Source organism: Thunnus maccoyii, chromosome 11 (assembly GCF_910596095.1).
Source record: "Thunnus maccoyii chromosome 11, fThuMac1.1, whole genome shotgun sequence".
NCBI classification, from domain to species: domain Eukaryota; kingdom Metazoa; phylum Chordata; class Actinopteri; order Scombriformes; family Scombridae; genus Thunnus; species Thunnus maccoyii.
The window spans coordinates 18,300,014-18,444,192 of NC_056543.1; the positions used below are offsets into that span (position 1 = coordinate 18,300,014).

The following is a 144,179-nucleotide window of genomic DNA, read 5'->3' on the forward strand; positions in this document are numbered from 1 at the left end:
TAATGTACTTACGCATAAGAACAGCACAACAATCTGCAGAAATAAACACAAGGAATGTCTACATACAGATGAGACCGTTTCTGTGGACTGTAAACAGGATACAAATAGTGCAAAGAAGTGAAGAGTGCACCTAGTGCTGAGATAAATATTAAATGGTTAAAAAAAAGACGCTACTTTATATACTAATCATGTCCTGCCAGCTGTTTTAAAACAACATTTACCTGGAAATACCAGTCTGACTGTACCACAAGTCAACCCTCCTCTATGGTGGAACATCATAAGTAAACCTGGAACCTGAGCCAGTTTTGTTATGCATTGATACCATTTACACATATTGCAATTTATATTCATCAGCAAATAAATATACTTACAGTAAGAGAGAATTTCAATATTGATCAGAAGTTTACAATGACACTGAAAAAGGAAATAAAGTGAACTTGATTAGATTAGTGCCACCTTAATTCAAGTTTACAACATATATTCTGTTTATGGCACTGATACATAAAACTACGATGAATAAAATGAATGTGTATTTTGCTATGATGCTGGCAGGTTTTCTCCCATGTGTCTTTGCAAACTGCTAGTGGAATTTTCTTACTTGAAATTCATCAGCGATTGTGTTTTAAGATGTATTTTGTGTTGATTATTTTTTTTAAAAAAACACACAATCAAGACAAAATCTGAGTTTGTATGTGATTTGATTTCACCCCCCATACCCCTTGTGCACATTACAACATTGTGAAAGTGCATTGAAATGAGAGCCTGCATGCTATTGTACCTGCTCTGTGCCTGTGATGCTATCAGGACCCCACTTCTGAGTATTATTTGTGGTGTGTCAGTTCCTCACAGTGCGCGACCGCAGTGAGGCTATTTCTCTCAACCTTCAATTCAAACTTGGCCCATTACAGCCAGACTACAAAAGCACTTTCCGTGCACTCAGGAGCTCACGGCAGTGAATGGTGGATATTTCCAATCACTCTGCTGTCAATCCAAGTGTCAGGTAAACACAGGCCAATGGAAACAGCTTTAGAAAAACCTTTGCAGCTATGTCTGTCTTACTCCTGGAGTCCTTGGAAACGTATCAACAATTTCTACAAAGACCTCCAAGTTAAAGGTAAAAGTCAAATATCCTAAAAGCAACACCAAATGGTGGATGCAGTTGCCTACATGAGACACATATCTGCCGTGGTGTTTGTCTTCAGACCTGTGAGTGTTGTCTTCTGCTCCAGCTGCAGACTGTATTGACAGACTTTGTATTCCCCTCCTGAGAGAAGTCTGTACAACAATTACCCAGTGGGAGCTTCAGTACATCTATAAGGATTCAGTGTGATAGATATAACTGTAAACAGACCTGTATCTATGACCTGTTCACTGCACGCACACAGACCTTCTAGCTTTCTGTTGTCTTTATTATTATGGTGGAGAAATATGATACAAATGATGTGTTTTATTAGCAAATCAGAATTTATGGATTTGAAATTATAAGCAAAACATAATTATTCAATGCAAGCCTCTTCTCAGTATCGCCTGGGGGTGGATATTGTTATTGTTGTGGCACAGTGCAGAAATATAAAGGATAAGAGGAGTGACCAAGTGAGTCCACAATGGCTCTTTTATATTAACATATTGACAGTTGTTTTCATGAAGGCCAGTCCAAGAGAGAGTGACCCCACGGAGAGAAACTGCCCTGCTGGAGGCACCTTGTGGGACACTGTAAATGGGACCTGAGAGAGAAAATTGAAACTGGTGCAGCATGGAGACGTGTGGATGGAATATCAAATGTGTGTTATGGACAACTCTGAAGCACCTGAGACAGGAACAATCACACTGTTTTTGTTGGAGGTAAAAAGAATGAACTGTTGTACGTAAAGATGGTTGCACAAAATGTTTTTATAGTAATTTTTACTGTGGAAATACTTTATAAAGATGCACACTATATAAATATAGACTCGAAACTAAACAAAGACAACAAGGTTAATCAAATTTAAGCAGACAATATAGATGTTATATACAGGTAAGAGATATATCCATATACATAAACATCTACTAGACAACAGACATACAGTTAGTCAGTCCAGTGTCTATATACAACATGTGTAATTGTTGCTGAAAAATGTATAAACAGGGATAAAGGTCTCGTTGGTTGTGCATTAGTAGTTCAAGATTGTATAGCAATGAAAAGAATTCTGATTAAATATTATTTAATAAGATGTTGGTCGATATATAGAGGTTGAAACATGTTTTTACAGTACATACAGCCTGCAAGATATTATGCACATGGTTTTGTAAAATGTGAATGTGTATGTTAGGCTTTAATATACTGTATATGACTATATGACATGTATTTTATTGCACTGGGTGATTTAAGTGTTCGATATGATGGCACGTGTGAAGAAACATTTAGTGAAAATAGCTAAAAACATATTTTGCTGCAATTCATTAAAAACTGAAACCTAATCCTAATCTGTTGCAAAAATGCTAGAATGGTACAGAAAAGTAACTTCAGATGCAGACAGTTAATAAAAACTTCAGATGCAAATGAGATACTACATTTTTCATATCTGTCCACTTTTCACTCAACAATGTGCTGACAGTAGTTTATCACTCTGACATAGACAGTAATAAATCAAAGCACCAAGTTGTGTCAAAATAGTACAACACGAATGGTTGGAAATTGTTGCATAAACCCTCATAAATGAACATCAAGTGTTACTTTGATTCTGATTCTATATTAATTTAATTTCTATTCTGTGTACAGTATAGAGTACAAGTGTCAGACTGAGAAGTCACACAATGGCAATAATTACAACATGGCAACAATTATTGTCATCCAAAATAGAGATAATTCCCTCTTTCTAATGATATGATACAATACTTATATAATAGCCATTGAGTTTCCCAACACAATCCCTTGTGCATAGTTATGGCTCTGAAAAATGTTATATAGTTATTTATATGTTTATTTGTTACTAACTCAAACATTTCTTTTTGTAATTCTTCAAAGGTCTTTGGTGTGCATGTGATTTACAGCAGCAGGCTGTGGTCTGTTTTCTTGGGTGTGTGTTTTAAAGCACGCTTTCCACTTTGTGCCCGTTTTGGTTTGATCCCGCTGTGGTTTGCCTCGGGGCAGAGTGGCACCGCTTGATTGATGGTGCTGACAGAACATTTGTACCAACAGAGAATTTGTCACATTTCTGAATTGGTTTAGGTTAGTCCGGTTTGGCAGCTTTAACCGTCCACCCACGTCACCTGATAATGTTTATTAACACTTTTATGCATATTTGTTTTCACCATTAACTGTTGGTTATGTCTGCATATGTATTTTGAAATGTGCTCCATGAAGTCAGAAGAGAAAGGACACCAAACAAGTTTTACAATTTAATAATTTTTGCCTCTTATGTGGCAAAATTGTTGGTATCCACAATATTTGGGGACAGAACAAAAAACTTGTCATGGTGTTTGGCTCCTATACAACATCTGCATGATTTTAAATAGCTTTACTACTCTTCCTAAAAAAAAAGATTTATTGTCATTTTATGAAAAACAAAATACTCCACCACCCAGACCACTGGGAACAACTCGTCAGTTACTGAGCCTCAAAACTACAGCAGATGAATAATCTCCTATGTGGGGTTTAGGTTGGCCAACATCACCACCAACCCTTGAAGAATGCAAAAACAGTTTTGTTTCAAGCCCTCCATTGTGCTTTCCAGAGGATTTGCATGGTTTCACTTAGCAAACAGTTGGCTGAAAACAGCCTGTTGTTGTATAGAACACAGTATATGAGAGCTGTACATGTCGGTAGCAACAACTTTCCTATGAAGAAGTTCCTGGATCTGCTGCATGAAATATGTTTGGGTGATTACAATCAATGGTTAATGCTAAAGCTACCAAGCAAAGTAAGCGTAATGTTATTTGATTCACGTTGTCGTCCGTCTTTCGTTACATCTAACCACAATAAACACCATCCTATATTTTGCCACTGATCTCAAACCTTAAAGACTATAATCCACCTTATTTCCATGACAAACACTATGCTTTGTAGTGCTAGCACAGGCTCTGCTCCATAAAACATCCTATCCAAAACTTGGATATGCAATACTATCTCTGTAAAATGACCATTTTTATTCAATCTTTTTGTTCCCATCAAAAGGCCATTTTGTTCTCTGCAGTCTTAATGGTTACAAGATATTCAGCAAAGCACTGCTGATCTACAGCTCTTTGTTCGGACTCCCACGGAGAATACAATCTTACTTTGGAGCACCGCGGCTGCACCCATACAATTCCATCAGCATAAATTCTTCACAAACACTTACACACAAAGTATAGGGGAGAGAAAAACACTACTCCAGACAACAGGAATCGTTTTCTGGTTGTGCTTGTGGATTGTGTCAACTTCTATTTTCATACAGCATATCAAATATGTGGACTTTTTGTGGAAAGAAAAACATATTTGTAGGAGTGTATTTGCTTTTAGTAAGAAAACTGTTAACAAAGATGCTATGCTGACAATAATTGAGGATTGTAGCTGAGTAATATACTGATGAGGACACATATTCATCAATCATAAATGAAATAAAAACTGCAAATGAAAGGTTAACTCAATCACTTCACAAATAATAATTTAAACTGACCACTTCTTTTGGCCGAAACACCTGCATCCTGCATTTGCCCTTCTAAAATCAGCATCACTTAGCAGATTTAATTATAATCGTCCCCTCTCTGCTACAGTCAATGTCAGCTGTGTCTTTTAATTCTCTAATCAGTGGTCGGCAGGACCGCTATCACCATCCCCATGCAGCTTCCCACTCAATACAGACATCCCAAAACACACACAGACTGGTTTTGTCAAATGTTTTATTGAGTGTAGACATCTGGGCTACTGTAAAACATGCATTATCTGCAGAAGGGGGAGAGGAGCAGGTGGCATTGTCCCCGCTGTCAGCTGTGTCAGTGCTGGCACCCGTGATGGAGATTAATGAAGTATCTGGAGAGTAATATGCTCCTTCAAATGCTGCTACAATTTGGAGTGGGGGCCGATCCTGATCTTAAATAGCAAAGCTGTCAGAGTTTACTGAACCTGTGCTTTAGCACAGAGGGGGGATTTGATCCTACAGGACAGAAAACAAAAAGTGAGAGTGTGGCAGTGGGTGTCAGACCAGCACAGTCAGTCAGTTATGTAAACCAGTGAATTCTTCTTGTATCACTTTTTCTTTGGTGCATTTGGTGTGTTAAATTTGAAAAAGATGATGTCTCCATCTTCAACAATGTAGTTTCTCCCCTGTTGTCTGTATTTTCCTGCTGCCTGTGAGAACAAGAACAAGAAAACAATATTATTAAAAGCAAATATATATTGTATACACTGTTATATACTTTAGCTATTCATTAATTGGTAATAATAGGAATTATAGAGCGCATAATAACCATGTATATTGTAAATAATAAAAGAAAATAATAGTGCAGGATTGGTATCCAGTCTCTTTTATCACCTACAATAACTTAACTCCAATTGCAAATGTCATACTCTCCCTCTCCCCCTCTCTTTTTCCTCTCTCTCTCTCTCCCACACACGCCTGCATCCATGTTTTGTTCAAGGGGTGCCTGAATTCCCACTGAGTGAATAATCCTCTCTTCTGCCCATTTAAGTTTCATGTGCACAAGCACAAAATGTTAATAAGTCTTTGATTATAGCACTATCAAACTTCTCAAGGAAACAAAATAAGTTCTAACATTTCTTTTGTATACAGTAAGTGTTTGTTCTCCTTCCCGGCAAACTCAAAATAATTGACTTGAAGTGCTAATACGGACAGGTTTATGCATTCTGGTTCTGCACAGCGCACAATTAATTAGAAGAATCAATGTCCCTTTAAAGGCTCAGGAGACCATTTAATCCAAGCTCAATACCACCAGAAACACTGGATGGAGAGGGAGACAGGAAAAAAAAAAAATCAATGGCTATTTGTGATTCCTGAGTATGTATTAAACCAGACACGTCTAACTGGTTCATTTGCACTTGAAAGCAGCCATCTGGAGCAGCAAGCTTGGCTTAAGCAGATATGATTACTAATAATGTGATATCCCCGTACATGGGCCCTATTCAGACAGCCTATTCCCACAACTGGCATTAAATAGCATGGACCTTAATGCCACAGTAAGAAACGCTCCATGTTGTTATGAGGCCCAAAAAGGGATTAGTAAGAGAGCATGCAGTAAGGAGCTGACACTCAGATCTCAACCTCGGATAACAATGGTGAAACCCCCAAGAGACCGACACATTTCACCCTTTGTTTGCAGCTTATGAAGGGTGTGGACAATACACTGCTGCTGCATTAAATATTAAATACTTATTTTTAAAAAAGGGCTTGAATAGGAAAGAGATTTAAATGTTTTCATAATGCTTCATTTCCACACTGGTCCCTGCAGGTCCCTGTGTGTCACCATAATTACATTAGTTGAGTCTGTAAGTGGGCACACGGAGCTGATAGTGGTGATAGTATGGGATTTTAACAGCGTGGCTTATACAGCTGCTGCTCACAAATGTCACACATAGCAAGGTTAGAGTCACTTCTGCTTTAATTCAATTAAATGAGAATGAAATTGAATTTTTCCTCTACATAGAAATTAAATTAAATTTAGGGAGGGAAAAAAAAACATCTTTGACGTGAAAGGCATCCTACAGTGTTGATTAACTGATTATTAACTCTGTACCTTCACTTACTAAATTACAGTTTGCTGATATGAAACTAAATTAATGTCAAATCTGGAACAATTGTTACATAGCATTTTAAAGCATTTAGCAAAGTACCTGCTGTACGCCCAGTTATTGTCTTCACAAATTCACCATGAAATCATTTGACAGGAGTGTGCACATGAACAACCCACAGCCCAGTTAAAAGGTCAAAACAAACACCGGCCATCATAAAAATAAGATATGCAAGTCACATTTCCTTGCCACCCATCCATGAAACAGTCCTTATTTGAGGAATTTCACACTTTATTTAACTTGCTGCTTTATATCACTGTCACATTCTTACAGTGGCTTGGGGATTTGGCGACAGAGAGCTCTAAGCTTACAGCGCACTCTATAGATCTGATAAATGCCTGGCGAGGTGAAGAAGTGCTACCTCTGAGCAACTGTGCTGAGCTACGAGCAAGAACTACCATCAGCCAGTTAAGACACATTGTGATAAAGATATGCACAGCTGGAGCAGAATGGCAGTGTTTAGAGCCAGAATCAGTTGGCTTGTCAGGAGTGGTGCTGGAGTGTGTGCAGTAATTTCTTCCCCTGAGTAAAGGTGAAGAGCAGTTTGCAGTAGGAGCTGTGTGGTGACTGTCAGCTCCACTGATCACAGGAGACTTCCCCTCATCTCCTCTGGCACCCTGACTGCTCACCTTGACAGCGTTCTCGCTGCCTTCCTCTTTAAAATCCTGGAATTTCATTACTTCCGCCATAATGAAGCCCTTCTCAAAGTCTGTGTGGATCTTCCCTGCAGCCTGTGGAGCCTTAGTTCCTTTCTGTCACAAGGAAGGAAAAGAGAGGACAAATGAATTGTTTTGGAGAAGATGGATTACAGCATGCGAACGACACAGTGTTTGATAGGGTGATAGCGTTGTGAGCATCACTCGGGGGTGTTTTCAGTCAGGGGTTTTCTTTTCCTCACTCCTGATTTCTGGATAGCTTTCCACTAGGCTGTGCCCTGCTAGGACAGCCTGGACACCGATAAGGACCCGGCACTGCTATCAATGCCTTCTGATTCCCATTCCGTGTTGGTATTGATTTCTGTCCAAGCAATCTTGCCTCATTGTGGGTCGCTGCTCGGTTCTCTGGTCATAGCAGCAAGAAGACCCAGTGTTGCAGTGAGAGGCCAGGGTGGTATAGACCATCAGGCCTTGTGATTTTGATACACCAGAGTTTGGTAATTCAAATTCAATTCAAACCTTCAATAATATTTCTTTGTGGTAAATGCAGGACTGCATTAAATTCTGGAGTATGTGAGTCTGTTTTGGATGTCTTTAAATTGACTAGACAGTAATGATTTTATGTTCAAAACATACATTTAAATGTGACTCTAAAGTTATTTCAGATGCCAGTTTGATAGTTTTATAAATTCTTTGTACCCTGAAATCCTCTTTAACACTTGAAGACACAACTGGTGACTGATAAAATGTGCAATTTATATGCACTGAAATAATGCTGGGCAGAAATGACAAATGACCCAAACAAGTGACGTGGCTGCTGTGTATCATTATGACTCCTGCCTGTCGACCTGCTCGCTCTCTCTCTGCTCTGCAGCTCTGTGCTCAGGAACTGTTGAGCAGTTTTAATTATGTATATAATCAGGTTGGGGTCAACATATTTCATGCCAAAAGAATGATGCGTATTTAATGACTCTAATACATTACCATCTCTTTGCAATCTCATTGACGGAGTGCTTGTGAGTTTAACTACCATTAATCAGCATCAAGGTTTGTCTATCTGGAGAAAAATAGATTAAGGGAGGGATTTTTTTTTTCAGACGGCGCATTACAAGAGATCCACATTGTCCTAGTTAAGAGCTATGCAGAGCAGGCTGATAGATAATGGTCACCTCGAGGCTGCCTAATAAAGCATGTTAAAGGACTTAGGAACACGACATTACTGAGTGTAGTTTTTACAATGCAAGATGTATTGGCTTAATATAGTTACTCACTGATGCTTACCTGACTAAATGCCCCTCACACACAATCAAGGCTGGCTGTAATCAGTTATGTCGAGGAGGACAACCGTGTTTTTGAGGATGTCTTTGAAGTGTTTCAGGACTTTTTTTGTAAACACTGAGGACATCAGTCATGCTGAGACGAGTGTGCGCCTAATGCCGGTGATGTCATCTGACAAATGTAATGCATCCTGTGTAAAAGGAGAGAGTGAGCTCACCTTCCCCTCTGGCCTGTACACAGTCTGAGACGCCATCCCCTGTTTAAAGATTTCCATAGACTAATACTAATATTACTATTAATAAACAATTATGCTTAGGTGAGTCATTTAAAGATGATGTTTCTTATTTAGAAGTCTGATTTGGACAGTGGCAAAAGAATCATAGCATTTTAGCTGCACTGACATTACCTGCATTTGCATTTCTGTGCAAAATGTGAATATTTGTCCAAAGTATCAGCAAGGGGCATTTTGTTGACAGGTAGTCTAAGGCTCATGCTGTATAACTGTGACATCCTACGTCAATAACTGGCCAGGAGGGATCTTCTTTGTCAACCATCTGACAAAGCAAAATAACCTGAAAAAATCTTGAAAAAGGAATAAACAGTACAGAGTCTGTGTGCTTATTTCTTCATGTGTTGCAACATTACAAGGATATATTGGATACTGTGATGAATTCTCATTTCCACTGCATGTTAAATATATGATATGATTAAATAAAAATACCTGTAACAGTTCATCTTCATTTAAGAACCACATATCTGTTATTTAAAGTACATTTTGACCTTCCACCACCAGAGATGTCCTCTCATGAGGAAACTGGTCCAGCCCTAAATCCAGCTCACCACATGTCAATGGGGTTTATAGTAAAAAAAAAAAAAAAATTGACAAGTGCTTTGTTTTTGTGAGAAATCGATAAATGGATCTATAGTTGGTGTCTACAGGTGTTATGACCCAGAGCTCTTATTCCAGCCAGTGCTGTCCTGCCAGGTTCACCTCAGCAGTTAGGCTCCTTCATACATCGGTTTACACTGATCTTTAGAAAAATGAATTAAGTGGACTAGCATAAGGTCAGCTTTGGTGGTGAGTGGTAAACAGTACACAAGACCAGGGTCCTGACACTCACTCACTCCTTAAATGCCATTAATTCCAGTTTGTACTAAATTACTAAGGACCATGTAAATCATGTAATCATACAAGCGTCATGAAATGTCAGTAGATGTGCTCAAACTTGCCAGATAATTATATAAATATTTTATTAATTTTGTTGTGTTGTGGACTTTGACAGTGGACTGATCCGAAATAGTGTTTCAGATGAAATTTTATCATTGAGCATTTAACATTTGCTATTGAATATAAATCTTATTTAGTTTGAAGTATCAGTTGTAATGCTGCTGATCAATTGTGCACATTCACTTTGATACCAAGAAAACTAAAATTCATACATCTTTATACAATCTGCTGCTGGTTCCTAAAAGTTCTTAAGAAACCAGGTTGAGACCTTAAAAAAATCCCTTGTAGGCTTTTTAACTATAGTATCCTGTCAGAGAATATGATTCACAACAAAACCACAGCTCTCATTCTTAACTGAAACTTCACAAGATTTTTCTGTCATTGTTGCTGCCAAATAAACAGAATTTAACACACAGCCTATTCAACAAACTGAACAATGAGAACCTGGAGAATTTCCATGGCTCATATTCAGGGAACAAAATCTTGATGTAAAAGTTTGATTCAGTGTCAGAATTGCAATCCCTCAAAATGTCTGGGGAGATGGAAGAAAGACTAGTATACAACCCAAATCTTAAAAAGTTTCTCCAAAAGTTACTTTGTTATATCTTTAAACCTCCTACATGTAACTCCTGAATCAGTCAAACGCCTTATTATAACTGTACTCAATCCTCCCATTTGCTCAAAGAAAAGATTTTTTTTTTACACAACACCAGCATGCAAAGCCAACATCTGTATTGATGTAAATCCTGCGATCCCGTTGCACAAAGCTCTCAGCGGGCCAGGCTCAGTAAACTGAGACACACAGGGAGGAGGAGCTCCCAGCAAGGCCCACAAACAGTCGAATGAAAAGCGACATCAATTTTGGCACAGACAACCTCCGTCACACAGATTAGGCAGGCACAATGCACAGGCTCCTTATCTCCAGCGGCAGGAGGAGGGCAGGCAGATCTGCACAGGATGGAAACATTCTCATGGACGTAATGGGCAAAATCAATTGTTGCCCTCCTCAATCAATGTAGCCCCCACTTTCACTGTTCAGCAGCTCACCAGTAATTGAAGTTATCCTTGGCCTGTAATGACTAGCTAAAGCACAACCATGACAAAGTTGAAAGTGTGTGATATCAGTGAGGGTGCCAGCAGGGTGGAACGTGGGACACTGTGTGTATTCGTTTGTGTGTGTATGTGTGTGTGTGTGTGTGTGTATTTCTGGTACACACTCTCGCAGTCTGCACATGTGCACAGCAGGCAGCTGGCTCTTACCCGAATGGTCCATGCACGGACCTCATCTGGTCCGGCAGTGAAGAAGTACTCCAGCTGCAGGGCTGCATAGCCTGCCTTGATGATCTTGGTCAGGGCGCTGGTGGGGAGAAATTTCAGCTTGAATCGAAGGGTCTGAACTGTTTAAGTATTCTTTATTGCCGCTGACACCTAGACAAAGTTCACTTCAGCGGCAAGGCCCCATTCATTCCAATATAAACTCATTAAGTGAATAAGATGGGTCACTTCGTTTCACATAAGACATTCAACTCTCCAATGGTTTCTTTGATTAATTAGAAAGCTTGTAGACTCATTTAGCATTTTTAAGAATTCAGCCCTATGCCTTGTTCTGTGCCGCGAGAAAAAAAAAATCAGCTGTCACAATTTTTCTCTCCATAGAGGTTTTCACACGAGAACAATAAACCCAAAATGCCCAAGTTATAATTATACCTACAGATGACAGATGACAGTTAAAAACTTAATTTAGAGGAAAACCCTTTGACTGAGTTGTTCAGTAAGAAGAGGGATCCTTTGCTTTATAATGGTAATTACTCTGCCATTTATTATTCTATCAGCACATGCAATTAAAGGAGTGCATGGAGGACACAGCTGATAATAAAGTGTGGGGAGACTGAATGCTAATTAACCTCTGCGTCTTGTGCTCTGTGCAGTATTTCTCCCTCTCCTCTTCACTCTGGTCCTGTAGTTGGCTCTCCAGGCCGCCGCTGAAGGGGATGACCAAGGCCCCGGGGTCGTGACTGTCCACCCACTCCTTGATTTTCATCAACCTGGTAAAACGGCAGCCACAAAACTAGTTAGAGGATTTAATTTACATTAAACTATTTGTTATACGCTGATGCATGCATATTCATGAAAGACGCTGTACAGGCGACTTGATTTCATTTCGAGTTTGACTTTCTCTCCATAAAATTTTCCAACCAAAATCTCTGCTTGTGCTCATATGAAAGAGCACTAATTCACAAAGATTTAAAAAGAAATGCACACTTCATGACCAGTGATGGAAGAAGTATTTAGATCATTGAAGTAAAAGTAGCAATACAACAATGTTAAAAAACTCCATTACAGTAAAAGTCCTGCATTAAAAATCTTACTTCAGTATTGGTAAAAGTGCAGATATACTAACAAGAGTACTTAAAATGTGATATATATATACAGGATCATTATTATTGATGGATCAATTTGTAAGACGGATTTTACTGTCACACTGGAAGTCATTTTAACTACTTTTTGTACTTTTAGGCAAATTCATCTGTAAAAGCCCTGATCGTATTTGCCATTTCTATCTATGACTGAGTTCTAAAACCCTTGAACAAGTGAAAGAAAAACTGTCACTGAACCTTTTTGTAAATTAAATCAACTTATTCTAAAATGTTCTAGAAATGAGTGTCTGTATCTTGAAACAACAAACAATGAGGTTTGTCAGATTGCTGCACTCGAATTATGAAACATAAAATACTTCAAAACATTAATGACTTGGTGAGATTCTCTTTTCTCTGAACAATACATTATGTTTTAGAGGTTGATTACATCATTTGTATAAACTTGCAAAGTAACTATAGCTGTCAGATAAATGTAGTTGAGTATTTCCCTGAAATATAGTGAAGTAGAAGTGTAAAATAGCATAAAATAAATACTTGAATACTTGAGTAAAGGTACAGTTACATTCCAACACAGTTCAAAACACACACAAAGTTTTTGTTCCTTTGCCTGATTTTTATATAACACATAAATAGTTCATTCACTCAGTGAGTATCCAACTAAACATTTACCTTAAAGCCAGGAAGGAGTAGCAAAACTAACCACTAAGTGTTTCCTTACTTATAAATGTCTTTGTCATTCTCTTAACTGCCTGAGTTTTTTTCTTTTGTCTTCCAATCCAGCAGGACACCTGACATTGCAGGACAAAGATATCCTCACAGTTAATGGTAACTCTCAGTCAGAACAATATAAGGGGGTTAGGGCAATTATGAGATTAGCCCCGCAAACTCTCAGGCTGGGATTGGACAGGTCTCAAAGAACAGCATCACACAAATCCATTTTCACACGGCGGGCTGACAGAGCTCCTAGGCTGGATTGATTCTAAAGGGTCCCTGTCATTATCTGTAATCCTAGTTTCCTGTTTAAAGCCCATAAGAATCAAAGACTGGGAGGGACCCAACCACCTCAATACCACATCTATTCCAATAACAATGTCACTACTTTATCACCTACAGCCCCATATCACTGCTCCTACCTAATGGTTATCAATATACAATATATGACAGGGTAACAGGCCCAGGAAGACCATAGTTTTGCTTTGATTGGATGTTTTTCCCAACAAGGTAGAATCAGATGACAGGGTAAATCTGAAATGACTCATATGCGAGTCTGTCTGTCTGTTCAGATGCACATCTATTAAGAGCCGTAACCTAATATTTCCCTTTCTGTTATGTATGCAGAGAGGATGACTGCAGCTGCAATAAGGTGTTCACCAGTATCTCACCAATAAAGGACAGAAAAATAAAACACATTAAGTCAAAGCCAAAAACCTGAAAACAAAGGAGATGGCTGCTGCTCCAAGAGGGGAAAACAATCCAATCTAAGATAATAACAGCTGTAGTTTGTCACTTTTAGCAGTAAAGCTGAACTGTCTCCCCTGCCAATGCCTGATCTTTCTTCTACTGAATACCTTGCTCTGAAATGTAAACCTCAATACTCCCTGACGGTGCTTCTCATCTACCGCCCCCCCACAACCAAACTCATCTTTCCTCCCTGAGACACACAACCTCCTCGCCTCACTCTGCTCCACGTCAACCAACATTGTCATTGTTGGTGATATGGATATACATGTTGACAACCCCTCCTGTCATTTTGTAGTGGAGTTCCTGAGTCTGATTGAGTGTCTTGGCCTGAAGCAGCATGTTGATGTTCCTACTCACACCGGGGGGCACACACTTGACCTGGTCATCACTGTCTCTGCCCCCATCAATAACCTATGGGTCTATGATCTCAGTGTGTCCAACTGCAGGGTGGTCTCAGTGGATTTGACATTTCTGTCACCCCATACTAAACCTAAGCATCAAATGCTTTTTTGATACTGGAAAAGCATTGACCCAGCCATCATGACTATGGACCTCCAGCACATCACCTGCCCAGCTCCTGCATCAGTAGTGGCACTCTACAATACATCTCTGAGCAGTGTCTTTGATCTTCAAGCCCTGGTCAAGATGTGTGAGGTCAATTTTTCAAGCTCTGGTCCCTGGTTCACTCATGACCTGCAGAAAATAAAGACAGGTCTGGAAAGATGCTTCAGACGTTCTGGGCTCGCTGTCCATAAACTGGCCTTCCGTGAACAGGGTTAGGGTTAGGTCTCAGTTCTACTCCAACCTACTTAATAACAATCCTGGCAACCCAAAGCATCTTTTTTCCACCATAAGTTATCTCCTGAAGCCACAATCATCTTCCCCAATTGAGGCTACAGAAGAGCGATGTAACAGCTTCATTGACTTTTTCATAGTCAAGGTCAACAACATGATGTCCAGCTCTTCCTCTCCGCCTCCTCTTGTCATTGACCCTCTGTCTGGGAGCTCACCAGCTCCTTGATCACCCAAACTATTAACCTCTCTCTTCAAACTGCTAGTGTTCCATCTACCCTCAAGGTCGCAGTCATCCGCAGTCACCCTGGACCCAGAAGTTCTTGCCAAGTTCTTGCCATCCAACATCCATTTCCTGTCCAAGGTGTTGGAGAAGGTGATTGCTTCTGAGCTTCAATAACAACCTATTTGAGAAATTTCAGTCACATTTTTGTTCAGCATGCAGCAATGAAACAGCTCTGAGTATGTCTCACTGGGAGGATGCAGGTCTAGACTGCTCCCTATCACCTGCGGTGTTCCGCAAGGATCGGTTCTCGGCCCCATCCTGTTTACCCTCTACATGCTCTTCCTTAGACATGTCATCAGCAGACAAAGGATGTCTTCGCATTGCTATGCTGATGATACCCAGCTGTACATTAAAACTGCCCCAAGCCCTTCTGTAGCCATGTCACACCTCAACCCCTGTCTTAACGAGATAAAGGACTGGATGAGCACACATTTTCTCCAGTTAAACAGTAGCAAAACTAAAGCTCTCCTTGTTGGCACTCCACACCAGATTCAGTCATCCTCACCTTTGACAACCAGGACATCCCCCTTCCCTCCTTAGTCACTAATCTGGGTGTTAAGTTTGACCCTCAACTGACTTTTGATGACCATATCTATGCAAAACCTCTTTCTACCATCTCAAAAACATTTCTAAACTCCACCCCACTCTATCCTTGTCAGATGCAGTGAAACTTGTCCATGCCTTTATTTCCTCAAAACTGGACTACTGCAATGTGCACTTCACAGGGATCCCTGGCAGGAGCATTCAGAAGCTCCAGTACATTCAGAACAGCGCTGCCAGGATCCAGATGAGAGTGCAAAACCACAAACATAAAACACCAATTCTGTTTTCATTGCACTTGCTCCCTGTCTCCTTCAGGATTCACTACAAAGTCCTGCTACTCACATACAAATCCATTTAAATCAACAGACATGCGTCTCCCTACCTACAGGAACTGATCACACCACAAACCTCCACCCGCACCCTCAGATCTGCCAGCGGCTTGCTCCTCTAGGCCCCCAATACTAAGCTCCGCACCATGGGGGTTTGAGCCTTCTGCTCTGCTGCACCACGCTTGTGGAACAGCCTTCCTAACCATTTGAGGGCAGCAGAGACCCTAGACTCTTTTTAAAAAAAGGCCTAAAAACCTTTTTATTCAGGAAGGCTTTTTCATCATAACTCTTATTACTATTTTCTTTATGTCCTGTGTTCTATGTTATTAATACTGTAGCACTTTGAGTTTCACTATGAATGAAAAGTGAGGTACAAATTAAATGTATTATTTATTATTTATTATTTGGTGGCACATTATTTGCATTCCTCAGGTATTGCATTCTCTACAGGCGGCTGAATAATGATTCACAAATCACTCTCTCCACACCAGTCAAGGGCTGTGATCCTTTGAATAGACTATTGTACCTGAGACTGTAATTGGTGAAGACTTGACAGAGCTGAGCCAAGCCAGCCAAGTAACAAAGAGGCTCTTGGTAGAGGGCTGAGGGATGATTTTAATAATGTGAAGGCGAGACGGAGAACGTGAGCTGCAAATGAGCACGGGGGTCTCTGGGTCCTTGCACTGAGTGACACAGGACCAGACAAACACCTTGCCACAGGAACATGAAACACCCCCTTCCCTCAACTCCAGAAACAAAGCACTGTCAATTAAGAGCTTTGATGCTCCGTCAACATGACTCCCAAAACCAATTCTGTCAACTTCTCTGCTGTCTACCCACGCTACTTTGCAATTTGTATTTGTGTCCTTTCCAATTATTTGCTTGAAATTTTGTATGGATTGTGTAAATTGGGGAAAATGTTTATGTAAAACATGCCACGGGTTTTTTTCCTTATCTTTCGGTCTTTCATGACATTTAAAATTATAAAGGATGCTGAATTTCACAGAAAATTAAAGTGCTGATAAGAATTATGTTTTCACTGCATCATGGCCTCTTTATGTTTCAGGGTTAAGTCATCTCTGTGACATATAGTATCTCCTCTTTTTCTGTAACATAAGAAATAGACTTGATTTACTTTTTAAAAGAGGGTGTATTAGCTATATCTCTTTTTTCCTTATCATCCACATCTTATATGACAAAAGTGAAAAGATCCAATGTGGACTTGTGAAATTTTACAATCAAAATAATGTATAATGTAATGTAAAATATTTGTTAGCGGAGGTGCTCTTTGAAAAAGCTTTAACAAGTCTGAGTTACACAAAAAAAATAAAAAATATCCAGTGATAAAATGTGTGTGTGAGTGTGCGTGTCTTGTCAGTCTCCCATTATGTCCCGGCATCGAGTGCCATCTCTCACTGCTCGGTTAATAGAAAGATTCAGCACTTTCTGGTCTTGATATCCTTCTCTGAACAAATGATGCCTGAAATTTTTATTCTTTTTATAATGGAATTCCAATGGCCTTTGCTGCAAATCAAGTGGAAATTTTTGCATATCAAGTGGGAAAAATTAAATGTTAACCACGTTTTAATGTGATTAAGGGTGACAGGGACATTATTTCTGCTAATCATTCACCAGCTTGAAGGCTCAAACAAGGCAGAGGAACAAGCCATGTTTGTGCTTTTCCTGATGCTCTCTGACAGTAGTTTTCTTGCATATGCTTTCATCTAACTTTTACAAATCTAAAACATGAAATATATTTATATTTTTAGTTCAAAAACATAATTTGTCAATCTGTTTATCTTACATGTAGAAACAGCTTTAGATTTCATGCTTCCTGCAATTACAATACATCTAATTTAAAGCTCAACATATTGTGAAATGACAAAATAAAAAAAAAATTAAAAAAAACAATTGGAGCTTCCACAACAGACTGGATCTGAATGGAGACGTCCCACAGGGGGCCACCCTCCGGGGCTAGTCTATTTGTCTTTTTGTGTGGGAATCCTGAGGGGGGGATAATTCCTCTGTTTCTGCATGCCTGGGGCTTCCCTGGGCTTTGTCAGAGCTTTGATCTGCTTAAATGGCTCAGGAGGGGAAAACAATGGGAGCTTCTAAAGTACAGGGGCAGCTACCTGAGACAATGACCTGGGCCTGCGTCTGGCATACATTCATACAGGTTGGCTTTATTAGGAGTGCTTAGCCAGTTAAGCCTGTAAAAGGTGGGCCATCTTCTCCAGTTTGAGTGCTCCTTTCAGATGCAATTGAATGCTGACAGACCTGAAGAGTAATCCACTACCTGCATCCTCCGCAACTCCATCACTGACACACCCGCAGGTGGAGGGCCCAGCACCTGAACCTGCCAGCCTTATGTGTTACTGAGACATTTCACATTTCTTTGCAGCTGTTGGCTTGCATGCCAGGCACAGACTCATCAAGTAATAAACCCTGGGTCCCCTCTGTTCTGCTGGTCACAGGTTGCAGGGACGAACATCCTAGGGGGTTAGGATGCTGCGGCACACAGCATATACTAACCCCCTCCTCTTTCCTTCCTCTGTGAAGGGAGACAGAAATGAGAGGTATGAGCTCATGGTGGCTTTTGAGGCTGGGAAGTCGGGGGCTCTGTGGGAAGCTTTTCATCCTCCCAGTAGTGAGCTCCTGAGCGACGAGAGTGCAGACGCTCTCTGCTCCCTGTGGCCATGGCCGCATGGAAAGCCATTACACATCAGTATCTGAGAAGGAAGGATATCTGACACACACACACACACACACACACACACACACACACACACACGGACACACTATTGCCAATATTGTCAACTTCTTTTAGTCTTCAAAGCAATCATGGGCTGGAGGAAACAGAACCCATTGCAGGCACAATGGGAGCAGCTTTAATTAAGAGCATCATCTCACATCATACCTAAAACAAACCTCGAGGGTGGGCTGGTAACAAGCTTTTTTTGAACAAGTTTCTTTACTTTGATAACTAAACCCATTACACTTTTGAAGACAAATTTTGTGACGTTAAATGTTTGCACATGATAGCTAAAAAAAAGAGCCTAACACACAAACCTCCCCAGTTTCATCTTTATGATGGTCGTTGAGACATTATCAAAGCTATGGCCTTGTTTAGGGCTATTTGTGAGAGCTGGATGAAAAACATTGGAAATTCAAACAGTAACCCACAGGAGTACATTGTACATCACCCAAAATAATTCTCTATATGGGGTATCCATGCTGTCATTCACAGCGGTTGACTGGGCGAGAGAAAATAAGGGGGCTGGGGTAGAGTGGGGGAGTCATCAAGATGTGACAATTGTGACAAGAGCAGGCAAAGTGTAGCGCCGAAGAACACCACACGGATTTCTCCATCTCTTCTTTTTTTCCAGGATGACAGCTTAATGTCTACCACATGCAATATTTATTCTCATCGTGTGTCAGACTGTCTAGCTGTCCTAGGGAGTACAAAGAATGCCACTTATTAGAATAAAAGCAGAGGGAAGGTAATCAAGGACATATGTAACATCAGCCAATCATGCCCCCTTCCAATCCAGCATCTTTTTTCCAACAATAATCCTGATAATAAGCGTTGAGGAGCTGTATGTGGCAACACTAAATTCATTTATTTTTCTCATTAGAGCTGGCAAGGCTGCAGGCGACGCTCTGTGGCATGTGTGTTCACTCTTAACCTTATCACAAAGATAATAAAAAGCATAGTCCAACAAAGCAAAAGCTATCAAGATGTATCATTAGACAGACTTGAAACTTGCAGACATTTCTTTTTATGTCAGCAATCCCAAACTACAGGCTTTATAGGGTGCCTTCAGGAGAAAGCAGTGCTGATACAGAGGTGTCCACATACGTTATGAACAGCAGGAGACTCACTCAGCATTAGCGTCTTTGGGCTCGGACCTGATAAATGAGGGAGAAGTGACAACCTGTATTGGATTTTGGAGAGCAAATCTCTTGCAGGATCATTATAAAGCAAACAAGAGGCTCATTTGCTTTTGTGACAGAAGAAATGTCTTTTGTCTCAAATGTAGGGTCTATCTCATTAGTTACAACAACAGCACCATGTCTTGACCACCAGGACAAAACAAAGACAACGGGGTGACATGTGACATGTCAACAGTGTCCTTTCATTGCATGAACTAGGGGCAGTCAATAACCAGGCTAACTGGACCGACAGGACTTTATTAGCACCATCTGTTTCGGTTTTACTGTACAGCCTCTCCTGTTGTTTTCTCTCATTGAAAACTAGCTAAAGGGATCCATTAGGACTGACTATGGGCAGTGGGGTACACATGTTACCATGGAAAAGTGTTTCCCAGGATCCCACACTGCACAAGGAGAGAGTGGACGTCTGTGCACAAAATAAAAAAAAAGAGCAAGTGATCGTATATCTCCCACATGGCTTTGAAAAGTGAACTGTAACTCCCTAGATAGTAGTGCCTAAAAACTTGGATGGAGCCAGTGGTTTTGCACTCAATAAAGTTTCAGATGTGTTTATGAGAATTATGGTTTGGAGTGGCTGAAGTGGGTTGCAGAAACTGCTTTCATGGAGTGTCTTTAAGTGAATCATAATAGTCCCTTCCCCTCCCCCCGTCTCAGTTTTTCTGCTGTCTCTAAAATCTTGTGGGGTACTCAGAAATGGCCAGCTTTTTGTCAAAATGATCAGACAAAAAGAAAATGCACGCTCTATTTACCATATGACTGGTTTGGAGAGGACATAGGTAAAGCAGGTATAAGCTCTCAAGGCAGCACATCTGACATGCTGCTACTTCTGGTGGAGCCTCCTCTACTTTAATTGTCAAAGCTCCTCCTACAGGCCAACTAGAGTATCAGACTCAGAAAAGTAATGTTCCTGTCTCTCTCCTCCTTGAAACGTGGTTGGATTTATTTAAACTTTGCCCCAGAGATGTTATCTTATGTTTACACTGTCATCTAGATGACACCTCACCAGAGTTATTCTGGAGTTATTCTACATTTTTTTCTTATTGTCAACAAATACAGTATAACTTCCCTACTCTTCCACAACTAAAGACTTTAAAAAGAAGTTACAAATACACAGTTTCAGAAAATAATAAGTAATAAGTAATTTTCTGCAACAGCTGGTTTTTAGTAAGTAAATTAAGCAATCATTACTCAAAAAGGAGAAAACTGTGCATTTGTTGGGGACTATTTTCAGCCACGGATACACATGGTGTGCTAGCGAGTATCTGCAGCAACAGGATGGTGTCCATGTTCATTGTAATGAAGGATCATGTCACCCAGTGCAATGATGTGGCTTATTGATATGTTATTCATATTTTTGGATGACAATGCAGATGGCACTGAGGAACAAGATATATCAGACTTTGGCTACACAGACAATACCTGTTAGAAAGATTTTTAGGACAATTTTTGTGAGATTTGTTGATAATAATAAAAATACAAAAATTTCCAGCTTTATTCTTTAACTTACAACGAGAGAAGAGGTTGGGGTTCAGTGTCTTGCTCTGGGGACACTTCAACAGACAACAATGCTGATTGCTGAGATAAAACCGATAACTTGTCAATCCCAAGTCAGTCTCACCAAACAAGTTCTTTTTCAACATCATAGTTATCTAAAATGGCAGATGACAAAAAATGTAGCACAAGAAGATTTCTCAAATGTTCTATTTTCTGGTATGATTTTCTTATATATAACACCATACCAGACAAATGTGGGAAGGATTAATTATGGAAGATCAATTTACGCCTTACTGTCATCAAAAAGATGATTAAAAAAGGTTGACTGGAAGAGCAACTGTGGTGCGCAACTATTTCAGCTGTGGTTTCCCAACACAAAACACAAAGAAAAGCAGGACAGAAGTATCTAATGTGACACACGTTGAGAGGCAAATCATTTTCAAAGAGATACTGTACTATAAGTTTAAATGATTGTTATAATAAGAGTTAAGGCAAGTCTGTAAAAACAGAAGTATACTGTGCCCATACTGTACATACATACATACAGTGCACACACACACTTGCATACAGGCAGACATACAGGCCCAGGCACAGTCTCTCTCTCTCTCCCTCAAACACACAAACACACACACACACACATGCACAAACACACACATATAGGCACACTTAATAAAAGCTTCAAGCAATGGTACCCTGCAGTTCTTACACTCACCAGGAGAACCCACATGGCAGAAGCATTCACAGACAGGTCACGCTTGCTGGTTTCCTTAAAGGTCAACTCATCTACTTAAGAGGCACCAATTTACTTTAATGCACATTGTCCAAAAGAAGAAAAAAAAAAGAAATGACAAGAAAGACATCACAGCATATCTGGAGTGTTCTCCACTTTGTCTTTTGCCTTTACAAAAAGTGACTGCTCTTAGTTCTCTGAGGAGGATGAGGATTAAATAAACATTGGATATTGAACCTATTAAAAGAAATAAAGACTGATAAAGATGGCGAGGCTACAAGCTTTTAAAATAAACAATATCTTAACTGACAAGTGAAAACACGCTAACGCTGGGAAGGCTGCAGCCACCACATCATCAACAACGCTCTAATGACCCTCTCTAACACACAAACTACAGTATGTGCACCAGAGAAAAAGTCTTCCAGGCAGCTCACTGACGCCGAGGAAAGAGGAGAAAGCCTCTTGATAGACTCTTGTAGATGCCATTCCCTATCACGCAATGCCTCTCAGTCATAAACACATGACAAATGCGGCCTTAATCATTTTTTACGAGCGGGGATGTGCAGGGGGCAGTGCATGGCTAGAGGGGAGAGGGGAGCGGTGAGCAGCAGGCGGCCCCCTCTGCACAGAGGAGAGGGCTGTGTGGTAAAGTCTCCTCTGGAACATCACTCGGCCAGCGCGCCTTTGATCTCCACACCGCAATTACGCCAGCATCCAAATGAGCATGGAGTCGCCTCTGAAACAGACTTCAAACATGCACATGTACGCATTCTCATACACATGCACTGTATAGGATTGGAGCCATGTGCTCCTCTCAACAGTAAATGATGTACTGTCTCCAGCAGAGAACCTGGGGATGAAAGGAGGCCTTGCTCCTCGTCTGATCCTTCCATTAATGATGGCTTGCTAAAGCTAATACTGTGTATTCTTGTCTAAACAAGGGCAGCTTGGTATGTGGTTCCCGTACTCCAAACAGGATGATCTTGGTTAACAATGGACTGTTTCTGGAGCCTCAAAAAGTCTGTTAAAACTACTATAATCTCCAATGTGTGACCAAAGCTAGTGCAATAATTCATAGTGTTCTTAAAAAAAACTGTCTCCACAACTTGCAATTGAGTGTTCATAAAAATAAAATCAATTAACTAATATATATTAAACCCCAAAAATAATGTTTGGTAGTGCATGTTGCTGAAATGAAAACATTAACATTAAAGCCTGACAGGCAGCACGCATTGAACAAAACACCTCAAATATAAAACAGTGCTTGAAAAAAACTCTGGGAACAGAATCTGTGAAATGGCCTGAATGAGAGAGAAGATGAAATTGGCTTATTTGCCTCATTCTAGGATTCGCCTTCTTTTCCTCCACACATTAAAGCTGAGATTGCAATTTGTCTTGCTGTTTGCTTTGAATAGTCCTTAACCGTATCATCATCTCAACTGTGCTGGTGGAAAAACACGGGAGCATGGCGACAGCCAAATGGCAGTCTGGCGTCTCTGCTGCAGACTAGCTGCCATTAGGGCTGAGAGCGGCATTTATTGTATACAATTAGGGCCAGCTAGATCTACCTGTAATCATCTCCATACAGGTGTGAGCTCCTCTCTGGACAAGGGAAGTGACTCATCACTTGTCAAACATCAGCACTTTGATGTTGGCATTGTTCATCATGAGGCCCTCAGGACACCTGAGCACTACCTGTTTAAAACGCTTTATGATTTATTGCATTTCACACAGTTTAAAAAACACACACGCAATGAGAAAAAAAAAAACTCTTCCTACAGGTGACGGATGTTCCACATGCCATGAATCATTTGATTTATGACTTCTCTCCCTCCTCCCACCGTCTGACAGTCATACTTTTGTGTCAGGAACATTTTAGCGAGCAGTCATAGGTAAACAACTTCCCTTGTAACACAATGTTGCCAAGTAAAGCGCTACAAAACAAATTTTGTAAGAACTGACACCGCAAGCCTAGAGGGCAATTGGAAGAGTTGGTGTTATTGACAAAACGGCTGTAGTGTGGAAAAGTAGCCCTTTCAGATATAATGGATATCTAACACCAGTTGTCTAGATCTGCTCTTGCTGCGGCTAGATGAACATTACTTTAAAAAGTGTTTCTGACAGAACAGGAGGATTACAGACTCGAAACATAGCAAAGTTTATATTAATGCGTTAGAGGTCGTCCTCAGGCAGTTCAGATCATGACTGGTGTTGCCTCTGCAAAGTAAAAAATACAAATGTACCCTGTATATTAGCATCCAAAAGCAAGACACCCATCTTCTTCTACTCACTGTGTATAAACAAAGCCTCAGTTGTCTTTGTGATCTGTGGGAATCTCACGCTTGTAAAGTGAAGCTTGTAAATCATGCTACTAATAGCTATTCTTGTCTTGAGCAACAACATGTGAAGACAAAACCAAATATTTGGAGCACAGCAATTTTAGATATTACAGTATTTAAAGTTACTATAGGTAACTTTCATCTTGTGTTGATTTTGGCAGCCCCTGTGGACAAAAACGGTAGTGTTTCCTGGAATGAAGACTGCATTTCCCATGAGCACCACTGCCTCGTGTCATAAAGATCTTGATCTGGCATTTGTTTTGGAAGCGAGTTAAAGACGCAACTTGTTTTTTTTGTTTTTTCACTGCTTTGTTCTTGCTACCACTGCTCCCTCGCTTCATTCACTCTCTAGCTCACTTGACCATTGCTGCTCTCTCTCTCTCCCTCTTTTTCTCTCGTCTTTTAAGTCTGGAAGCTGACAATGAGTCTAACTTTAGTTTCAACATTATCAAACAAAGAGAAATGTCCTCCCCTCGTCCTAGTAAAGTCTTTGTACTCTCTCATGTTACAATGCTAAATGTAATGTAAACACATGCTCTTCCGGTCTGCATGCCATAAATCATTTAGCCGGTAGCAGGCATTTCGAATAACGATATAGAAATAGCTAATCTTCTTGCTGATGGTCTCTTTTGCTTATGTAGGTCATATAGAGGCATCCGTATTAAACTGAGACTGTTTCATAACCAGTTAAAAACTCCTTGTAGTTGCTTTAAAGAGTTATCCTTATGATTTATTGACTGTCTCCAGAAGTTATGAATTACTTGTTTGGCTTTGAATGTACTTGTGTTTGTTGCTTTGTCATTTAAAGCTTTCACTCTCTTTGATATCATATGGAAATGAGAAATTTTGATGGAAAATGGGGACCATATGTTAGTATGTGCTTAATGAAGTGCAGAGTCTGGGGGCTGGTTGGGGTTTGCAGAGCTGGATGTTGTGTTAGAGCATACTTAGTGCCACCTCCAGGCAGATCCTCTCACAAAGATGTGACCGTTTCTGTCAGCAGGAGCTCACAGTCAGTAGATCAGTGCGAATAACTCACACACACACACACTTTTCACACCCAAGCACATGCGTACACAGACACATGCACACATTCTTTTCGTAGCTGAAATGCAGATCCAATCAAAGTTAGTAGAAATCAATGTAACTCCACACATAAGTAGAGGGAAAGCTCTTTGGTGATGATTAATGAGCGAAATGAGTCGACTCCCGCCCTTCTTCGAAGCACTTACCATTTGTTCTTTTTCCTGATGTAGTCTTTCTCAGAGAGGTTAACGAGGTAAATCATTGGTTTGGATGTCAAAAACAAGTATTTGTTCAACACTTCAATCTGTGACAAAGACAGACAACGCAAGTACTGAGAATCCAAACTTTCCAAAGTAGCTTTTGAGGACAGCACAGACAGAGATAAGTGAAGCCAAATCAAATTAGGGTCTGGTGTAAAAGCACGGTGGGGAGCAACTATAAAGCCTCTAAATCAGGATCAGCACGGCCAGATGTCATTAGCTTGTACAAAAGTAATGTCAAAATACATCCAACAAAAGACTGTGCATAATATTAAGTTGTGATTTGCACAAAAGACGTTTTGCTAAAATAGAGAAAAAATGAGGGAAAAACTGCAGTTGGACTTATAACCAGGATAAACCACATTAATAAATTTGACTGTAACATCAAAGGCTTACCTCCTTGTCGTTCCAATCGTGACAGTAGCGGACGTGTTTCTTTTCATCCAGTACCCAGCTCTTGATTTTCAACATAACGTCCTGTTTGGGGTTAAAAGAGAATGAACAAGAAGCCATTAAAGGAGATGAAAAAGAATATAAACCCAGCAGGGTATGGGGTAATTATTTCCTAAATGCATGGCATCCTGATGCCAAAATGAACAATGGCTGTGCTCACATTCAAGCAGGAGTGGCCTGGCTTTGACAGGGATAGCATGCACAAGACCCCCTTCCCTCCTCTAAATCATGACAAAATGCCTTCTGGGGTGTCTCGCTTAGAGTCACAGTTTTGAACATCAATATTCCATCGGGACTGCTTAATGAAAAGGATAGAGAGGAGACAAAATTGGAAAGAGCAGGGAACTAATTGGAAGTTGGTTAGTTAGGTGTAAATTATTGGTCCTTCCTCAGGCACTTCGGAGAATGTAGTCTGAATATGCACTAGTGAGGTACAGAGCTAATTATTCACTGTTTCTTCTGGAGAAAATATTGAGCATTTCCAGCTATGTATGCCACATTCATTACTGAGGTACTTGTGGGTTGAGACCACAGGCAAGACTAGGTCTTGACAGGATCTGGAAGCGGAAAAGGGTGGGAAAATGGGAGGGAGGTAGTTATAAAATTTGTAATAAAGAAATTGAGCCTATTATTGTTGATCCAGCCCCACAGAAATTAGCGGAACACATTCTTTTTGTTCCTGTCAACTTGACCTCCCCCGTCATATAAAAACTCCCCCACCCCCTGAAACACTCCCCCTACCTCCTTTTCCCTCCCCAAACCCTTGCAGCACTTCACAATCATACTCCCTTTTGAAAGAACTGAGGAAAAAATCCTGCCAGAGCCTCAATTACACAATGGCAGAAAAAGCTCCACACACTGACCCCCAGCCAGCTGCATTCACTCTCTGCACATCTCTCTCCACAGGAATTCTAAAGGCCTTTTAGTCAGGCAGCCAGAGTGCAGCCAGCGGGAGAGAGCGCAGGAAGAGCTGCATACACTCCGCCCGCGCCGGCCCAAGTCTTCACAGAGAGATTAATCATCTGTGAAATGGAAACAGCAAACGGCCAGTGACACAGGCTGAACCCGCTCCAGGTTTCCCTCATCAGCTCGCAGCCGCCGTGCAGCGCTCCTCTAACAGGCAGGTGTTAATAAAAGGCATATAGGTCCCACAGGGGTCAAACACATACGCCTGCCACCATGAAGCGCCGCTGGTGGGCTGGCTTCTTATTATTGTTTTGTAAGGATAGGGATTTTGAGGATTCATACGGACAAAAGCAATGAAACATTGTTCTTGTAAACACAGCACCAGCAGAACGGCTTTAAATCTTTATAACAATGCATACATATGAGCCCTGCTCTGCCTGCATGCACATAAATTTAGCTTAAACTAACAATGAAATATGAAGTGACTTTTTTATCCTGACAACAAGTTTTAACCATAATATACTACTTTACAATAAATTCTAAATTTCTGAATTTTGGTTGTATTTTTCTTACAAAATCCCATTTTCTTAAATTCATAACGCATAACAGCAAATCTACAGCGGTGAGCTCATGCGGCAGCAGCAAGTGTATGAAAACTCCAACTAATAAAACCTCCATGTTTTTTTTTTTTTCATCAGTTTTACCCCCTACCGTGCAGATAAAACTACATTCCTCTCCCTAAATGATCCTTTGTTGTTTACAATTTTAATCATCCCCTCATGTTATCGTTGTCTTGCCCAACATCCTGTTTCAGCAGGAAGGACATTAAAAAAGAAGCAAGATGCCCTCAAAACGCTTCATGTTTCATTTGTGTCACAAACCGCAAACGTTCAACTTTATTCTTCTAGGAGTGCATGCGCTATATTTTATAATTATATACTACTATATAAAGTTGTTCTCCTCCACAATATACGGTATGGTATAGTGTTTTTATATCTTCCATAGTCGTAACAAGGTGCAGTAAATTTCCTAAACTGCCCGGATTTTTCTGCAAGAAACTACTTCACTCCAAGACTTCATGAGAACAAACAGAAACAAAAATGCAATTTAATTAAGCTGATTTTTTTAATCTTCTTTTTTTTTCCATACAGCAAATCACTTGTTGGTTTAGTCATTTTGATGTCCACTGACAGAACATATGAAAATGTGAGAAAGTGTGTTTCAATCAGATTTTGTATTTTCAAGACACATCTCAAAGTAAACTACATCCACTAAATGAGCTGTGTAAGTGAGAACGGTGCGTCATCTTGAGTCATATTAGATCTAATAATGTGATAATAAATAGCTGCTTAAATAGTCAAATAAGTTTCCCTCTCATTTTAATTTAATTAATATGATTATTTAAATATACTACAAACTGGATAAAAGCAGTTCTTGCTCATAAAATTTTGGGCCACATACAGACTTGTAGAGATTAAAGGCAACTGCATATTGACAATGGAAATTTAACCTTATTTCAAATTACTGAATAAAGAAGAAATTCTAAATAGTTACATCAGAATTTCCCTTTTATTTAATATAATCCAGTACATTTATAAAAGAAAATACAAGCACTATTGTTTCTTTTAAACTGTATGCTTACAGACGTAGGCTTGATGCATATGTTCTGCATATAGATGCCGACATAAACATGTGTATATGTGACAACTCACAGCTGAGAGCATCAAACGCCAGGCTCAGCCTGTGAGACAATCACACAATCCCTCCCATCTAAAAGTGTGGTGCAGCCTTTGATAAGCACCATTCTTTGCCATCTAAAGAGGTCTTCTATAGATTTCACTTGCCGACGTGTGCACAACCTTTGACAAGTAATGTAGATCATTTTTATTCATTGCCTAAAATTGTTAGCAATTATGTGCGTAAACGGCCACCTGCCTAGCCTGAATGGCTCCTGTCTGTGGGGCTACAGGGGTGTTGGGAAGTGCTGTTGGCAGTAAAGGGGGGAGGAAAGGGGGGGTTGCTCAGGCACAGGGCTTCTGCAGCAGGTGAAATAGCCCCTCTCGTTAGTGTAATGAGTGGTCAGAGCCTCAGTGTGTCGGGGCCTGAAATTGGGCATGCCGCTCCAAGTGAAAGGCCAGATCCCCTCGTGTGCTGGCCCATCCTGTCCTACTCCGATGATGGAAGGGCATCATGAGACATTTACAACCAAATCATTGCTCAAGTTGGCCGTTCAGCCTCATTACCTTAACAATATGCCCAGCTGAATGTGTATGCATCCACATACATTTTGATCTGACATTCAGTGTTTTTTTTTCTGATCTTACCCTGCATTTTGCCCTGCACCTTGCTGCATACAACCAAGGAATCCTCTGTCAAAGAATATCCTAAACATTTACGGTATTCATAGCGGGGTATAGGCATATGTGTCACCCACTGTATGGCCTTACACAATTTCCCGAGCTGCTGTAGGTGTATAAGCAGGAGCGAGAGCTCTGCCATGATTTGAGTATTACTTTAGATGTAAAGAGCTGTGTGGAAACACTTTCATTAGCCCAGTGCTGTGACCCGGGGTCGGCAGCTGAATAAGTAACTCTCTATTAATGATTTCTACAGCAGAAAACCCCTGACCCCTGATCACTTTCAATCTCAGAAAGGGAGAAAATGGGGCAGGGGGAGGGGTGAGACCTATTGGAGGGAGATTAAAAAAAACATACTTTTTTTTTTCTTCTTGGCCATGTGTGTGGGAGGGTTATTATTTGTGCCTTGCTGTGAGGGGGAGCAAAGGGCCTGCTGGGACATTGACTCACGTATTCTGGTTTGAGTTTCTTGTCACCGCCTCTAATGGCCGTCTTCTCCAGCTTGTCAATAATAGGGCCGATCATCTCCTCATCCTTCAGCCTCAGCTCCTCGTGGATGATCTCCATATCCCTCACGGGGTCCACTGTCCCCTCAACATGGATGATATCCTCATCGTCAAATGCACCTGCGGCGATGGGACACAAACACAGAGAGAGAGAGAGAGAGAGAGTGCATCAGTATAGAATTTTTTTTTCAACAACAACAACAGCGCATTATACAAACACATACAGTACAAGCAACAGAATCGGTGGAACAGAATCAATGACATTGACTTTTTTGAGATCGAATGTGAAACAGTGATTAGATTTAGCCCCTAAAAAATCATTAAATTTTTTTTAGAGAATGTGGGAAAAATATACATCCACATGAAAAAGCACAGTGGGAGTCACAGGAAAGTCACAACAAAAGCAATAACATGTTCTGGAATATATTTCATCTTTCTTTTCAGTGTCAGAACTGTAAGAAACCAGCTTACAGTGTCAAAGTAAGTTCCACCAAAAATGGGCTTTAAGTGCAACAAAACAGGCTTGTCTGTCAATCTGCTTAAAGTGGAGAGTGTTTGCTCATGTATTCTTATACTCCTCTGTCTAAAAACCATTAGCCATCCATCAACAATAAGTTAAAAAAAAAAAACACAGGAAATGAACAAAACTGGATATGATTTAACAGAAAAGAGTCAACATTCATAAACAAAAGAGGACAGTCTTCCCCTGATCATTTGTGTCTTATCCGTGGCTGTGCTGGTGATTAGGTAATGAGGCTCTGAAGCAGACCATTTAGCCAGCAGCGGCTCTCAGGGCTCCTTCTGATTCTCCAGCAGAGCTCACGGGTGAGGGAGGGGTGAGGGAGGGGGGGACATGTGTGTACATCTGTCACATAAGAGTGATGGCCCTTAACATTACCAGTGGCAAATGTGGTCGACTGCTCCCCAGAATGTGACTCCAATATGTTTTTAGCCAGTTTACAACCCATAAGATTTGCGTACAATTTTATTTTTACAGTAATAATACTTACTAACATACATACTCAAAACACTGTATGGTTGGATTTAAACTACAGCAACACACCTCACATTTAACATGATTTACAAATTTTCATAAATCAATCAACACCAGTGACTCATGAAGTTTCACACTGTGTGGCATAATGGGAATGCCATCTCATTCAACAAGGGAAGTGCGTGTCAGGTGAATGATGACTTAGCTTCAAGTATTGCTGTGTTGAGCGATGTTATGTTTGGAATGTGCATGGTGGAGTCACTAAATATTATTAACCATCCATATGATAATCTTGTCGACACCTGAATGTGTGAAGGACTGTTGGCAGGTGAGGCCCTGCGAGGTAATAACATCAGCAGAGTGATCTGCGCTACTCATCACCTAACTGTCACACCATCTCTCAACAAGTTCAAATGGTGATACATGCTAGAAATATTGATGATTCATAGCTGTGTGTAGTTGTCACGATGGCTAACAGCATACCTGAGATTCAGATAAGAAGCTGCATCCTGTACAAAGAAATCAGATCAGTAGAAAGACAGATGAAAAAAAAGTAGTAAAGTTGTATCCTTCCACTCCACTGATTAGATGATTTTTAGCCACACCAGTGACATGGCTCTAGGAATGGTTGGTCAGTCCATCACTTTAGTCCAAACTACAATTTCTCAACAACTATTGCATGGATTTCCATTCATTTTTGTCCAGACATTCATGATCCTCAGAGGATGAATTTGAATGCGTTTGGTGTGCCACAGTGAGGTTGAGATTCATGGTTTTGAGAGAAATGGCATGAAATTTGGTACGTTCCCCACAGGATTTGTACTAACTAGCATGCCAACCATAGACTGTATATAAAGATGAACATAGCGAGGTGTGACATCACTTATTGGTTTTCATTGGAACCGGTCTGAAGCCCAGAGTTGCAGTTTATATGGTTGACATCAAGGTACATATGCTTGATGCTATCATGCTAAACTAAAATGGTGTACATGTTGAACATTAGTTGCTAAATATCAGCATATATATCAGCAAATACATATCAGCAATATTAGCATTGTCATTGTAAGCATGTTAGCATGCAGACATTAGCGTTTAGCTTAAAGCAACGCTGTTCCAAAGTAAGCCTCAGGGAGCCGCTACCATATTTGCAGACTCAGTCTTGTTCACAAATATGAACCAGAGCCTCTCAGACCAGAGTGTTCTTACATTGTAATAATAAAATATAAGGGACCCCAAATTGTAAAATTGTAAACAGAACCAAAATAATTCCTCCCATTTTTTCCCACATCCACAAAATCTTGTTCTTGTACTGGGTTAAGGAGAGACAAGTACCTGATTTTCCATGAAATTAAACTACAAGGCTTTTACAATCTAGCATCACTTATCAGTCACATCTAAATATCACCGCTCAACAACAAAATGATAGACACCCCAAATCCTACACCAGTGGCCCTATTACTCATGTGAGTCAACAGAAGCTGTAGACTTTTGTGCAAGCTGTCATCCTGTGCGTTGTCCTCATGGTGAAATGAACTTATCCAATTACTCTTTGCCTAATCAGGCTGTTTTGGTTCCTCTCCTCTTGCAGAGGTACTCCACAGTATAAACAGTTCACTTACGCCACACAGAAAGGGGCTAATCAGTGGAATTATTGTTTTGCTGCTCCAATTTACCAGCTCCCTGTTCAGCACTGATTGGAATGAAAATTTGCTATTGTGTCTGCATGAACTCAGAAAATATAATGCAATGTAATCATTTTGTTAGCTGCAAGAATATACATACATTATAAACAATTATGATGTACAGTTTTGACTAATCTCACTGTATTTCAAATAGAAAATGCAGTTTGTTGTTCAATGTAGCATGTATTAATTAGGAGCAAATAGGTTTAAAAATGGTTCACATGGTTAATAAACCACTCATGATTGATATAAATCATTGTTAATGAAAGCATTAGAAAGTAATATATACCAACTAATATAGTATATATCAAATTGTTCAAAATGTTATAAACAGCTAAAGGAAGCACAAACATTTTATAGCACATTTTTTACTTTAGTAATTAACAGTATAACTATTGTTATACATCCCTAATAAAAAAGCTGATAAATCAAAAATTCAAAGCTTTCAAAGAGCAGGAGCAGCTGATCACTCACTATTTAGTCATCAGCTGACACTCTCCTCTGACTACCACATATTCCAAAGTAATTTGCTTTAATTAATTTCGCCTAATTTAACATTCACATCTACTTTACCGCCGTCCTATTCAAGGCTTAGAGCAGGAGAACAAATGCGTGAGGTGAAAGAGAGAAGAGAAATCTGAGGGGGCAATCTCCACAATTAGTCCTTTAACAACTGGGTCTGGGAAGGGCTCCGTGAAGACAGCTCTTATGAGGCTGCGGCGCCACACAAAGCCACATGCAAGACAGTAAAAACACACGGAAAAAGAAGAGGTTAGAAAGGCCCAGTTTCAGGAATCAGGTCTGTCTGACAATTTAAATTTACTGCTTTATTTTCAATGCTGTATGTTTTGAAGACACTATTAACAGGTGCTCCTTTATTGACAGAACAAAAGGATTAGTCTCTGGAGGGTGAGTGGTGCTCAATGGCCCGATTAGGGATCAGGCTAAGCTCTGCAAAATTATAGACTTACAGCAGCACTGCAAGCTGGTGTTGCCTGAGAAGATATAACTCCATGAACCAACACTGGGAAATGAAAAGTGCAAAATGAAAACAAATACATTTAAAGTATTTTGTTCATGTTTTTACTTTAACTTCATCATGCAAAATTTCACTGCAACACATTTAAGAAAAAAATAACAAACTAAAGTTTTAAAAGAAGTCCCCTATTTTCGGTTTGTACAAGTTTAACACCTAAAAACACAGAGCGAGCTCGAGCTGGCTTACATCATTACTTTTCTGTAAGGTAGACAGACAAGGCAGTCATCTGAGTCAAGTAAAGATCAATACTGATTGAGCTGCTTCCTCTGATGTTGCTACCTGGGAGGATATGTGGTCAACATAATTCAGTTAAATTACAGTATTCATTGACTTCTAACTTCCTGTGCATGTTTTCACATGCAAGATGGGTAAGAGCACATCTAAAGAACTTGCATTCCTTGAGCTGCTTTTAAAATGTTCATGCAAACTCAGTGCCGCAATTCTCCTGGTATTCAGAGCATTAAAAGCTATTTTATGAGTCTGTCAGGGAAAGCACATTATGGATGTCTTCCCAGCATAAAAACACTGGCAATGCACACAAGAGTATTTATGTTCATTCAGGAAATATCTTCTTGACATTCATTTTAGGATACATGAAATTGACAGCAATTTGTAGTGTGCTACTACTGTAACAGAGTTTGTGGCATATTCAGCCTTGTTTCTTTGCGTATTTCAATTATGGCAAATGCATTGGCTGCTAAAAAGCAGTTTGACACCAGAAAATGGCATGTTTGAGCCCTTCAGGAGATACACTCATGTTTTCTACATGATCCCATCTTTCAAAATAGATCACAGTGAAATCACAGTGCTCGATAGTATGAATATCAGTACCTCACAAGGTGTCTTCAATTCCTATGTAATCTACTGTCAGTTGCAATGTCTCATACCAAACTGAGTATTACAGGTGTATCTTGCCCCCCCCCCACACCCCTCCCAACCCCCTCCACACACACACACACAAATCCAGCATCATGCAAGGGAAAGCCGTTCAGACAAGCCTGATGTGTAGTGCAGTTGAAAAGTGAATGTACAGGGGAGGCTCCAGTTTTCAATGAACTCTGACAGAAAACAACGGTGTTAATTCCCTTATCATTAGCTTAACCTCTGACTCTCCATTTTTGTTAAACCACAGAGCAGGAGAGGGCCTTGATTGAAAGGAACTGCCATATGCACACCGCTGTTGTCCCACATCATTCAGAGAACAAACCTTTTTAGATCCTTAACTACTATAGTGCTGCTGATTGCACAGGCACCAGCAATTTCCTAACCAACCACCACCTGAACAATGATGTGTTCAGCTTTCAGGCCCTCCAGCCTTTCAAAGGTGAATCATTTCACAGTTTGGAACGAGATCTCCATAGCAACTCCTCTTTGAAGGGTTTAGAATCACCATCCAATAATTCTATGATCATCGGGCCTTTCCATTCCCAGTGGTTCTTTTCACAGCGGACAGGCAAGGGGGGGCACGAGGGAGGAAGCAGGAAGATTCTACAGTCTATTTCAGGCAATTCATCTTGCAGCCCCATTAGAATTCAAAATATTGCGACCTTCAATCACCGAGCATGTTATCTGGAGCTGTGGTGATCTCCAGTCAAGATGGGTAGACATTTTGCTCTAATCATCCACGATGAGTGGAGGCTGACAAAAACTCTTCATTCTCGCTGAAGCAAAATGCTCATTTAAATGCTGTGACAGCAGCGCGAAAACACACAAAGGGAGGATGATCCCACCACAGCTAAATAAGATTTAGAATTGCAGTATTGGTTAAAACAACAACTAACATAAAAAAGAACCACATACAACACAGAGCAGTGTATTTTTCTGACTGATGTATAAAACAAAATTACAAGGAAAGACAGACGAGAAAGTCAGGTGCTACAACCCGGTGGGGACTGTCATACAACAAGTGTATTTTTGTCCAAGGATGGTGAGGGAAGAGGGTCGCTTGCTCCTCATAAACCTCTTAATTTTGCTACAATAGAGTGGATCATGGCTGAACATTAAAAAAAAAAAACTGATGAAGAAGACAAAGAAACAATATGATCAAAACTGATGCTCACATGCTTCAGTAGAAAAAATAAAAACAAGTTATTTAGACTAATTTAGCTGCATTTTAACACAGATCACACAAGTACACACATTCATGTAAATTCATCATAGAATAAAAAATGATGATGATGAGATTTGTCCAAGCACAAGACTAATAGCTCTGCATTTGTTTCCTCTTTAATAATGTTGTTTCAATTTCATCAAATGTATTTGATTGACAAAAATGACAGTTATTGGCACGCTGGTACCTCAACAAGAAATGTTTCATACAGGCCTCAGAGGGCTTTTAAAGTCCATTGCTTTGCATTAAAATAAAATTATATTTTATATAGCAAATACTGATTTTACCAGAATTACTGTTCAAAGATGCCTCATAATGGATGAGGGATTAATATGAGAAAATTTGTTCCAACTATAATAAAAGTATTTTGTATGTACTGGACTTGTGAAAAACAAAGTATTTCACTACCATCACTGAAAAAAGGTTGCTTCTCTACTTTTGAGGAGATGCTACTTGATCTCTTAGACGTCCATAAAGTGAGCTAAGATAAGCTCATCTCAATGTTCAAAATACCTTAAAGGGCTTAATCTGTTAATAGTTCTGTTAGTATGTAAGATTTAGTGGGATCTAGTGTTGAGGCTGCAGGTTGCAACCAACTGAATACTCCTCCCCCTCCACTTCCAAATGTGTAGGAGAACGTGTGGTGGCTGCGAAACTTGTGAAAAACACGAAAGGCCCTCTCTAGAGCCAGTGTTTAGTTTGTCTGTTCTGGGCTACTGTAGAAACATGGCGGTGCAACATGGCGGCCTCCGAAGAAGGGGACCTGCTTCCTATGTAGGTATAAAGGACTCACTCTAAGGTAACGAAAACACAATTTCTGCCAAGTCCACTCTGCTAGATGCCACTAAATTCTACACAGTGCACCTTTAATATTCAACATAGTATCATGGCAGTTTGTAAAATAGTCCATTTTTAAAGGACTTTAATCTATAGATTTGTGTACATGGACACTAATTTTCCATTTTTTTCATGACACTAAGCACGACTTTCAAACTAATGTATTTCAATTGGAGTATCTTTCGTACCTGCACCGCATTTTTTTTTTTTTTTTTCTGTCAGTCAGGACTCGGGAGCACACAAGCTGTATTGTTTAATCAGCAGTAATCAGCAGGAGAACATCATTTGTCTCTGCTTTCCAAAACTGTTACACATCACTGTTAAAAAATAATTATGTTTTATGATGTGACAACACTGTGGTTAAGGTCTGGTTAGGTTTAGGCACAGGAACCCCTTGGTTAGGGTTAGGGAAAAGTATAGTTTAAAATGATGACTCGAAGTGTCGTGTGGGTTAAAGTTACTACTTCCTTAAATTAAGGCAACCTTCATCATCATGGCAACCCTAAACACCATGACAATTATAGTTACCCGACTCGTGGTTGGAAACATGACACTTGGGAGGTGAACAGCAGTCTCTTGCAGCAGGGTTCACTGGTCCACTTTTTACAAGTTAGGATCTAACCAGCCACCCAACCCACCAACTCTGAAATTTGTCACCTTATATAGATGTCATCTGAACTGCGTCTGTCACTCAAATGTGGTGCAGACACGAAAGATACTTCCAAATGAAGTACATTAGTTTGAAGATCATGCTGAGTGTCATGAAAAACATGGAAAATTCATGTCCATATACACAAATCTATAGATTAAATTTCATGACTATTTCACAAACTGCTGTGACACTGGGTTGTAATATTCAATAGTTTTCTTATGGACAACAAATCCCATAAGAAGAAGACCAAATCCAACAATGAATTGATCCTTCTAACAAGAATTGTCTGTGTATCCAAAACCTGATATAATTCATTCCTCTGTGCCATAGAGCTCCACCGTTGTCCAAAAACAATTACAGTTAGCTGGGTAAACATGAGATGTTTCTTCATTACGATAAACATATTTTCTGCAGTTTGTGAGTCAGCCTCACGGCATCCTGCCGCTATAAATACTCATTAGTGCACCAAATGTGTATCAATACGCTGCTGTAAATAGACCCAAATAAAGGCACTATTTACTCCTGTTAGAGAAACATTCGCTAAAAACTACAGTGCTCAGCTGTTTAAGGACATTACTCTGACTTTTTAAAGAAGAAACTAAATATTTGTGAGCTGTTTTTAAAGATTTACGTCTTCAGTAGGAATGTATCGGCTTGGGGCTGAGTGTCCCAGACAAGGTAGGGAAATCAGAAAGTACTAAGAGGCGGACTAACACATTGATTGTTTTAGTCTTTTCATGGGATTTGTTGACAGTAAAAATGATATAGAACAATGTCAGCCTTTTTGAGCTGTAAAAAAAGAAAAAAAAGATACTATTTAATAGCTACTATTGGTTGTTTGAATTAATACTTCAGCACAACAACAGATTCAGCAACTGAACATGCTGACAAATTCACTCATTGCCGGATCTGTTTAGATAGTTAAACACATGGAAGTCACTGGGCTGCGTTAGTTATTTTGGATGTTTGTCAGTATGAGAATTTGCGAGCTGGTGAGTGATTCTTTCTTGGAGAGCAGCCATTACTGGCGTCAGTGGTGAGGCAGGATGGCCATAAATCATCTCTGTCTGAATAGTCAATCCAGTTTGTTCTTAACGCCTGTAGCTAGACAATCAGTTTGATTTGTTCACTGCAAGCGATTAGTGGAGTGTGGGCTGATGTCTGAATGATGCAACAACCAAACACAAATACAATGTCCTACCAGATTCAGCAATTTGATAGCCAACTAATTCAATCATTCATGCTTTATCATCAGATTTGGATATTCATCGAGACACAATTATTGGTGTCTAATGTTTCTGACTGACATTTTTGATCATATTAGCCCCATCACCAAAAACTGAAGTAAACAATTAAAACCTGCTAAAACCCCTACAGTGTTTGACAGGTGTTTTCATACACAAACCAACACTAGATAGCAATTAAATCTAAGTTGGTAACATTTTAGATTACAGTTAACAAACATATAACAAACATATGCTTGTTTACATCAATAATATTTGTATACAGGAGTAAAACATCATTTCAATTATGATAAATTGAAAAACTCCACCAATAAGTCAAACTCTTGCATGTGAATAAAATGACATGTTCAAGAAATACTATCTAAAAGATCTAAAAAATTAAGCAATATTACTTCACACCACATCCATGACTTTTGAGAACAATATTGATAACTACATTACACATTCATGAATACTGATTTAACTTTCACATGGTGCTCATGTAGTTTTGTGTCTGATACAGCTTCAGAACAGCCTCTGTTGTTTTATAAAGGTGTTTTTATTAAGGTGTTTTCCTGGTTTAAAACAAACCAAAAGGTGTCCATCTGAACTAAAATATTAACTCATTGGGTATTGCTCTGTCAGATGTTGTACAAGCTGCTGTTACCACAAATCCTGGGTTATATTCATGGTTTGTGAATATTCATACTTGACATGTACACATGTAATATGCTCATTCGTTTTCATGCCAAGAGTTAGATGAGAAGATTGATACCTCTCTTCTATTTGTATGGTGAATATAAAGCTACTGTGAGAAGCAGTTTAGCTTAGCTTAGCATAAATGCTGGAGGCAGGGGGAAAGTGCTAGCTCTTTCCAAAGATAACAAAATCAACCTATCAGAATATCCAAAGCTCACTAATAAACATGTTATAGCTTGTTTGTTTGATCCATAGAAAAGCTGAAGTGTGAAAATAATAAGTTGTGGTTTTACAGGGAGTTAGGTAGGGACTATTTCTTGGCCAGGAGCAGTGACTCTCTGGAATTTTGTCATTACTGTGAGGTACAATCAGAGTCTTCAGGCTAGCTGGTCCCCCCTGTTTCTTTATGCTTTAGTCTTTTGTCTTTATGCTAAGCTAAGCTAACTGGCTGCTCATTCTAGCTTTATATATAACGGAATGGTATTAATCTTGTCATCTAACACTCTGCAAGAAAGCAAATAACCAAACTATCCCTTAATATAAGGATGTCAATAGCTTAAGTACTCACCAGAAAACAATAAGACAAAAAAATAAAAAAGGTACTATTGTAAGGTCCAGTATTATGTAGAAGACTGGATGCTGTGTGCTTGAACTCAATAGCAATCAGTGCACAACATGAGGGATTAGGGCTGCAACTTACGACTATTGTTATTATTGATTAATCAGCCCGTTATTTCTTAATCATTTGGTTGATAAAATGAAAAAAATTTTCATCACAATATCCTAGAGCCCAAGGTGATGTCTTCAAATATCTTATTTTGTCCAACCAACAGTCCAAAACTCAAAGACATTCAGTTTATTACAATATAAAACAAGGAAAGACAAGCAAATCCTCACATTTAGGAAGCTGGAACCACCAAATATTTGGCATTTTTGCTTGAAAAATACCTTAAAAAATTAACTGATTTTCAAATGAGTTGTCGTTAATTTAGCTAATCAAGTCAATCAACTAATCAGTTAGTGGACTAAAATATTTCTGCCTTTAAAAACTGCTCCATAGCCAAGATCTCATGTAATTCGTCAACATTATTTCCCTAAAAACTGTTACCATTACTTTATAAAATGGAAAGATATTCTTGTGTTTACTTCAGGCAGTAGAAGAGGACAGAGGGAAACCTTAACTTAACCAGGAATTCAGGTGCTGAAAGCATAAATATCACAGTACGAGAGGAGTCTGTGCCAAAAATAACAGCTACTTTCTGCCCTCAACCACAGCCAGTCCCTTAAGATTAAATGTGAGTATCTCAAGGCTAGATTCTTACGGAGTGTCGTGTGACCGTAGACAAGTCTTCATTAGAAGTGAACTAGAGGTTTCCTGCGGTGACGGGGGGGACACTGTGTGAGAATTCAAACATCTAATTGCTGGAAACCAAACATTTGGGAATAAGGCCAGGTGAGCTGGCAGAGTTGCTAGCGGGGAACAGAAGAGTAGATGAAGTAGAACATGTCTATGTCTTGTCTCAGCCAGTGAGGATCCAGCAGCGTTCCAGTCACTGCAGAAGCACTGGGAACACTTAGCCTGCAAACCATTTTGTTACGAGACCAGGGAACACCAGGCATTCAACAGAATCAGCTTTCAGGATGTCATCACGCGCCTTAATAGTTTTTGGAAGGTTTTGTTGAAAGTAAATCCACTGTTTACACAGGCTTTTCAAAGCCATTAGAGGTTGAAATATATTCATAACGTGCACACTACTGGAGGGATTTTGACATCAAGAGGAAAATCCAGTCAGACCACTCCCTGGAAAAAAGTTAAAGCTTGTCAAAAGATGTCAGTATTAGACGCTGTGCCGTAACCTATTCCATCATCATGCTTCTGAAAAGATTGTTCGTTATTTCTCAAGTTTCCCAACGCAACCCACAAAGGACTGTAACCCGAGAAAGGGAATTAAAGACCATAACATGATTAGCTCAATGATTTCATAGACAGAATTGGCAGAAACTTGGGGCTGATCTCTTCAGTTTGACAAGACTTCCGACTTAACTTCCTGTGTTTGCGATCGTTTCGCGATCGCAAACACACGCGAACATCTTCCTGTAGTACAAACCCTTCAGCTAATTCACAGACAAAAAAAACATACCGATCCAGACATGAACGAATGTGATCCCTCACAACCATATAATCAAGCTATATAAAAGCAGTGGCTTCAAAACTGCAGTCTGCCAGAAACCAGATAGATATAATTACAAAACTAAACCAGCTATGTTTAATGGTTAACTTGTGAAACATACCAGATTGTTTCCAAGGACTTTGCGAGAGTGAAAACAATGGCATACCAAAGCAGAGAGATGTAAACACACACAAGAAGAAGCTTTCGATCATTTGATTTCCGATTGTTGTGGATGAGTGTCTTCTTTGTGTGAGTAGAAACAAAAGAGTTGGTTTTGGGTGACAATCTGTCTTATACATTTGGTCCATAACAAAATAACTGTGTGTGTTTTTAACCCTGTACATAACAATGAATAATGTATATACAAATACACATAAAACAGAAAAAATAATGATAACAATGTATATAACACATCATATCAATTTGTACCTCAAAACTCAAAGGAAAACAGATTGATTCTAATAAATCTAAAAAAAAACCCTTGCAAGAATAAGGCTGGTGACGTCATTTATGTTACTTACTGTCAACAAATTCTAGTCAGACTTTCATTCTCATGGTTAAAACTATAATCACTTGGTTTCGGTTTGGGAACAACCTCTGCTGTAGTTAGATGACAGCAGTGTTGACCAACATGCAGCGGTCTCCCGTGTTTATGTCCAAAGTTTTGTTTTCCCAACCATCCACACCAACCTCCTCCATCTGTGGCTTTATAATAATGTCACACTATTTCCTCCTTTAGACAAGAATCATCATTCCTACGGCTGTTAGAGAGCTTTTTCACTTGAGCGTAAACATGTTATAGTTGTTTTTGGTCATTTGTTGACTGATGCTCTCCTTTTTCTTGGGAGGTCAGTCTCCCTGGGTGACATGTCCTTCATTATGATGAACATGGGCACTGTAGTTTATTTTGAGTACAAACACCATCCTGCTGCTGTAAATACTTACTAAAGCACCAAATGTGTATTAATCTGTGACTGAAAATAGTCCAGAAACAAATTTACTGTTTATTTTTGTTTGAATAATGTTTTCTAAAAGCTACAGCACCAGTTGCTCATTGTTTTTAAAAATGACACTATTGGAAAGTATTAAGAGAGATTAACACGTTGTTGTTTTTGATCATTTCATTGAATTTGCGGACAATAAGAAAAATAATGAATAGCACCAACCTTATCCATTAACTCCATTATTTTAGCAAAAGACAATTAAAGACTGAACTGACAACAGTTTATCTCACCTGTCACATCTTGTCCACTCTGTAAATCATTACTAACTCTAAAGGTGGGTGGTCTTCCAGTTCTCACAAACTACACAGTTTGAGTATTTTTGAAAACTGCACTGGAACAGAACTAATACACTTGTCAGTGATACGCAGGAACAATATGGCAAAATGGTCTTAATCTTAACCCTTTCTGTCCGTCCGTTCTATGACTGCCACCGCTGACTCTCTAATCACTGTATGAAAGTCAATAACAGCATACAATGAGTAAACAAATCCAGCTATTTTTAAAAGGACCCCTGTATTCATTTCAGTGGCTGTAATTTGAATTATTCTAGCATGTAACACTTTAATTGTCTAAGACAAAGGGATGTCAGAGGCACAGAAGGACTTGAGGCAGACTGAGACCTAGAGAGTAATTTGAAGGCTGCTGCATGGGGACAATCTGTAATCACATCTGTGTATTCACAGAGTAACAAAAGAAAATATGTCTAATGTCCAAATATACAGCATTACTTTTACTACTATTAATGTTATCAATATTATAATTATTACTGTAGTAGCAACAGTGGTGCATTATTTTATTTCTTTTTATGACAAATGTTACAAAAAACAAAAAAGTAAAGTAGAATAAAAGGAGACCTTCACTCTCAAAAAATGTTTATTAATAACTTACTTACCTCTTCTGACTCAAACTTAATCAAAAGTAGCATTGGGAATGTTATTACAATAATATGTGGTGCTCCATCTCAACAGTCCTATAATACTTCCAAACCTCAGAAAATGCTACTGATACTACTGTGAAGCTTAAACCAGGCACAGATCCTTTCACTCCCCACTTCTGTCATTCTCATTCAGGGAGCCTCCCAGTAGGAATGTGAGGTTTGGTCTGACTTCATTGGTTCTGACTGTCGTGTTGATCCTGGCACCCACCACATGAGATGCCCTGCTAGCAAAAACTGCACCACAACTAAGGCCTCTGCTTTCAAAAAAGTTGGTGCTGGAGCCTTTAAGCACGACCAAATGTTGCGGACGCAATATAGCTTCAGCTGTAGAATATCACATATACAACCACACATACAGGCTTTATGTTATTTGTTGATGATTCGAAATCCTATGAGGGAAAGCAACCCTCAACCTGTGACTCACGTGTCATGTGGAAGATGCCGTCACAGGCGCTGATATGGGACAGGAAGGCATTTCCAAGGCCTTGGCCAGCATGAGCACCTTTCACCAGGCCAGCAATGTCTACAACATTAAGGAACGCTGGGATTTTGCTGCAACCCAGGGAGTAAAAAAAAAAAAAAAGTCAGCCATTTCAGACTTTAAACATTATCAGTATTATTTGAACAAAATAGAAACTACTTTGCATTGTGCTGAATTTCAATATAACAGTCCTGTATTACCATTGTTAAACTTTTTAATTGTTGTTGAAGTTGTGTCAGAACGATGCTGATTAAACTCTGATTTGTGATTGGTTGTTCTTTTTCTAATAGCTGAGCTAGTGTAATTTGTGATGTTGTGTTGGACTGTGTTATAATGTAAGGTATATTGCAAGGTGTTTTTAATAGATTGTTCCACCATAAATGTAAAAGTGGTGGGCAAAATACCAGCGATTCTTTTAAATGTTATTTAATACAAAACTCAAAACCACATAGTTGAGTCAACACAGAAACTAGTAGTTTTAAACAAAGGGAACATTTGAAAGGATAAGGCTGGTGTTATTTGATATTTTTCCTTTTGTCATTCCATGAAATTATTATGTTGTTCTTCCCTTCCCTGTCTGTGGTTCTCAGCCCCAACTGAACACATAAATAAATCTTTACTAATAAAACACAAATATATAGTTTCATTTATTAAAGAAAGCCCAGTAATTTACTAAAACAGCTGGGCACTGTGGTTTTTAGAAAATGCCACTCAAACACGACTAAATAGAGCCTTTGTTGGGGACTATTTTCAGTTGCGGATTAATACACATTTGGTGCAGTAGAATTTAAAAGGCATCAGGACGTTTTCTGTGGGACAGTGTCCAAGTTCATAGTAATGAAGGAGTGTCTCTGTCTAACAGAGAGACAACAGTAGAGGTCTGTGGCACAGAGGAATAAACTATATCACAAGAAGAAGATAATGATGTAGATGTTTGTTAGTAAGATCATTGATGGTTTTGGCCTTTTCATGGGATGTTTTTTACAAGAAGAAATAAATAGAATAGCGCCATCCTTACCCTTTGAGACAGGTAGTTATTTTGCAATGCATTTAATCATAGTGAGGATTTCTATTTTTCAGAATATTGGTCCATTTGTTTATAAAAAGGAATAGGACAATTTTATGAACAGTGGAATCTGTTTTGAATGTGTCTAACTTTCACTTTAGAGCATATGCAACATAAGTAGAGCAGACGTACAAACAGACCAGTGAGATTCATGCTGCCATTTGAAAAGCGGGAGCTTAGTTCTTGTGACTGAAATTCATGTAGTGAAATATACATGTACTGTGCTATTCAACATACCAATTATTGTCAGTCCAAGAGAGATATCTCACTAGTAATTTGTCAGCCGTACAGCAAATCTGAGTTCAACCTGCTTTAACAGCTTCTATGAATGTGTATGATAACCAGGTATTGAAGGTTCAGATGCTTCAGCTTTTTCTTTAACAGAAAACCTTGAAGTAGGGCAGCAATCATACATCATATACAGAAACTGGTAGCTACATGTCAACAACATTGTTATATGTTTTCTCATACCTATAGCAAGGAGACCGTCAGAGACTACAGATCTGAAGTGTGAATAATACGTGAACGATGAGACCCCATACCTGGCAGGTTTGTGGAATTGGCAGAGGAAATCATAGCGTTCATCTGGAATGGGCACTCTGCTTTCATTTGGGTCAATGGTGCAGAAGGGGAAATTTTCAGCTGCCGCCTGACTCTTTGTCAGCACATTGAAAAAGGTTGACTTCCTGAAAATAAAAACAGCAGTGAGGTCAATCCATCTAAAAGTGCTACTGTAGAACCTGGTGGTTTGATAGTATAATCCCGAAACACTTCAGTACATTATGCAAGAATGTTTTTTTTATTTTTATTTTTTGCACAAAAAAGAAAAGGTTGTTCTAATGGATTTAATATTTGAGCACTTGAATCAAAAATACTCTAAAATACTATGCCCAATTACAAGGTCAGATAATCCCATAATAGATCAATTGTACATGGAATCGAGGGGCAAATTACATTTCTTATAGATCTCAGCTGTTGAACAGGATCAACCAAATGCTGCCCCATGTTGTGATCATAGAGAGATTTATTTTCTATGGCACAAGCAGCTCAAGTGTACTTCAAAATCTACAGACAATGGCAAGTGTCTAAGAGTAATAATGGCATGGCGGTTAACTATAATCCAGGACTTTCCATCTTTATTCCCTCACTCAGTGCTTCACATTGAAATGATTGTTTGCTAAGTCCTATGGGCATGAAATTGCTCAAGATTGCTAAAGTACATGCATTAATTCGTTAAAGCTAGATTGTTTCTAACATACTCAAAGGCTTTTCTTGGGTCAGCTTGAAGAAAAGAAGAAAAACAATCCAAATAAATGTTACAACCACCATCAGGTGTGAAAATGGATGTAAGAATATAAATAATTACTAAGCAAAGTACTTACTTAAACGCAAATTAGAGAGTAATCATTAAAAAGAAAGTACGTGTACTGAGGAGTTTGCAGCCAGATTTCGGCACAGTGTTTTTCCACTGGTGGGGGGTGGAAACTCCTACATTCACGAAGATACGCAGTTATAAAAACATATTTTAGGTAAAAGATCAACTTAAAACCTTGGACTCTGAGTTAACTGTCGACTAGGAATATTTATCTGCGAACTACTTCACAAATCTGTAAACTTATCATGTGACAAAATTCCATTATTAAATCTTGCGATGATCGCTGACCCATCACCATGAAAACTGTGCAAACTCCATCCCCTGATGAAGACTGTCAAAGATGATTGAAAGCTGCAGAGAAAGCTATTAATTAAACCTTGTCTCAAAATAATATGATCTTCTGGTTATGCTGACATTAAAGCATACTTTATGAAGTATACAAAGTTAAGGTGGAGGAGAAAAAAGCAAACTGTACAGTCAATGTATGTACAGCTGAAATTTGTGATTTGACATATCCCTTCCTACACATATGAATTTCTTCACAGAGGTCAGACTGCATGGTTAGCTACCTATTTGTGTGAACAACAGTCTATATAATAAATGACAACTCCCTTAGCTTAGGGGCGGCTTTGGCTCAGGAGGTAGTGTGGGTTGTCAACCAATCAGGTCAGTGGTTCAATCCCCGGCTCCTCCAGTCCACATGTTGCTCCTTGAAGGTACTGAACCCCAAATTGTGTGCATGAATGGGTGAGTGGATAAAAAGCACTATATTGCTCCTGATGAGCAGGTTGGCACCTTGCATGGCAGCCTCTGCCGTCAATGTATGAAATGTGTGTGTGAATGGGTGAATGTTGGCATGTGTTGTAAAGTGCTTTGAGTGGTCGGTAGACTAGAAAAGCTCTATATAAATGCAGTCCATTTACCATTTACCATTTAGCTAGTTTGCCAGCTTGAATCAAGATGTGAGAGTCTTTGTTTTTCTGCTTGAATGCCTTGTTAATCTCAATCATCTTGGTTAATTCAGTTCAACGATGACACTGTTAAATTGTTTCCCAGAGCTCACCATCTATCCACTCTGTATAAATGAAGAGTTGACAAAGCACAGGCTAGCCATACTGTAAGAATAACAGTAGAGTTTGTCTGTTGAAGCTGCCTTACATTTTATATTAGACTCAACTATCAGAAAAAAACAGCCAATATGTACTCATATCTATACATAAGAAGTATTTAATAACTCTTCAGGAATTGAGAAAAATACGTGCATTATGAAACATAGCCTATTAGTGGGCTTTTCTGAATTAATGAAGATTCACAAGATACACAAATTTATTACTTAGAGATTATCTTTTTAACATTGGCTTCTTAATTTACATCTCCTTCATGTCCCTAAACAGTAAAACTTTACTTTAAGTCCACCCTTTTAGCATCTATAAGCAGTATTGTAACACCCTATATTGTAGTTGTAAGCAGGTACAGTGTTAGTCAACAATTACAATTTCTCCTATAAAGACATACTGTGTTTTACTGTATTATCATTTATTATCTGGTTATATACACACATCCAGTTTTAGACGCCAACAAGAGGAGTTATAGATGTTGACAAATACATTAATTAACATTTACTATATATCTGCTTACAACTACATTATATTGTGTTATAAAGCATTAATTGACTGTTTATATACTGCTTATACATGCTTAATAGGGGGACTTAAAGAAAAGTGTTACCAGCGAAAGGTAGGTACCCCTGTGTAACTCTAGCATTAAATTCATTTCAGTCCAGGTGAAGTGAAGGAGCGTTTTAAGAATGACTTGACATGAGGCAATCATAGCAAGTCATGTCCTGTGTAAACTGTACTGTATATCCCAATAAGGGGTTAAATCAAGACTAAACTTTGAGCTGGAAGAATGGCAGTAAGTAGGACATGCGCTGGTCTAAGTGTATGAATAGCTGCGAGGTCAGCCACATCATGCTCCCAAGTTTTCCGTGTGTGAAGAATGGTCAGTTACGCCCATGTAACAGCAGGCTTAGCATCTGAACATGGTTCATTCATGAAGAAACCACAGGAGGGTTGACAAGTTGTACTTTGACACAAACATGGTATGGCAGCCCACAACCTCAATGAGTTCTACTTCTTAAACAGGGAAGAAATTGTGGTTTTGGTGGGGTAGGAAAGGAAAACACTGGATACTAGAGTCAGATGTTTGCGCAATAAGCGACGAAATCCACCACATGTGAAGCAGCACAAACTTCTGTAGGAAACTAAATGTGTATATGCTATTTTTTTCCTCCATTATCAATATCTAGCATCCAAATATATAATTAATGAGTACAGAAAACACCATCAGCCTGTCTAAAATTCAACTGAATCTGTGACTCCAATTTGACAATATATACTAATTGCTCTGCATCATGTGATTATATATCTCTTAATAAACTTGCAGTTTTCAGGTCTTACAAAACTTTCTACACTGCTTGAAAACAACCGTTGTGTTGTAAATGACTTAAAAATTTGTCTTCATAGTGCAGCAAAAAAGAACCTGTCAGCTGAACATGAGCTGACCTATCACTGTAGCCCTTCCTGTTGCTCGAAGGTGGGCTACAGGAAAGTCATTTGGGGTCTGCCCTGTGATTACGCTCTGTCACTGATGTTGCTGAAGGTCTTGGTGGATGCTGACAAGGTGGATCTGTCTGACCAGGTCTGACATGCAAGACAGTGTGTCAGCCTCCTAACACACTGCAGCCATGCCACACAGGACTACAACAAGGATGCTTGTCAAGTTGTCCACCTTACCGATAAAAAACTCTTGCAGGGAAGCAGTTTAAGATACTGAGTAACTCTCTGACTCTTCATTTGTCATAAAACAGGTTCATATTTTAGAGAAATGTTTAAATTGATGCACGATAACTATTTAAACAATCATAAATGCTCCAAGTTATTGACCAACAAGAATGTCAAAACACCTTGAATAGACACTTTTACATACTTCCTATTTCCTGCATCAGTGCCTTTCGTAGTTTGTCTTTATGGTGAAGTACCATCTTTTTATTTTCACCACTTTGCTCAGTGTAAACTCTATTTACATATATTCCTCAAACACATCCTCACCACTTACTGTACATAATATATGCACCTTCCTTCTCTGCTCCTATAATCACACCATTTGACATAGAAGAAAGAGGCATGATCCGGGGCTCCGTTTCACATCCTGTAACTTAAAAAAAACAGACTACATCTACCAGAAATTAATTTAGTTTTAGCTTGCATTCCTTTAGTTCACTGGGCTAAAGAGGAAAGTTTTAGGGTTACCTAGAAAAGATGACATCATAATCATTCATAATTGAGAGACACCAAAGAATGTCATACACATTTAAACTTATGCTTGAAACCTTATACCTGTAGTCCGCTCAGATGGAAAAATAGACAAAGAATACACAAAACAACAGGGTACTTTTTTTCAGTGAATTCAATTCTAAAACACGTTTATGTTTGTGTTGCTTAAGACAAGTAAGTGAATCTTACAATTTCCATGTATTGTGTTAAATGTGCTGCCTCCGTTAACATAAGAGTAGTATGATTTTATTTTTAAATGTACAGCACAGACTGGCTTGCAAGGAAGCTCAGCGATAAGCACTGAAAGTCCGTGGTTTAATGTTCTTCTTGTGATTGTGTGGGTTTCCACCGGCTCCTTAGATTTTCTCCCACAGTTCAAAGACTTAAGACGCAGGTTAAGGTGAAGTGGAAAGTGTAAATTGTTCAGGATATGAATGTGAGAGTGACTGTGTTTGTCTGTCTACAGTATGTGTTTTCCCTGTGATTGACTGGATGAACTGTAACTTTCCACTGGTGCACCTATGAGGAGTGATAAGTGGGTATTTAAAATGAATGGGCATCTGAGTTTGTTAAGGCTTTTCATCCGTTTAAGATGCTTTCCTGCATTCATAGTAGAGTAGGAAGAATATAGGTTCATTTTTGCTTGCTGTCATACAGTTTTATTCAAGTGTGGATGGATCACGACAAGATCATGACAAGATGTCACACCGAGCTAAAGTAGCATTTCCTCTAATTGAAAATACACTGCTGTAATAACACATTAAATTTAACTTAACAAGTTTATCACGAGATACAAGGATACCTACAAAATACTGGTAGCATATATTGTAAGATGATCGAAACTTAAACTATTTTATTGAAACCATGTTTTTTGATGTGCTTCAAATCTTTGAAGTCATGGGTTTACCCTCAATCATAACACTTGCCATAAATCATGTGCATCATGCTCCATGTGATTTTTCTTGTTTCAGCTTAAAGTGTGACACGCACAACGTGTAAAAACTCCTTTCATAGAAACTTGCTGCCAAACATTCCAGTTGAATCTGCAGTTGTCTACGTATATTTATATATATTCAGCATATGTACAAACCTCACACATTTCTTTAAATTTTATGTCCAAATTTGTCATGGATAACTGTACTCAGTTTACATGCTGCCTTACATGCATTTATATTTATGGTATCATGGTAGGCAAATACACCGGTAGTACAGATTTGGACAGAGCACATGCTGCAGCATGCAGTGCATGGTGAGAAGGCCGCAGTCTCTATGTAAATAAAAACCTTTTTGCTTACCCAACATTGGGAAGGCCGACAATCCCTATTTTCAGTGACGTGCCAAACCTTCCAATCAGTGGTGGCGGCTTTGGTGCATCATTTCCTTTTCCCTGTAAAGACAATGAGGCGATGTCTGCAGTCAGAATGAGCACTTGCCATTACATAATCTACAGTGCACCCTCATTTCAAAACAGAGCTATTCCTCAACAAAACACACCTTCTTTGGAGCCATCGGTCACACCTAAGTTTTTGCTGACTTCCACAACAGCTCACCAACGCAGAGAAATAAACATTTATTGACAGAAAACAGGCTAAGCTAAGTCCCCACAATGTAACCAGCCGACTGCACTTGAACTGGCTCGCTCCCCGCTCTGAAAATAGAACACGCAGCCTCTGGAAATGAAAGTTGACACTGTAAGCTGGCGAGCTGACCTGTGCTTCCTAATTTAGCTGTCGATGTTTACCAATGCAGGTTGATGAGCTACTTTTAGATCAATCTTGCACAGAGCTGTTGGTTGAAAAGTGGGTATTGAAAGTGTAGTTAATCTTTATCTGAGATTTGACTGTTGTCAACAGCTGCCTGCTTTCTATTAACATCTGAATCATTTGTGTTGACAGCCGTCTAACTGAAGACATCCATGAGTTGCATCTCTACACAGAAAGGTCCAAGCAATTTTGCCATGTCCTCTTGCTTTATAGCGCATTAACTTCCTACAGCAATAATCTTCACTATTGAACAAATGTTTATTTCACTCTGCACTTTAAAGTACGTCAGTTCTATTTCCTAAACAATGACCTGACAGCCTTTAAGTATAAACTTTTGCAACAGGCTATCTTCTATAATCTGCAAGTGATAAAACAAATGGCAAACGGCAGATCAGATGCAGACATTGTCATTTAACGCCACTCGTAACAAAACAAAGAAACAAACAGAATTAATGTCACAACCTAAAAAACTCTGCAAGATAAATAAGATATCAATATTCATTCTTGTGCCCACTTTTTTTCTATTTACTGAGCTTCCTCTGATCTGGTGGTGCAAGTGCAGTCATCAGATAACAATGCACAGCCTCAGCACCACTGATATAAAGTGTAACATCCTTGCACTCATAGTTTCATCCAACCCCCATTTGAGAGAGAAACAGGTGTAGCCACACGAGCACACACAAAATTACGACAATTAGTTAAATGTCCTCAAATAAACTTCCCTCAGCAGAAATACAAATTAAAGCACACAGGGGCACAACCAAAAAAAAGCGTTGCCCAATCCAGCAGCCTGTCTGGTTCAACATACAGAAAATGAGGCTTTAATAATCTGGATTTGAGGCAAGTGAGGCTGCCTTTGTAGAAAGAATTTAAATGAATAGGTCTGAATTAATCATTTATCTTTTGTTGATGGATGCACCCCCACTTAGACTCATCACAATAGATGCAGAGCATTTTGTTCGACCAAATAAATCATTCCCATTGTTTAAGGTACATTGATCAATCTAATGGCTTGTAATAGGCTCCTAATTGCCACAGAGAAGTGCTCACAAATGGAGTCCAGAATTACAGATTCAACTCAAAATTCTCACTTGAATGACATAGCAAGATCATGCTCTCGCCTTTTGTCACAAGTAAACATCTTGAAAAAATAAAAAAAATCATCACCATTATTTTTATTATTCTGGGTTAATATGACAAATACATTTCCCTCCAAAAATATTTAAAGCGATGTATGTAAAAAAAGACGTGAATTTATTGATAAATAGAGAGCCTGTGATTCTTATACAGATTTCTTTGTTAAGACTTGGAAGCGTCATTACTCCAATCTGAACGGTCACACTGCTCCTCATTAAGACAATACTACAGAAATAATCAGAATATTAACATCTGAACAAACGGACCAAAAACTGTATTATCTATCTGTTATTACAGGCGAATCAACCCGGTCAAATCCTGTTTTTTTTTTGTTGTTTTTTTTAAAATAATTTTACAATATCTTAATCAAAGGATAAATCTATTGTCCGATTTTTATTATAATGAAAAGAAATGCCCTCACACTCTGCGTTCATTTTCATTTAACGCCCGAATTAATTTACCTTCTTAAGCGACAATCAACTTTGTTTATGTAGAACAGACATTTAATACTGTTAACAGCACTCTGCCAAATTGTCATGATTGCAAAAATGATTCAATTTTCTTGGCAGCGCTCGGTATTTGATGAGACTGATTTTTATTCACCCTTCCAGAGGTGGGGTTTTAAAGCAAAAAAAAAAAAAAAAAAAAGCAAAAAAAAGAAAAAAGAGTATTTGAGCAAATTGCGCCTGTGTTGACTGGCAGCATTCACACTCTATAATGGAGCATTATTTGTCCGTTTTGAATACTGTAATGCACATCTTTCGGTCAGGCCTTTATCTGGAAAATTGCTTTAACTTTTAAAAGGATGATGATTCACATCAGAGCAGGTCAATTTTACATTATGCCATTATCCCTGAGCGCTTTAACAAGCTATGGAATATCCTGGTTTATTGTATTGTGATATTAAAAAAGGAATAAAAAAATATGAGTCGCAAGTTTAGGAAAATTGGTGAAACACAACATCCTTTTAATTGTCCACAAATTAATCAAATATGTGATTTGGCCGGCAAGACGTTTCATTGCTCAGCTACAAGACAAGGTCTCGTGGCTCTTGTTAAATCAGTCTAATACAGATGACTGGCGGCCTTTCAGCTGGCGTCCCCTGGATGCTGAAACTTTTTTCCGCCTACAAATTTTTTTTTTGTCTTTGAAAACAGATCTACAACACGCGCCGATAAAGCAAGCTGTCATTTTTAATTAACCCCTCACCTGCACTCCCCCAACAAGTAAGCAGGGGGAGCGCGTACGGCACGGCCGCGCGCGAACACGAGCATGGACGCGCGTAAATTTTGTCTGGAAGTAAAGGTTGTGCTGCTGTAGGTTAGCTGATCAATTACAAGTCATAATCTGTTTTTGCTTCATGTATTCACTGACAGTCAGGTTTTTTTTTTTATCATTATCAAGCAGCTCATAAATAACCTGACCGCGCTGCAGGAGAAGAGAGGCCAAGCTGCTTCTGGACTTCTTCAGCAAAACTTAATCCATCTGTGAGTTTTCCAATATGAACATTAAAACTTTTTTTAGGACGGAGCATATGACATCAGTTGTTTCCTCTCGTGCCTCATAAGCTGTGCCATGCCGAACACACAGCAGCATGCCCTGGCTTTGCTGTTTTTGATAAAGTCATCAGCAACAACAGTCTCTCACATTGTTCAGGATACTCTGCGCTTAAATAGCAACAATTTCTCAATGACGTGTTGCGCATGATCTGAATATTGAAAATCAGAAGGGAAACCTACACAGATGAGAGTGCCAACACAGTCCAAAAAACGATTTAAAATTAGTTAAAAAAAAAACAAAAAACAACTTACCTCTTGGAGAACTGACGTGTGAACTCAATTCTGCAATGAAAGGAGACATTGAGCCTTCGTGTGAGAATACATAAAAAATAACCGTATGCATTAAAAAAAAATACCAAATCGTGTCTTGTATGACAGTCTGAGCAGAGGCTGCACAACAGATGATTGACGGCGGGGTTTTTGGTGTTTCTGTCTGCGGTCTGTTCTCTCATTGGCTGACTACAACCCCAGCCACGAATGCAGCTATTAGATTGGCTGCACATCCTCGCCAGCTGTACTTCAAAGAACACGCTCTCTACAACTAGGTAGTGTTGGGAGCTGCGAGCCAAGAGAGAAACCGTGTGACCTGAGTCAAACACGGTGAGTCTTGAATCACATTGGAGCCGTACAGCATTGACATCGCGGACACTCTCACAACAGCACAGACCCTGGATATGGCTACGTCTATACTTGGGGTGAGTCTGACTTTTTTTTTATTTGTGCGCAAAAGTTGTGCGTAAAAGTTATTGGAACCCACTTTTCCTTTGCCACGGAGGAAGTGTTTTGCCTTTCATAAACACGCATGCTTTCACATCTGTTAAGGTTATGGATACTTTTATGTTATTTATCATGACTTGACTTGTTTTGGTAGCTATTTTATATGAAATACACCTTTATTTGCTGACAAAGCTCGACGCTATCTTGATGAAAGATGATCAAACTTTATAGAGCTTTTAGTATTTTCTCCTCACTATATACACTGCTCTTATCTGATGCAGGTAATATTTTACGACAGTGTTAATTATTATTACTTCTACTATGTTTTATTTATGTTTCACCTTGTTGAAACAATAGCCTACATTCTCTTTTCTCCCAACATATATCTGATGAAATTATAATTTTAATAGTTGTTTTATTAGTTTAAGTTCAAGTTTTGTTGAGCATCACTTCCAAGTTTACCTGCTCAAGTGGTTTTATTTGTGTCTAATTGCCTGTTTAAACTCGAGCTTTGTTGTGTGTGTTTTTTTTTAGGAAGAACCACGGTTTGGAACTACACCTCTAGCTATGCTGGCTGCAACTTGCAACAAAATTGGTAACACCAGTCCCCTTACAACTTTACCTGACTCGAGCGCTTTCTCGAAAGGTGGATTTCATCCGTGGAAAAGATCCTCCTCGAGCTGTAACTTGGGATCCAGTCTGCCCGGTTTCACAGTAGCAACAAGCCGCGCGACGACAGGACTAACACCGACGAGTGGCACAGGCAACAGCGCCTTTTGCTTAGCCTCCACCTCCCCGACCTCGGCTGCGTTTTCCACAGAGTACAGCGGTTTGTTTTCCAACTCCGCGAGCGTCACATCCCAAGAGTCTGGACAGTCAGCTTTTATCTCCAAAGTCCACACATCAGCAGAGACTCTTTACCCGCGGGTTGGGATGGCGCACCCGTATGAGTCGTGGTACAAATCCGGTTTCCACTCGACCATCTCTGGTGATGTTACCAACGGGGCGTCCTCGTGGTGGGATGTCCACACTAACCCCGGGTCGTGGCTCGATGTCCAGAATCCTGCAAGCACCCTCCAGACCTCGCTGCACTCCGGGACACCCCAAGCCATCCACTCCCAGCTGAGTGGCTACAACCCGGACTTCTCCTCGCTGACCCACTCGGCGTTTAGCTCCACTGGAATCAGCCCCTCTGCGTCTCATCTACTGTCCACCAGTCAGCACCTGTTAACGCAAGACGGATTCAAAACCGTCATCCCCACTTACACAGACGCTTCGACCGCCAACGCCATGATCTCGGGGGGCAGTTCAGGAATAAGTAGCTCCTCAAGGTCGTCCAGGCGGTACTCCGGCAGAGCAACATGTGACTGTCCCAACTGCCAGGAGGCTGAGCGGCTGGGACCCGCCGGGGCCAGCCTGCGGAGAAAGGGACTCCACAGCTGCCACATTCCCGGCTGCGGTAAAGTGTATGGAAAGACATCTCACCTCAAAGCTCATTTGAGATGGCATACCGGCGAGCGGCCTTTTGTGTGCAACTGGCTTTTCTGTGGCAAAAGGTTCACTCGGTCCGATGAGCTCCAGAGACACCTCCGCACCCACACCGGCGAGAAAAGGTTTGCGTGTCCGGTGTGCAACAAGCGCTTTATGCGCAGTGACCATTTGAGCAAGCACATCAAAACGCACACGGCCGGTGGAGGAGGCAAAAAGGGGAGCGACAGTGACACCGACACCAGTAACCTGGAGACCCCGAGGTCCGAGTCCCCAGAACTTATTTTGGAAGGGGTAAATCCCAGGATCACTGTTAAGGATCCGTCTCCTCACGACGAGCCCTAATGGGGCTTCTGAGATCACCCAAAATCAAACCAGATTTAAAAAAAACAAATAGAAAAAAACAAAACTGCACAGCATTGAAAACGGGTCTTATTTGACAGACAATAAAGGAGAAAATATTTCAAGAAGCGATTGCAAAGTCTAAAAAAAATATATTCTCCAACAGGCGTCACGAGTATTTAATTCGTAAATCCATCTAGAGAAAATCCAGAGTGATATACTGTAGGCCTGTGGGGAAATTTTTAGGGGTCAACTTGAAAATGAAATGGATGTTTGCTTAAAAGGGTGCGCGGAACCTGTTGAACTTGGTTGGACAATGTGAGTTACATCTTGTATATGACGACTAAACTATGTGTTATTTTCATGTAAATGTTAGGCTATGATTGTTTTATTCGTGTTGGTATCCTGGAAATCAGGGAGTTTACTTTGGACGCACTTTGTGGATATGTATGTACACAGCTTTTTAAACTTTTTGGTTACCCATTTTATTTCTTTGCTAAAAAAAAATATCTATATATAAATGTTTACCTGTATAAAGTCACACGTATAAGACTTTCATTTTATCGTAATTAAAACATCTTAAAAAAGGCTGTTATTGTGTGATGTAGATTGTTATATTTTTATTTAATGATTCGCCTTATTTGGATTTTTTTTTTTAAATATTAAGGAGTTTATTTTAAAGTCAGCGTTCTGCTCATAGGTTATTTTTCTTAAAAATCGCCTATAAAACACCTTGACTTTCACTATTTCCCCCTATGGAATAAATCAATGTTTAATGCCCCGGAAAAGACATTTCATGCCCAAATGAAAATCTTGTTAAATGGTATTAATTATGACTTCGAGCACATCGCAGCCCCATGTGTCTTGTATTTGCGATTAGGGATTCGTGTCTTATCAAATATCTAATTAATCTCCGAGACATCTTTTGTTCAGTTTCACTTTATCGGGGGGTTTCCAAGGGGGTTTGATGACAAAGGTCCCTGAATATTTATTCTAATTGTCCAAATTAACTGCTTTCATTTGCATACCAATCGATGGGCCGAGAATAAGGATGTGGTTTCTCTTTGCCAGGAGCCACAGACATGTTATGGGAGCAGTTTTTTAAAAAACTTTAGAAAAAGAAGGGGCAAAGAGTCACATGCAAATGTTGAATTTGAAATGCTCTTTGCTCAGCGCAGTCACATGGAGCCTGCATGTTATTTGAATATCAGTGGCCCCGTATTGAAAGGGTTCAAGGATGCTCTCTGACTTCTTTGTGCTTACCCAGTGCAGCGTCCGACTCTCAAAGAAAAAGCCGGGGAATAATTACAGCGTGAGTCCAGGACTGGGAATACGTCAGGGAAAAGCATCTCATCCAGACACTCTCTTTTTCTTTTTGAAGAGGATGTTAAATTGACCAGAAGGCAATAGAGGGAAATTATTTTCATTTCCTTTTGTGCAACAGCGGCTTCAAGGAAACGGCAAAGATAGTGAAAACTATCAAATTAGATTGCCTATTTGAATTTCATCAAAATATAAAAAGACAAACTAGATGCAACACTTACGTTAGAAAGGCTGAATTTGTATCTTTAAGAACACAAATTTAGCATCTGTTTTTGAGATCAATTTTAATTGTTTTTGTTTTGTTTTTTGGGTTTTTTTTTTTGTTTTCATTGAGATTAAAATTGATTTTCGATTTTTGGAGACTAAACGTGTGAAATAAAATGTGTGATTTTTTTAGGCCTGGAAGTTACATGTTCACATGTTGGCTTCAAATGAAATATGATGAATGAAAATCAGATTTTTTATTTATATTCTACACCGACTCCCATATCAAAAATATTAAATACTGGTCTGCATGAATAAAAAATATGGTGCAGCGTTATTCTGTCTATACGCGGTCACTGCTGTGTTTTTATATTTCTGTAGTAGAATATTTACTCGCTGATATTTGGACATAAATCATATATTTTTTTTATGTGATCGCCGTCAGAAGAGATCAGAGAAGTTTGACGGCAGGACAACCCAGCAGGATATATTTCACAGCTTCAGACACAGCGTGGAAATTTTACACAATAACAAAAAAATATTTGTGCAAAACTGTAATAATTTGCTATCAGGTGTCCAGAGTTTAAAAGATTTAAATTTAGTGGTAATCAATCAACAGAAAAAAAAAAATCAGCAGAGTTAGGAGCTAACGTTCATTTATCCCACTGCAAAAAAAGCAAAAAATTGGGAAGATTCAAATTTAATGAGAAATTAAATGAAATCCTGTTTTTTTTTTTCCAGGAATCAGCCGTCTAAGTTACATCTTACAATGTTGATATTTCCAGAAAAAAAAAGACAAGAACACAACCATAAAATAAGATAAAAACTGCAGCAACAGAAATAGTCTTTCTAATGGCCAACTGACCATGAAAATGAGTCCAACATTTTCCCATCAGCGGATCATAGCTGCAAATTGCTTCCAATGGTAATCAATTAATTCAGATCCCTTCATACAGTAAGAGACAACACAGAGTGCAATGAGCTGCATCTACATATTTTCTGTCGACTGCTTCCCTCTACTGGAAGAAAAAGAAACCCTCAGCGCATTATCTGCCATTTGAATTTTAAATACATGGACGCTGTGTGATTACTAAGACAGTCACTGCCAAAAAAATATCCAAAATATTTAGACATTTTGTCCAATATTGGACTCAATGCTTTCTTTTTATTCTGTCTTGGCTTCTCTCTCTTCTTTCCCTACTCCTGCTCCTGCTTCTTCCTCTGCCCTCCCTTTCCTTCCTCCTTTCCCTGCTTCTACTCCTCCCATCTGCTGTTCTGCCTCTCCTTCCATCTGTGCTACTTCTGTTCCTCTCACCATCTCTACTGTGATGCCTGTCTTTACCTCTGTCCTCCCTGCCTCTCTCGCGGCTCCTACTTCTCTCCAAGCCAGACTTGGAGCCGCTAGGTCTCTGCCTGTCCCTGCTGTTGTGCCTCTTTCTCTCTTGACCTCTCTCCGGCTTGATCTTGTTGTCCGGGCTGCGCTGTCGACTCCGGCTTCTTCCCCTCGCCGTCCTTGTTTGTCCATAATCTCCGGACTCCTCTTCAGGCCGCCTCTGTCTAGTGCGAGGGCTCGGTGACCTGCTCCTGTGAGAGGAGGCCTTTCTCTGACTCTTGACTTGTCTCTTGCTCTCCGAGCTGTTATCCCGGCAGGATTCTTTTTTCTTGTTCTTCTTTTTCTTTTGGCTCTTGAACTTGCCATGGCTGTCTGAATCTGAGCCACTATCACTGCTGCTGCTGCTGCTGCTATCGGACGACTCACTCGAGCTGTCACTACTTTCATGCTTTTTCTTGTGTTTTCTTTTGCTTTTCTTCTTCTGTTTTTTGCTCTTCTTTTTCTTGGCCTTCTGCTTTTCCAGGTGATCAAGTTTTCTGTATAACAGGAACGCAAACATTCAATTAACATTTTCCAACAAGGCAGCAGATAAACATATAATATTAGCACAAAAAATTATATGAATCAAATCAAGGTTTTAAGAAAAATGTACTGCGTCAAAAATGACAGCAATATAATAACCTGATAACAAACTAGAATTTTTTACAACTGATATCTTGCATATAGGCTACAAATACATATTTGAAATATATTTGAAAGAAAACATGGTAATCTTGTAATTCATCAGATCATGTAATGAGATTCCCCCTCAGCTCAATCTCAACCACCTCTGGTGAGGCTTAAAAATACCAAAACCATGTAAAAAAAAAATTACAATAATGTAATCTTGGCTCAATAATCTCAATTCAAGTCTGTTCCTTAAAGTTTTAATGAATTAAAATTTGTAAATCGTGCTTCATTTTTACCTGAGGAGCTTCTGTTTTTGTTTGGTTGTTAATGACTTCAAAAACTCCACCTCGGGATCTTCCTCTTCCTCACTCGCGACATATTCCTGTAAAGTACACGGCACATTGGAGCTCGCATTGGAATCAGAATGACAACAGAAGACGTTATGTTAAACAATGTTTTATCTAATCCTTTCACTCGACTTAAGCTGCCCCACTAACTAGCCGCTTTGCAGTAAATCTATGTAAGCTATGGACATACCAAAGATATAGTTCGTCTTTCCTTTGTCAAGGGTAAGAGTGTATGTGTGTGTTCGTATATCATCCTATGTGTGCAAAGATGGGAGTGTGAGACAGACAATTACCTGCGATGGATCACAAACAGTAGCATTCCTACCAAGGACACATTTTTTCAGGGCAAACCCACTGTTTCGCATCTCCGCCATTAACTCCGAGGGGTGCATCGACGGACCTGTTAGCACAAATCACAGCCTCAGAGTCCCATTGATGTAAGACCCATGCCAACCACTATCTCCACAGTGGGAATTTCAGGGGCGGCTTTGTTAACAGAATGGGACATCAAATCAACTCACTCCACTTCCGGCTGAGCAAATCATACAATATCATTCTCTGCCAAAGCAGCAGTTAAGGAAATCAGAATACACAATAATTACATTTTTTTTCTCCCGGCACAGGAGGGGGACCATTACAGCACTCCACCATCAACACCATGCACTGACTGGACTCTCCCAGGGTAAACATTATTACTTTACTACTCAACTTGCTGATTGCAGAACTCAGAATCAGCTCTAGACCTGGAGCTCTGGGCTGAAACCCGAGAGGAGAGATACAGTAGGTGTACCTGCAGCACCGTCTGTGACAGACAAAAGCTCACCCACTGGCTGCAGATATCAAGCAGCACAGATATTCTGGCTGCCTGTTCATTGGTACAATTATTCTACAATTATTCCTTTGCATAACTAACAACAACCAGAAATATATATATATATTTAGGAACCAAACTTCATCAGGTAAAATGTCTATATATTAATTTAACTTGTAATGATCAGTTATTGTAAATGTTATATATACACATTTACTTATTTGCACTGATGTTTATTTTAATTAATTAATTACTCTCAATCAATTCAAAAAATAAAATCTGTATATAAAATAGTGGATTTTTACATATGTATCAAAGCATAGTAACATTAAATCTTAATTTGAAAATATTACCACATACAACACAAAAGACCTGCAAGTGAAAACAAGTAAAATAATGACTTATTATTGTATGTATCCTACCTGCTGCTTCCTCTGAAGCCACAGAGCTGGCATTGATACCCGACAGCCCATAGAGAGGACATTCTCTGTCAGTGTTCACATGGCCCCATTTGTGACATTTGATGCATCTCACGTTGCGCACCTGTGAAGGTAACAACAACAAACATCACTTTGAATTGTCTCAATAATGGATACGTATGCAAAATAATTGAAACAAAACTGCACTCTACAGATTGCTTTAAAAATTATGGCAACACCCAATTACAAGAGAAAAATACATTAACCTGGCATAACAAGCTGTTTTATAAGCTCTGCAACCAAAGTAGAACTTTTTTTTTCCCTTTTCAAGCTGCTTCATTTGTTGGATTTTCTGAGAGCTGAAGAGTTGAAAATACCCAGCATTTTACAAGAAAAAAAAGTGAAAATCTGAGAAAAATAAAACAATTTTGTGGAGGAGTTTCATTTTGTCTCCTGTTTTTGTGTCCACATGGGGGTCGAGGGGGGGTCCCAACTCACTTGACTCGACTTGGGAACCACTAGTAGACTGTAAATGCTTCAAATAAAAACAAATCACAACACACCTGGATACCAAATGGCTGATCTCTAATATTCATGTCATCCTTTGCGTACCTGCATGAGAATATTAGAAAGAAAAAAAAGATGAAAATTCTGCAAGAGCACCAGACAACATACCAACAAGATTTCAACGTGTGTAAAAATCAACTCTTTACTTCTCTCGAGGAGCAACCTTCTGCCACTCAAATTTGTACTCTTCTTCCCCCTCCTAAGAAACAGAACCATTCTCGTTAGCATGTAGACCATTCAAGCTAGAAATGAATGGAAACCAATGTAAAACAAGTCCAACATGCAGGACATGTATGTATATGTGGAACTGTGTAGGATCATTATTTGTTCTACTTTACCTCTTTCTTTTCCTCTTCAGCACAGAAGACAATTAGGAGGGAAAAAAAACAAATTAACAAATATTAAAATGTTAAGCTTTATTTTCTTAAGCATCAGATGTTTGGAATTTGAAATGATATTTATTGGGGATCAGAACTGTTTGGCTCAAGTGATCGTTTACCTTTGGATGCTCCGGGTGGAGCCTCGTACATGAAGTTGAGGCCATTTTTAACACGATCATCTCCCATTAACAACCTAGAGGTGAGAAAACAATATGTTGAATGTCATTTTTTAAAAGGGTATTTACCAACATATTCTACTTGTACAGTTGGAGGAAGTCTCCAAGGCTATGTTTATACTGCAAGCCTTAATGCTCAATTTGGATTTATTGCTTGGACCCAATTTTTTTGTTTGGCTGTTCACATTATTTTTTAAATGTGGCCAATATCATATTCCAGTGTGAACGGTCCTGAAGTACCCCGCATGCACAAAAGAACAATAAGAAAGACGTCTCAGGCAGCACGCTGTTGTATGAGGCCACTGAAGTCAGTGTTTATGGTTTCATTTATAAGTCGGTGTGCAGTGGAAGCCAGCAAATTCATGAGCAGATGATAACTAGGATGAGCATGAGGAGAAAGAGAGCCAAATTTTTAATTATGGCTTTTTGTGGAGCTACTTCTGTACAGAGGTGTGTGTGGATGTGGAGTTGGAGCCAGGAGTGGTGAGACTGTGACGTGAATGGCTTCACAGAAACAGATTTCATCCAAAATTTCAGGATGTCAAGGGCTACTTTAACTACATCTGTCAGCACCTCTCCACAAGACTCTAGCAGCAAGACACTTAGTTCAGGCGACCGATCTCACTGAGAACGTGAGTAGGAGTTGGAATAGAGTCGCATGAATTCCAATATGATTGTTCAGACTGTGGTCACATTGCAAAAAAATCAGAGCTGTATCTGATTTAAAACTACATATGAAAGTGGCCCAAATCAGAATTGAAATGATCAGATTCCATGTGATTTGTGTTATTCACACTGTTATGAAAAAGACCTGAGTCAAATATCAGAAAAAAAACAAAAAAAACAAACAAAAAGAAAATCAGATCTGGGCCACTCAGATTTGTTTTTTTACATAACACTTTTGCCTGCAGTCTGAACGTAGCCCAAAAAAATGTCTACTGGGTTTCTTCAGCTAGCAGCCTTATTGCTAAAGTTAATGTTGATTCTGTTTACTGAGTAAAACATTCAGTATGTATTTATTGATTAATAATAATATATAATAATGATAATCTAATATCAAGAGAGCAGTGTAATCGGAGATACAAGGTATCATCATGTATATTTATCTAACCTGTTATTGTAATTGTCCTGCTCTTTCAGGTACGCCTGCATAAGATCTTCTTGCTTCTTCTTCTCGAAAGTCAGTTTCTGTTCTGCTATCCATACCTGTAAGATAGAGTGAAAAGGAGGATTAAAGCAACACACACAAGCACACATCCTCCTTACTTCTTCATATATTCCAACACTGTTGGGTAAGCTAACTTGCCTGACACAGAAATAGCTACAAGGAAGTTAGATTCTTGTGAGCTATGTGCAATTACTGACCTTTACCTACCCCTTACAATGTATCACTGCTGAGATAATAGTCAGTTAACTGAAAGGTTGATCAGCTGAAAATTGCCAGTAGCTTGCAAGAAACTTGATAATCACACAGTTATTCAAACAAAACTGTCAATTTTTTTCTGGTCTCAGCTTTTTAAAAGAAAGGATTTGCTGCTTTTGTTTGTCTTATATGAAAGCAAATTGAATATCTTTAGGTTCTGGACTGTTGAACAGTAAAGTAATGTTAAGACATCAGCTTGAGCTCTTTTATATTTTATAAACCAAACGATTAATCAGTAGTGTAACAGACACACTAATCAATAGTGAGAGTTCCAGGCCTACTGCAGATGAATGAATAAAACATACAACATTTCTTATTACATTTATTTGTAAAAATTGAAAAGTTGTTGTTAGGTGTATAAATAACAATGGAACATCACATTGCCTATCAGCAAAATCATGAAAACAGCAGTACAGAAAATAGTACAAAACATTTTAAAACAGTCATATTAATAATAGTAATTTGATTTGTTTCACCAAAGCTTAATTATGGGACTGATTTTTCTTTCATATAGATCATTAGCAAGCCTTCAGACTGTACAACAAGAACTGTGTCAACAGGATAAAACAACCTCTGGGCTTTATTGTGTTAGCCTGATTTTTCCTTTTATGTAAGCACTCAATGTCATGGCAGTGTTTTTAAAATGAAATTGTCCAATGAAATCAATCAATCAAGCAACAGCTGTGAAGGCCCACCACCACCAATCCCCATCCCACCCCACACACTCCTCCATCCTCCAGAGCTCTGGACTCAACTATTGCACACAAATTGACTTTTGCACATGAACTATAATATGTAGAACTATAGATGACCTGTGCAGAAAACACTACTGCATATTTTATTTATATTTTGTATTCTCTACTTCACCTATATAACATCTACATATATAATTGTAGCTACACTGACAATAACCATTACTTCTGCACATATTTTGCACAATTTTTTCAAGTCAGGTCATGTATACAGCCTAAGTATTGTGATGTTTATAATGTATATAGATCGAATTCCATTTACTTGACTTCTTATTTTGTTTGCATTTATTACTCCTAGTTGTTGTCTGTGTCCTTGTCTCCTGTACCGCTGTAACATGTGAATCTTGGGATCAATATAGTTTTATCCCATCTCATTTGTATATTGTATAGCGATGGTTGGTCAGCACTATTTTGAAATATGCACATTTCAATGAAACAGCTCGTGATGAAAAAACTATGCTGTGATGACTATACTATGATGTTATTACTCAGAACATTAACATTGTCTCTCCCTCTAAATACCACGACAGCAAAGTGAACTAAAGAAGCTGAAGTTGTGACTTTGAGCTATGAACTGTAAACGCTTTAAATTGACGTTATCAACGTAACTTAATGTCACGCTAGCTCACTTTAAGAGTTTGTCGTTGTCACTGCTGTGATTCATATCGAACAAAATGTTTACTCTGGGGTCAGCATTTCTATCAAATGATGATATACAAAAGTGGATCTTGGTAAGAAGCAGCCAGGCTAGCAATAAAAGCGATAGCTGGTTAGCATAGCTCGTTAGCTTGCAGGCTAACCTGCTGTCCTTTAGCCTCAAGCAGTGACGCTAAATGTAGCTAGCACTCACCTTTTTGATATTTGACTTCGACGCAGGGTGGAAATCCTTCTTGCACATGAAATTTGCGAACGACTTCCCCATGGCTGACTGCTTAAAACGTCAGCTAAGTGGAAAACGTAGCGTTAATTTTGAGCGCTAACAGGAGCTAGCGTCGCTTCCTCCGCATGTAAACAAACCCGTTTGAAGTCAGTTAAGTGTTGGAGACGAGGTGGAGCCGTTAAACCATAGAAGTAACGTTTCTGTATAACTGTAACTATATACACGTTATAACGTTACAGCTATCTGTATAGATTTATATTTATATAGCCACAATATCTGCATTTAAACAGCAAACTCCATAATCAATAAACTTGATTTGTGCATGTAGTTAATGGGGAATGCCACATTAAATAATGTTAATACACAGATATACATAATAGATGAAATGACAGTAATTAGCCTTGTTTACACTTTGCAGCAATGTTATAATAATAAAGAAAAACTTGCTAATGTGTGATACTGTAGGCTAATAATGCAAAATGCTAGTGTAAACTAGAATGAAGGCAGTGAAGAAGTATTCAGATCCTTTAAAAGTAACGCAGTAAAGTAAAAATACTCCATTACAAGTTAAAGTCCTACATGAAAAATCCTGCATAAGTAAAAGTACACAAGTATTAGCAGTAAAATGTAGTATTAAAGTAAAAGTAGTGGTTTGCTCCCTCTGACTGATATATTATTATATATGACATCATTAGATTATTAACACTGAAGCATCAGTGTGTAAGCAGCATGTTACTGTTGTAGCTGCTGGAGGTGAAGCTAGTTTCAACTACTTTATATACAGTTAACTAGTTTAGCCCAGTGGTTCCCAACCTATGGGTCAGGCCCCTCCAAAGGGTCACCAGATAAATCTGAGGGGTTGTGAGATGATTAATGGGAGAGGAAAGAAGAAAAAAACAAAGTTCTGATACACAAATCTGTTCTCAGTTTTTGGACTTTTTCTCTAATCTTTGATGTTTGGTGAAATATTGCATCATTTGAACAGTCATTGAATTGAAACCATGTGAGAAGTTTAGAGGGAAAAATCACTATTTGGTGGAGCTGTTAACAACTCATAGACATCTAAAATGTGACCCCGACTACACACTGCTTTATGTAAGATGTCAAAAGCCAAAAGGTTGGAAACCACTTGATTCATCTTTAACAATGTGTTGTATTTTAAAAGCTACTTATTATTATCTATTGTGTCAAATCTTCATCTAATAAGTAACTACAGCTGTCAAATAAATTTAGTGGAGTAGAGAGTACAATAATTCCCTCTGAAATGTAGTGAAGTGGAAGTATAAAGTAGCATCAAATGGAAATACTCTAGTAAAGTACAAGTACCTCAAAATTGTACTTAAGTACAGTACTTGAGTAAATGTACTTAGTTACTTTCCACCACTGCATTAGGGTGATGGATATCATTATATACAGTGTGTGCAAGGAAGAGAGGTTTAATTGTCATGTAATTATTAATATAATAATGTAAAAAATCTAATATCTTGTAATGTCTTTTCAACCACAAATATAAAACTGACTTCAGCCCGGTCACGTGACTGTAGTGTTTCCGTGTCAGGTATTGCGAACTGTGACCGATGAAATAGAAACATAACCTAGATGTGAATAGAAACTGACGCTGACAGTGCTGGAAAAGACTGGCGAACAGCGGTAAGGTTACCTTGTTGTTTAGCACTGTCTGGCTATCTAGCATTAAAACTGCATATTTAAGGCTAACAGTAAAAGTTAATCTGAACTTATATCAGTGAGGAGTATTTAGTATAGATAGATAGATAGATAGACAAAGAGACAAAAGCTAAATTATATATATATATGGTCAGGTGGATACTGCTATGGTAGTAAGCTGCATGATTGTCCATGGATGTCAGAATTGAGTGTACTAAGTGTTAATACCTGAATAATCTATACGATACATATGATAACAGCAGCATATACCCAAAATATGAATCTGAAATACAACAGATGTGACAGACAATGTAATGGAAGTCCAGGTGAGCAGTCTGAGTCTAAATCTGATCATCAATATGACTGTTTGAGTTAGTTAACCCAACCAGTCAACTGTTCTTACTCTCCTCTAGTCTGTGATTCAACATGCACCCATCTTCCTGTGACACCTTTGTGGCTCTGCCCCCCTCCACTGAGGGACAACGCATCATCTTTGGGAAAAATTCTGACAGGCCTTGTGATGAAGTCCAGGAGGTGGTGTATTTTCCTGCCAGAGACTGTACTGCAGGGGAAAAGGTCGAGGTAGGTGACACAGTATTGCCCTTCAACCTTAAATTTCCCACAACATGACTGCTCCTTGCTGAACCTTACCTTAGATAACCATTAACAGCTTTCACCCCTGTGTCTTGTTCTCCTTGTGAAAAGTGTACATACATCGAGATTGATCAGGCAGCCCACACTTTTGCAGTTGTGTTGAGCAGACCAGCGTGGCTGTGGGGGGCAGAAATGGGCGCGAATGAGCATCAAGTGTGTATCGGAAATGAAGCGGTGTGGGGGAGAGAGAGTGCTGATGGTGAGGAGGCTCTTCTCGGCATGGATCTTGTCAGGTAACCCCCCTGTATAAGACTACTACTACTTTGTATTACTTGACAAAGGTTAAATACTACCCTTTAAGGTCACCATCCAGGAACTATGGCATTTTAATATTTCCTCAGTTGGTTTTTCATTTCAGAATACATTTGTGAGAAACACTCACAGACCTTGCAAACCTGAAGCTGTGACTTTACAATTTTCCAGGCTCGGACTTGAGAGAGCCGATACAGCTGAGAAAGCTGTGGATGTGATTACAGAGCTGCTGGAGAAATACGGCCAGGGAGGATCATGCATGGAGGATGAAAGTGGCTTCACCTACCACAACAGCTTCCTCATCTCAGACAGGAAGGAGGCATGGGTGCTGGAAACTTCAGGGAAGTACTGGGCAGCAGAGAGAGTGGAAGGTAAATCACAAAAAGAACATTAAGAATGGTCACATATTAATGAGTTTGAATGGCAGTCTATTATTTAGCTTGCAGCTATAATTGAAATCTACAAAGAAACAGCAGAAAAGTACCATTTGAGTCAGCAGTTTTTTATACAGTAACAAAAAGAAAAAAGACCGAAAGAACACAAAAAAGCCCGGCCTGGCAGCAACTCTGCATTGCAGTGCGTTTTAAGCTTGGCTGTTCTCCTCAGGGAGCACCAAGAGGTTTATGCTGATGTATCTATAAAAATAAGAAAGAGGAAAAAACCATCTGAGGGACTTTGAAACACGTTACACTCACAGTAAAGTTACCAATATGTTTGAGGTCATTTAGAGGCATTATATTGTTTGTCCACCAGAGAGCACTGTCAAGTTTATTTTTCAACAGCAAAATGTCCTGTTCAGCACGTCTCTTGGTCATAATTCTGTAATCATTATATTTAAGACATCCTCCCTGAAAATTCTTGCTTATGTTATGAGTTTATGTTAAAAATGAATATGATTTTTTTTTTCTAAAATATGGGTGATTCAGCCTTAAAAATTCAATATCTGCCTGGCTGTAGTTGCAATCCATTGTAGCAGCCAGTCAAAGCCTTTTTTTCTGTTTTCTGTGCCTTTCTCACTTTTCTGCATTAATAACTGCAGACAGTTTTAACAGAAGACAGCTTAAAACAGCCATGCAAGAGTCTTAAATCGCAGATACATAGATGCAGAATCACATTGACACTGATTTTCACAAGGACCTTTGACCATTTTTGAACAATGCATTAAATTGTTTAGGTTGCTGTCAAATCACATGTAGCATGAATATTTTACTTCTTGTGGGTAATTATCACGTTTTATTTGTCTCTAGGCGGATATCGCAACATCTCAAATCAGTACAGCATAACAACTAAGATAGACAAAGAACATCCAGGCATGAGAGAATATGCAAAAAGCAAGAACTGGTGGGACGGAAAGGCTCAGTTCAACTTCGCCACGGTCTACTCTTTCATGACTACTGCCAGGATAGATGCCTCCGGGAGCCGATACTGTGAAGGGAAGAAGTTGTTGGAAAAGAGCAACGGTTAGTTAATGTGCAATTCAGGAAAAAAAAAAGTTACATGACTTCAGCCACTGTTTATACACGTGTTGATTTTATTTACTGCAGGTCACATCACTGCTGAGACGATGATGGATATCTTGAGGGATAAGGAAAGCGGCATCAACATGGAGGGCATGTTCATGTCAACAGGAAGTATGGTGTCTGTGATACCCACAAATCCTGATCTGCCAGGAGTTCACTACTTAACAGCAACTCCAGACCCTGAAAGGTGCAGCACTTGATCCTGCTTCAGATGGTAAAACGTCTTTTACATTAATTTTGCAGTTTGGTAAGATTTAATAGATCTTTCTTTTGTACAACAGGTCTGTATTCAAACCCTTCATCTTTGTGAAACATATTGGGGAGTTGAAAGACACTGCTTCTCCCAGTTATGGTCCAGATGACCCTGTAAAGAAGAAGCCCCGCTTCCAGAGCAAACCTGACCGCAAACACAAGTTGTTTGTAAAGCATGAGGTGGTGGCTGCCATCATTGACACGAACAAGGTTTAGCGATTTAATTCAAGCCTGCAATTTACAGAAATCTGTCATTTGGTTTACTGCGGTCACAGAAAATGTATTAACAAGTCATCTTTTTCCTCTATAGGACAGAGGACAGAAGATTGTGCAAAGCATGAGGCAGCTAGAAAAGGAGAAGATGACACAGATGGAGAAGAATCTTTCACAGGGTATTGAGGAACCTGATTTTTTGGTGAATCTGTTCTCAAACTGTGTTGAGGAGGAGATGAATGTGTACAGCAAACGCTGAGAAGCCTGCAACTTGTTGGAACCACAAAAAAGGTCTCCACTGTGTCAGTAGATGCCTCAGCAATTTATCTTTAATTCAGGTACAAATACTCACATGCTCATATTATAGATCAGTGTATCCGAAATGAAAATCAACCATCATGTAAAAATTAGGCATCACAGGATACTCAGGCTGTAAATCTCGTAGATTCTGTGTTGTAAAATATGGATTAAAATGACTTTTCATTTATGTATAGAATAATTGAGCAGTAATACGGGCAGAACATATTCATTGTGGGATACATGACTTGAGGGTTCAGTAATAAAATTTATTTAAAAATGAATAAAGACAATAAATTTGCAGCATTTTACAAGAATTGTTTGCTACACATTGTATTATAGTCATTCTATTAAAAATGTTTACATCAGTTTTCTCAATATGATTGAGTTAATAATAAATACAGACATTTGCACTTAAAAAGCCACAAAAATTGTTGACTCTCTTATTATATTTTTATATACCTGAGAGAAAAGATGAATTACAGCAGCTTGTATTTTCCCAACTTAAGTTCATGAGGAGGATGATACCATGTTTATCAAAGTCAAGGCAAACATTTTCAAATATTCACATGCGTTTACCCTCCCTAAATGCAGTCCTAAGGCCATGTTACCACATCATATTATGTTCATAACTTACTGAACTTACTCAATTTTTGTCACTTAAAAAAGCAATAATAAACAAATATTACCATAATGTGAACATGGAAATACTTTCTTTTCAAACTGGCACGTTATTTGTTGAAATGGTATTTTGGGATACTGCTAACATAGTCCTGGTAAAAAGTGTAACCACTGTTTTACATCAGAGTCAAGTCATGTTAAACAACAGGTAACCAAAGCAACAATACATGTTACATTAAAAGTTAACCACCTGGTAAAACTAAATTAATCATAAGTTAAACTGAATATAAACAAACTCTTAAATGGATGAAGATTCAACCACATCTTCCCCTTTTTCTTTGGCTTTGGTAGAAGAGTGATAATAAACTCTGAGGTGTTTCATGTCCTCTGCACTAAGCAGAGGATAGGAAAATTTTGCCTTTACCTGTCATTTGCTATATGAGGACACCTTGCACATTATTGCTCATATCAAGTCACAAAATAAAACTATTGAAAGTTTAAGTGCAAGTATTAACTAGCATAAAAAATATGCAAAATATCAACAAAAGCAGCAAAGTCTTATTTAATCCCTTTAGATTAATAATATTTATCAGTGATGTTATTCTCAAAAATGAAAAACCATGGTCTTATTTTTGTAGTTTTGGCCATCAGTCATATCAATTATGTTATTTTACTCTCCAGCTTCATTGCAGATTAAAGGATGCAGCATCATGAGAGGATTATAAACACAATTTCAGGTTTGCCCACTTTCGGTCTCTTCTCCAAATAAGTAGTTTGATAATATGGCTAAAAGAGGGGTTTATGTATGTTATCATGTGACTATTAGCAATTTTGCCACAATCCAAATTCTCAACAATTAACCAGATGAGTAAAATGTTAAATATAAAATTGCAAAAATAAGACCTAGATTTTTAATAAATTACTTTTCATTTAACCTTTACACTGCTAATTCCCTCAAAGACCTTTAAGGTTTGAAAGGTTTAAGTGTGTTGCACTTTTGAACACACCCAACGTCACAGTCAGGTGTGGTCTGTCCCAACACACAACCAGGAAGTTTCTTTGCACCATAGTGCATTGTGGAGTGCTATAGTGCACAGGGTGTGAACAGCACATGCAGCAACTGCCTAGATGGCAGGTCAAACCGGGTGTAGATAGATTGATGGGAGTTGTTCTTCCAGTTGTCAAATCTCAAGATGTATTTCAGTCATATTTATTAACTGAAATGCCATTTACCTTTGGGATAAATGAAATGTCAACTTTTACCCCTGGGCCTTATGTGATGAAATGGTAATGAAGTTGACTGTCTTGGAAGTCATATTCCTGCTTGATGTGCTGAAGCACACCACCCTGCTGTAACCGAGTCCCGTAGAGTACCGCCTCACCATGATCCTGAGCCAAGCCCACCTGCTGGAGCCACTCCACTAGTTCACAGCCAAGAAAACAGTCCACCAGAGTCCTCATTCCACACCTGAAAGTCAGAAGAAGCATTCACCAAAAAGTCTATTAAAGGTGCAGTGTGTAGAATTTAGTGGCATCTAGTGGAACGGCAGAAATAGAATATAATATTCGTAAGTATGTTTTAACCAGTGTGTAATCACCCGAAAATAAGAATCATTGCATATTTATTAGTTTAGAATGGGTCCTCTTTATCTACATAGGGAGCGGGTCCTCTTCCATGGAGCCCGCTATGTTTTTACAGTAACCCAGAATGGACAAACCAAACACTGGCTCTAGAGAGGGCCTTTTGCATTTTTCGTGAGTTTCTCTACCACCATAGGTTCTCCTACATGCTTGGGGAGGGGTGAGGGGAAGGGTATTCAGTTGGTTGCAGTCTGCAACCTCACCACTAGATGCCACTAAATCCTACACACTGGTCCAGAGTAGCCATAGAAGAAGTCAGAGCCCACATACACCAAAAATATGAGAAATGACAGTTTGTCATTGTGGCCTTGTGGTACCTGTTTGTCCACAAATGTCAGGGAACATGTTTATTCAAAACATTTCATCAACCTCCAACAAGAGGAGCAGGAAGTGAGACTACATGCTCTCACCTTCTCTTTTTGACAATGTCACGAAAACACTGGTCTTTGTGGTATTTGGTGAACTGGGTGCAGGTGATCCTGATTTCCTCAGGTAGATCAGTCTGCGGTTGCTCGTCTTGCCTCTTTCCATACCACAGTCTGTGTAACCTAATCACCATTCACAAAAACAACAACAAATATATATGTATAAATATTCATACGCACAGTGGTATATTCTATAGTAAAGAGTACACAATATAGTAAACTATATACACACTATGTAAAATACGTATACTGCATACATTTCAGTGACATATATATGTATATACAGGTACTGTATATACAAAATTTGAATGTGCTTCACATTGTTTCTTAACATTAATGTTCTTTACCTCCTCTTAAATGGCAGTATAATCAAATGTTTGTCCAGTCCAAACAGAGCAAAGGAGAGAAAACCCTGGCAAGGAGAAACATATCATCAGACTGATACTCTGTGACAATACATGCTAAGTATCTTGGTACTATTTGAAACATCTACCTGTCCATAGTTGGCCACAGCACAGAAGAACTGCAGCTCCAAGTAAAGCCTACCAGGCTTTGGGTTAAAGAGTAACCACAGGCAGTTGGACAAGTTCTGTCAAAACAGGAATGAGTAGGGGGTTAATGTTAAACTAGCAAATAATGTTGGCAGTCCCAGCTTGTAGAACTGGTTAAGTGAAACACTACATAAGGACAATTCATTTAGTGTCAGTGACATATATATGCAATACTGCACTTTCTTAAAAATCCTGTCTAGTTACAGTCTAAAACATGTAAGTGTTCAAAAGGTCTCAGTCTTCTTTAATATATTTCTTGTCTGTTAAATAAGACCAATATTTAATAATCTAAATGTAAAAATGTTCTGATGGATTTTTTGAGTATGTCTCTTTTGAACAGTCCTTCACCGATGCTGACAAGAGTTAGAAATTACACAGCTCAGCCATTTGTATCCGATTTGGTTTGTGATGCACTAAATATAATAATGCAGGCGGTAAGGATGACTTCATGTCGAAGTGAAAGGTGGTAGTTTACTCACAGCAAGCAAGCTGACAGTCAGAAGCAGACATAACAGCACATGACGTGCCACTTGTCTATCCGCAACCTGTTGGAGCTCCTCCACTTGGACAAGCAGGCAGTCTGTTGACTCACACCTGTTCTCACACTGACCTGAAGGGGGCAGCAGATCACAGTTTTAAAATACAAAATTATAGGCAAAAACAGGAGGTTTGAGGGTCTAAAAAGATGTTTTAATTCCTCAAACAAAAAGTAACATTTCAAATTCTCACCAAAGGAAAATGAATGTCAGTTACTTATCAGTAAAATACCTGTGAGTGTGCTTGGTGTGTTGTTCATATTTGTGCTGATGATCATGTCAGGCATGGGCTGGGGTGGTGCACAGTCACATATGAGGCATGCTGATAACAAAGTGACAAAGGTGAAAGAGATGTTGTTACTATACAATATCCTCTAAATTGTCACTAGAAGCAGAGAGTACATACAGTATAGGAGTAATACAAGTAATACACTAAAAAGAAAATAATACACTATTTACAGAATTTGGATGTGTTCCAATAAGATGTTAGGATCTTGATAAAACATTGTAGTCTCCTACTGATCACATATATTGGGCATTTAATGAATAGGTTCACATTTTTTTCATTCATTCAGTTCATATTAATGCAATACTCACATGCCTGTATGTACACTGAAAGAATTATGGGCTGCTGCAACTGTTCCTCTTGTTCATACTGACCTTGAAGAGATTCTTTTGTAATGTGATTTCAATGTAAGAGATGAGCAACAAAATCCAGACATTGTTTTGTGCAAAAATACATTTTAAAATGCAATCAAAGTTAATACAACGTTTCAACAGTCTGAGTTAGTCAAATCAAGTTGGTATCTTCCAAAGTTAGTCTTTCTAGTACAACATCCCCCTTTGTGTTACTATCGCAACTGCAGCTCTGCAATGAATTTCTGTGGAAACAGAAAAGAGGAAAGTTTGCACTAATATTAAAAACTAAGACTGACTTTGGAAGATACTTGATTCGTCCAACACAAACTGCTAAACCATCATATTAGCTTTAGCTGAACAAGGCTATGGAGTTTGTCTAACTTACACTGCAATGGCGTTAGGAAGACATTTTTTCATGTCCAATATGGACAGGAGGAATGATTACTGCGACAAATAACTTTTCTAATGTACATATGGGTATGTGAGTATTGTATTGAGATAGACTTGTAAAGACTTGTTTACCTTGAACACTTTCAGTAATGGTTTGCATCAACTCAGCATTTACATTTATATTATGACTATGACCAAAGAAATTGGTTATAGAGGGTCTTTAAATCTGCTACATGCAGGAAATGTAGGAAAACTCAACACCTCTGGTCACCACTCCTTTATTTACATTTTAAAGTTAAAACACAACTTCAGCCAAGGGGGATCTTTTACAAGTCTAAACCATGTGACATATTTCTGTTTACTGGCCAAGTGGTGCATAACAACATTTGTGGTAGATTATGTGGTTTATGTTGCCTTGTTTGTTATAAATGAGGAACTAAACTTATCAGAAACTCAACTTATCATATTTCCCCCAGGCAACAACAACCAACATGTTTTTGTTCTTCTTTTGACTCCTCACTGTTTACTTTGTATTTTTGTAATTGTTTAGCTGTTTTCAACTCATGTAATTATCTGTGGAGGAATGGACGTCAAGCAGAAGTTGTATTGTCTATGTGGCTGTTTGCTGTAGATAAGGGTTAGTATTGATTTTGGATTGATTGTGCTCTTCCTCTCCTCTCCAACCGTGGCTTTGAAAACTGACAATCCATTTAAGATGTTCTGACTGCCCCCTCTGTGTATGCTCCATTGATCATCATCCACTGTGATTTTAATCACCATCCTATTGTACATGGCAGCCTGGTTTTTACTCAGTGTCATCAAAGTGACATCTTCAAACAAATGTTGAATTGTTGAATATATCATTTAGATTAGTCAAGTCTATGTCTGAGTAATCTCAGGAGAAAATACCTCTGTTGAGATCTCCTGATGGGGTGACTGGCTCAAACAGAGTCTGGTTTTCTGGTTCGACTTCATTCACAAGGTCCTCTACAGTGTTTCCCTCTTGGATTTGGTCATTTTGGACCCAGCTTCCTCTACTGAGACACACCAGACAGCCCCCTCCCAGCAGTATGCTGAGGGAAACTACTACTGTGGTGCAGATAATCTGTCAAAGAACAAACATACAGTAGACATGTAGACTTTTAGTAATTCTCTGCCATTTCGTAAACAGCAAAGAAAATGATTTCCACTTATGTCATTACCTGAGGTTTGCCGTAAAAGTATGATGGGTCAATGGTGTCAGACATTTTTTCCCCAGAAATAAGCAACACAGCAGTTACTAAGGCTGGAATCCTGTTGATATAGAGACAACATTTACAACAAAATCAAAATGTAAAACATAAACAGCTCAATGACACTGAATTGCTGATTAAATTTGCAGGAATTTTCAATGTTTCCATTCAAGTGAGGTGTCAGTGTCCTATTCAAATTAACCCTCAGTACTTCCGATCCAAAATTTGGTTGGTGCCTATTAATGTATACAAAGTTCAACATGTAAATTTCTTAAAGGAAGGTGATCTATTTATGGTGCTTCCTTTTAATGTACCAGACAAACTAGCTTAGTTTCATTTCTGTGCTCAATCCTCTTTTATGTGACTCACCCCCAGCCTGCCATGACCAACATGCCTGGTGAAACTTTCAGATCCTCAAAACTTTTCTTCAGCACAAGTGACAGTGCTATTAAGCCTAAGACAAAAAAAATATGAATTAGAAAATTAGTAATCAAACTTATTGTGAAGATGGTGGGTGCGTGAACATGTGCACACAGCATACCTGGCCACACATAAGTACTGTAGAGTGAGGTACACAATAACGTGAAAGTCAGGGCATGTCCGATGAAGGTGTCTTCCTTCACCACGAAGTTCCACAGGATCATTCCAATACAAGTTAGAAACTAGAGACCATACCATAAAAAATTTACTGATGTGAACATGCATATACAGGTAGATTTCTTCTCACAATTGAATTAATTCATAAGAAAATCAATATTGAGAGTATGTGTTAATGAGCTCACTTGTGCCAAGAAAAGATTGACTGTAAACATGTGAGGTATCCTTTTGAATTTCTTGCTTAAAAACATGACTGCAATCGTCCCCACCTGTCAGATAAGACAAATTATTCATGTTTGCCATACAAAAAGTAATGAACAGATGCTAATATAAATAATATTAAAAATTGTTGTCTGGTTCTTTAACTTAAAAGTAAAGAATAGGTGGAATTATCCAGAAGAATGACTTATTTATGAAACAGAAACCATGAAGAGGATCACTTTAAGTATAAGCAGAATATTAATAGAAATGTAAACATGTTTCATTGTTTATAGCACTGGGGTTCACGTTCCTTAAAAGGTATGCTGCAAGTGAGAATAAATGAAGAAGTGGGTCTGTAAGTCAGTAAAACATCTGTTTGTCCACACATCCTCTAAAATACTGAGGCTTTTAAGGTTACCCGACACAGTGGTACCACATTCTTACTCAATGTCGTATCTCTGTACTTTCCCTTTTGTTGTCCCAAACAAGGCCACATCAGATGAATAGGAGTTGTGTAATGTCAAAAGTGAATCATAAGCAGGCCAAAGTGCTTTAGGTATCAAGTGGAACATGCTATAACAAATGGTTTATGAAACAAGTTTGACTTCACCTGAGTTTGTTATGTACTTGAATAAAACAAAATGAACAAAGAGAACCAGCCAATAAAAGGTAATTTACCAATAGATTAGCCATTAACAGTCCTAACTATGTCACATTGAAGTGTCTAGTTGCAACTCACCAACGCAACTAAGCTCACTATGCTTATGTTAAAGCTGACAGTCTGCAGTGAATTCATCAGAAGCTGAGGATCCATCGAGCTCATTGTAAGCAGCCAGGCAGAAACATACATTATTGGAGCTGAGAGGAAAGTGCTGATCACCATCCCAGAGGTAACCTGTTGGGAAGCAAAATTTTAAATCCATACAGTGAATTGCAAAGAAAAAAATGAATATGGCAGATTGATGATTGTCAGGTAGATAACTCACAACTTCCAGCTCTGCATTGTAATACACAGCATAGATAGCCACGCTTGGTGCAGTGGGAAACACTCCATAAAGAAAGGCATAATTGGAGAGGCTTGAGTGGTTGACAGCGCTGGTGTTGCTATTGTCCAACAAATCCACCATGTCTTTACAAATCAGGGGCATCAGCAACCTGGAAGTCAAACAAAAAGCTGGTGTCATGTGACCATTATTTTAGCGGCTAGTTAAAACTACACTGAAATGCAGTACTACTGGAGTATTTACATGCTATCATGCTGTGCCCTACTGAGACCTCTTGACTTGTCATCCATCTGGTAAGAGGCTTGTGGTGTGAGAAAGGTCTGAGTCATCCAAACCATCAGCACAAAACAATATGTTGGGAGCACTTAACAAGGCTAAAACCTGCTGACCCTCACTACACTCCTATGACATATGTCATTACTAAAATATGAGGTCATCTGACAACACAAAAATCATCTCTTGTATGAAATGACCATCAAGTACAGTAAAGGCATCAGTGGTTTCTACTTACAACTTCGCTGTGATGAGTAATATCAGCGTCACAACGGTGGACCTGGTCAATTTCCTCAACTGGCCCACCATGGACAGACCCAAGTAGAACAGAGCCGCTCCCCCAAAAGAGTTGGCCAAGCCATCCACAAATTCAGCCATGAAGGCGGGGATAGTCTGGTGCAGGACAAAGTGGGCGATGATGCCGATGACAACCATAAACACTATAGGGTTCTTCAGGACCTTTAACACTACTAGTCCCACGATCACAAGTTTGCTCTGCTGGTGGTTTCCCTGATTCTTCCACTTCTGGATCTCACAGAAGGCAAAGCCGATGGGATTTAGGAGCATTAGGGAGACAGGCGCAACCAGATAGATGTACTGGAGGTACTCTGGGTACGTGCTCTTGTATAGGGCTTCAACTGTGGATAAAGATGAGGACACAAAGTTGGACTCACAGAAATATTTTGGTTTACGCAACATTTTCATGTATAAGCAACGTCTTTATATAAGGCCTCCATTTATCATTGTTAATATTTTTAATTATCTGTCTTGATAAATCTCATCATGCTAGTGCACAGTCAATCTCACTTACATAAATGGCTCTGAATAATTATTTATAGAAAAAACCTTCACTGTAAGAGCTACAGGAAATGTGACTCACTGCTGACTTTCAACATGGAGCAGAAAAATAGCTCAAAGATCAAATGCTTTTTCAGATGCGGGAACTTAGGTGTTACTGAAGTGAAAGCAAAACAAAAATACTGGTTGAAAATGTCACCACTTGCTCATCAAATTAGAGAAAATATGGCTTAGGAGCAGGATGATGACACAACATCACAAACTCTGATTAACTGGAATTGAAACTGAAATTAATATCCACCAAATTTAAATTTACAAAATGGTCACTTATTCAATCATGTTTAAATGGATTCTTTATTAATTTGTCAACAGACAGTGAGACAATAAGCAGTCTGAGTGTCATACTCTTACTTTTTTTCTTTAAAAATATTGGCCAGTTAGTACAGTTTCATTGCTACTTCATTTACAGCTCTCCATTTCAACCAAAGGGAGATGAGCATAAGCATGATCAGAGATGTGCGTACGAGCACAAATAAATAAATGAATCCCACTTTGCTTGGAAATGATCACACTCACAGCTTAGGAGCATTTCTGTCTGAGTGCAGTGTTGATAAGGGAGGGCCTTAAAGGATAGGTTCACAGTTTTTCAAATATTTGTTAAAACAACAGTCAGATGTCCATGTAAACACTGCAACAGGTTTTCCTCGCTGTAATCATTCCTCCTGTTCATACTGGCTATTAAAAGATCCCCTTCAAATGTGCTTTCAATGTCACAGTCATTTTGTGTAAAAAATGCAATTAAAAGTTGATCTGAGGCTTATGAGGCTTCAGCAGTATGAGTCAGTCATGTCAAGTGAATATCTGCCACATTTATCTTTTTAGCATCAAATTTCCTCTTTATGTTTCCTCATACAGTGTTTCCTGTTGAGCTGCGGTGTATAGTATAGTAACAAAAAGAGGGACTTTGGCACTAAAAAGACTACCATTGAAAGATATCTACTTGATTTGACTCATTTGGATGGCTGAAGCTTCATACTGGCTTCATAAACATTTAAATACACTTTTGCACATAAGGAGGACTGTGGATTTCTTAATCTTAATGGCCAGTATGAACAGGGGGAATGATTACAGCAAGAAAAACCTGATTCAAAGTTCATTTGGGCACCTGATTACTGTTTTAAGACAGACTTGTGAATCTGTGCTTTAAAAACTGATATCTAATTGTGTTTACACAGTATTTTACAGTGTAACACGTATGATTACACTTCAGATGTGATTGATGGGTGTACAGTGAGACAGCATGTTTACAGCTGCAGTGTTGAATGAAAGACACTGTTGGTGGTAGGCTTAAAAGCATTATACTTACCAATAGGATATCCCAAAGCAAAGTCATTGCTTTGAGTGGCAAATATTGAGAAGAGCCCAGCTTTACTATAGCGACTTTCAGGACTGGCAACTATCAATGTTAGGACGCAGACGAGGACAAACACAGACACTTTGGCGATGAGGATGCTCCAGAGGAAGGGCCAGATGACATTTCCAAAATCCAGCAGTACCATGTTCTTGAACAGCAGCGCTGGCAGGGCAAACTTGGACACAAAATTCCCCAGTCCTTTAGCCTGAGTGGATGTAATGATGTTTGCCCTCCCAGCGATATACCCACACAATATTATCCCAAAGCACTCCAGGAGAGCCGGGAGGAGCTTGTCAATGGACATGGTGGCGGTGGAGAGAGCGGAGAAGTCCTGGTCCCCCTCCTCATAGGAAAAGTTGAAGCCGGCGGTTCTGGCCGGTGCCTCCATTGTGCCGATGCTCCCACCAGTGTCAGCTGTCATGCCTGGGCTAAGGGCATCTTAATGTCGTGACCGTCACCGCTCAACACTGCCAGATATCAAAACAGGGAAATACAGTCAAAGGAGGAGTTACGGCAGTTAGCAGTTAACGTAACGTTACAGCCGTTAAAACGGTGCAAAGGTAACCAGATAACCGTTGGCTGATAACTACATACGCAGCAATACGTTAGTCAAACCCAAGCAATATCATACCATTTAAATGACTCTTTTTGGAGAGATTGTTAAGTTTTTAAGTTACCATATGGTCAACTACAAGTAGATTAGGTTGTTTAAGTCACTCTCACCTCTCATGTGTCAGTCAAAGTCTCAGTAGTGGGAGTAGCCATATCAGTTAACGTTAGCCAGCCAGCTAACGGCAAGGTGGTAAAAACAAACGTTACCCGTAGTGTCGTCGACAATATTACGTGAAGCTAGTTACGTGAAACTGAAAGGCTAAGTAAGTCCGCTGTTCACATACGTGCTCATATTACTCTGGAAATGACTGTTTATATAGTTCGTGTTACATAGCCACGTTAGTTCAGATCCCACCCAGCAACTTTCGTAATCTCCGATTTGCGACAGCGACTTCACCAATCACATGTCCTAGAGAGGGAAGAGGGGCGGGGCTTACTCCAAACACCTACCTACCTGCCTGCCTCAGGGCAAAACACTGGGCTTAAGTTTAAGTAATATACAAATTTACATTGTGTAATATAGAGCCGGAATCAGATATTCCCTGTTTTGTGTTTGCCCCTCATCAAGTAAGGTTTCGACAGATAAAGGCTGTGATAATAATGTAATGAAATTTAATAAAATTGGCATTATGTTGCCAATGTAGGGCAGTGGTCACCAACCCTGCTCCTGGAGAGCTATTGCCCTGTATGTTTTAGGTATTTTACCACTCTAACAGACCTAATTCCTATTAATAGCCCATTATCAAGCCCTTGACAAGCTTTAGCTGATTGGCAGCAAGTTAATAATTAGACTCAGGTGTTTTGGAGGGGGGAGATACCTAAAACATGCAGGGCAGTAGCTCTCTAGGGGCAGGGCTGGTGACCGCTGATGTAGGGTATGTGGCCTATGTGATGTAAGACATTATCCATTTCACATTATCCAACTGGTCATTCATATTGAATGTGACTCTTAATGGGTACATTTTACATAGGCCACACAAAACAAATTTAAAGTCTCCCCCTACAATAGATGGCTTTTTAGAATTTCACTTATATGCTACTTAGATACAAACCACAAACAAAAAGAGTGTACTTATAGGCTATATTTTTATATCATGAAGAGTTGTTTGTCCTCCGAACAAGGGTAAATTTCTTTTTCTTTCTTCTTCTTATTTATTTGGTATTTTTGCCCTTATTGTATTAGTTTTATATTAATTTTTTTGTTTTATTTAATTACTTGATATAACCTTGAATGATATCTTATCACACAATAATGTACCATCTACAAGTGCGTGGATGCTGAAATATGTCTGTATGTTTGCTGATGTTCTTCAATAAAGGGGGAAAAAAGGTGGAAATGCATAAAGGTCAAGGGGAAACACCAATCGACAGGGAAACGGACTTTGGCATAAGAGAAGACTGAAATACCCTAATCAGATCACAGACTATACAAGTTATAATGTAACAACAACAGCAAATAAAAAGTCAATTATAAACAGGGGGTCATGAGTCCATGCCCCCCACACACCCCCAGACACCCACCCACACACGTTTCTGGTGGAAAATTTGGATTTTTCATATTTTATTTGTTCAGTTAAAACTGTAGTAATGAATATTATGTTAAAAATGGATCATATGGCTGATATGAATTGATAATTATTTCCCTCAGCTTTTTTGAACTGGCATTTATTGTTTTTGTTTTGCAACTTAACTGTTTTGATCTGGTCTCACCTCTCTTATCAGTGTCCTTGCTCTATGGCTGCTGAATGTGGGCAACTTTTTGCCAAAACAACTTTATAAAGTGATAGTATGTCAGTGTTGTGTTTACAGCTTGTTGCACTGCCCCCAGTGGCACAAAGTTTTTTTTTCTTTGTCTGATACATCAAGCAGTTTGAATAAGTTGTTTAAATTCTCAAATTCCCTGCAAAAATAGAGGGCATGACCTCAGTGGTACCTAATGGTAACTATGGTAATGGTTAGAAATATCTAATGACAGGCCTATATAACACTCAGTTGTCTGCAACTCACCAGAGCAACTAAGCTCACGGGCTTATGTTAAAGCTAAAATATGGTGTAAATTCACCAAAAGCTGAGCTGTGGGAAAACTAGGAGTAAATGTAAAAATATCTTAGGAAAAATATTAGGATTCATGTATGATTGTATATCTGATAAAATTTCTACTTTTGGATCTTCTAGTAGATTTCTCTTGGTCTCACTGGTCAACTCACCAAAGTCATGTACTGTGTGTCATTAAGCAGGTCATAAAGGATTCAGCAACATGAACTAGACTGCACTTCTAAATCAGTCACCCTGAAAACTGAAAAAAAAACCTTTTTATTCAGTTGTTCCCTATGAACATGTGAAGGAAAATGTACAATATTCCAAAATGTTGGCTGTCTCTTGAATTACTTAAAAATTTCAACTACACACATATACTCGTTAGAAAAACAACGCTAAAACATGCTATCATTACATCCAAATACTTCTTAAAACATCAAAACACAAACAAACAGGGACCTCCACATGTCTTATAGGCAGTGTAGACTGTGAATGCTGCAGGACAGCATACAGTAGCTTCAAAAAATGCTTCACATTGCTTCACATTGAGAGAGAAAAATATGCTTCACATTGAGCAACAAACTGGTCGTGTGAGAACTGGTAAAACATATAGCAAAGGCCTCTAGAGCATGCTTAGCTCAATGAGACGGCCTGCGAACACGCCTAATGTGCCGATGAGACACACAGCCATGAAGACACACAGCAGGATGTGATCCAACACCATGGCCACAAACTTCCACTCTTCAGCCGCCTGGCAAAGAGAAGGGACATTATGTCACATACACAAAAATAGGACTCATTGAAGAACCATATTAGAAACACATTTTGTTATAAGAAGGATTACATTGTTGGATTCTTCATCTGATTTCATGGTTTCTGCAATGTACTTGACCCCTTCAATGGCACTGCGGACATCAGGATTCTTAATGATGGGTGAGTGGTAGGGTTCAGGGGTGGCCTGGCTGCCAGAGATGTCTGAGATGTCAAACTCGGCACCATAGATGGGTTTACTCTGCTTTTCCTTTCCTGGGCGCTTCATTGTTGAGAAGAACATGATGTTGGGGATGGTTTCAATAAAAACCTGCCAAGGAGGATAAAATATTTGCACTGTGTCAAGGATTATTTACAGCGGCAGAGCAATTTAAAAAAAAAAAAGATGTTCTGCCTGTCAGCACTAGATGGCAATATAGTACAAAGGATAAAAGGATAACTGAAGCTTGCCAAGTAGCTTCAGAAGGAGAATTATTCATCTCTAGCCATTCAGCTCTATGATGAAAATTATTTGTCATCATTTAGTTCCCCTCTGCTCACCGTGCGGACCCAGTCAGGCATGGTGTGAGTGCTCGGGGAGCGGTGGTGGGTGTTGATGACAATGACGGTAATGATGATGGAGGCAATGACAAAGACCATGGTGAAGAGCATGTACTTCCCAATGAGAGGCACAGCACTGGAGGTAGAGGGGATCAGCTCCACAATGACCAGCAGGAAGACAGTCAGAGACAGCAAGACGGAGATACTGAGAGTCATCTTCTCACCTGGGAGACATAGCAAACCGTCGTCACTGTTTGTACTTCTTAATTTGTCTAAAAGTCATCAAGGGGCACAGAATGCCATGAAATATGCAGTTGCTGCAAACATAACACACAATCTTCATCAGCAGATGGATTTTCAAAAGCTCCAAAACATACTGGAGGGACCTTGATGTGAGATTGTTTTACAGGTGCTGTTTCCAAAGTCACAAATGAACTTATAAACTCAGAAAATAAACATATTTTTTCCTCACACAATATTATGTATATTTTTTCAGACTTTCCTCTAATCTTTGCTTTTTTTCTTGTGAATTACTGGATAATTTAACTCTTCATGCTTCTAAAATTATTAAAATAAAACAAGGGGGGAAAAAATCTGTCACAGATAGGTCACAAATAGTATATATAACCCCTGACAGATTGTGAGCAGTTTGTAACTACATTGCTTTGTTTTCAGGGGCCACAAAGGAAAAAAAGGTTAGCAACTCCAGATTTAGACCATAACTTATATGTGCCATCTGCTGAAGAACTGATAAGATGTTTCTATGAGCATATAGTTAAATAGGACAAGTAGTATCTTAATAAGACACATTCTGTGTTAACCATCTTTACTTTAAAGGATATGTTGAAATTATCTTAAATGTGGCAGCTCCACATTTTCCACTCTATTTTTAAGTGCCTGCTCCTGATATCTACAACATGCAATTTTATTGGATTGCCACAAGGGAGAGCCCCTTGTATGAGCCCAACACTTCCCTAGCTATCAAATCAGGAATCCACTCTCTAGCATTGCCACACAATAACTGTACTGTTCACTCATTCAAGCAAATTATGTTTAAAAAAGCATTAGATGCCCTTTTTTTGTTTGTTTTTGTTTTTTCTAAAACCAACAATAGAACAAGAAAGATGGCTTTGACACCATTTCACAACTAGAATGCAAGACATGTTGTTTTTGTTGCTCAGCAAGAGCGGTTATCCCAGAGAGAGTGTCTTTTGGCGCCAGCTTCTCTTCCACACTATCCTGTCAGCAGCCATATCAGAAACAGGGATCAAGTGATGTATTATACATTAAAGCAAAGGCCCGCTTTCAGACATGACAGCACAGAGGGACCCTGGGTAATGAGGCAGACCTACACACTGGGAACACGGCCAGATGTGCACAGGAGCTGTGCAGCCGATACAGGGACACCTCAGACTGACAGGAAGAATTAACAAAAACATTTTGTCCAACACAGTGTCAGCTGATATCACAAAAGCACAGATAATAACGCAGACATGTAGCAAATCTACAGTAGATATGAACCCTTTTTTTCAATTTGCAGATATATTTACTGTCATGCAGGTTAAATACAGACTCCCTTCAGTTCAGCATTCGGTCTACTTGGAAAAACAACTTGAGAATGTGAAGCAAAAGCAAACACGGCATCATATTATGTCTGAAAAAGGACTGTTACAGTACGGGTAGCTGGCTCAAATAGTATATGAATTAACTAGTAATGGGCCATGCAGCTTATACCCTAGAACATAATTATCCTGGACAACAAGATAGATGTTTGTTGTATATTGGTATGTGATGTGTGTGATGGATGTTTATATACTGACATCAATACCAAAAAAAGCAGTGAGTTTCTTTCTTTAATGTCATAATGTCACTATACTATTGAACTTGTGAAGGGAAACACTGTGGAACCAGTGTCAACGTACCAGAGTCTGTAGGAAGATAGAAGACCAGTCCAGTCAGGAAGGAGAAGAGCATGCAGGGGATGATAACGTTGACGATGAAGTAGAGGGGCAGACGCAGCATGAGAAAGTGGTAGGTGATGTCCAGGTAAGGGGTGTCTGGGCAGCAGGCGTAATACACCCAGTGCTTCCAGCTGCGGAAATCCTTCATCACCCACTCTCCACTCTCCATGAAGTTACTCAGATCAGGACGATCACTATCCTGGTGAGGAGAAGCAATAAAGAGGAAGATTAAATGATTATCTTCCCATTCAGTTTCTTTATATATTTCTATTATTTCACTTTTATCTTGTCATGTGCATTAGCCTACCAGTGTTAAACTGTTTTTATTTACCGGTATGCTGTTTTATTATTAGCGTGTTTGAATTATACTAACCTGTAGGAACATGGGCTATACTATAAATATTCATTTTTATTGTTTGAGATAAATTATTTTTTCCTGTTTTAATTTTGTTTTGTGATAAGCTCCCTCAAGCTTACCTTGTACTCTGAATATGTTTGGGTTCAGAAGTGACTGGTAAATAGAGCATTAAACTAAACTGTTTAGTTTGTTTGCCTACATTTAAACTGTGTACACAGATGTTGTATTTCACAGTGGGATTTGATGTCACGGTGCAAGTAATGTTGGTATCCTGACGAAAAATGTCAGTTGTATATCATCGTTCATTGTGGTATCAGAAGTTACATCCCATATACACTTGCGCTGTTTAAAAGGGTTGTCAAGATGTCATGTAAAGCCTTTTTTCACAAGTGGGGATTTACACTATTTGTGTTGTTAAAGGAATATTTTAACATTTTGGGAAATACTCTTATCTGCTTTCTTACCAAAAGTTTGATCAGAAGATCCCACTCTTATGTCTGTACAGTAAATATGAAGGTGGAGCCAGGAGAAGGTTAGCTTAGCTTAGCATAAAGACTGGAAACAGGAGGAAACAGCTAGCCTAGCTCTGTCCAAAAGCTGAAAAAAGTGTACTAATTAACATGTTTCATCCCTTTTGTCTAATCTGTACAAAAACTGACGAATGAAAAACAGCAAGTTGAGGTTTTTATGGATGATTATGTGCACAACTACTTCTTGGTTCATTATTATTTCTTTCTTTCTACCTGATGACAAGACTGAAGGAAGCCACTGCTCCCGGCCAAAGAACAGTCCTGCACATAACCCCCATGTAAAACTGCAATTTATCATTTTTGTACATTTTTTATACATTTAGTTAGCGGCTTTTAAAAGTGCCTGTCAGCAGATTTTGTTATGGTTGGAGAGAGCCAGGCTAGCTGTTTCCCCAGCTGCTGGATACAGATTCATATTTACTGTACATAAAAGATATAAGAATAGTATCAATTTTCTCATCTCACTCTTGGCAGAAAGCGAAATTTCCAAATGATTCCTTTAAAGAGAAGGTTTTAATGGAATTACAGGATTGACGACGACCAGGTTTCCATCGTAAGTCCAGGTACCCAGCTTCATACTGCAGTTCTGGAGGTCAAAGGGGAAATGTAGCACAATAATTTCACAGTAGCTCTTGAAGATGGCAGGTGGGTTCCATGTGATCATTCCTGTGTGCTCCAGCAGCACTTTGGTCTCATGAACGATGGCAAAGTCACCATCAGCGCTGCGGGCACAGACAAACACAAGCAGCATCAACATAGGCGGTAATAAGCTAAATGTTAATGCAGGGGGACATCATTGCCTGAGGATGGGTCGCTGCTCCCGCTGCACAGCCCAGCCAACCAGCGCTCGACTCGGCACAAGTTGTTGTGGCAGCGGAGCTGGTTGTCAGGGAAAAACAGCAGTGTGTCAGAGCAGCATATGGTGTGTGTGTGTGTGTGTGTGTGTAAGGGGGGAAGGGGGTGCAGGGTGGAGGGGGCTGCAATACAGAGGCCAGATTTAGCCTGATGAAATCTGAGCTTTCACACGCCACATACTAGAGTATAGGAAAGAGTGATTAAAAACATCACTGACAGGTGTGGTGATTGTTTCTAGAGGTCCGGATGCTTGAGGTCACATAAAGCACATAATAATGTATGCAATGGTTTTATAGAAAAAGAAGGACATAGCATGGATCAAATATAACCTGAGAACATACTTGTTGTAGAGAACCAGATCAGGCCGCCAAATGTCAGAGGAGGGAACTCTGATCTTTCTGATGCCACCGTAATCCTCTGGGTTCCACTGCAGGTTCACATCTTTCCATTGCTGGAAAAACAGACAACCAGACAACCAGGACTATGGGAAGCAGTTCAACAATAAAAAATAACATTATAATGTTTAATTTGTTTATTCTAAATGAAAATATGAGCAGAAGATTGTTACTTAAGAAAATGTCTTTTGCATTTTCAAAAATTTTGACACATTTTGTAGAGATAAAAAATCACATCCCAATCAAAAAAAAATAAAATCACATCCTCTAAAGCATATTTCTACTGTAAATGAACAGTTTAATTACAACATGCTACAACATGTTCTTTCCTAAACCTGATCAGCTCACAGAAGAATGAAGCAGCACATAACTTTTACAGTTACTGTACTAAACTTTATTTTGTTCACTTGATTGAAGCGGTGAAGTCATGAATGGATTAAAATATGAAATCCCTCTGGTACTACAGAATAACAGACGACCTTTTCTGGAACAAAACCAGTGCTATGCAGTACAAGACCAGTATCTATAACCTCCATAAAGAAGATAGCACAAGAGAATAACATTTTCTGGTACAGGATACAAATCCTTCACACCAGACTCTGCAACTAAAACAAAAACCAAACAACAAAACAACAAAACTTGTCTTCTGTTGGCTAGAATTTATTCAATCTATTTTTAAATATATTTATTATTTATTTAATGTTTGTGCTGCACTCTCACAGTAAAAACTTGCTTTTTATTATGGTCAAACCATTTGAAGTGTATGTTTTTTTTACTTGTTGGGACACCAGTATTCGTTTATAACTCCACAAATTTTGAAAGTGTATTTTTAGCATTTCCTGAGTAAAATATTTGTATATTTGAAATGAATTTCTTGGATATATGTTTTTTCACATTTAAAATTTGTAGCTAGAAGCATGATGGTGTAATCTTGCCCGCTGATTTCTTATTTATTTGAATATATACATCCGTTGGGGGTCTCTACACTATGATCCAATGTCTTCTCTTCTTTTATGATTTTACAACAAAAAAACAAATGTTTGAATCAAACCTGTTTCAGCCGCACGTTGCTGCTGACGATCTGGTTGACCTCATCCTGTGGATCCAGATCAATGTGTTTACAGACAGTTGATGACAGTCTGACAATCTTAATACATATGGTGTGACATGAGACCTCACCACACTGATGAGCTGGATGAGCTGAAGACCCACTGTCACAACGACCGGGTCCTTGAAGTGATTGACAGGACGGACAACCTTATTGTAACCAGTGAAGAGGGTTTTAACCAGGCGTGTTTCATCAGTGGAGGCCCAGGCAGCACCTAAAACAAACAAGACACCATACAGGATACAGACTTAGTTGTATGAAGGGATTATTTACATCAGCAGTATTTAAACAGTGAAATGACTGTGGAGGGATTGCATGTAACTCCTAAAGGTGCTTCTTCTGTTGGAAAATTAGTATGTTGCGCCAAAGTGGAATATTGCTTTAAGAACATCTGATACTTGATGTGACTTAATCTAATATGAGTTGAAAATAGACGTGACAAGTGTCAGATGCTCTAGGTGTAAGATTTGTGCGAATATATTTGCATGTTCATGCACTATGATGTTTGATTTTTAAAGTAGACGGAAATGGATCCACTTGTACATGGTATGTAAACAGTATGTTTGTTTTAGTTTTGTGGGCATTAAATATATCAATTCTGGCAATCAAAAAAAAAACAAAAAAAACAACATACACCATTTTCATTTTAAGGGTGTTGTTTTAAATTCAAATCATTATGAGTATGTATTTGTGTGATAAAAAAATATTTTCGTCAAGTTTCCAGGTTGCATAACAAAGATAAAAAGTACATGTTCACAAACTTCACTGTATACAGTATATAATTGTGAATATACTCACTCTGTTGGATTTTGGGGACTAAATTTGGCAAAACTACATTTAAACATGTAGTGGTAGTTCTGTACAGGTCGTCAATAGAGATATTCTTATGCTATTTCCGCTACATATGTGTCACAAGCCAGAGCAGGATCCCCTTTCATTTTTCAGCTGACCTTGAAACGAAGGTCATTTTCCAGCAACATGTTGTTTGAATGGCTGAATGATTCTTGAGACATTCAACTCAGCAAACTAAGGAAATTGGTCGGCACATAATTATGCAGGTGACTTTGTGTGCTGACAGACAAGATTGAAAAGCAAAATGAAAAGAGGACACATGCTCTTGTCAATCAAAGAGCCATTTTGCACAAAATTGAAAATTGCTCATTAGTTTGGTTGTTTGAATTGGATCAACCTTCACTGACCTGACAGCAGTTTTATTAAACATTATTAATAAAAAAGAGGGTTTAGTCAATGTTTATTCAAGCTTAAACTATTTTTTAACTTCACTATGCTTTAAAGACTCAAACTAATTCAAGTAAAAAGACACTTATTTACACAGTGAACAAGCACACATTTTCTTCACAGTTTTAAATAAGCTCTTACCTGCTAGAATGATTAGATGGAAAATGAAAAATAAAGTATTCATCCTTGCCAATAAACCACGACATCCAAAACCAAGATCCAACTTCAACACGTTGCCTGTTGACCACTTGAGAATTAAAAAGGTTTGACCCACCTAAAACATTCTTTCAGCACTGGCAAATGACTTACTGTACAACCTCCAGGCTCTCCACTGGCAGCCTTGTTGTTATTGTCTGACAGCGGATGTGAGTGACTGACTGCCAATGCTTGTCATTTGAGAGGGCCACATTCTCTGTCATCTGTTATAAGATCAACATACCAGAGTAATCCACCACTGAAATATCCCATCGTGAACATGGCCACACAAAACCTGGAGGTGCAAAGACACGACACATGCTCATTGCTCTCAGTTTTTCTTGAATCAGTGATAAACTTTTAATGCTGCCTTATAATCTCTGTATCTAGACATGTTTATCCCCAAAATCAAAGATATGTTTCCACATTGAATAATGATTTCACAAACATAGTCTAGATCTAATGTATGAAATATTTTAAATCTTGACTGGAATTTTAAAATGAAGCTTTGTCAAGACTGAATGTTCATTCTTGACCTTGGAAACTTGACCTTGGAAACAGTAGACAAAACAATCTCACTATCAGATGGTCACCAGATTTCTATGTGAATGTCTCGGTGGACGCTCTACTGGTCAAACTTGAGGAGTAAACAAGTCAGATTGAGGAATGCATGGCCAGGGAACTTGCATTTACATGTGAAAGATGTTGAAACATGTTAAATCAACATATCACCTTCTACCAGAAGTGAACTATTCTTGCTCTGTTTATTTATATCTGTCTATTTCTGTATTTTGTATTTATGTATTCAGTTTTTATTTAGTTAAAACTTCTTTTTTCTCCCCCTTTTTTGATGGATTTACACATTGGGTGGTGCACCGTTCTCTAATTGTAAACATATATGGAAACATATATAGTATATTCTCATGCTATAATTATGCAATTACTCACTTCATTAATTCATGATTTGATGATATTGAACAGAATGAATAAAGAGCTTTAAAAAAGACTTGTAAATGCTCCACAATTTATTTTTTAAGGAAAATCTTAACTGTTAAGATATTGCCCAACTAGAGCTCTCCTGTGCAGAATTTAAAGCTACAAAACCCCAGAACATTACTTGTTAGGTAGAGTTACTGGGAAAAAATCAACAACATCTTGAAGCTGTATGAATTCTCTGAAACTATTCTGTATATGAGATGTGCTGTATGTATATAAATGCACAAGCATTTACAGATCATAAATTCATATTTATATCTTAATATTATTATTTATTATCTTAATGAATATATCAACTCTGGTAGAGGGACAATGTTGCTGTCTGAATCAGCTAGTAGGGCTTTAGGTGGAGTCATAGTAAAACTAAATTTATTGGTTTGGTTTCTCCAGATATATTACACTCTACCAAGCCTGTGTCTCATTATGATGCCAGGGTGTGGGGATTTAAGACTTACAAAGGATGTGAACATGTTCAGAATAACATCATGACATACATTATGGGGGTAAATAAATTTGCTTCAACCACAGCTGTGACAGGAGACTCTGAAGTGCGCTGGGCTGTTTGTATGAGTAGACTGTCAAACAGACTGGTGGGTATGAACGATAGCAGACTGTGAAAGAAAATCCTCATGTGAGACACACAGACACGCAGTACTGGATCAGATTATTCACACTTTATTTGAAAAAGTATGGTGTGAGGAAACGTCCAACTTGAAAGAAAAAGTTAATATTGGTTTGATTAGATTTATATAAAATATATATATATATATATATATATATATATATATATATATATATATATAAATTTGTATAGGTAGCTATTACTTTTTTGTTTTATTTTTCCCTGTGTAAAGCATGTTTTCCCACATTACATGTTTTGTTTGGAACACAGTTGCCAGAAGTGATTATTTATATATTGTATTATTTTGTGTCATGTAATCCCATGTTGTTGAAGGGACTATTTTAATAGTATGAACCATAAATAATAAAAAAAAAACATTAATCCATTCATTTATGTGTCTGTGATATAGTCATGTACATTTATAGCATTAACCTTTAACCTTGAAATTAGAGGCAAGTAGGATGAAATAACACAGGCTTAATAAGAGTTTCAATGTTTTAGTTTGTATTTAGTTGATACTATGTAATAAATAATCTTATTTAGTCATATTTTTGTTTGTTTTTTCTTTGTTAAAATATAATAAAGAAGTTCTCAAAAAAGAGAAGTGTGAATTAAATAAGAATTTAATAACAGTTTAGTCATGTAGCCTTTAAACGAATGTGATGAAGTTTTATTTATTTATTTTAAAAGTGTTCCAGTGCTTTTTTATGTCTAAAATAATGCCTGAAAAATAAATAATATGATAATCTTAGATCATTCATATTTTCAACCAGCCATGTGTTTCCTGAAGGCCAGGTGTTATACCCATGTCTCCTTTCTTTGCTCTGCACCTTCCCCACCCTGTCGGGCCAGTGATGGGTCAGGCAACTCAATTTCCTCACATCCCCAATTCGTTCAATCAGCCAGTCACTCAACCACTGGCCTCATTCATCTCACTTAGGGACAAATGACCATTTTGGCAATGTCTGAATTAAGAGAGATTTGTCTCAACCCTCCCCCCGCTCTTTCTGAATTGACACCATGTAAGCACCGCTTTGCCTTTCCCCAAGTCTGTCATGTAACAGGGGACAAGCCATCATTGTATCTGCTCACCCGACCTGTGGTCCCAGATGGACACTTTGGTGCTCTGTCCACTGTTAATTACAACACTTTCAGGTCTCACACTGTGATTCCAGTCTCCAGATGAGCATGAGCTGTGTTTTTATATCTGCTTTGTAAGTGAATAAAATGTTCAGTGAATCTGAATGAACGTGCCTATATGGTATCTGCAGGGGGTTGATGAAAACTGGACAACATACTGGATGTTTATGCCTCAATGAAGATTAAGAGGATTATAGTTTTTACAGAAGAGATTATGTTTTGAGCAATATAAGTTCCATAATGTTCCAGAATAAATATAGGAACATTTTAAATAGGACAGCATTGTAATAATCCTTCAAAGAGAACATCCTATATTTCCATCACCCTTAATTTTACTTTACTCTTATTATGTTATATTACTATTTTTAAAGTATTTCAGCTAGTTTATCAAGATGCAAATATCACAGACCAAATCACTGTTAATGTAAATTTTGTAAAGAAAACTCAAGAAAACAAGAAAACAAGAAAAGTATGTAATAAATAATACACTCTATTTGATGTTCATTATTGATCCTGTTATATGATTACACTGATGCATTTTCTATGTGCAATACAAAAAACTATATCCAGCCATAGTGGGTAAGTAAACATAATTTCCTGTACTTCACATGGGTGACTATTTCTGAATATGTTTTTATATTTCAACATTTGCAAACATATTCAGGTCAGTCTTCTGCAAGTGGAAAGCATTACAATCCAGTCAACAAAGAAAGGTCAGTCCTCTCATGGATCACAGCTTTTCAAATTTAGTCTCATTACTGTGAATAAGGCACATCCAGCACACAATACACTTGGCGGACATCGAGCTCTAGCATGGTGTTATCACAGCATCTGACTGGGAGACAGAAAACGCGATAGCTTTATTGGTGTGGTTTACCTCCTTTCACATTCAATGCCTAATATAGATGACGGTATGATATATTTAAAATGTCTGATAATGGCGGGGGGAGGCTAAACGGTTGGATGAAAATCCAATTTTGCCACACAATCACCAGAGACAAGTCTGAATTTGGCTTACATTAACTCAATGTGATGTGGTCACAAAAACCAAGTGATTAAATGTCAAGCAGTGATTGCTTCTGTTTCTCTAGCTTTGTGGGGACATTTGAGCCACAAAAAACCTAAATGCAAGGAACGGCTGAAGCTACAGACAACATGAGATGCCAAAACATTTACATCAATTTTTATTCCTTAACCTAAAAGCTCTCGTCCCCACAGTCACTGCAGAGAAAAAAGTGTGATTTAACATAAAATGTGACGTACTAAATATACAATCCAAACTATTTATATCTGAGAAAACAGTGATCATGTAATGAGCCACAAATGACTGTTTCTGACTGGTTCTTGGAAATTGCTTGGAAAGACATAACCTGTGAATAATTAGACCTAAAATGCATAAATTTCATGTGACAATGTTTGCACATATGTATATCCAGTAATTAACGATCTCTTGCATGCATACAGTGGTGTTGCCTCAAGTATTGTGGGTTTGGTTTTGATCTCACCGTGAATCAGTGTGACTGATGCGTTGTTAGAGGGGTTTACGTACATTCATGTCATGTGTAGCTTTTAGGAACAAACTGTCATTCTGAATATGCAAGATGAAGCACTAACATGCCCTTCTGCTAAGGTCAAATATGCTGCTAGTGTCATTATTTTAAAGTCGTATTAAATATTTTACATATTTTTTAAGCTTCATTTAAAGTATACAGATGACATTATTCTGTATCTTTTTTATTGTCAACAAATCTCATTTAACCATTTCTCAGTTTTCTCTAACTTCTCCAGCCTGTCTGTGGCTCTCAGTCCCAAACCCATTGGTTTCATACATTTTTAAAATCAGGTCATGAATATAAAGTGTAATTCTTCCAAAAGGCAAAGTAATCTCATGAAACAGCTGGGCACTGCAGTTTTTAGGAAATATTACTGAAACAGGACTAAATAATGTCTTTGTTGGGGACTATTGCCAGTGGCAGATTAATACATACAGTATTTGGTGCTCTTATGAGTATTCAAAAGCACCAGGACGATTTATGTAGGATTGACTGAATATAAACATAGCACCCATTTTCATTGTAATAAAGGAACATTTCCACCAGTGCAACAACGTGGCTTGATGTGTTTTTGGACACCAATGGAGGCCTATGACACAGAGGAATAAGCAATGTATATCCAGCTTTGGCTACACAGGCAACACTATAAGATACATTCATTGTTGGTTTTGGTCTTTTCATACTATTTGTTGACATTACAACAAATATAGCATATTGCCAGTCTTGCCCTTTAAGGCAAAAAAAAGATAGTCTGAAGGAAGTTCATGTGTAATTTCACAGGCAGCATTTACACCTGCATCACTTCAAGGGTCACCATCTCTGAGCAGTCTACATGAATATGACTGTTCTTTGCCATAATGAAACATTTTATTTCAAAAAAAGCTTAGTTAAAGCTGCTACAATCACAATTTTTATATTCACAATGGATTAAATGACTATTGATTATTTGTCAGATGCAGCAGGCAGCTGTTTACAGCAGAAAACACTGATAAATCTACCGTACACTACCTGCTCAGCACCAAATGGATCACAGAAAATGTTAGTGACTATCTGGTGAACATAGTGGAGCGTTTAGCAGCTAAAGAGCCATAAGCCTGAAGGTTGGAGCAAAACAGAGCTCCAAATAAATGTTTGTGTAGTAATAATAATGTTAAATAATGTTATTTGTAAATAAGAAACTGTTTGCTAATGCATAAACAAGCTTGTTTCTGCTGCCCCCCAATGGCCAATAAATCAGTTGATGGTACTTTAAACATAAATTTAATGCTGATTTTTATTCTAGCGATTCAGGTGACTCATTAAGTATTAATTTCTCAAAGCGAGGTTTAATAAATTAAAGTGATCATGCACAAGTTGTGTACAAAAACGTTACAGTAAAAAATTAAATTCACAAATAATGCTGTTTATAACACAATAAAAGTGTTAAGGTCTGGCAAATGCACCAGTGTGTACACATGGACAGGAAAGTCTTAAAGGCTCATTCAACTAAGAACTGCAGGTTACATAAAAACAGTTGAGGAGATAAAAAAATACAGCATCATAAAAATTACCCCAAAAGATCAGTAGCTTATCTTTACATCCAGCTATACAATGTTTCACAGAAATAACTGCGCTGCAGGCAGCTGGGAATGTGGACTATAACTACTACAGAACAGACGAAAGCAAAGTCACAGCGCTACACGATCTTTAACACATGCTGGGTTACAACTACAAAGCAACAGAGACCTCACACCATGCATGCTGGTCTGTCAACTTTTGAAAATCCCCCGACAAAAATGGGGAGACATAGAGTACGTACAAGTGTAAGGTTCATCGTCCACACCCAGTACATGGGAGGACTGGTCAGCACTAGTCCATACACAGGGCATTTTAAAAAAAATGTATCAATCAATGTACAAACAGTCATTCAAGTCTTTACACAAACGAATGATTAGAGAGCTGTTCTATAAAAGTCCTGATTTGTGTTTAGAAGAGCACATCTTCATTTTTAATGAGCGCCTCCACCACCTGTCTCTGGTAGCGGATGTCATTGAGTGCTGTCACGGCGTCCAGGTTTGGAGCGCGCATTAGGGTGGGCCCAAAAACAATGGCGAGGTTCTCTGCGTTCATCAGGTTGAATTTCTCGTTCTGTGTCACCCTGAAATGTTAATGAAAATTAGAAACATACACTGATACTGAAAATACTTGCAGATTTTGATTTGAATCTTATAAGCAAGAGGAGACAACATAAATGAACATGTATGATATTCAATGTAAAATATTTCTTTGCCATCAATTGAGCTCTATTTAAATTTGAACATTAAGTATTCAGCAATGATTAAATTTAACAATTAGGTATTCAGTTGCATAAGATTAAAATCTTTATTAGCTTGCGTTATTTGGTTGGGTTGCTCACCTTTTTAAGTGTGCCATGAGGTACTTAAGAGTTTCACTGTGTGATGGCGGCAGCAGAGCTAGAGCCTCACGGAAAGCTTCAAGCTTCTTTTCAGGGTCTGTGAGCTCTGAGAAACAGAAAGGTGTATGCTGTTAAAATGGCCAGAAAAGACTATCTGAAGTTATTTTTCCGAGTAGTGATAAAAGCCATTAGTCTTTAGGAGGGCGTCTGAGGGCATGCTGCTTGAGATAAATAACGCAAATGAACACTTTGACTGTGCTCTTGACTGTATGGTCGTGGTTTTTTGCAAATTAGGTGAACAATTGGAGTTGAATATTTATTCAGGACATAAGTGGACATAAGTTTGGAAAGTCATTGGCTGGTTCCAAAAAGTCAGTCATATAAGGCCACATTTTCACAGTTCTACTGTTATCTGTTATTGAGGAAAATTAACAATCAACACTTTGTTATTTCAATAAGGTCAATAAGGAAAAAAGAGGTGGAAAAAATAACAAAAACTTCCAACAATGTAATGCAGTTCAACATAATAACAGCACCACAACTGCAGCCTCAAAATTTGAAATAAATTATATAAAAACTTCTAAACAACATGGTCTCCATAAAAATCAAATAGCATTTGGTGGATTCCATTGCATTGTACAAGTGTTAATAGTGTAAATATTGATGTAAACAAACAATCTCGTTTTCATGACCACATGAAGCAAAAGGCACAAAACGTATTAATGACTGTCAGTGAAATCCAGCGCATTGAAACAGGTGTGCATCTGACTAATTTGTCTAGTTGTGACTTACTCGCAGCCTCGATGAACCTGGGGTAAGCATCGTATGAGATGATGGGAACAGGCAAATCCCTGAGGTACAGTTTCAGTGCACCCGTGATGATATTGATGTCTTCATAGGCGTTCACTGAGATGTCTGTCTTCTCGCCAGCTGTGAGGATGCGTGATGGAACAAGAGAGACAAAAAGAAGAAAGGGAGATTGAAAAAAAAAACCAAAAACGGCTCACATCAGCACTTTCACATCACAGTGTGAATTGAGGAATAAAGAGATTGTGTTACTGTGGGTGGAGAGAAGATCTACTCTCGCTCTGTATTTTGCATAGTAGCTGCTATCATCCGCCTGGCCTGTTTTATTCTGACTTTCCCTCAGTTATGCATGCTTTCCAGAACAGGCCATGGCCTACTTGTGCTGGCAGACTGAACATCACAGTGCTGTGAGCTGGAATGACACTCTGTCATGGATGATCTCCCACATGCGGATCTGGCTAAGAGTTTAGCCCATTGCTGCAGGGTTTTTCTTACAGTTAAAATTCACACTGCACTGGGCCAAGACAGGCTCATTCTCACTAAGTCCACTATTGAATCCCAACACAGCAGAGGAGTTGTTTTTTTTCTACAGATATATTTAAGTCAGAGAGAGTATATCCATGGTTTGTATCCCCTGAGGTCTCCCCTGTACACACTGTGAAACCCTGCGTGCAAAGGACATTTCCGGATCTGCACTCCCAGATGGACACTAATCCCTCACAAATGTGTCACTTTCTCATTAATCTGAAATGTTCTGAGCGTCTTATGTAAACATATGTGAGCACACACTGTCAATCGTCATGTTGTGAGTTGACAGAAATCTATAAAACTGTTAGTACACGCACAACCAAAGGAACACAAACCTTTGTCAAATGCCACTTTGACTTCTTCGACTGAATCACTGAATCCGGATATTCTGTAGAGGCCTTCAGACTTCAGTCCTTCAGGAAACAAACAAGAAGTAAACAACCTTTCAGACACTGTAAGGGCTGTCATGAGTAATGTAGAAAAATTCACCTGCATGTATCGCCTTGGGTAATTTTGAAAAATGCCATTAAACACTCTTAAATATGCATAAGGAATTATGGATAAAATGTCCACAATGTCACACAATGAAATAACATGGGCAGATGCATATAGTTTTCTGCATCGCTGGGCAAAATAATAAAGACATAAATCAAACTTAGCTACAGACATATATTAGAGGGCAGACAATGAGTTTCCTACATAGTTGAATGATTTAACTGAGATGCAATCAACTAAGGCAGCAGGAAACAGAGTAATGTATTCCTCATTACACGTTTACAATTACCAGCACTCTCATCAGTCCTCTCAGTCATAACCCCCCCAAAAACTCATTAACTCAGTTAGTAAGTAGTATGCACTGTGGATTGTTTACTCTTAAATTAGAGGAAAGCAGTTTTACAACAAGCATTGTAAATACAGTGTAAAAAGGTATAAAGATGTCAGATGTTGCTAAAAATGTTTTGTTCAAGTAATTTAATTTAAAAATATTGCATTGGAAAAAACAACATCTTTTTTTCAGAATAACTTAGATAGATTTAGATTTAGATAGATAGATTTGAAACACTTCCTTTTGAAAACTATGTATCTGAATTTATGTGGTGAGAGTTCCCTTCTTTAAAATGTCCATAAGGTAATTTCAAGTTGTTTCAGTTTCAAAAACTTGATATTATTATTACTATTACTGTTGTTGTTTTTAGGTTTCACAAATTCAAATGGAAAATTCAAGTATCCAATATTGAAGTTGCTCAGATTTCATTTTTAGATCTAAAATTCAAGTCAGATCAAAAGATGGAGTTGCTCAATTTGGATTTGCAGAGTTCAAAACCCAAATTCAAGATGAAAAATTAAAACTCAAACATTCAGACTGTCAGGGATAATCAATCAAGCATGAATTCAGTCAATGAGACACAGTGTAGGTTTTGATAGTCACATGATGCAAGAAAGAAAAAAAAAATACAAAAATGATTTTTAAATTCCAAAACTTGAAATGACTCCCTGGAATTACAGAGAAATTAAACCACATTCATACAGATAGATTGTTATAGATAGATAGAAATAAAATATCCCAATGCCATAAATTCAGTGGCATTTAAGTTAAGTGTTGAGTGGGATTCAAATTCACAATTAGGTATTCAGTTGCTTATGAGAATCAAATTATTATAGCTGATGCCATAGTTCTTTGCATTTCAGACCGTTTAATGTAAAGCCTCCATCCAGAGAATTATTATCAGCAAGACAGAGTCTAGTTTTATAGCTGTTAGGGCTTCAGGGATTCAATAATTCAATTAGCACTTAAACTAAACCATTCATCACATTTACATCTAGGAAAATAACACTCTTCTTTTGACCTATAGAACATTTGAAAGACACCTACACAACTACACACACATACACAACTAACCTCTGGACTCGATTTCTCGTATGCACATGTCCACCACCATGGGTCGCGCTGTATTGTAAGCTTTCACCAGGGTCGTGAGGTCACAGCTGTAGACTTTACGGATGTGTCTCAGGTCTGGCTTGCAGTCGTTGGGCACCAGAGGTGAGCATTGTTTGTGGACATTCAAACCACAATCTACAGAGAGACAAAGAGCAGGTTTAGTTGAAGTCATTTCATCTCTGAACTGAGGGCTATTATATTGTCTGATATTATTGTGTAAATTCACATTCAACACCAAGTCAATTTTGAATCGGTTGGCCTGTTTAATATGTGTTTTGGCTTGCAATAAAGAGTTCATCCCTTTGATCAATATTTGCTCCCTAAGTGTCACGAGACTGCTGGAGAGCTCCTCTCTCTACCACGTGTGGCATTGAAGTCACCTTGAGCAGCAGAAATATCCAAAGGCACCTCTAGAGGGCCTTTTATAGATCAAAATAGAACAATAATGACCCACACAGCACAGAACAGAAAATTCATCTAATGTAGGAATGATTTGTGTGCATCTTTCATTTCAAATTGTGTAAAAACAAAAAACTTAGTGATTCAAAGAACAGGCAAATGCATTCATTTAATTATAATTAAGCTACGTGGGGAAAATCCCTTATTGTTTGGGGGGGGGGGGGGGGTTTGTCTGCTAAATAGTATTTTAGGATGCATCTCACTGGGTGTTCAAATGGCATATTAGTCATGATGGCAGTGTAAGTATCCCACACTGTGTTTTGTCTTCAGTCACAGTGGATGGGGCCTGAGGCACAGCTGTTTCATGGCAGGATTCACCTTGTTGGGAACAGAGGAGCCCAGGGAGAGCAGATGCAGAGAGAGACTCCAGCCCAGCTTTGTAACAGAGACGCATGGAGAGAATTAGAGGAACACTGAAAACGCTGTGGCCTGGAGGACAGCAGCACTGCTGCGCGCTCTATTCTTTTCTCAAATCCAAGCTCACACACAATGGCTGTGGAACTAGCAATTCAGGCGCTGCGGGCTACACTAGACCTAGTTTCCCAGACTTAAATGGGGCAGCTCTTCAAGCTCTTAGATCTTTAAGCCTTCTTCAAGTTCTGAAAGGGTTTTTTCAGGGGGACAAATACCATATGTTTTTTTATTCTAAAAAATGAAAAAATAACATTTTGATATCTCAGAAGAATTTTACCTTTTAATTTTATATTCAAATAAAGCCTCAACTTCTGAAAGCATAGAATCTATGCCTCTGGAGGACTTCAGACAATATTTTGATTAATATGGGTCCCTGGAGAAATTCACGCAGCCTGCATTTATATGCATTGATGCAGAAATGTAATTACCTTAAGAGACGATTCTCTTAAGGACACGAGACAGGCAGTATAATAGAGGAGGGCTGTCATCAGATATGTCTGCTGTGCTCAGGTTGTCTATATGTGTGCACTGATGGCCCTATAGGTCCCATGTGGGGCGGGTGAGAGTGAGACAGGGGCCCGAGGGACACCAGGAGCCAGGAGACAGGCTATGCTGCTTTACTGCACCGTCAGCTCTGTTGCTATGGCGAGGAGGCTGCAGCTCAGGTTTGGCTAAAAGGCTCTGAGAAGACGTTTAATGGTGGCTTGCTGCTAATTTCTAATCAGCACATTATCACTGTGTCTAACCCCTACTATGCTGGAGACATGCAGTGCTGAGTTACTAGTTGAAACTGGTCCCTTTGAAAACAAACAACACCACTTGTATTTGTCAGATGGTTTGGTTTTTCTACGAAGTATTTAAGTTGAATAAAGGTTGAGCTGCGTGACCTAGCTCTTTGGTTGAAGCCGCTGAATTTTAATGTGTGTGGAAACAGAGCTCTTTCCCCACGCTCCGAGCTCTGCTCCTCATTAAAGAGACATGCCAGCTTTGTTTTCCTTCATGGGCATGATGGGATGAGGCTGGGGGGCGTACTCTGATGAGGAAATGTGGCACAACAAGCACAAGCAGAGGCTGGCTTCCTGGCGCACGGCCAAAAACAGTTCACACATGCAAAAAGAAAAGGGGGTGGGAGAGCATTTTTTGGTATGCAAATTTAAGCATCATGTGAGACTTTGCTGCCCTAGATTCTGGTAGCTGTGGTCGAGTGTGAAGGAATGGCAGTGTAAGAGTCTATAAAGATAGGCTGCAAACGTATGTGCCTTTATTCTGAATGTTGTCAGCTCTCAAAATCAAGACATCAATAATTAACGTCTGATTCCCACAGATTTGTGGGACACACTTTGTTTCATCAATAAAACATCAAAGACACACATAAGATTGTATTATAGCTCTATTCTGGGATGGGAAACGAATTCCAACAACAGCTTCAGTGTAGCAGAAATCTCAACAGAGTATTTCATGAGCAAAGAGGCAAATATACCCTTACAATAACATGTATATGTTAAATCAATCACATAGACTAAAGGAATATTTAAAAAGACTATTGTTGCAGATTATAGGTGTATATTAAAAAATATGCTCACACCCTAATGATATAAAGCATTCATAAAAATACAGAGAAATATAAAAAACTGAGCTTAAAACACATTAATTTTGTCAACTGCATGATACTATAGTTAGCCTACTATTACATGTTTACCGGATTATATTGCAGCTAATGTTTATCCATTACAATCATGAAAGTGGAAACACAGACAGCCTTTGTTACTGTAATAACAGCCTAACCCTGAGCTAAAAAAAAAAAAAAAAAGTTGTTATTTGTGAAAAGAGCCACTTTTAGATATTTTAAAATAATCTGTCAGTACTGAAAAACTCCTTCAGCTTATTTTCCCATTCACAAAGAAATAAGTGGGTCAAAAATAAGGTTATAACACTATGTAAAAGGATCAGTTACATCATAGCTATAGAGCCCTCATTTCATTTATTATACAACCCCTAATCCAGTGCACAAATTACTGTTAGGATTTTAGATTAAAACCCAGTAATCCAGCTCCAGATGCACTAAAAACCAAGTAACCCATATACAGTAATGCTCACTTTGTACTGTATAAATGCAATTAGAGAATGCTTTGAAGTGATGAGACCATGTTTGTGTACCTGCACATTTGACCCCCTGAGCCATCAGTCCCCACATGAAGCTGGCACAGTGTTCACACCAGTGAGGTCCCCGAAATGTATGGACCTACAACAGAGAGGAGGACAGTGACAGATATTAGTGATGAGGTGCAATAACGAGACAGAGAGAGAGAGCAGCTGGGAGTTGCAGCTATTTACTCCATAGATACCCCATCCCCTTCTTCAGCAGACCAGGAGACCCGTATGTGCTGCCATCTTAAATGAGGCAGAGACAGAGGAGGAGGAGGAGGATCTGTGTGTGGCGGAGGATTGTTGTTTCAACAGATCCTCAAACTGACAATACTGAGGTGGGTGCTGCGAGGAGGCTTTGCCATCATGGCACAGTAGGATTCTGACACTTCACCGGAGCGATAGTGCAAGTTGTCAGGGAAATTTGCTATGGAAACAGTAGAGGGTCTCCTTGCTCGTGTAGGAAAGGGGGAGCCCCACACTCCACCAGGTAACAACATCCCAGCCAATCAGGAAGGCCTCTGGGAACAAGAAGCCACAACTCTCCCAGTTTGCATCATCTCAACAGCAGCTACAGCAGGGAAATCATATATAATTACTGTATCACCCTGTAAGTGTTCCTGAAAAGTTCCAGAGCAGTTAGCCATCATTAATTAACGGTGAACCAGTTTACCTGGAGCGATATCATCTGTCACTTCTTTCAGTGTCTCTTCATGTTTATAAAATCTCAGTATTGTACCTTTAATGCATGCCCAATCAATTTGTGCTGTGAGTGAATTTGTACAATGGTATCATTATTTTTTGTTTTGATGCGTGACACATATAACGCCTGTTTATAAGCAAGAAAAATGTCTTAATGTGACCTGCATGACTAAAACCATTTACTCAGAGTAATTCATTTTAGAGTTTATGGTATATGGTCGTCTCTTGGTTGTGCTGGAAAACGGAAATTGTAGCAAAGCTTTGATTAGTCCCAGATCTATAATATTCCGTAAACACCATAAATAAGGATATAGACTTAATTTGCAAAGTTTTGGATTTAGACAGCTATATCTGGTCCAAGACATTGTTGTGATGTCTTAAATGTTTGGTAATAGATTAAAATATTCTGGTTATTATAGTTTTTCTTTGGTTGTGGGAGGAAAAACACAGGAACAACACTCTCAAAATGTTGAAATGCAACATTCAGTAACACAAGAGAACAAAGAAGCAGAAAGAGACTAGTGAGCATCAGCAGTTCAAAGCCTTGTAATATTTATCTCCCTGCTTTCTATCCCATTAACCAGCCAAACTGGGAGACTGAGCCGGAGCCAAATAGAGATACACTCCTCCACTGTTTCCCCTCTCTCTCGGCCTAATCTCTCCATCTGGTGCTCAAACTAACAGCAGTGGTCCACAGACCACCCAACAGATTTTCTTTTGATAAAGGCTCACTGGACAGACCAAAACAGCTCAGTTTTTCATCCTCTCTCCCACTCAGTAACCCCCCCCCCCCCACTCCCCATCAAGGGAAGCATGAGAAGCTGCCCTCAGGCCACACATGATGAAATGAAAGCAACATTTTGCAGATGACAAAAGCTGCCAAGAGTTTTTTGTAAGTTGATTGGAGTCTCACCTTGAAGTTGTGGACTTTCTCAGATTTCGGTGTTCGGTCGCTCTCCTTCAGTGAAGCTCTGCGTACAAGTGAGGTGAGCTGTGAATAGGCGAATAGTTTAAGTGGCTGCCAGAAAGTGGCTGGCGGTTTCTGTGGCCCCATCCTCATCCCCAGAGCTGCCGCCAGAATATCCTCCTGATTGGCCTCTCGCTTGGCCTTTTGCACTAGAGACTTCTCTTCCTTGTGAACCTCGTAGGACTCTTTAGACGGCATTCTGGTGCTGCGGTCTCCCAAACCAGACGAAGAAACAAACCCAATGAACAAGTCCAAAAATGGAAGGAAAACTCCTTGATGCTCAAAGCAAGTCTACATCAAGCAGCATTGTCCCTATCAAATGGAGACATCACAGACAAACAAATTGCTCATTCAAACTGTGAAAAGAGGCTCTTTTAAAAGAGTCAGACAGAAAAAAAACAGAACCCCTTTTTTTAAATCCTCTCACAGCAGTGACAGTAGATCAAGTGGAGCCTCTGTGATGGGAGTACCAGATTTTATACAAAAGAGGTGCAGCCCTGGGTTTTCATGTGGTTCTCTGGGAACGTGTATGCAGATGAGCAGAGTGGTTGCGTTAATCCTCTCCTCCCTGTGCAGAGCTGATATTCTCCCTGGAACAGAGACAGCGCGCTGTGTATGGATGCTGTCAGGGCGGGCAGAGTGAGGGGGAGGAGTACGGGGGCGGACCCTGTGTAGTAGTCACAGCAGATTAAATGGATCCCATCAGCCAATCACAGCATGCACACACAGGCTTTATAGTGGCGGCTTCCCCGCCCCCACACAGCCACCTCCATCAGATATCCAAGCAGGGGAGCCTGGGTAGGATGAAATGAGAGTGGGATGATAATGAGCAATGAATGAGTCATGCATCAGGAGTGGGCCGCTGCCTGGAGAACTTGCGACAGCAGTGGGCCGTTAGAGAGAGGATGCTATTTTCAAAATCATGTTGCCACAGAAACTGGTCATTTGCTGGGACCACAAAGAGCAAAATCACAAAGCGTGCAAGCAAAATATGAGGTCACTGATTTGAATGTGCCCTTTAATACAGTAATGCACTAGCAATCAAACAAACAAAGAGCAGCAGTTAAAGTAAAAATTAACACAAAAACTGAACATATAAAATAGAAAATGTATTAAAAATAAAATAAAATAAACAGAAATGTAAAACAATTCTTGTTTTTTCAAGAGCACATCATGTTTTAAACAATCCAGCCACACAGCAATGAAAAAGCTTGAATGTGCTTGAACTTCAGTAAAATGCACATTGTAGACATTTCCTGTTTTGCATATTTAAGCCCCAAATGAGTCCTCTGCTTGAGAAGACTAATCTGTGCTGTAACATGCTATGCTGTATTTCTTAATTAATGTATTTTATGCTTTGAATTATTGTGTAGGAAACATGCAATATGAATAAACTTGCCTTGCCAAAAGAACAGCGTGCACACCAACCTGCAGAAATCATGAAATACATTTTAAATTTGATAAAATATTACCCAGTTTAAATAATTTGTACTATAAATCAATATTCACTGTTAGCAGAAATGTATTTCATCCCATTATATTATGCTAAATTATACAATAAAGAATTAAACAACATATGTCTGAGCCAGATATGTGATCTGGAGGCTGGGAGCCTTTTCTTTCCTCTCTGCAGTCTTTGTGAGAATGTTCATTTCCTTGAGGTGTATACTGATGCAAGCGCTGTGTTGTGTGTATGCAAATGAAGTATCAAATATAGCATCACGATAGCAATGTGGGAGAGAGGATCTGCAACCTGCTTCTGTGATTCACGCTGCAAGTCAAATGTGATTATGCTCCCACGTCTCGTAGCCTAATTCAGACTCAGCCGTTAAAGTGCAGCGTTCTCACCTTTATGATGGGGCAGCTGGTGGAGCAGCACACAGGAAGCTACTGTACAGTACTGTATAGTTCATACTGCCCTCCAGCTCAGCAGAGAGGCATCAATAAGCGTATGAATGACAGAGGGGCGCAGGAAAACGCTTTGAAGAGCAGTGTACTTATGTAGAATGGCATCCCAAACTGTGGCGTCTGACAGTGACTGGATCACTCCATGAAAGACGTGAAAGCGAGGGCTTCCACTGCAGCTCTGCTCTCTCATGCTCAGTGAAAGTCTCTGCTCAGGAGGGTACCTGAGTGGTATAGATAAAAGACAGTAAGAGCCTTTTATATGCATCAGTTCATTCTCTCAGACCCTGACCACTTTTGCAGCATAATTGTGTTGCCTGCTGTTAAGTGCGGAGGGAGTGTCTGACTCCCAGGATGTGGTTTACTTTGAACGCAGCTCTAATTGACACTGATTGATTTGCTTGTTTTCCAAACATGTCCAGAGAGGACGGGCGGATGCAGTACAGTATCTTTTACATCTCTGTAATGCCCATCTGCGTCAAGCCTGGACATCTGATCCTATTTGAATGTTTGGATCCTGCCAAATTTAGGATTTATGTGACAATTCAATCTCGCTACTAAACTATTTTAACATTTCCAATCTCAGCTTTGATCTTTATTTGACCTGGACACCAGCACAAAAACGTTCTCAATCTTTATTCGCTCTTTGCTTGCTTTGTTTCTCTCTCTCGCTCTCTTTTAAACCATTAAGCTGTTGAAGATATGCTGACTATTTCTGTGGGCTAGAAAGGTTGTTACATAAGGAAATGTTCTTCTAATGCACTGCTGACCCAGCACCAATATAAAGACCCATTAAGAGGACAGACGCATTCGCTGTCTTGATCTGTTTGTGAACTTTCAGTGCTCTGACTTATATCTTTATGTTTCAGAGAAATAACAGTTGTAATAATCCTTATCTATAATTCCTGAAACATTGCCAAAGGAAATGCCAGCATGCAGTTTAAGTGATGCGCAACATTAAAAGGCTTCAAATGAAATGTAAAAAGGCTGCTGATCCACCAACCTCATCCTTGAGCAAAGCTGTAGATCATGAAGTTACATAATGTTACATAATCGGAAACCACAGCATGATGACGAGAGTGAGACGTTGTAATAAACTCCAAGAATATCGAGGACTGATGTCTGCACACTGCTGGGTTTCAGCACAGCTACACTTCCATTAATCGTGTGAAATGACCACAAGAAATTTGAATCTTGTCATGCTCTGTAGGTCATCGCACTGTGACAGGAATGGCGTTACACTCTCTAGCCATTTAAAAAGAAGCAAACAATACTTAATGATATATTAATTTCACAGTCATTCATAATTAGATCTGGATGGACGAGAACAATGTGAATGATGCAGAGAAGCTATTGTACATACAACTGCCCAGAAACAGCACATGAGCATTAGATGCAGCTCAAATTGCTACTTTTTTTTGCTGGGCTTGCAAGAAACCTGGAACAAATTACACCATATTTTACCGGGACAAATAGATTACCTGGATGTGGCTGGAACAGTCTGTGCTTTGACAGTGATGTATGGTAAGCTGCTATCATGGTTTACTATTCAAACAGCAAGGTCAGAACATGTGCAAGGTACTCTCTTTACAATGCACAGGCACAATATAGTGTGCTGTTATAACTGCAGCTGCAATTTAAACTGTGAATTTATTCCAGTCTGTGACATACGACATAAAACTCTACATAAATATGTTACAGTCACGTCTGTTTTTCAAAAAAAATCCCTTTAAATGGAGGAATATTTGCTCACTGAAACATTTCTGATAAATGCATCTTACTGCATGTCCTGAATTAGTGTAGCGCTCCCTCTGAAAATGTCAGAAACACAGTTAAGCACACTTAACAGTGACTCAGTGCCTTGATGACGTGGATGACGGTGATCACATCCCTGCTGTCACACTTCACATTCACAAGAAACAACACGACCCTGACAAAAATCCTTGAAAAGCTGTAATTCTGTTTACAGAGAGGAAGGCAAAACTGGTAAAAAGGAATGAAATACACATGAACATACTGCTCCCTAACAACACAGGAGGGTAATAGTCTTACATATACAGCAGGAATCCTGGTATCACTTTATAAACTTTTATTATGAATCAGTGGAGGCTACACTATCACAGCTACAGACTACACACTAGTGTAAATACTGTCATTAATCTTCTACTTGGGAATCACCTACTTTTATAAAGAAAGACTGGGTATTTCATAGATTGACAAATGGTTGTGAAGAATAATTAAAAGGCTTGAGTGGTTCTTTATCTCTGCGTGGTTCTACAGAGAGTAGTTTCCCCCAACAGCAGTCTGAATAGCAGCGTTTAGAGCATGATGAATGACTCATTGTGCCACGGCTATTTTGGCAACAGGGTGATGATAACAGGATAGGGTGATTTACTTAATGCCTGGGATATTCAGTCTGTCTTTAGGTGTTTGAACAGTAGAGAAATGCCAAATCTGTAGAGAACAAATAGATTTACTTTTCCATCAACAATGCATTTTCCATATATTTTTATAGTAGTAATTTAACATTTTGGTTTCTTTCCAAGAATGAAATGAAAAGAACATTATGCTGTGTTAGTGCTGCCTTCATGGGATGATGCTGTAGATGGGAAAGATTCCATATTTACAGCTTTTAAGCTTTTATATCATCAGACAACTCAAGACGGATGTATGATTAAAATGTTAAAAAAAATCCTGTCCATTGATGATATATTATTATATTCATTAAAGTAAGGTTCAGTTACTTTGAAAGCTGGACTTTAGCTGAAGTGAAACATCAGTGTTTGGAGTTTTCCTGTTGAAATTACTATTTGGATGTTGACATGACATTATTTATGAACCAGAAACTAGTAAGAAACTCCAATTATATGACATAAACATGGTATTAAGTACTATCTGGAGTCAAGGCATTGTTAGCCTGGAAACAGCAAACCTGGCTCTATCCAACCTTCAAAAAAATGTCAACCAGCATTTCTAAAGTTCAGTAATCAACACATCTGGTTCATTTGTGTGTATTTACCCAGATGCCAAAATAAACTGATAACTGAAATGGTTAAACTGTTATTCGACAAGAAATGACTCTAACTTTTCACATTTCAGTTTATGTATGGATTATGCAGACAAGATAAAATTTCTTAATTAGTGAGCTTTAGATGTGCTGGTAGGCAGGTTTTGTTACCTTTGCATAGAGCCAGCCTAATTGTTTCCTGCTGCTTCCTTTATGCTAAGCTAAGCTAACCACACCCTGACTCCAGCTCCTTACTTAACACATATACAGTGCATATGGAAGGTTTTTACAGACCCTTTCGAGTTTTACACATTTTGTGGAGTATTGCGTGCAGATTGATGAGGAAAAAATGAATTGAATCCATTTTAAGATGAGTCTGAAACATAACAAAATATGGAAAATTTGAAACTTTCCGTATACACCATACAATTTACAATTTCATTTAGCAGATGCTTTTATCCAAAGCAACGTACATCTGACAGTTGATACAACACAAGCAAGGATCTAGTCAGGAGAGAACAATGCGAGTAAGTGCCATAAAGTTAAATATGAGACTGTACATGAGACTACTGTTGATATTCTCATGTCTTTCTGAGGCAATGTTTAGGCATATTTATCAAAATGTTGAACTGTTCCTTTAACATAAAGCTTTTAAGTCATAAAAACTAACTTGGCAAAGTCTCTCACAATGTGCCTGAAACTTTCTGGGCTCAAAGACAACTTATTAAATATCATCACCCCCGACTTTCCCTAAATATTGCAAAAGGCAAAATGCCAATAAATCCACCAAATTCTAAACACCAATTCTGTTCTCAAAAAAGTAAATCAAGATATCTGCAAGCATAGCTGTGAACGTGTGTTAATGCTTTGTACTGCATGAAACCCTCCCTGTGTGGAATATAAGCACAGAACATCACACACTGTTCTCATAATCAGAGATGGATAAAGATCAGCTATATTTTTTTCTCTCTTATGTAACTGTACCTCCTCTGCATGTCTACAAGCTTGATGTCCCTGTAGCTTCCTGAAGAGGAGAGCAGTCTCATGATCAGCTTTAGCATTATCTACAACAGACATTACATCAGAACACTTTAGAACAAATTATTTTCAAAAAAAAAAAGTGTGAAGCTGGGATTGGATTCAGCAGACCCAAGCATGAAAAAACTCCTGGAAGAAATCTGTGATTTCAGAGCCATTACATTATGTCCTCTAGTCATATGCTGGCTTGTGTAAATTAAATACACTTTCTTCTTTGCTTGCATTATGGTTGAATAAACACAGAAGGCATTCAAGGATCTCAACATATGGTTCAGATCTAAAGAAGTAAACTGTGGACTCTCATACCCTATATGGCCATAAGTTTGTGGACAGAATCCTCCAATTTTGTGTACTATTTGTTCTGGGACTGATTTTCCTGGTTTGGGCTTGACCCATTTTAAAGAAGTGGTTATCTGAGTGAGGTGTGGATTAACGGACCTGCACAGAGCCCTAATCTCAACCCAATCAAACACCACTGGATGAACCGGAAAGCAGACGCTAAGCAAATTCCAGAGATGTCCACTATGCAGTGTATTCATTTAAAAATGTCCTGCTCCTCTAGCTCCATTTTTCTGTGTTTGGGGACAGGTGGCCCAGAGTCATATTTTGGCAGCAGGGCATGACTCTCTGATCAGTAATCTGCTCACTGTCTGCTCTGGCTGAAGAGGACACAAACCTGTGGAGTGCTGGCCATATTGTATCTGATTATGTTTCACTCGCTGCAGAAGAACAGCATCTGTTTAGAGTGCCAGGTTCCCATGAGAACCATGTTTCTGAGCCGGTGGACTTCCTTTATACGCTGCTGGTTGTCTCACCAGCTGAAATTAGCTAACTGGTCCCATGAGGAGGTGATGTTAATAGATATTTTAGAGTTGCTGATGTATGAATAATTTTGATTAGTGTTATACTACACTCCATTGAAACATATTGCATTCTAAAGCCACAGAGTGAGAGCCATAAAACAACAGAAAATGTATCTCACATTTGTAAATAACGTCAAAAAGAAGTAAAACTCAATACTGAAATAACAAAATGAGACATAACGTAATGCCACGAGGGCTCTCCAAAACTGTGGCACAGTAGCCTGCAGCCATAATCATCCCTGAAAATATTCTGGGCTCAGCTTGTGAAAATGCCTGACAGGTTTGGAAACAGCAGTGTGAACACCTCTGCAGTAAATGACAGAGTAAGTTAAGGAAGCAGGCAGACAGTTGAGTAAAAATAGCTCACTCTAGTCATAGAAATACGTCGTACTCCCCCAAAACCTTTTCAGTGCTAATGATTCATCTCCTGTCTGACTGAAAGGGGTTTGTTTAGCCCCGCAGCATATTTCAGCAACGTGTATCCTCAGTATGTTCAGTACAATAAATGTTTTGCCTTAATAGGACTACATACAGTAGTTCTGTGTAGTGTGACTTTGCTCCTCAATGTTCGGTAAAAGGGCCACTAAAACTGCAAATATTACTGACAGATTGGTTGGGCAGCTTTGTGTTTCTGGCAGTAACAGATCCCTCTATTATGACATTTTCAGTTTCTGGCTATTGTCAAATTAGACAACGCTATTGTAAAATTGGCTGATGTTAAATACAAGTTCTGTGATTCTCTCTTTTTGGGTGGATACTGAACCTGCCTATGAGGTCAGTGGTTAAGTGTTTGTGTTTGAAATGTTAACATTTCTTGTTGGACAGACAAGTGCTCTGTCAAAAGTAGGGAACATTTTGCTGATTCCAGTCCAAGCTCTTTAGCATTGAGTATCTACTGATCCCAAGTCTGATCCAAATATTATTTTGAGGGTTGAGCATTTTGTTTATTTTCTCCTGCACAATACAGCTGTACAGTGTATACTTGCTATAGTAAGCAAACATAAAACATTAGTAAAACGATTTAAATATGTTTGGCTTTCACACATCTGTCTCATGATCTGTTTATGTTGAGAAGTACATAACAGTAAGTTGAATGTGTACGTTTCTTCAGATTTCTTTAAACAGACATTAAAATGTAACCTGTATCAGCAAGTACAGTAGATGAATGAAAAGATAACAAAATAACATTCACTGGCTATAAGTTACATATACAGCTCCGCTAAGATCATTATGGTTTTCAGGAAAAAAAAAAATGCTGATAATGGATTATTGCTTTAGGAACCTGTACTTTTAAAACATTATATTCCCATTTAAACCAGATATAACTGACACACAGTTAAAGAGCTAGCTATTGTTTCACTAAATATACAGTACTTGACTCTTTACTGCTAAGCTCACAGCTGTAAATTGAAGCCTGTATGTGTGATTCTTATTATCGTATGTCAGTTTCTGGTTTTCACACTTTGCAAGTAATTGCAGACTAGAAAAGTTGTGAAATGCATTTAATTAAAGGATTTTTAGTAGCCAACTATTTTAAACCAGCAGGTGTCTTTTCATATAAAAACCTTTGTAGTTTCCGAGCTTGATTGTGCTGGATGTGGTAGTTACAAAGAAGAGTTTGTTCCCTTGCCTCAAGTTACTTCAAGTTCAGTTTATCACAACTTGGATCTTATTTTTTATAACATTATTATACCAATAATTTATTTAAGATCTGAGAACATTGCTAAAAAAGACAATCATCCCATTCATAAACAAGCTTATTTTTAACTGTAGAATTGTTATTCAGCCGTTGTAAACAACAAAACTGCACTAAGGTTTACAGACTGCCTTCCTGGTTAAACTTTGACTCACAGTGGTTACCGTAATTTTTTAAATGATCACTTTTGGTTTTCCCTCCAAATGCAGCAGCTTAACTGTTTGTATACAACCTGTCTGTTCATCTTAATGCTTGACTTTTTTTTAACGATGTTGCCATGTTCCAAGATCTCAGCAATTAACGCTGTGATTACAATGTTTTCATAACAGATAGCAATGATGGCCAAACATGTTAAAAAAAATAAGATCTGAAAAGACATATTGTTAGTGGTAACAAAGTCAAACTAACTGCAGGATTGTGGTATGATGGCGGCTGCCAAAAAGCAAGATGACTGACACTGATTGCAGCATTAACAACAAACCAGCAGATAGAAATGTATGTATATGTATTTATATCTGACCAATCCATGGCATTTGGCTTGAGGCAGTTTTCAAATCAGCAGGCCATGAATATCAAATCATTCAAAATTACACAGAACAGAGCGACTGGTGGACATCTGGTCGACCAGTATCCGCTGCCTGCTGGTTAGCATATCAAAGACAGAAAGAGAACGAGGACAGTTGTGAGGGAGAGACTGAGAAACAGAAACAATAATTTAGACTGCAATATTATTGTCTTGTCTGCTCTTTGGTCCGTCTAAAATCACATTCACCTTACATAATATCCAGGATAAGACATTACACAAGCGGTGGGCTAATGAATGTAAGCTGCCAGGATTTTCAAACAGAGTTGCTCTTTGTTTGTTTGCTGAGGTTGAAACCCCCCCCCTCTCTCCCACCACCACCACTATTATCCAACCTTGTTTATGAGTTCCCTGCGCTGTCAGGATACATAACACACACTGCAAAAGAAAGGGAAAGTTTGATGCAGAGGTAATTCGGCAGCAAAGATCGCCCCGGACCATTCCCCATTCTTTGAATTTATTTCAAATGGTCAGTTTCTACGTAATCTCTTCTCCCTGCGCTGTTAAGCAGGGACAAGCTCGCTCATTGTTGACATGCTGGCTCGCTTGCCTCTGGCTGGTTGTCCGTTTTCAGAAGGCTGTATTTTCTTCCAGAGGCCTGTCTCTCCAAGAGTCACTGCTCATTTACCATCCTTTGTATCATCAGAAAAGTACACAACTTGAATTCAAACTCATGATGGATCAGTGTTAAAGGTCTGTATACATAAGTAAAGAAGTTTGACCCCGACTATCTGTAACATCATAGCTCTGTACAATGCCTCTTTCAGGCGGATTAATACCCTCATTACATAAATCCAAAAATAACTCAGCTCAAACTTTCCATATGCAGGAAAAACACCGTCATTCATTTGAGAAAACAATCTCAACACAAGGTCCTTTTAGGAGCTTTCAATCATATCACATGATCTTAATCAGGAATTTGCCCCGTTGTCATGAACTTATAGATGTTGAAATTCCCGTCCATGTTAGATTAAAAAGCTGAGGTCCAGTCTTCATTCTTGACCTCGGAAACAGCATCTGCTGGTGAAAACCATGTGATATGATCGAAATCTCCAGGACAGCCTCTAAACGGACCTTGTGTTGAGATTGTTTTTTGTTTCCAAGATCAAGAATCAGATTTGAAGCTCAACCATAATGTGATGCATGTTCAAACATACAGCTAGTGACAGCTAAGAAAAGCACAATTTCTGTCCAACACGCAAAATTACAAGCGAGCCTGTCCTCGTCCTGGCGGAGAGCTGCTGACTTAGAAGCAGTGATGTGGAAACCATTTTTCATTTTGAGTCTCAGGGCCTCCTCTTTCTGATTGTTCAGGCGAGTCTCTCTTCATCTCCTCGTGATGAGCAGAACGGACCAACACTGATCGCATTCAGATTATTTACCAACCAGCCAGTCAGAGAGTTCAGGTCTGATTATTAATGGGTCAAATGAATAAAACATGATTACAGTAGATAAAAAACAATAGTTTAGTGTGACAAATAAAGATAGAGCCTTTGTTTTTTTCCATCTACTGCAGTGTGAAGTGTTCAGACCTTATTCTAGCAAGTACCAGGAGAGCTGCAGCACACAAAGCACAGTTCACCGAGCAGGCGGGCTTATGATTTGGACTGAATGATTGTGGATAAAGTCGCCCTAATTCCACATTATTGCTTCTCTGACCAGGGAATTGTGGAGAGCTGCAATTTTAGATTTGACCCACTATAGAAAGGATTTAGGGTTTGTTTGCACGGAGACATTTGTACCTTTTTGTCAGTTTGTCAGTATTATGGTGATCATCTCTTTTGAAAAAACTGGACATAGTCTATCATGCTGTCCTGCGGTTTGTGTGCGTACACATCATTGTAACTTATATGAAACTTACACAATGGTTCAATGGTTTTTACTGTGTTTAAGGGGAAAACCCCATATGTTCATTTTTATTGCAAAAGCTTCACTGGGTAAAGCGCCGCAGAATGTACAGTTTACTGAAATATTACTCCGGTAGTTATAACACTAGATCATCAGAAAAAATTCTCCTTATGGTCCAAGCTTGGAATGAGCTGCAAGGCATACTTAACTTGGAATCTTTACCATCTCTTGATATGTTTAAAAATATGTTTAAATCAGTTTTTACAGAACTGTGTTATTGCTTTCAACAAGTGCCATTATTTGCCATGGATCTATTTAGCTCCTGATTCCTGTATGTGTGGTGTTTGTTTTGTTTTGGTATGTTTTTTGTGATTTTATTTGTCCTCGTATGTACTCTCATATGAAACCTTTTTCTGCAGCCATCTTGACCAGGACTCCCTGCAGAAGACATAAATCATGAATAAACACGTAATAAAAGGGTGAAAATATCACCACATGTCTGAACCGATCAATACCTGTCACGGCTTACATATACCAGACCTACATGTTTACAGACAGCCAGTTCATAGTTTGTAAGGATAACAGAATCACATGTTAACAGGAACTTGGGATAATATAAATATTATAACATCTGAAGATATTTTGTTCCATTTTCTGACTGTTATGAATCAAATTAGTCATCAGTATACACACGACGCACCTACAGGAACTGATCATACCACAGATCTGCCACCAGCTCACTCCTCTGGGCCTCCAGTACTGAGCTCCACACCATGAGGGGATTGAGGCTTCTGCTCTGCTGTACCACACTCGTAGAACAGTGTTCCTAACATCTGAGGGCAGCAGAGACCCTAGACTCTTAAAAAAGGCATAAAAACCTTTCTATTCAGGAAGGCTTTTTCATCATAACTCTCATTACTATTTCCTTTATGTTGTGTGTTCTATGTTATTAATACTGTAGCACTTTGAGTTTCACTGGTGCCGGTACAAATTAAATGTATTATTATTATTGTTATTATTAATTCCTGTTTCAGAAAAAAATAAATGAAACAGTTACTATTACCATCAATGTAGCCAAATATCCACTATCTGCTAATGGCTGGTGTTTAACAGTTTTTAAAGGATCAGTTCACCCAAATTATATTAAAAAAAAACAAACACCTATTGTTTTATGTTTAGATGTATAGCGGCTCAACCTCTAATCTCACACTTACCCAATTGCTCCTGATGGTTAAGTCAAGCCGACAAGCTGTCAAGCGCTTTGCTTAGTTACTTCTGGTGATTTCTAGCTGTGCAGATAGCTTTGGTTTTATTTGTCCAGGTTTTGAAATACCTGTCTTTGAGATTTCTGCTCACACATCAATACAAAGGAAGTGTAAATATTTCTTTTGTGAAAAATTAAAGGAAAAAAGGTTTTTAAAAAATCTAACAGCAGTGTCTTTTTCCTGGTTACTTTGGAAAATTGACATAATATACTGTTAACAGTTTTTCATTTTTTGTTTTAAAGCAATTTCAATGAAAAATGTTACTTCAAACTACTAGATTTTTTTTCTAAATTGTTACTTACATAGACTGAGTTTAATGAGTCACTTAGGATGGGCTCAATACATGAAATTCCCCTCACCTCTGCTGTATTGATTTGGTGGCAGAAACTGAGATATTTATCTCAAAACTCAGAAAAATAAAATCAGACCTATCTGTACTGACAGGTACTACTAGAGATAATCGTTTAAAAGTGGAGAATAAATATGGATTTTAAGCATCAAAAAATAATCTAACATTGATGTAAGGTGACTTCAAAGCAGTTAGGAAATTCCTGAAAGCCTGTCTTAAAGCACAAACAGTAATTAGCCGTCACTTAATTTAATGGGGGGAATGTTAAAACAGTGATTAGCTTGTCTTTGTTGTCTTGATTAATTCATTCGCTGGCGTGAAAGCAAGCAGCTGCAAGTCTGCTAATCAGTGGCAACAATCATCACAACACAATCTTCACGACTGTCTGGTGTGAGAAATAAGATATCATAGTGCACAAAACCATCGATCATGATTTCAGGGCTTTTCAAGATTTATTTCTATACGTACATATGCCAGTAAATTGATATCATCTCTTTGTTGTATGCACATTTTTATCTTGGTGCCAAGAATTGTATTGTGCTTTATATACATTACATCTCCCACAGAGATGGACACTGGATCACACGTTCAGAATTCACATCCTATTTAACACTAAATTTATGTGAAAAAAAGGAAATGAAAATAGAAGATGTGAAAGTAGAATCAAATCCACGTATTCCCTGAAATCACTTGAAACACTTCAAAGCTTTAGATGGGAGATTTCCCCATACTATGACATCTCTCTTTGGTGTCTACTGAAAACAAAGAACCTGCTCATTTCACAGGCTATGAGAACTGTCTGAGGGTCCACACAACTGTTTTTAAGCATCACTGAAATAATGCACAAAATGTGGCTTCTTGAAGGTTATTTTGCACGTGGAATGTTTTCTGCAAACAGATGTAATTGGTGGCGTCTGTAGACTCTTTATAGTGGCTGATTCAATTAACAATGCTGAGACAATAGGCACAGTCGCTCCCATCAGAATGAAAATATTGTGACAGAGAATCAATAAATGTAATCTCCATAAAATGATGTCATATAAATCACCCAAGACCATAAATATTTATTGAAAAATTCATAAAAAATCAGTCAAAAAACAGAGTATACCGGCTATTCTGTGGTTCATAATTTCATCATTTTATACAATTTGCATTTTTCTGTGAATGCAGACATTTTACATGCCACTGCAGGGAGAGCACATGTGTGATTAATAACACTGATAATGACTACTTTCCCTTGAGGTTTATCAGTTCTAAGGTCCTGGTATTGTGCATTGAGACTCACTGTCATGGATTACTGAGGCACTAATATGGAACTGAGCTGTCGTTAATGTTATTAACTACACCTGTGCTGGTGATGACAAATAAAAATGTCTGCTGTAAGTCAGATAACCACCAACCTTTAGAGGAATTATCTAAATTAATTTCTCATTAAAACTCATCATGTAACAAACCTCTATGATGGAACAAAACGTCTCCAGTCCCTCGTACAATATAATTCTTCTAGTCTTTGCTGTTGTTCTGTAAAATGTTGTGACTTGTTGTGAGGGTCTGTGCAGTTTCTACTGCAGTATGTTCAACACAGGTTTTTACAGGAAGTCAGTAGGAAATGTAAGTAGTGATTCTATTCATATTTAAAGGTTCAATTCAACAAAATAGCCCCCCAAAAAAGCAAAAACATTTACCAGTTTTAATTTGTGCTCAGTAAAGCATTGATAAATTACACTTAGAAAGCTTTAAAGCAAGTTGTTTTTCCATAATCAGTGTCCCACCTGCTCACAATAATCCACAGACCTCACAGTCAATAACTTTCTCTATTTTGTTCTTTTTGTTCTCAGTTGAAATGAAAAATAAAGTTTGACGTGAGCCCTCTATGGCTAAGTGGGAAAATACTTTATTTATTTATGTACTATTCACATCCCCCATGTGTTTCAAGTGTTTTAGGTGCATTTGTGATTGCTCTAATCATCAAAGATATAAATACTGTAAGTGTGATAAAGTGGAAAAATATATTTCATTGTGTTTTAGGTGACATGACACACCATGGTACATGGCATGGGAAGTCACACCATTGGTAGGTTACTTATTATAGCAACAAATGATCAAATCATATCTGCAAAAACTGATTTTCTGAAAAGTACAGAACCCCCTATGGACACACAATGTTTCCATATCCACCGGTGACAATACATTACTTATAAATAAATACATTTGATTATAGAAAAGGCCGGTGTTATTCTGTATTCTTCTTCTTGTCAACAAAAAGGCCAACGCAACAATGTGTTAGTCCTCTAAATTCTTTTTGATCCTGATCTCATTCCCAAGCCCATTATTTCTTTGAAAACTGGACACAAAAATTTAGTTTTATTTTTTAAAAAGGACGAATGATGTCCTAAAACAGTTGGGCACTGTAAACAGTGGACGCTTATCATATGAAAACGCTGAAATCAAGACTATTCCTTGCACAGCTCAGTGCTGAGCTTCATAGCTTTGTCAACAGCTGGCACAGCAGCGCGGAGGAGTTTATACTGTCTCTGTAGGCCTGTCAGACACACAAGAACCTCGTTTCACCTCGATAATACAGTTTATGAGCATGAAGTAAGGCAGACTCTAATACAGGCAATAAAAGCAGTGACCTCACAGTCCCTGGTGTCATCTGATAAACCACAGTAATCACGCTCTCCTTCATGTGTGATGAGAAGTGCCCTCATTAGCTTGGCGCTGCTCTTAAACATTTGATAGTTAAATCCCGGGTTAGCAGCCTCTTCTGTAATCCCATTAACTTCATCAAGCTCAGCTCAGACTTAACTGTTGGAGAAATGGGAGTGAGGCCATGCAGGGGCTCACAGACACAGAACTAATTCTGTCAAATTGTGTGCATCTTGAACACATTTTCAAAGTACGCATAAGGATTTTTGAAATCCACACCAGGGCGACGCTGTTTTTAAACCCATTTAGTAGATTTATGGAAATCCCATTAAAGGGTGACTGACTTGAGTTAGTGCTGAGAAACTGGAAGATACAGCTGTTGTGACGAAAATGGGCTTTTCAAAATGGTCATTTTTCATGTCTCACAGAGGCACAATCATAGACTTTGAGGGGAGAACGTATAGATAGATGTCTGTTCATCTGACTTATTATGGTTATTGATGAAAAGAAAAAGATTTATTAGCCTCAAAAATACAGTTCATTGAAAAATAAAAAAAACAGAGGATGTCTTGATTGATATAACTCAGAGTGACAGAAGAAAATGGACACTTTGCATACTGTATTTATTGAATGACGTGATATTCTCAATCCTACAAGGTCATTTCAGCAGAGGGCTCTGAACAGCATTATGTTGAATCAAACCTGAGACGACTGCTTCATACATTTATGGAGCTTATAGCATCATTTAGAGCTCAATGGCTTTCTTTTTGCAGTAAATCACTATTTTTATTTTTGAAACATGCAAAGCAGAGAGGAAAACAGTTTGTCTTTCATTTAACCTTGAATTTCGAGTGCAGTGTGCTTTGATAATGAAAGATCGAATGAATAGAGCTGCAGCAGGCACAAGGTTATTTGCAGATGATTTTAAAGCTGCTTACTTCGCTCATCACATTAAAATTAGAAACTAAAACCATACCCCGCTCTATATGATGCCCAAACAATTAGTTAAATGAATATTGAGCAGGATTTATTAAACACCTCCTGAATAAAACCTTGATTTTTTATCCAAAATCCAACATATGCGAGAGCAATAGATACTCTATAATGTAAAAAGGATAAAAATCTTCTTGCTTGAACTGATTTCACTTATTTTTGACAACAAAGCAAATAAAAACCAAAGATTACATGTGAGAAAAATAAGGAATCTATCATGATTACTGCAAGAATGTTCTCAGAGCTGGCTCAATAAAACTCATTGTACAATATGGCCCACCATGAAATGATCGACGGGGTAATGAAGAAGCTAATGAGGGGGATCAAGATGGCTGCAGAGCCAATAAATCAACACAACTGTGCCTACAATGATACAGGAGCAATCAGTAACACTGGTCAGTGCACGGGGGAGCAGAGGGAAGGAGGGGTGGGCTGAGGGACTGAAGTGGGGGGAGGGGGATAGACGAGGGGGTCAACACTGTATTGCAAGTCAATGTCAAGAGCACGTTGATGATGTTTTATGGCTTCTGAAAGAGCACATCTTCATTTTATATGCAGAATATGAAAAGAAGACTTTTCTTAAATACCATTATGGAATACTTTTATGAAAAACTTCATCATGAATGCACATAAATATGATAATTATTGCAATTAATAAGAATCCCTGTTGACAGCGCTCTAGATAAAATCAATCCTCAGATCCCTGCTGAAGTGTCTGACAATCAATAAGGCTTTGCACTGATCAGCAGTTAGTGAAGAGGATTCTCGCGTGTAAGCATGTTGAAGCGAAAGGTCAATCAACACTTCAGTTCAGAGACGCCTTAAGAGGCACTGTGACAGCACGTTCTGAAATAATTTCAAAAGAAATCGTCTTCACGCAGCGATCACAAGACAATTCCACTGCTGTTGTCGTCAGTGAATCAATGTTCATGCATTATGAAACAGAGACAAACATCAAGACAGTTTTACCTTCAAATACTCAACTGTCATGATCAAGAAAGTGAAAAGACAGCAGCTTTGGTATCTCATCTTGAGCAAAAGAATAAAAGCAAGAGTACTGTAGGGAAAAGCTAGTGATATTCTATATTGTTGTTATTGTCAATAAATCCTATGAAAAGCCCAAAAATCAACAATATGTCAGTCTGTCTTTCAGAACTTTCTGAATTCATGACCCTGTCTGTGTCCCTCAGCCCAAACCCCCTTACTAAAACAAGATTAAACAGTGAAATTTTCAGCCACAGATCAATACATATTTGGTGCTTTGATGCAGTGGTTCCCAACCTGATGGTCAATATACAAGGGATCACAAGATGAAACGAAGGGGTTGCAAAATGATTTTCAGGGTAGGAAATATGAGATTACAAAATTCTGTGACACAAAATTATCTTTATTTTTCAGACTGTCTCTAATTTTTGCTTTCCTCTGGTGAAATATTTTATAGTGCGAGTTTGTTCATAAAGTGAGTCTATCGGCTCTCCAGTTTGGGACGAACTTGTAACAAACTTGTAAGTATGAAAGAGTCATTGCATACATGTACAAAGTTAGACAAGGAAAGCTACAAAAACAACTATTTTTTAGTTTTTCCTCATTTACTAGCAAATCGGGTTCACAGGAGTCAGTCTTCTTAGAGAGATACATGCAGACAGTGCAAGGAGGAAGCAGTCCGTCATTCAGAGATTTATGACATAGTGTCCATTAATTTCTCAGCCACTTCCAGTTTCGTGATTAGGAAGGACAGGACGGGTGGGCCCATACTAGTTCTCCCTGCTGAACTTCTCACACTGCCTCTCACAGACTGGACTGTCATATGGTGTAGGTGCGGCTCTGTGACCCTCTCTTCACCTGGCTAGACAGAACTCTGAGGAAGGGCTACACACTCCAACTCTGTCACCATCCTCCTCCTTTCAGCAGCATACTTCAGACCTCTCTCTCCATCCCGCTGAGAGGGCGGCCTTGGAAGAGGAAATAGCTGCACTCCTCCAAAAAGACAATTCCCTTGTCGGAGGCAGGAGGGGCTTCTTTTCCCCGTATTTTCTGGTTCCCAAAAAATCAGGGGGCATGAGACCGATACTGGACCTGTGTGTCCTGAAAGGCCACATTGTACGGAGCCCATTCCACATGTTGATGATCAGACAGCTTTTGGAATACATCCAGCCAGGCAATTGGATGACATCCATAGTTCTGACCAATGCATATTTCCACGTTCCCACACTGCTGTGCCACAGGAGGTATGTGCATTTTGCGGTGGGAGGACAGATCTACCAGTATCGCCAACTCCCAGTATTCTCTGGCCCCATGCATATTCTCCGAGTGTGTGTAGACAGCACTGGCGCCACTCAGGGAGATGGGGGTGAGAATCCCAACCCACATAGATGACTGGCTGACTCTCACTGCACTGCAGCCCACACAGCTCCGGTCATCCAGCATGTCACGCAGCTGGGCTTAACCATCAACCCCACCAAAAGCGCCCTACAGCCAAGCCAGCAGATGCCCTTCCTTGGTCTGCACTTAGACTCCTAAGCCATGACTGCATGCCTGTCAGAGGAGTGTGTGGAGGTGTTACTGCGGCTGATGCGTGAGATCTGCAGCCTTGATGCTGGCTGGGAGCGTCATGTCACTCCTCAGGATGATGTCAGCAGCCCACATGGTGGTGTGCCTAGGGCTGCTGCAAATGAGAAACCTCCAACACTGGTTTTGTGCAGCTTTGACTGCACCTGAGCTGGGACAAACAGCACAAGCTCCACATCCCCATAGTGGCGTGGGTTGATGTGACGTTTTGGGACTCAACCAGCCATCTCCATGAGGAGGTTTGACTGGGGTACATCCCTCATCATGTCCAGGTCTTCACAGATGCCTCCCTGGCTGTTTGGGACAGGACCTTCGGCTAGGCCAATGTGTCAGGTATGTGGTCGAGCTCCCTCCGCCACATCAACACATCAACTCCCTAAAAGCCTATCATGTTCCAGGGTCCCTCATTGTGGGGGGAGACAGGATATCAAGAAGGGGTCAGCTCAAGCAAGAGTGGAGCATCTCCCCAGACATAGCCACACAGGTCTGGTGACCGGTGGCTAACCTGTTTGCAAGCAAGGAGAATACCCATTGTCCCCGCTGGTTCTCCCTGAGGTCAACTGACGACCTCCTGTTGGGGATGGACACGTTGGCCCACCCGGTTGGCCCCCCAGCCTGTTGTATGCGTTTCCACCCCCATGCACTCCTCGTAGCCCTGTTGTCAGCTGAGAGGGTGGGGAACCTATGCATCCCTCTTGTACGTCTATCAGTGACAACAAGGGGTTGGTGGAATTGCATCCAAATCCGTCCTTCTGGCCTAAGGTTATTACTTCCTCCTTCAGGTTGAGGGTCATTCACCTGAGGGCTTTCTTCCCCCCTCCCCATTCTGACAGGGAAGAGGAGTGCCTTCGCACTCTTTGCCCTGTGCATGCACTCTGCTGTTACATGGAGTGCGCTGTAGTTTTCAGGAAGTCCGACTGGTTATTCGTCTGCCATGGTGGTCGGGCTAAGGGGGCTCCTCTGTCTGTGCAGTGGCTCGCTCATTGGATTTGTGATACAATCCACAGAAGTTATGAGGCAGTGGATCCCCCTTGGTCCTCCACTTCGACTTTTGTGGTTTGGTGTCCCTTTCAGTACTTGGTTAACTGTCTGGGGGGCCTCGTCTGAAGCAGACTGAGGTGTTGGTAAGTGTCCAGCTTGTTCACTGTTTTTCTGCAGTGCGGTGAAAGACCCTCAGGCAGGCGGTGCTCAACCGATGGACTACTGGTGGTTTTTGGTTGGCTGGTTTTGGACTAGTATTGGTTCTGGGCCAGCTGGGAGTACATGTCATCCCTAACAGTCTTCACCTTTAGTGATAACCAATAGCAAAGCCTGTTAGAGGGCGGAGCACATACAAAATAGAAATAGTAGTTACCTGGATGTAACTCCAGCTCTATGATTATGTGCGGAGCCCTCTAACTACAAGCCCAGCTGGGCCCAGTCATTTGTTGCTGAGTTTCAAGGGGAGACAAGCGACGAGCGGCGTAGACACTGGGGTCTTATAGTGGGAGGATGCTGTGCAGTTGCTACTTCCTGATTGGCACGTGAGTGCAAAGCTCTTTTTTCAGGTGCCAAGGTGGAGCCTCGCAGGGGTAAACCAATAGCGAAGCCCATTAGAGGGCTCTGCACGTACTCATAGAACTGGAGTTACATCTAGATAACAACATAGTTACAGATTTAAGCACTTTTAACGAAAGTTAATACATTTACCCAAGTACTGTACTTTCATCTTTCATCATTTTCATCATCATTTTAATTTTTTTGCTACTTATTACTTGTACTACGCTGCATTTCAGAGGGAAATATTTAATCTTTTACGCCACTTTATTAACTTGACAATTGCAGTTACTTGTTACTTTGCAGATTTTATACACAAAAAGATCAACTTAATAGGTATGATCCAGTAATATAGATGAGACTGTCCAGTACTTTATAAAATTGTGTAAACTGTCTTCAGAATGCTGAAAATTTTTTAAATGCTGCTTACACCTTGATGCATTTGCAATGATAATCAAATAATATATGATACAATTCTGCAAACTGAGATCTTTTACTTTTGACAGTTTTATGAACATTGTAATGATATTCCTGCTTTAATTTTGACAGCAGGGCTTTCACTTGTAGAAGAGTATTTTTATGATGTGATATTGCTACTTTTACTTGATAATTTTTTAATTAATAATAATCTTACCATTTTTGCCACCACCAGCAAACAGTAAATGCCTACTAGAGACTATTTTCAGCTTTTACCATCAAGTGTATCATCAGCAAAGAGAGAGGACCATGATATTAATATCAATAAAAGAAAATTCACATGGAAAACAGAATTGATCTGCACATACAGTAATAGGCGTACTACTCTGAATAGACCTTCATGAATACTAATGTCAGCAGGCACTAATGGAGGAGACGTCCTGCAGCCTCCAGACACAGCGGGGAGCGCTCAGGGGAGGGATTGGCAGAGTTGAGCTTGCTCGATGCACGTGCACATGCCCACTGGGGATTTGCCTCCACCAGTGCACTTGGTGATAGCTGAGCTGATACACCCCTATAATGCTATTAAATAGATGCACATCCCTGGTGGCTGGGCCAGATGCCATGCCCAGTCGCCCTCCAATCAAGAGCAAAAGCAAACAGACACAGTATGATAGTATGTGGAGGTTGCCAACTGAAAATAATTACTGCTTATCAGTATTTGTAGGAAGAACATGTTATATCTCATCAAGAGTTCAACGAATGCCCAGACCATGTATGAAAGACATATTCTTTTCCCTTAAATTTGAATAACAATAGAGGCCATCTTTGCTGGGTGCTGCAGGCAGCTTGCATTGTGTCCTGTGTTTGGTTTGGGACACAACCAGTATATTTACATAATCTGAATTAAATGTAAATCAAGCTGTTTCATCTCCGTCTCCCTGGATTTGAGGGGTTAAAGCGTGTGCTCAAAAACAGCACCCCTCAGCAGGGGGAAAGAGTCTTCATTGTTGAAAAATCTGGAGTTAAAGGCCTGGAGCATCTTCTTTTCAGCAACCTCTGCGTTTTTCAAATTTACCCCTGATGCCCCCTGAAGGAAAAAGGGGGTAGCCAGTTTGTATTTATAATACAATTCACGTAAATGAGGCTGTTTGGCATTAATCCTTGCCTAATTAAATGCCAGTCTGCTGAGGCAGACTGCTAAGGGCCAAAGCGTAATACCTGTCGAATTATGGTAACAGCTGGAGCAGCCTGCCTGTCAGCAGATCAGCCGCACATTATTATCCTGCTCATTTATGGAGAGGCTAAAAGGAGACTCCCAACTATTACATTAACCATCTTTATTTCTGTTGCTATTCTTCCCCAATTAGACTCTGCCGTATGTGATGACTCCACATCCGTGTGTGGCTCATAATTTTGTGACATTTAAAGTCTGTTGCTGTGTGTTGTAATTGGAAACAGCAAGTTCACTGATGATGCTTGTCATTTCTTAAACAGAGTGTGTGGATCATGTTCACCATACAGGACACTGCAGCCTGTCTGAAAGCGTCTACTCCTGCTGCAGCAGCCAGAAAATGGTGATACTTCTAAACGCCATGCATTCATTAAAGAAAACCTCATCAAATTAACATTAAAATCATTACGGAATGAATAATGAATAACGCAGAGCTGTATGCCAGGGGGAATTTAATTAATCAAACAATCAAAATTAAAAGCCTATATGTGGAGGTGAAAAAGAATGGAAAAATATCACTGTGATGCTTCGCTTTTTTTCTCCCCTTTGATTTAACTTCAAAGATGCAGAGCCATACTGTAGCATCATTTGGTTCCAGCTTTGTAAATACGCATCATCAAGCCAAAAGTGTTGTTATTGGTGAATGCTGTGACCTACATAGGAAACATTTACAATTCTCCCCTCTGTGATCAGCAGCTAATCAAGTCTGCCCTAGTTAGACCCTGTTGGGGAGCGCCGGCGTGTTGGCAGGCAAAAATTCAGCCTCTGTAAGATAAAAAACACATCACTGAGTGTTGGAGGGAGAATATCATTGACGACGAGGGTAACTTCATATAGAAAACATCTCATCTCCAATTGAGACTACACAAGTTGAGACTTGTGTTTTTTTTGGGTAAATCTGAAAAGCTTATCTGTTTTCATCAATAAACCTTAAGCGCTTTCTTTTTGATTACTCTTAATTCCTCAATCATTTCAATTGAATTAAGTCAGTCACCTCCATTTTAGACTTAGGTTTGGATGTAACGCCACCTGCTGGATATTCAGAGCTGGTGCTGGTGGATTAATCGTTCAGCTGTGAGTCATATTTGCATTAAATGACTTTTGTACAAATAGCAGGCTGATGTAATGATGCATCTTCTGTCAATCAGATATTTAAGCTGCGTTTATTTTGTTGTAAACTGAAGTCTTGGAGCAACTGATCCGCCTGGCTAAAAGAATTATTCTTGTTATAGTAAATGTCCTCTCAGATAACTTGTGTTTTTATATAACTTACTTGACAATAATCCACATAAACACAATTTCTACACTGTCCTAACATGATATACAGTAAAAGCCACTGAGTGATAAACACTACTGGAACTAAAATGACAGAATAGAGGATCTTTCAGTCTGTTGCTACACTCTCATTACTGCCAGAAGGAGATCTTGAAGCATTTGCAGGCTTCATATTCAAATCAGTTAATTTGAATAAATGTACATGGGACTGAAACTTGAGACTAATGCACCTGGACACCTGCAGAGCCAACAAGTTATGTCAACAAGTCAACGCAAGAGCCTTTCAGTCAGTGACTATAAAAGGCAGCAATTGTGACAATAACTGACAAACTAACATCTGACATAAACATCATGCAGACTGTGTGACGTTTTAGGTTTTTTTTTTTATCTAACTACACGTCATCACGTGGTGAATTCAGTTACCAATGCAAACAATGACAGCTAAAAGACTTACAGACTGATATTTCACCAGCAGCATCAGAGCTGCTCCATTTCAGCTGTGCTTTTTGTGGATACTAAAAGACAAATGGCAGCTCAGAGAGTCATTCTAGAAATGATATGAGAGAAACATATGGTGTTACAGAATGACATATAAAGATGTTTGACAGAAGAATAAAAATACATTACAGTTACAGTGCAAGATATGAATGCAGAGACCCTAATTTGATTTAATAAACAAAGTGGTCTTGGGTTTCATCCTTTTGAGCCTGCAGTGTGTTTGTCCTTAATTTGTTCATACAGGCTTCTTCCAAGTGTTCTAGTTTGCTTTCACAATCAACAAACATGCAGCAGAGGAGGGCTGGAACTATTTCATCAGAAAAATGGATCGATTCTTCCACAAGGTGGCAGAATACACCGCAAGAAATGTTTTTGTTCACCAGCAGCAGCAAAGTGTCTTTAGTTGACACACATCATGGCCTCAGCACTTCACTTCACATCAATATACAATGTTTTTAGGTGAAATCTTTCACATGGAAGCTACAATAAAGCACTGTCCTTTCTAACAGTTGATAAAACGTGATGAAGACTGAGCTTGTTCACTCTTGAGCTCATATAGGTAAATGTAATATAATGTAATTTTTGCATTTTTCTTTTCACAGATTTGTTTTCATATTCAGGTGAAGTCAGACTGGAGAATCAAATGGAAGCAAAGATGGATTTTAAAGAGATATTAAAAGGTTTATTACAACAACTTATCAATTCAAATTTTATACAGAACTTTCACAAGTTACAAGTACACATTCAACACAGTATCACACCCCTTTTTTTTTTAGCAATTAAGCCAAGGTAAAACAAATAACCAAAGCTTTCATAAACTTAGAGCCACAAACCAAGTTGAAACAACTTGTTTAATGATATTTATCTGACTGAGACATTTTCGAATTAACAGTTAAATTCTCGCAGAGAATTATTATCTCATGCAGATAGCACATAACAGTAAATTTTAAAAAAAATCATATTTTAAGAAAACAATGTTAGCATCTTGTAAAACTACACAGTAGTAAGCCAGTACGGACTAAGAGAGAAAAGGCAAAATTGACTTCATGGAGTGATTTGCTTCCTACGATTATTTCAATGATGAAATGCTCACAATTCTTACAAGTAGTAGTGTTTACTCTAATATACAACCTCTTTAGGTTACTTGTCGAACAGCGGAGCAGCATGTGATTCCAGTTCACATCTGAATGCTTTAATTTTACATGACATGTCACTGAAAGGCCTATCCTAATGATTGAAAGATTCAGGTTTTAACTGCTAACAGAGTTCATGTGATCAACAGGGCTCAGCTACAGGATCCAGACTATCCTATAAAAAAAACAAAGTACATAACACCTAGAAAGATCACATACAATGTATCATTGATGTTATTTACAATGTTTTCTAAAAATGTCATCTAGAATTGCAATTGATGAAAACAGCATTATGTCCCTAAGTGTTCTGCATAAAGCCATAAACAGTCACTTATAAAAGCAAAGACAGTACACAAAGCAAGATATTTCCTCTACTGAGCAATAATGTTCATGAGACCCCTTAATCTGAGAGAACAGCCATCAAATCAAGCTAATCGGCATTAAAACTGTACGGAAATAATTCATAGAAAAACATTAATGGCACTGAATTAAGTCAACATCACCATGATTGAGTAATGGAAAAGGTACTGCAATCACCGCTTCAGGAACAATCAGACTACAGATGGAATGTTAATGAAATAACACGCATTTCTAAACAGCCAACCTCCTTAAGACTATTTTACAGGCAGAGGTAAGCTCAAACATTCAAACTGCACGATGCAACTACAGCTGATCTCACTCACAGAAAAGTTGTCAAATTTAAAATCAGATTCAGCCATTTACATTTGTGTAATGTGACAGTATTCAAATCTACGTCTAAAAAGCTGCCAGTACTTAACGTGTGGACTGTCGAACTCTAAAAAGGTAAACCTGTCATCTCTCAAAAAATGTGCAAAATGGAAAATGCAAATTATTTAAAAAAAAAAAAAAAAAAAAAAAGTAACAGCTCTTTATGTGACATCATCATAAAGATAGTGCTTCTTAAAAATCATAAAAACAAACAAGCAAAACAAATTACAAATGAGCAACAACACACTTTGGTAAAGTCTCTAACAATTCACGGATCAACCTGCAGGCTGATCGCTGTCAAATAAAAAAATATATAAGATTAATAAATAAGTCACACATAAATACAAAAAACATTTTGTGTTTTACATCTTCACGTTACACTTAAAGTGCCTATTCTTTTGTCTTCATCAATTCCAGAGAAAACATTTGCATTTTTAAAAAGCATTGCCTATGGAGGACAAAAATGGACCAAACAAATAAAGCAATAAAGAATAAATTAAAAACAGTACGGTCCAAAGTGAAGCTGCGAGAGAATCCCTTTCCTCTGTCTGTGAGAGAGATTGAAGAGGCAACAGCGCTCCAGTGATGAAACTCGGGCACGGTTTGGGATGAATCAACTCCCTGAAGGCTGGGTGGCGCCCCTCCGCGGCAGGCCCTCCTCTGTGCTCTCGTTTGACGTGGTGGTGGTGGCGGCGGCGGCGGGTGCGACGCTGGACGGGGCGGAGACGGCCGGGGTCGTGGAGGAGGAGCTGACCCCGTTGGAGGTGCTGACGGAGCTGTGCTGGATGGCCTCGTTCTGGGGGCTGCCGGGGACGGACATCTCCTCGCAGCTCTCCTCTTTGTCAGAAACTGTGTGAGGGGAAAAAAAGAGAAAATAGCCGCTATAATGTTTGGATTTGCTGCTTCCTGCTGTTGCTTTAATTAACAGCATTTACCTGCTATAATCCGGAAAGGCTCAGGAAAGGTTTGTCACGTAATCGAATGTAAAACAGCTATTTGCACATGGCGTGCGCAAACCATTTCATTAATCCCCATAATGCTACTTTTGCACCCCTTCCTTTAATTAAAGCTCCAATGTCAATTTAAACCCACATCATAAGGGTACATTACATTCTGGGGCATGTGGCAGTGTTTCCCATCCCTAACTGCATTCTCATTTGTTTTTTGTTACCTTGCCAACTACTGCAGCGACAGATGATTACAGCACCTGATTTTAATGATGCTCACACTGGAGAGTAGGGAAGACTTGGAGTCGAAATGCCACCAGCTGTTAGGCAGTTGCATTGAATTAATTGGATCCTGATGGAAAAAAAAAGGCTCTACTCTCATGCTCTGTTTCATAAAGGAATAAGGAGCACAATGATAATTAATATTGCTAATGATATGAAGTCACTTGTTATGGCACTTTGTAATTAATGGCTGGGTTTTTGAGAATGTAAAATATGGATTCCATAGCAATAAGCTGCGACTGAAGTGTAATACAAATGTCTTCTTGACGAGACTTTGACCGTGTGATTTAATGTAAGTGAATGTCAAAGCGCTAAACTCTCTTGCTGTTTTACTATGCAGAAGGTCAACCTCTGAATAAATCAGCTTGGTGGTTTTGTTCCATGTTCAAGTAAGCATTATTACTCCTAACGACATTAGGGGCTGGCTGGCTAATACATCACAATACTCAAAAATTCTGCTACCCCCGAGCGGCCAGAGCTTCTTTCTGCTCTCTGCTCTCTTGGATTCTGAATTCGGGGGCTTGCTGTAAAACAGATGGACAGCTCGGTGTGCCAAGTGAAAGCATGTCCTGGCTTGTTTGCGGGGCAGTCTGGATAATGTCCTCCCACCTGCCATGGGTACGCCTGGGCAGGACGATGAAGGGTATTACCAGGTCTGGAGGGCAGTGTAGCCTTGTGGGACGTGTAACAGTGAGAAGCTTGATGAGGCCGTTACAACAGAGAGGGTCGTGGATCAGTCAGAGTTAAATATTGTGCTTTACTAATTAGTGAAATAGATGATTTCATTCTCTGTTCACGCCCACATTATCCATACGTTTGCTTTTTCCTTCTTGGCTCGTCTAAAAATCCACCCCACCTGTCATCATGAGCCGAACTGATGTACCTGCGTATTTGGATGAGGTTATATTTTTTTTCAAACAGGGTAAAAAAGTGCTCCAAATGTCATCTTTCACAAAAAAAAGGTCTCGAAACACCAGAACAGACATGAGAAAGATGACCCAATTCATCCGTGGATCCTGCTAAAAAAAAACAACAATCCAGACGACACCAAATGAGATTCGGCTCTGACAGCCCACTCTAGCCTGGAAACCATCAGTCCCATAGTGCACATGACGTGTGTCAGTGGGCTGGTTAGCTATAAGGGATGCATAATGAACAGCCAAGCTTGGTGGACACCCCACAATGAGAACGCTCTGCAGTCTTGTCAAGCTTGCTGCTTTAATGGACTCATTTCAGAGGCAATCATTGTCAATACAAGTCAGCGGAGGCGTTTAGGAATACAGTAGAGAAGCGGCTTGGAGCGAGTTCGTTCTCATTGCATACCGGCTCATCTGTGAGGGAAGGTGAGTTATGACCATAAAATCAAAATGACAGAACCCCTGGTCTTCGGAAACAAAGAAATATGGGTGGTATAATTCTAAATGAGATCATGTGAAGAACAAGCGCTGGCACGGAGACGATACTGAACAGACAAGAGAAAATTTAAATGAAGTGGGTACAAATGGTTTCCTCTAACAGACTAAAATATTCATAAAGATGATTATTGTATGTCGAGTAAAGACATTAGAAGTTATATTTTAATTAGCATATGTAGATGTTACAAATAACCCAAATATTTGGTTTCTGAGAATCCTTCCTGCAGCAAACAGATGACATTTAGCTTCATCTAACAAATGTTGATTTCAGTGTCAAATGAGGAGAAAACAATCGCTTGCTCGTAGATACCACCTGTGGCCTCTTGAAAGGATTCGGACATGACATCACACTGCCAGTGAGAATTTGTCTCAAACAAACACCTGCCCATAAATATCTGAACTTTTGCGAAGTTTTTCAAAAACAAACCAAAAAAAAAAAAGAAAGAAAGAAAGAGATCTAATATGTCAATAGCTCTTTTCTGTTTGGCCGTAAGTAAGACATGTGCTTCTAGTGGTTGGCTGGAGCTCATTTCCGACGCGTTTCACTGGAAGCCTCGGGCTGAGAATAATGGAGCATTACTCACTGTGATAGCCAGATTTCTTCTGCATGGCGGTTACAGGGCAATCTTTATGAGCCAGAAGAAGCTGCTTCAGCTGAGCCACTTCGTTTCTCAGCAGGGTGACTTCACTCTTTGGGAGAAAGGAGACATACAGCAGCACTTAATAAAATGGTCACTCTGGAGCATTACAGTGTGTCAGATATGAGGACAAAGAAGAACCTTAGAGAAGTCAAATTCCAGTTCATTACAATAGGATTTAGATTATATTAAAATTTTATTAAATGAGTTTGTGTTTAACCTAGAGCCTGACCGATACTTTTTAAAGGGGATATCGATATCAATATTTGAGAGTTAAAAAAATCCAATAATGATATCATGGCCAATGTAATTTTTAAAAAATCAACATATAACATACATATGCAAATATTTTTGTTAAGAATCCCTTAGTTTTTTTCTAAGAACTGTGACCAAGATATTACCTAAGTGAGACACTTTACAGTTAAAATGAAACACGTCAGTGCTCTCTGGTGGACAAACTGTGTAAAGGCGATATCTCAAACATATCTTAAACATTTAAGCTAATATCTGCAAGTGTGTCAGCTTCCTGATTTATCGGTCTAGCTCTAGTTTGAAGCCACGATTCCAAACCACATGTTGACACAAGTAAAAATCCACCCAAAACAATACAATACATACACCAAAATGTGGTTGAATGTGGGTTTGTTCCCTCTCTAAATGTACAGGTGTATCTTTTATCCAACATGGGATTTCAATGCCAATTATTAATGGTAAATTCTCAAGACCTCCTCTGTACAGTAATCCCACATGACCACAACATGACTGTAGAAATACTCATATTTTCTTGTGGAAAAGTAACAACATAATGGATGAATTCAGAATAGTATGATGCACTTCTTCATTTATGTTTTTCCTGCGCAATAATTATAAGCCTTCACCAGCTACTGACCAGCACATTTGTCATAGGTGAGCTGTTCGAATTGTCACTGCAACTTTGTAGATGCTGCTGAGATTTACACTCTCGTGCCGTTACAGCTCCCAGGGGAGCTGAAGATTTCTGCATGTCGTAAAAGAGAGCCACATTACGCTGAAGGTGACTTTAACTGGATTTAGAGTGGCCAGGGGCCCGCGGAACACCCAATGGCAGATTTAAGCTCCTTCTCTTCTCCTTTAAAGGACTATGGGCGGCTTAATCTATTAGTCTAAAAGCAGCCAATTTATTTGATTCCATCTGTTTAGTCTTGCTGCTGTTGGCAGGGTTGAGCTATTGTGAGACAGATTTAAACACAGCTGGAAGGAGCGTATGTATCATATGTAGCCAGTGCCATTTTCGCTGCGCTTCCACCATGGCTGCTGCCATTTAATGCCAATATAAACACAGGCGTTGTTTAAAACTGTCCTTCCAATTTGTTCCAAAGACAAAAGTCAGAGATGCCAAACATCCTTTACAAAATGCAATTTCACTATTTGGATGTGGAAAAACTGGTAACTATTACAGCTTAAAAGAGATAATACAAAGTGTTTGGTTGACTTCTAACCCTTACGCACAGAGGGTGAAATACATGTCAGAGCTGTTAGTGACACAAAAAACATTTACTCACTGTTCAAGGAACAGTATCATTAAACTGCATCATACCTGGAATTTTATACAGGACTAAAACTGGACTTTTCAGAGTTAAACTTGTTATTAACTTTGCGAATTAATCGAAACTGAGCAAATGGGCCTAGGGTGATGCTGGGAGCCCTGTGAGCTGCTTGGTCTGACACCTCATTAAAAAGCCAGTTAAGGATATGATGTTAAAATAATTGTGCATCATTAGAAGCAGTTTCACTGATCAGCTGGCCCATGTCAGCATGGGGTTTTTTTTAATTTTTTTTTTTTTTTTTTTACAAAAACTGCACTGCTGATTAATGCCTTCATATAAAGCGCCTTTTTATTCTCTGCCACATGTTGTTCCCTTCTTTGTAGTTAACAGCGATGCTCTTCTTGTTTATAACCCAATTCACTCACCTATCCTTCCCCTTTCATCTACCTACATTTAAATAAAATCTCAGCTAGCGCACCCATGACAAGTGGTGATAACTTGTTTTTGAACCAGATATTAACGACATGAACCCATTTCCTTCCACCGCTGTCTATCCCCTCCTCCAGCCTCCACGTCTTACTCTGCTTTCATAGAAAAATAAGACAGTGAGCAAATAAACACCACATCTCATTTAATTGTCTGGAACACCGATGTGCCGCACCCCCGGCTCACACTTATCAACAGAGACAGCAGATACATGAACTGTTTCGAACTTGTCAGCATCAGATCCTAATTGCTTCCAGCTAAATGAAGGTTCAAAAAGACACCTTTCCCTAGGAGATTTTTGAGGCCATTCAGTAAACTGCTGAGACAGAAGCGAAGACACGCTTGTGTGCGGCTGACATCTGGAGGATACATCTTTATTGACAGGGACATATCGATGTAAGGGGCTCACACACCGCGGCTGTCACACGGCATCTCTTCTTAATGGGCTTTAATGACTTCATCACCACAGAAGGGAAAAGTCTGCGTACACACGCTTACACCCACAGCACACGATGATAAACAGACATAGTCATGCATACGTACACAGACTGACACATGTGAGCACAAACCCAGAGACAGATGAAGTTATGGTTTTCACATGCACTAGCTGAGGGGAAAGAAGTAAAAAAGTACCTGAAGCTGTCCATTCATGGAGTTGAGGTCCTCAGCCTTCTTCTCCAGGGACTGGACCCACACTTTCCTTTTCTGCCTGCAGCGAGAAGCAGCAGCCCTGTTACGCTCCAGGAACTTGCGCCGCTTCTCATCGGGGTCTTCACTTGTGGTTCTGCGCCGCCGACCCCCTGTGCTTGGAGGGTTTTGGGCAGGGGGCACAGGGGAAGCCTGTATGATAATAATAATACAGGAAAATAACTAGCAGAACGAAACCACCGCCGCATCTGTAATCTACTGCTGACATCACTGTGCAGCACTGCACACTGCACACAGAGAACTGAGCTGCTGTGGTTACAGGCTCACAATACTGCAGTTACAGTTACTAATCCTATTATTTTCTTATTTTAGTTGCATTTACATGCTGAGCAGGAAAATACTTTCACCTACTGACCCATTTTAAAGTGTTTGCTTACACTTTACACTTAGTGTGAGGTCAACTTGATGTGTTAAAAACAACCCCCGCATTATGCTATTGTGCTTACAAAATGCTTTAATACAGGCAGGAATTATTCTCAGAGCTAGAAGAGAGCAACAAGCACATTGATGTATCTATTCTGATAGTGCTGATATAATACCTACTTTTTCATGATACCTTACATAGAAACATGAAAATATGTTTTTCTACAAAACCCTTTTTTCATTTAAGAAAAAATAAATTTTGTCTAAACACAAGGAGCCAAACTATACTTTGTGTAAAATTGACAAAATTTAAATTCAAATAAGGAATTATCTGATCAAAGAATTAGTAAACAATATCATATCACCATTTGATGAAAGCTTTTCATTAGTATGGCTAGTAAAAAAGTACCAACATTCAATAGTACTGTAAATAGGACCCCTATCTGCACTTTCTGACACACTGAATGAACATGCCTAGTAAATGTGGTGCTTTGACCTTGATAACATGTTCTGATAAACAAAAAAAATTATTATTCTTCATGCACACATAGCCACAGATTACAGACTGACAAAGAAAAACATTTCTTCCAAAGAACACTGGTGAAATACTTGTCCGAACACTGCATGTCTGAATACTTACAGGTGTCTCTGTGGTGGAGGTGGCTGGCTGCTGGAGGGAATGGGGAGAAGGTTCCTCAGTTGTGGGCAGGTGAGGAACTGGAGCTGGAGTCAGGGCCACGGCTGCGGCCGGGGCTGGAGTTGGGGTGGGGGTCGGGGCTGGAGAAGCAGGAGCAGCAGTGTGAGTTACAGCACTGCTCTGGACTTCACCACCATCTCCATTGGTTACCTGAGGAAGCTGCTGGCTTAGCGTGGCTTTCAGTTTCTGGGGAGAAAATCACCACAAGGGAAAAAAGTCAGGAAATTGTTCATGCAAACAAGTACTAATTAATACACAATGAAAAGTTGTTTATTCAGTAATGTAAATACTGTAAAAAGGAAGTCAAAACCCTCATCATTCAGCAAATTTAAAGTGTGAATTTAACAGCTAACATTTTTGACGGAGGGTATCAAAATTAATTTTCACTGGCCGTCATAGCACATGTTTTTCACTATATGACTGAATTTCAAATGTGATTATGATCTTGCAAGCAGTGGTTGTCATTAATTGACACTAAAATCATAAAAAAGAACCAAAACTGTAGGGCTGTAGTCTCCTGGTCGATTAGTTGGTCGATATGCTCTCGTCCGACCAAATTCTCATTGGTCGTATAATTGCCGTCTTACTTTCATAAGGAAAAAAGTGTTTAATCCATTATTTCCTGCGGCAGGAGGGACAGACTAACAAATTACCTGTGAAAACGGGGGGGGGACTTTTTCCCATAGACTTACATTGTGAAAGAGACATCTGTAAATCTGCGGATAAATTTTTCTGAGCGTCACAACCCCCACGAAATGACTTGTCTCACTATCAGAATTAAATCTATTCGGTCTGATCACATTTCAAAAGCCTAGAAGAGCCACATGATTGAATTGTTTTAACCCCATTCAAGTTAGCCGGAGGGCTAAACCGGAAGTAGTCGACTCGGCCAGTGAAAGTCACAAGTGCGCATGCTCTATGGGCCGCACAATGCGGAAGATCCGGGTACTTTCATACCGGGAAGTTGATTTTTTTTTTCTTCATGCCATGGATGTATAAAGAGAACTGGATACAGCGTCGGAGGCGGGGCCCTGCTTATTCTTATGAAAGTTGCTCAGTGGCGCGTGAAGCCAAAAAAAAAAAAAAAAAAATCGACTTCCCATATAACTCCATTAAGGAATACGGCATTGCGTAGTATGTTGGCGTAGCGAGTGGGAAAAGAGTGAGCGGCAGGAAAGTGACGGAGGATGCGAGCGGAGCAGAGGTAAACGTCAGTAGTAAGTTGTCAGTCTGGCAGTAAATGTACAGTGCAGACTCCAGTGCAACAGTTAATAAATGCTAAAAAGTCACGTCTGTTGTTTCCCCAAGTGCTGGGAAAGTGAAGGGGTTAGCTCCAAAGTTAGCAACAATAGGTTAGCCTAATCTGAAGACACAAAACAGAGAAATAAAGAACGGAGAAATGTGTGACAGCTGAGTTCACTGTGCACTCTGTCCCATTACACCCCCCCCCCCCCCCCCCCCCCCGTAATTAATCGATTAGTTGAAGATTATGTACGATTTCAGTCGACCAAGATTTTCTTTGGTTGACTACAGCCATACAAAATTGTTTATTTACATCACTGAAAACTCTAACCTTTTTCTAAGAATACAAATAATCGAAAACTGAAATCAGGTCATCCAAAACTAACTTAAACAACACTTAAATTAGACACAGGCCTACTCAGCCTACCTCTAGCACATGCAAAACATGTATTACAGGTTGTAAATGAGCAAGCAGTGTGTGGCATAATTTTAAAAACAAACCATCAAGTAACAGAAGTGCTTAGCATCTTTAAACAGCTGTGGGAACATTTAATGAAATGAGAAACCCAACAGATTTCAAGACACAACTCTACTGTCTACAAGAATACAAAAGAAGTGGAGGAAAGAGGTACCAAAAGATGGCTGACCACACCAGAACTACCATGAGTATTAAGCAGTTAGTGAGCAGACTGTAACATTTTGCTTCAATGAAACTACAGCACTGTGTACTAGAAGCAGTTCTACTGATGTTAACTAAGGAGATATCCACCCTCTACATGTACTGTAATGTTCCTTTTGTCCCCAATTTGAGATAAAACTCAAATAAAATAGGGTTCTAAAATAAAAAGATGAACTAAACATTTTTTTACAAATAGGATTAAAATAATCTTGCAAAGTAACAAGGCAAAAAAGGAACCGTCAAGACACTCCTCAGATTTATTTTGCATAAGTTCAGGCTGAAATCTTATCCGATACCAAAGCCGAAGGACATCCACAGCACATAATGTAACCTAAACCATCCAAAAATTACTGTTTTGAACACTATGGATGAATATGATACACAAACCCATTCACAGAAACTACTTCTTTACAGATTGGTGTCCATGATTCACAGGCCAATTCCTCTAGCATCAAACACTGAGCAAACAAGGTTAAAGTGAATGAGCCTTTCGAAGCAATAACAAAGTGACAGGGAATACATTTACATGAGAAAACTGAGGACCGTGTTATTCTAACAACTACCTTTGCCAGACCAATCTATCTACCAAATTAGTTTATCGTGTAATACCCTTCCAGAAGCTCTTCTGGCAGAAACAAGATATTATTCTCTTGGAATGGCCCATAGAAAGAGGGAAAAGCCAGTCAGATTCATATTTCATCTCTGCCATGGAAACCTCATCAGTGTAATAACCCTCCATCTCATGGGTGTTATTCAACCATCTGCTACTATATTACTTATCTTTATTTTGCAACTAATTAACAGCATAATCTTCTAAATTCAGCAAGTTAATTATCATTATTGTGGTCTTTGCAGCATCATCAGTCCTTGTAAAGTGCCGTCTCTGTGCCCCCTGAGATCTAAGTGGGGGCTGGGAGGAGGCAGGTTGAGCGGGGGTCTGTTTTCTTGACGCGGGCTCATTAGGTGTTTGCTGATGAGCTGAGTGTGGTGGGAGGCACCGGGAGTAAGGGGGGGGGGTGCAGGTCAGGCAGGATTCTGCTGAACAAAAGGTTCCATGCAGGGTGAGGCCGACTTAATGTGCCTCGCTGAGTGTGTGCCAGGATGCCCCCAGCTGGTTTTCACTGGTAGCCCCCCTCTGGTTGGCCCCGGTGACGGTGTGCTGAGCATGGCGCTGTCTCCGTGTTTGTCATCTCCATACCCCATGATCCCCGACAACCAACCCCCTCTCCCTCCTCCTCCTACTCCTCCTCCTCCTCCTCGCCAGTCAGGATCAATCCTTCCCTCCCAACACACTCACACCTCCTGTCCGCAGTTTATCTGTTAATTTCCTCAGGCATAGCATGCTGCGAACACTTACAGGTTTTGTGGTTCGTGCTTCATCACGTTGCCACTGATCTTCCTCACAACACTTCATATCCCTGCCCTTTAACCATCGCTTTTTATACTGTAGGAATCGGTTACAAGACTGCTGTGATTGTGTTGTCGCCAAAGAGAATGTTTCGGGTTGTTTTGACCACACAGATGCAAAATACTGCCTTAAGAGTAGCAGGATTATTCTAAATCTGCAAGAATTAAAAGCTTTTTAATCTTTTATATGGCAAAATCCAGATGTAAAGTCCATTAATGAAAGGGTGATTAGTAATTAAAATCTAACAACATACTATATGTAACCCTACACATCCAGTCTTTCTGTAGCACCCTCATCTGGTCAAAGAAAGCAAATACTGTCAAACTCTCTCATCACTTTGGTTATTATCTCTCTCAGATGGGGAATAACACACTCAACATGGCAATAAAAGTTTATGAAAAAGAAGAGATAATAAATACCAGCTTTGCCTCTGATTGGGCGGGCTGTGGCTGTGGCGAGGGAGGTCCTGGGATCCCGGGGACATTAGGCACTACGGTGACAGGTCTGACAAGCTGACGGCAGAGACACAGGGACGGATTAGCACAGAGAAAATTAGTCGTCACCAGTAAAAAGGCAGGCAATACTCCCCACAACACAAACCCGCGGCAGGCTCTCAGAGTTTCCTCATATCTCAGTCTCATTAGGTTGGATGGCCTGTTATTTTGTGGAAGTTACGCCACATGGAGATGCAGTGTGCACACTAATGAACCTCTGCCTGCCTGCGTGAGAGCATATGGGAAGCTGAAGAGAGGATGGAGAGACACGAGTCTGAAGGCCGAAGCCAGGCCTCCTCTCACAGCCGCTGACAATGAGACAGAGGGAGGGTGAGGGAGGGTGGGGGCTAGAGAGGGAGAAAAAGAAAGAAGGGGGGAGGAGATGATTGAGTGAAAGGGAGGCCCACTGGTGGCTTATGTTCTCATCTACTTTTGCCCTCCTTAACTTGTCAACAGCTTTCCCAGTCCCCACAGACCGGGAAGATAGGTTTTTTCCCTGCTGTGCCACTATCAGGAGATGATCATTGGCCGCTCAGTGTTCCATACAGACAATCAGGACTACAGTGAACAACAAGACAAGCTTCCACATGGGGGAGTTCAAAAGATATCAAAAAAACCTTTGCATATGTATTTCCAATATGAGACACTGTCATGGGTTGCAGTTATAATTGGACTGCAAAACACATCAGCAGTATCATCTGTCTGCTCTGCCAGAAATCAAGAGTGTTCATTCTGACTGTCCAAGGACAGAATTCTTTTTTCTTTTTTAAGATTTCTTTATTGTCATGTCTCAGCACACATACACTGAAACAAAATTTATCCCCTGCGTTTGACTCATCCTATACACCTTGAACAGTGGGCAGCCGTGGTTCAGCATACAGGGACCAACTCTTTCAAAACTTTTTTTGCCAGTGGTCAGGGGCACTGACAGGAGTATTAACCCTAACACATATATGCCTTTGATAGTGGAAAGAACCCGGAGCAACTGATGGAAACCCACGCAAACACGGGGAGAACATGCAAACTCCATACAGAAAGGACCTGGGACGGCTGAGGTTCGAACGCAGACAACAGTGCTAACTACTAAGCCTCCGTGATGCCCATGACAGCAGTGAAGTATCCTGGATCAGTGCCTGCTGTGCTTAAGCCAAGTCCTGTGTCTTTCCCACAGAGACGCACAGTTGTGCTCTAAAGTCTATTATTTCACTCAAGCTCTCCAGATTTGAACTGACTGCCAAATCTGCAGTGCCAACATTGTAAATACTCCCTCTGTCCAAGTAGAGCAAAGAGAACATGTGGCATTAATGTATCACTATTGTCTGAATGTCATTTGAAAAGGACTTACTGATGTAAACCAATATCCGTACACAATCTCAAATTTAAAACTTGGATAATGCAAGCAAAGAGTGAATTAAAGCCGCGTTCTTCCCATGGAAATGATGTGCTGTATGTTAAATCTGCATGATGCATCATCTGGATGCAAAGGGCCAATATTTCACACATAAATCACGTTGTTTTCTACACACTGGATTAAAATAGTCATCTAAAATTACTCGCCTTGAGAAAACAAATGCTTTCGTTCATTCTCGTCCTTGAAAATAGCAGCTGACAAAACAATTCCACCTCAAGGT

General features: G+C 39.2%; 8 protein-coding genes across 16 annotated transcripts in view; 2 read left to right on the forward strand and 6 right to left on the reverse strand.

Annotated features, from left to right (window-relative positions):
* Window positions 1–4,840: 4,840 nt before the first annotated feature.
* Window positions 4,841–51,491, reverse strand: LOC121907109 (obg-like ATPase 1). The gene is made up of 11 exons (XM_042426487.1): window positions 50,839–51,491; window positions 50,640–50,731; window positions 45,177–45,320; window positions 43,512–43,639; window positions 29,684–29,859; window positions 25,914–25,994; window positions 25,464–25,561; window positions 11,830–11,970; window positions 11,186–11,282; window positions 7,393–7,515; window positions 4,841–5,305 (listed from the first exon to the last, which is right to left on the reverse strand). The coding sequence occupies exons 1-11, from the start codon at window positions 50,851–50,853 to the stop codon at window positions 5,204–5,206; spliced, it is 1,197 nt and encodes a 398-aa protein (XP_042282421.1). The 5' UTR covers window positions 50,854–51,491; the 3' UTR covers window positions 4,841–5,203.
* A 2,619-nt stretch (window positions 51,492–54,110) lies between these two features.
* Window positions 54,111–57,035, forward strand: sp9 (sp9 transcription factor). Its single transcript, XM_042426486.1, has one exon. It carries the CDS (start codon window positions 55,088–55,090, stop codon window positions 56,351–56,353), a length of 1,266 nt encoding a protein of 421 aa, XP_042282420.1. The 5' UTR covers window positions 54,111–55,087; the 3' UTR covers window positions 56,354–57,035.
* Window positions 57,036–58,561: 1,526 nt separating this feature from the next.
* Window positions 58,562–65,803, reverse strand: cir1 (corepressor interacting with RBPJ, CIR1). Its single transcript, XM_042426073.1, has 10 exons — window positions 65,605–65,803; window positions 63,691–63,785; window positions 62,523–62,596; window positions 62,362–62,375; window positions 62,170–62,222; window positions 62,020–62,068; window positions 61,460–61,580; window positions 60,520–60,626; window positions 60,176–60,261; window positions 58,562–59,746 (listed from the first exon to the last, which is right to left on the reverse strand). Exons 1-10 carry the CDS (start codon window positions 65,674–65,676, stop codon window positions 59,029–59,031), a joined length of 1,389 nt encoding a protein of 462 aa, XP_042282007.1. The 5' UTR covers window positions 65,677–65,803; the 3' UTR covers window positions 58,562–59,028.
* A 1,375-nt stretch (window positions 65,804–67,178) lies between these two features.
* Window positions 67,179–70,790, forward strand: scrn3 (secernin 3). The gene is made up of 8 exons (XM_042426074.1): window positions 67,179–67,284; window positions 67,713–67,881; window positions 68,005–68,186; window positions 68,377–68,576; window positions 69,453–69,665; window positions 69,750–69,912; window positions 70,007–70,187; window positions 70,288–70,790. Exons 2-8 carry the CDS (start codon window positions 67,726–67,728, stop codon window positions 70,447–70,449), a joined length of 1,257 nt encoding a protein of 418 aa, XP_042282008.1. The 5' UTR covers window positions 67,179–67,284; window positions 67,713–67,725; the 3' UTR covers window positions 70,450–70,790.
* A 506-nt stretch (window positions 70,791–71,296) lies between these two features.
* On the reverse strand, window positions 71,297–81,804 carry gpr155a (G protein-coupled receptor 155a). Its single transcript, XM_042426071.1, has 16 exons — window positions 81,533–81,804; window positions 80,762–81,276; window positions 78,836–79,235; window positions 78,307–78,475; window positions 78,060–78,215; window positions 77,305–77,388; window positions 77,064–77,184; window positions 76,892–76,976; window positions 76,493–76,583; window positions 76,200–76,395; window positions 74,494–74,583; window positions 74,205–74,335; window positions 73,668–73,763; window positions 73,522–73,586; window positions 73,160–73,297; window positions 71,297–72,576 (listed from the first exon to the last, which is right to left on the reverse strand). The coding sequence occupies exons 2-16, from the start codon at window positions 81,228–81,230 to the stop codon at window positions 72,381–72,383; spliced, it is 2,487 nt and encodes an 828-aa protein (XP_042282005.1). The 5' UTR covers window positions 81,231–81,276; window positions 81,533–81,804; the 3' UTR covers window positions 71,297–72,380.
* A 1,890-nt stretch (window positions 81,805–83,694) lies between these two features.
* On the reverse strand, window positions 83,695–91,651 carry LOC121907117 (acetylcholine receptor subunit alpha-like). The gene is made up of 9 exons (XM_042426495.1): window positions 91,357–91,651; window positions 90,048–90,190; window positions 89,920–89,964; window positions 88,815–88,924; window positions 88,145–88,340; window positions 86,692–86,929; window positions 84,770–84,993; window positions 84,303–84,539; window positions 83,695–84,209 (listed from the first exon to the last, which is right to left on the reverse strand). Exons 1-9 carry the CDS (start codon window positions 91,397–91,399, stop codon window positions 84,081–84,083), a joined length of 1,365 nt encoding a protein of 454 aa, XP_042282429.1. The 5' UTR covers window positions 91,400–91,651; the 3' UTR covers window positions 83,695–84,080.
* A 5,549-nt stretch (window positions 91,652–97,200) lies between these two features.
* On the reverse strand, window positions 97,201–106,290 carry chn1 (chimerin 1). Of its 5 annotated transcripts, XM_042426798.1 has the most exons (7): window positions 106,024–106,290; window positions 104,421–104,505; window positions 101,352–101,525; window positions 99,787–99,864; window positions 98,909–99,046; window positions 98,117–98,222; window positions 97,201–97,858 (listed from the first exon to the last, which is right to left on the reverse strand). In XM_042426798.1, the coding sequence occupies exons 1-7, from the start codon at window positions 106,273–106,275 to the stop codon at window positions 97,687–97,689; spliced, it is 1,005 nt and encodes a 334-aa protein (XP_042282732.1). In that variant the 5' UTR covers window positions 106,276–106,290; the 3' UTR covers window positions 97,201–97,686. The 5 variants fall into 5 exon arrangements, with proteins under 5 accessions (XP_042282732.1, XP_042282729.1, XP_042282728.1 ...); XM_042426795.1 differs by lacking the exon at window positions 101,352–101,525 and having other exon boundaries at window positions 106,024–106,275; XM_042426794.1 differs by lacking the exon at window positions 98,909–99,046 and having other exon boundaries at window positions 106,024–106,275.
* A 24,167-nt stretch (window positions 106,291–130,457) lies between these two features.
* The window catches only part of atf2 (activating transcription factor 2), a 19,075-nt gene continuing 5,353 nt past the window's right edge, over window positions 130,458–144,179 (reverse strand). For 3 of the 5 annotated variants that reach the window (XM_042426725.1, XM_042426727.1, XM_042426726.1), the window contains 5 exons: window positions 142,474–142,566; window positions 138,669–138,911; window positions 137,591–137,797; window positions 134,892–134,997; window positions 130,458–132,512 (listed from right to left, as the gene is read on the reverse strand). In XM_042426725.1, the coding sequence (XP_042282659.1) occupies window positions 132,277–132,512; window positions 134,892–134,997; window positions 137,591–137,797; window positions 138,669–138,911; window positions 142,474–142,566 (885 nt within the window). In that variant the 3' untranslated portion in view covers window positions 130,458–132,276. Of the gene's footprint in view, window positions 132,513–134,883; window positions 134,998–137,590; window positions 137,798–138,668; window positions 138,912–142,473; window positions 142,567–144,179 lie in introns of those variants that run through there. The other 2 variants (XM_042426728.1, XM_042426729.1) reach the window with 2 other exon arrangements.

Coding starts and splice junctions, on each gene's coding strand:
- LOC121907109 (XM_042426487.1), bottom strand. Junction 29,860..43,511: donor CGGCATCTTCCACATGACAC/GTGAGTCACAGG, acceptor CCATCGCCGCAG/GTGCATTTGACGATGAGGAT. Junction 11,971..25,463: donor ATCAGGAAAAAGAACAAATG/GTAAGTGCTTCG, acceptor CCGTTTTACCAG/GTTGATGAAAATCAAGGAGT.
- sp9 (XM_042426486.1), top strand. CDS start 55,088: ATGCTGGCTGCAACTTGCAACAAAATTGGTAACACCAGTCCCCTTACA.
- cir1 (XM_042426073.1), bottom strand. CDS start 65,676: ATGGGGAAGTCGTTCGCAAATTTCATGTGCAAGAAGGATTTCCACCCT. Junction 63,786..65,604: donor CGAAGTCAAATATCAAAAAG/GTGAGTGCTAGC, acceptor TCTATCTTACAG/GTATGGATAGCAGAACAGAA. Junction 59,747..60,175: donor CAAAAACAGAAGCTCCTCAG/GTAAAAATGAAG, acceptor CCTGTTATACAG/AAAACTTGATCACCTGGAAA.
- scrn3 (XM_042426074.1), top strand. CDS start 67,726: ATGCACCCATCTTCCTGTGACACCTTTGTGGCTCTGCCCCCCTCCACT. Junction 68,187..68,376: donor CTCGGCATGGATCTTGTCAG/GTAACCCCCCTG, acceptor ACAATTTTCCAG/GCTCGGACTTGAGAGAGCCG. Junction 70,188..70,287: donor CCATCATTGACACGAACAAG/GTTTAGCGATTT, acceptor TTTCCTCTATAG/GACAGAGGACAGAAGATTGT.
- gpr155a (XM_042426071.1), bottom strand. CDS start 81,230: ATGACAGCTGACACTGGTGGGAGCATCGGCACAATGGAGGCACCGGCC. Junction 79,236..80,761: donor TGCTTTGGGATATCCTATTG/GTAAGTATAATG, acceptor CTTTATCCACAG/TTGAAGCCCTATACAAGAGC. Junction 76,584..76,891: donor TTGGTCATGGCAGGCTGGGG/GTGAGTCACATA, acceptor CTATATCAACAG/GATTCCAGCCTTAGTAACTG.
- LOC121907117 (XM_042426495.1), bottom strand. CDS start 91,399: ATGAATACTTTATTTTTCATTTTCCATCTAATCATTCTAGCAG. Junction 88,341..88,814: donor GATCTGGTTCTCTACAACAA/GTATGTTCTCAG, acceptor CTGTGCCCGCAG/CGCTGATGGTGACTTTGCCA. Junction 84,994..86,691: donor CTATCTTCCTACAGACTCTG/GTACGTTGACAC, acceptor TATGTCTCCCAG/GTGAGAAGATGACTCTCAGT.
- chn1 (XM_042426798.1), bottom strand. CDS start 106,275: ATGCCGTCTAAAGAGTCCTACGAGGTTCACAAGGAAGAGAAGTCTCTA. Junction 101,526..104,420: donor TCAGGGGGTCAAATGTGCAG/GTACACAAACAT, acceptor GTCTCTCTGTAG/ATTGTGGTTTGAATGTCCAC. Junction 99,865..101,351: donor ACGAGAAATCGAGTCCAGAG/GTTAGTTGTGTA, acceptor TGTTTCCTGAAG/GACTGAAGTCTGAAGGCCTC.